This window comes from Labrus bergylta, chromosome 6 (genome assembly GCF_963930695.1).
Source record: "Labrus bergylta chromosome 6, fLabBer1.1, whole genome shotgun sequence".
NCBI lineage: Eukaryota > Metazoa > Chordata > Actinopteri > Labriformes > Labridae > Labrus > Labrus bergylta.
This window is the reverse complement of record NC_089200.1, coordinates 5,672,419-5,816,208: the sequence shown is the minus strand read 5'-3', so window position 1 is coordinate 5,816,208 and position 143,790 is coordinate 5,672,419. Positions and strand designations below refer to the sequence as shown.

The 143,790-nt window shown below is 39.5% G+C and overlaps 8 protein-coding genes across 9 annotated transcripts; 3 read left to right on the top strand and 5 right to left on the bottom strand.

Moving 5' to 3' along the window:
- Positions 1 to 29,254: 29,254 nt before the first annotated feature.
- cp (ceruloplasmin) lies at positions 29,255 to 42,970 on the bottom strand. Its single transcript, XM_020651556.3, has 24 exons — positions 42,691 to 42,970; positions 41,380 to 41,624; positions 40,016 to 40,228; positions 39,126 to 39,299; positions 38,947 to 39,038; positions 37,566 to 37,728; positions 37,325 to 37,463; positions 37,076 to 37,215; positions 35,752 to 35,892; positions 35,604 to 35,648; positions 35,294 to 35,508; positions 34,413 to 34,563; positions 34,050 to 34,262; positions 33,244 to 33,448; positions 32,749 to 32,888; positions 32,510 to 32,638; positions 32,158 to 32,264; positions 31,305 to 31,360; positions 31,067 to 31,138; positions 30,682 to 30,773; positions 30,450 to 30,589; positions 30,303 to 30,359; positions 29,514 to 29,619; positions 29,255 to 29,407 (listed from the first exon to the last, which is right to left on the bottom strand). Exons 1-24 carry the CDS (start codon positions 42,849 to 42,851, stop codon positions 29,382 to 29,384), a joined length of 3,222 nt encoding a protein of 1,073 aa, XP_020507212.2. The 5' UTR covers positions 42,852 to 42,970; the 3' UTR covers positions 29,255 to 29,381.
- Positions 42,971 to 44,125: 1,155 nt separating this feature from the next.
- tm4sf18 (transmembrane 4 L six family member 18) lies at positions 44,126 to 51,854 on the bottom strand. Its single transcript, XM_020651545.3, has 4 exons — positions 51,555 to 51,854; positions 47,232 to 47,300; positions 46,563 to 46,705; positions 44,126 to 45,920 (listed from the first exon to the last, which is right to left on the bottom strand). The coding sequence occupies exons 1-4, from the start codon at positions 51,732 to 51,734 to the stop codon at positions 45,722 to 45,724; spliced, it is 591 nt and encodes a 196-aa protein (XP_020507201.1). The 5' UTR covers positions 51,735 to 51,854; the 3' UTR covers positions 44,126 to 45,721.
- A 2,662-nt stretch (positions 51,855 to 54,516) lies between these two features.
- LOC109997155 (glutathione hydrolase-like YwrD proenzyme) lies at positions 54,517 to 68,246 on the bottom strand. Its single transcript, XM_020651543.3, has 12 exons — positions 67,951 to 68,246; positions 65,687 to 65,840; positions 65,447 to 65,600; positions 64,248 to 64,454; positions 60,352 to 60,504; positions 60,188 to 60,275; positions 59,373 to 59,544; positions 57,633 to 57,789; positions 57,032 to 57,214; positions 56,830 to 56,914; positions 56,541 to 56,636; positions 54,517 to 55,421 (listed from the first exon to the last, which is right to left on the bottom strand). The coding sequence occupies exons 1-12, from the start codon at positions 68,048 to 68,050 to the stop codon at positions 55,276 to 55,278; spliced, it is 1,695 nt and encodes a 564-aa protein (XP_020507199.2). The 5' UTR covers positions 68,051 to 68,246; the 3' UTR covers positions 54,517 to 55,275.
- Positions 68,247 to 69,156: 910 nt separating this feature from the next.
- tm4sf4 (transmembrane 4 L six family member 4) lies at positions 69,157 to 75,850 on the top strand. The gene is made up of 5 exons (XM_020651542.3): positions 69,157 to 69,642; positions 70,520 to 70,609; positions 71,220 to 71,368; positions 73,973 to 74,159; positions 74,909 to 75,850. Exons 1-5 carry the CDS (start codon positions 69,472 to 69,474, stop codon positions 74,924 to 74,926), a joined length of 615 nt encoding a protein of 204 aa, XP_020507198.1. The 5' UTR covers positions 69,157 to 69,471; the 3' UTR covers positions 74,927 to 75,850.
- Positions 75,851 to 76,825: 975 nt separating this feature from the next.
- Positions 76,826 to 80,247, top strand: LOC109997163 (transmembrane protein 69). The gene is made up of 3 exons (XM_020651552.3): positions 76,826 to 76,925; positions 78,141 to 78,185; positions 78,282 to 80,247. Exons 1-3 carry the CDS (start codon positions 76,923 to 76,925, stop codon positions 79,053 to 79,055), a joined length of 822 nt encoding a protein of 273 aa, XP_020507208.2. The 5' UTR covers positions 76,826 to 76,922; the 3' UTR covers positions 79,056 to 80,247.
- A 1,647-nt stretch (positions 80,248 to 81,894) lies between these two features.
- Positions 81,895 to 96,155, bottom strand: LOC109997161 (mitochondrial adenyl nucleotide antiporter SLC25A24). Its single transcript, XM_020651551.3, has 10 exons — positions 95,632 to 96,155; positions 92,914 to 93,040; positions 92,691 to 92,778; positions 90,790 to 90,901; positions 86,637 to 86,795; positions 85,797 to 85,949; positions 85,505 to 85,612; positions 84,581 to 84,748; positions 84,299 to 84,449; positions 81,895 to 83,604 (listed from the first exon to the last, which is right to left on the bottom strand). The coding sequence occupies exons 1-10, from the start codon at positions 95,809 to 95,811 to the stop codon at positions 83,423 to 83,425; spliced, it is 1,428 nt and encodes a 475-aa protein (XP_020507207.2). The 5' UTR covers positions 95,812 to 96,155; the 3' UTR covers positions 81,895 to 83,422.
- Positions 96,156 to 98,456: 2,301 nt separating this feature from the next.
- Positions 98,457 to 116,657, top strand: fam102bb (family with sequence similarity 102 member Bb). Of its 2 annotated transcripts, none has more exons than XM_020651550.3 (11): positions 98,457 to 98,745; positions 103,178 to 103,298; positions 104,008 to 104,037; positions 104,375 to 104,491; positions 104,956 to 105,002; positions 105,837 to 105,931; positions 108,715 to 108,813; positions 110,447 to 110,681; positions 111,703 to 111,839; positions 112,523 to 112,592; positions 113,448 to 116,657. In XM_020651550.3, exons 1-11 carry the CDS (start codon positions 98,600 to 98,602, stop codon positions 113,488 to 113,490), a joined length of 1,140 nt encoding a protein of 379 aa, XP_020507206.1. In that variant the 5' UTR covers positions 98,457 to 98,599; the 3' UTR covers positions 113,491 to 116,657. The 2 variants fall into 2 exon arrangements, with proteins under 2 accessions (XP_020507206.1, XP_020507205.1); XM_020651549.3 differs by having other exon boundaries at positions 108,712 to 108,813.
- Positions 116,658 to 116,784: 127 nt separating this feature from the next.
- On the bottom strand, positions 116,785 to 121,880 carry henmt1 (HEN methyltransferase 1). The gene is made up of 9 exons (XM_020651540.3): positions 121,780 to 121,880; positions 121,409 to 121,521; positions 120,266 to 120,400; positions 120,003 to 120,185; positions 119,668 to 119,854; positions 118,484 to 118,700; positions 118,229 to 118,358; positions 117,552 to 117,709; positions 116,785 to 117,080 (listed from the first exon to the last, which is right to left on the bottom strand). The coding sequence occupies exons 1-9, from the start codon at positions 121,861 to 121,863 to the stop codon at positions 116,959 to 116,961; spliced, it is 1,329 nt and encodes a 442-aa protein (XP_020507196.3). The 5' UTR covers positions 121,864 to 121,880; the 3' UTR covers positions 116,785 to 116,958.
- Positions 121,881 to 143,790: the final 21,910 nt, after the last annotated feature.

The following is a 143,790-nucleotide window of genomic DNA, read 5'->3' as shown; positions in this document are numbered from 1 at the left end:
GTGGGGGGGAATGTGTCAAAATTCACACCAATGGATGTCTTAATGGTTTCCAGCTCTGTGAAGATATTGTCCAATAATTCATGCGAAGCTGTTCACAAGAGTGGTAATTAATTCTGACTGTAAGAAGGCTAACTGGCAGGCTTGTGTGGGCTCATACTGGGTGACTTCTTGAAGGACTGGGGTGGCAGTCAGGTGGCAGCTCTTGGCAGCAGACCTCTGACACAGCAGGTGGTCTCATTTTTCCGGACAGGTTCTCTGTGCCTGAGGGGAGTTTTTTTCTTGAACAGGTGGTTGCATGAGTGCAAAAGGTTTGTGACAGTCCTTTATGCCATGTTCCTTTTACTTGCTGGTGGCATTAGACTTGTCAGTGCTCGTCTGCTGACAGCTCCTGACCTGCTCAGCCGTGTAGACGTCTCTGTGCGGCTCGACGGCGGGGCCAGAGGTGGCCTTCTGATTGATAAGTCTGGAGGGCATCTTAGCGCTTCAACTAATTATGATTAATGCCTCGGCGTCTGCTTGATCACAAACTGCAGATGCGTGAAATTAACTTTAATTACTCAGTTTGTACAGTTCAGTTGTTTTTGTTTTGTTTGCCGCTGATAGGACGGAGTCTGAGCCTCTGTGAGGATGAGCCGAACACGTCAACCGTCTCGTGCATGTAGATGTGCTATGTAAATGATGCATATATCATGGTTTATTGAAATGATGCATATTTCAGATGTATATGGTGAATATTTCATCCACATCAAAGCCCCCTTTAATATAATTTCACTTCAATATTTAATCTTTTCTGTGCAGAATGACGGCAGACTTTTCACATTCTGCTCCTGAAGAGGAAAGTTTCCTTGCGCTCACCTTAAACATGACTTAAAGGTGTGTATTCACAAACAGAATTCTGTGACATCATTCTTGGGAGCCGTCATGGGAGGTCGCAGACAGCAAGATGAAATGTAGTTTTGGTTGGATTCACACAACATACAACAAGAGCAGGCGTGGAGGTCTGGGTTAGTTTTTAAATCATATGAAACATAAAAACTTTATTATTTTCAAAACATAGGTTTTATTTCCCTTTGCTCATGCTTTCTTCGGTCCTCTTATTTCACACTCATCTTTCTCTCAGCTGATCTTTTACAATCAGACTTTGAAAAGATTAAAATCTGAATCTTCCGGGCCTTAACATCTGCAGCATATCCTGCATTTAAATATTCAATGCAAGCTAGTCATTGCTTCTCGAAGTGCTTGGAAAACAGGAAACCACATTTAAATCTTTGTATTGGCTGCAGATGTTAAATGCAGGTTCACATCTACCCACCAGCTCTTACTCCAAAGATCAAATGTTTGTTGTGTTGTTAGAAACTGTGTGCTTTTAACCGGGTATGAAAAGCCTTTTCTTACGCTTGTCTTCCTACTAAACAGCCCTTGTCTTATAGATGGCCTCCCCGGTGTGAAAATGATAAATACTCCTTTAAAGCCACATTAAACCGCCTCATTTCATGCCGGCTTGCTTAAAGTTGCATAGATCACACTTAATGGAGTCATAAGATCCCATACAATATTCATGAGCTCCTCTCACATTCAGCCGGCTTTAAAAAAATATGCTGAGAAAGTTCTCAAATACCTTCCTCTTTACTCCATCTTTCTCTCTCCCTCTGCAGGTCCCTCTTTTTGGCTGATGAGCGTCTTGATTTTATGTGTTGATTTACACTGACTGATGATCGTTTTCTTGTGCTAGGAAATGTGTTTCAAGTGATATTTGAAATGAAGACAAAGACATTTTATAAATTGTTTAATATGGGTCTGAACTCTAAATTAAGGGGACAGGTTTTTGGCTGGATACAGATGTGACGAATTCCACTCAAAACATTCTGTATTTATGAACATTTTAAAGGGGTCATATTATGCTTTTTCTGGTTTTATATGCTCTTTAGTGTGTTTTCCATGTGTCTATTTGCAAATATTCAAAGTCCGCGGAAAAGCGGCTTCTCCTACGTCCTCCTGTTAGCTGATAAATAATCAGAAATCAGAAACAGAGACTGGTATTAATGTCGGTTTTGAAAAGATTATCAACCTTTTAAAAGGAAATCTAAACAAAGCACAGATTTAAAATACGAGAGCCACAAGTAAAAAAAAAACAAAAAAACAATATTTTATAACAACAAAAATGTCACTACTTTTACCTGCTGCTGCCTGTGGCCGGGGTGTTATTGAGGATGTGCTTCTTCTCTTGTATGTGTTGCACTTTTTGTGTCTTTTTGTTTTTAGTGTAGCGTAGCTAAACTTCCGATGGCTTGCTGAGGTCAGCCATGATATTTCCTAACACCTTTATTGACCAACCACGTCATAAGTTAAGGACCGTTGCGTCAACAGGTCCAGGCAGATAAGTACAACTTCAGTGGACGGTGAAATTCTCACTGAGGTTTAATTCTGAACAATTTATGTTGCTCTCAAAAAAATAAAGCAGAAGCAGTTCCAACTCTGAACCAGTTCTTGATTCCCAAGTCTAGACACAAGAATAGATGTCAGAATAGAATTAAGTAAATGCTAGCATATGAAAATAATAGTGATGTTCAGAAACAGAAAATTTGCACTTTTTTGTTTGTTTGTTTGGTTTGGGTCATTTCAGACAGCAGCTAAGCTTTTTTCTTTACTTTTAAATGTGTTTACCACAGAATTTATGTAATAGGAACACCGTCTTTATCTCCTTCTTTTACCTTTTAGGCTGTTTTGATGTGTCTGATATTAGTTTCTGTTATTTCCTCCCATTGGATGCTTAAAGTAGAAAATACTAAACATTAAAACAGCATCATGTTTGAACTTACATTTTGAGTGACAGGAACAGTAAACATTTTTTTATCATCACCACATTATCATTTCTGTGTGCTGCTTTTTGAGAGATCTCCACTCTCAGACGGCCTCTGGAGGTTCAGTTTCCAGGTGTAGTCAAGGAGCCGGCGGCGTAATGAGCGGCTGTCTTTGTGAATGAAGGCTGAACACTCACAGACTGCGCCAAGAAACTCCATGAAAGTTGTACATTTGCATGACACCCTTTTTTTTTTTTTTTTCAGCAAATATGGCCTCGGGAGTATTTGTCTTTAGTGGGGAATTCTTTGTTTTTCTTTTCTTTCTCCAGGCTGCAATGGAAATCATTAAAGAAAGCTTGGATTTGCATTTTGTGAGCAAATTGAAGAGGCTCAGTAGCTTCTCAGCATGGAAACCCATTACATTTCACTTACACCCAAAGATAATCCCTGAGGGGGGGTGGGGGGGTTGAATTCTCACGCCACATCAGGTCTGCAGGTAATTCCTGTCCATTGCAAATGGGACATTTTGCCAAATAGCCTGACAGAGTTTTCTCTATGTTAATGCTTGCAAAAAAAAGACCCACCAGGAGGCTGTTTGTGCTGCAAGAGGGGGATAACTAAAATAAGTAATGCAATGTAGATGAGTAGAAAACATGCTTTCTATATTTCTGCCTGTGCTTAAATGGTCCTGTTTTAAACCTTTATTTAAATGAAATGGCTAAATCGTAAAATAAAGCCATTACGAATTTCCAAGATGAATATCAATGTCAGAGATAAAATGCAGTTTGTGTTCCATCTTCACTATAAACTGCAGTATGGTCACTGTTTGTCATCATTATTCCCATGAAGGGTTTAGCAACCTTTGCATACTCTCCAGTTTTCACACCATGATACTCATTCTCCACAGCTTGGGTTCATAGAAACATATTTCAGGTGATGTGATGGTGCACTGCTTTATGAGAGAAGAGGTGCATTGTGGGTAGGTGTGAGCCTTGTTTACTGTCGTGCTTGATGTGCATGACGCAGAGTCCCGTGGTAAAGCGGCGGCAGTAACCAAAGTCATTTTCAGTGATGAACAACGCTCTCTCGGTTAATGTTTCGGAAATAAATGCTTCAAGGCGGCTGTGTGGAATTGTTTGTGGAGTTTATCTGTGGATTTATGGACGCTTAGTGAAGTCGACGGCCTTCCCTTAACGGGTTTTTGTTGTGCTACATAAGCTAAAGTTAGTGTCAACCATCTGGGCTCTGGAGCTTATACAAATGGACTCCTGGGTTTCTATGAACTATACCTTGGAGGAATTGCTTTCCATGCTTTGCTGTGCATATTAAGCCGTTTTCACACAAGCACTCCTGAAAAATACCCTAGAATCTGACGCCACAATGACAGTTTTTGTGTAAAAGAACTTACACCGCTGGCATTGTGGCGCAGCAGAAAACACAAAGAAGAAGTTTCATTATGTGCAAGAAGATCGCAGTGCGGTCCTCATCCCCTGCCCGCTCGATCGTGGTGAATCCTGATGTTTACCTGCTGCAGTTCTACACCAGCTTACCCAACTTCTGGACTCAATTTTACTAGGGGCTAGGCTGGAAAAGCACTAATAATATAATAATAACTTTTCTTGATGCTCTGACTCCCCCTCATACACTGATACTTTCAGCATTTTACCCCCTGTCCATTCGTCTTTGTTTCACTCAAGTGTATAATCTCTCAGCAGATTCTTCCTGTACGTACTTACAGCTATAATAATAATAATATAACCATCTGGCTTTGAATCTCAGGACTGATAGATTATCGGTTGGCAGTTATGTATTCTTAATCTGTAATAGAAATATAACTTCTTTTTTTTTTGCTTCCAGCTCGAACAAAACATGATTAAATGTTAGAATCTGTTCGTAGATCTCTAAGTATTTGTACACACATGCAGTTCTTAGAATTACACAGATCATCCACCACAATATATATTGGGTTGACTTGACCAAGTGTTCAAGAACAGGAGGATTTATAGAAGAACAATAAAATATTTCAAGTTGAAAAATATATAGTTGTTGGGTTTTTAGTCAGTGGTAAAGAGATAAACAAAACATTTATGAATGTGGTGTTTGTGTTTGGACATGACTTATTGTACCGTCCTCTTCTCCTCAGTGTGCCCTTGTGATTCAGAGAGCCACCATACAAGATAAGAAATGACCCCCAAATAAAACCGATAAACCCTCACTGTGGGCGGACAGATAAATCACTGCGCTCCCACAGGAGGCGTTGATAAACATGAAAACAGTACAACACTGTCGTCTGACACTGAACAATTAAAAGCTCACATATTATTATCATAATGGGACAACAAATCCTCTGAACAAATCCCCTCTCAGGTCACGTTTTGTCTGACTTATTAGGTGTTTTACGAGATTTATTTTTAAGTTGATTTAATTTAACTGAGTCCCAATGAGATTTTTTTTTAAAAGAACAAAAGACCTGGCAGGATTAAGTGCTCTTAAGTGTGATTACGATCTTGATCTTTTGAGCTCATCCATCCTTATATTTTTCGTCACATCCTTAGTAGTGCACTATTTAACATTATCTTTCACAGCTGCTTATTCGTACTTTGAGCTACCAATGGATAAAAGATTTGTACGTTTTAAAGCCCAAGTCAGGGTAAGATACAAACCAGCAGCTGGACTGAAAGGGTTTTGGTTTAGCTGAAGGACACATTTGGTAAAGGCTTGTCAAAATAAACGACTGTACTGCCAAAAAATACAGACTAAATTCTGGCAGCTGAAAACAAAACTGGAACCACAAATAAGAACACAGTCGTTTGAAAACACTTTCTCCTCTTCTAACAAAGTCAGTTCAAAGGTTATTTTGAAGAAAGAAAGTAAGTAAAACCATCCCATGTGTAACTAAGCAACTGATATGATATAATATACCCTCGAATAACTTTGTAAGTGTTTGTTTTGTTTGTTTTGAAGATTTGTTTTGAAGGCCTTTTAGGTCTTTTTTTGTACATAGAACAGTGGATGGTCAGAAATCAGGGGGAGAGAGATAGAGGGGAGCCACAGGTTGGATTCAAACATGGCACCCCAAAGTTAGTTTTTTGAGATGCCACAACCCTGTTTGGGAGTTCCAGGTCAACTCTAGAAAGCTTCCAGTTTACTACTTGGACTTTTAGACCAGAGAGCAAAGCCCACACATGCTTTTATGAAAATTTCACAAAATGTTTGGGGTGACCTGCATGTGTAAATGTACAACAATTAATGTTTCCCTGTCCAGACGTTTCTTGCCAGCTCCTTATAGTAAAATTTCCACAAGAAGTCAGGCTGAGCTGACGTGTGAATGCAGCAGTGAGAAGGAAGGATTGGTGACTTTTATATCCAGCATCCAGAGAGAAACCACCGGTTGTCAGTTTTCTTTTTTCACTCTTGAGTTAATATTGTGAATACCTGCATTTACACGTAACATTGACATAAAGGCAACAACTGTCATATGTTTGACTCTCTTGCTACTTCTGCCATCTTGGATATGATGTAAACATTGTACTGTGACATCTGCAGTGCACTTTTTATGTCAGACCCCCCCACTGTGAGGGACATGTGTGAAAGAGCCCCTCAGGATGATGTCAGCGCAGGCTAAACATTTTCAAGAGTGCATGTGTAAAAGGGGTTCATGATACATTTCTGAGTTCATTTATTTTAGGCTGTCTAAGCATTCGTTATATACGTTTTTATGAACATTCATATGGTCTGGTTCTATGAACATATCCGCAGTTATTCGATTGGTCCTTGTCCTGTTTTCTTCTGCCTCTTTCAATGTTACAGCCCTTCATGTTTGGATGCAAAATATCTTGATTTTTTGGCACTAATACCAGCTGTGTGGTAAATTATTTTTTTTAGCTTCATCTTGGCTTGCCATCCAATTATCCAAAATAAGACAGTATACCGTCTTTTTCTCAAAAAGTCAGAAAACTAAAGTGCTCAGGGAGAAAGAGAACATCGGATTCCTACTCCCTAGATTCTCTTTTAATCTATAATATACACACACACACACACACACACACACACACACACACACACACACACACACACACACAGTGTTGTTTGATTCCTCCTTGGGAGTAATTAGAAGTTGGTCTGGTCCATCTGGGAGTCGCTCAGCACTCTCCATTACACACACCCACTCAGCACCCGACAGACAGCACAGGACTCGATTGCTGCTGAATGAGTCACCGAAACTTCTTTAAGAGGAACTCAGCAGCATCCAATTCAAAGAGGAGATCTCAAAAAATAAAGGTCAGCTCATACTCTAAGACAGCTCCATTTTTTACAAACCCTCGAAAAAGGTCAAGTTCTCTCCAAATTTACAACACAGAGCTTGAAAATCAAAACAAGCAATCGTTGGCTTGGTTTTTCTAAAAATGACAAAAAAGGTTTGGTCAGGGTGAGTTCTGATACACATAATTGTGCTGTACATGAGGAGGTCCAAAGATGTGATTAAAAAAATGGTGCCCTGGAGAAACCAGAAGCCATTAAAGCTCCTCTACAGACACATCCGTCTTCATTCTCCTGCTCCTGATGATGATGAAAAATACCTTTTTTTTTTGTCCCATGGGAGATAAAGTGGACGTAACCTTGTTAGCCAATTGCAGTCTCATGACCCACCTTATCTGTCAATGACATCCTGAGCGTGAAGCAGTGACCAAACTACAGTACCTAAATGTGGCTATAGGCTGCTAAACAAACAATACAGATATGAATCACACTCTTTATTATCTACAGGCAATAGAGGGCAGGTTTCACTTTCACATCTACTAATTTGCCTAATATCTAAATCAGAATTGTTCTGCAGTTACTTTGTCTTGTATAATAACTAATATGAGCTTTATTATCCAAACAGATTTCTCTTTTAAGACATTACAAAGTTGGGATAAGAAACAAAAACTGCTCTTTAGAGACAGTCAATGGATGCTTTGCTCACAGAAGAATTCCCATGAATACCCCAAGTGAAACTTTCCTTTAGTCTGCCAGCACACACAAACTGTTTCTGCTGTTTTAATTGTGTGTAAATATGTTAGTCAGAAATATATCAGAATCTATTTTTGTATGATATCTGCAAAATTCAGTTTTCTCTCCATCAATGTTAAAGGAAAACTTGTTTCTGCTCAACCAATTAATTCCAAAAAGACTTCATCATAGTGATGTAAAGACCAGACTAACTGAGACCAAGACACTTAGGGATTGAGACCGAGTCCAGGCAAGACCGAGACAAGAACAAGAACATAAGTATCAATGACAAATCATCATCTTGTGTGTCACTAACTTAGACCGGAACACCGTAACAGGTTGCAGCCGTAGCTCGAGGATGTTATTGATGAAAGAATTCTGAATTGATTGAAGTTATTTGTTCTTTTGAAAAGAGACGTTTTCCTTCTAATCACAGTAATTAAGTGTTAAAATATCCTATCAGAGGTGGTCTTCACCGGTCTTCATTTAAATCCCGAGATCATCCAGTCCAAGACCGACACAAGACTGAGGAAAATGCTTTCAATTCCAAGACGAGGCCGAGACCTCCAAAAAGTGGTCTTGGGACAGGTCTTGGTCTCAAGTATTCTCTGCCAATGAAAGGTGTCTGATCCAACCTTCACAACAGGGTCCTAAGTCTCTGACTAGACTCTTCTCCTCTGTCGCCCCCCCGGTGGTGGAATGAACTTCCAAACTCCATTCGATCTGCAGAGTCCCTCTGCACCTTTAAGAAAAAGCTAAAGACCCAGCTCTTTATGAATACCTACTAACTTAATGATGATGGTCTCCATATTATTGATGATGATGATGGTAATGACGATGGTTTTTGTTTGATAACGACGACTTATAAGATGGTTTCTATACTGATTAGAGCTCTCAAGAACTGCCCTCAATGTTGTGCTTTGCCTCTGGTCACTTCCTGTCAGCACCTGTGTGTCCAATCAGACTCAAAGCTGATCGTTTGCTCTTACTGACATTGTTCCCTTTTTTTCTAGATCCTTGCTTGTGTTGTACTTACTCTCTGATGTACGTCGCTTTAGATAAAAGCGTCTGATAAGTGAATTGTAGAATTGTCGAGTACTGCAACACCATTTAATCATAATCTGGGTGGTCGTCTGATTCATTGTTGTTTTTGTCTAACTCATTGTTGTCGTCTACTGCTGTTCTGCTAACACCGTTTTTAGGGAAATGCTGAGAAAACCTCTGTGTTACATACAAACTTTGAGGTCTTATCATCCACTCTCTGTGTCCACTGTGACTTTAAATCTTTTTGTGTTTGCAGAAAATAAACTCAACAGGCTGCGGGCCATACATCCTCCCTATCACCCCGTAATTACTTCCCATCCTTCAGATAACTTCTCGACCCACGCTTAACTACTGTGGAAGAGGTAGAAATTAAATGTCCGCTCCTCATTGACCTTCTCCTGTAGGGCCTTGTGTTTTCTTTATCCTTATGAAGCAGCCTGCAGCGAGGAGGGAGGAAAAACAAGCTCATCATGTTCCTCTCTGCCAGCTTCTGCTCACTGCTCCAGTCAGAGTGCACACATCTCGCCTGCAGCTGCTGCTTTTGAACACAATGCCAGTTTCTCTCCACCAGACCAGAGCCTTTCTTTACCAAGTTATGTGGGAACTGGATTCAGTGTGTGAGAGCCTTGAAACTGGGTTTGTAAGAAGAACTTAGAGATATTAAGCCCAGTTAAAAGCAGAGAAACTTTCCTCTAACAATAACACTAACAGGCCCAACAGCTGAAGACGAGACTTTAGGGTAAATCTGATTCACTGACTTGACAATGTATTCTTATACAATCCTTCAAAAAACTCGGAGATAAGAGAACTTGGTGTTTCTGCATCTCAAATCTCTCTTTGGGTCTTTATTAAACCTAGACCTTATTCTTTGCCTGTGCCTTCCATGCAAATTTTGAATTAAAAAAATTAAACTTTTTCCATCTAACATCATTCTTAGTATAAATAACAGTTCCCATCAGCAGCTACTGATTTCCAAAGGTACATTAACTATAAACAGTGTAAATAATTTAATCCCTTCATCAAACATTGATACAGTTCATATAAAATTCAAAAGAAGGGCCAGTGTATCACATAAAGTATGGAAAATACAGGTTTTTTTGTCCATTTTGGCAATGGCATCATAGGAATGGCACACTGAGTTACAGAAAGTCCACCGAATAAACTCAAAATATTTTAGACGATGTTAAAACAGAAGCATGTAAAGTATTTGCAGTGGTTGTAACACAAAAGGGTACGAGCCAACTGTTAATCCTTTCCGAGGTGTCGTGGGCCTAACTTGACTAAACCCCGGTGGAGAAAGATGCCCACTTGATAACCCCGGTTATGTGTTGGCCATTGCTGCCCATCTCATTTCACGGCTGAGTTGTGGGGGCCATTAGAGGCCATGTGGTAGAATAGATAATCACATATACGAGGCTGTTGAAGTTGGCTGTTTGGTTTGTGATAGCCACTGATAGGTTAGGTATGATTAGGAAAAGCACTGGGATGAGGTCACAATGTGTGTGTGTGTGTGTGTGTGTGTGTGTGTGTGTGTGTGTGTGTGTGTGTGTGTGTGTGTGTGTGTGTGTGTGTGTGTGTGTGTGTGTGTGTGTGTGTGTGTGTGTGTGTTGAAGGAGGTTCCTCAGTGAGCACTCATCCTTCTTCTCAGGGCACAAGTTTCTTTTTTCAAATCATAATTAAAACATATTCACTGATTTATTTTTTTATATGCTAAACACTGCTAAAAGTCTTATTTTGAAAGGGCTAGTAAGGCAGCACAATATTGGGGGGAAAACGACATTGCAGTGTCTTTCTTTGTTCAATATATTGTGTGATATAAAGAAATACAGAAAATGAAAACATAAATTCAAATGTTTTTTTTTACCTACATGTCTGATTAAAATTGAACAACCTTATTTTCATTATGTGGGACTTCAAGTGTGTTTTTCTTCTAGCAAATCAAAACCCCTTTTCTACGTTTGCATCACTGAGTTCAGCCCTCTGACTGTCATCCACATGAAAAAGTGTCGCTGCAGTGGTTCAATGACACATCCAGCTATTAGTTGTAAAAAAAACAAGTAACTCTAAAACTCTTAAAATACTCGGACAATGGGTTTAGTGGTAAACTTAAATTTAACAAGGGATTCTCAAGCAGCCTGGTGGAATGCACTTGACCTGCGTATATTGAGGGAGCATGACTCCCAACAGTAACCTCATGTAACAAGTGCAACCAATCCAGCGAGGAAAATGAAAAGTAAAATATTTTTCATTTGTGCTGAAGTTACCGGAGAATTCATCCTCGTAGAAAAAAATGCAAAACCTTGCCTGGCAGTTAAAACCTTCGGCCTCTCTCATCCTCTGCACCTTCTTCTGCTCCACATGATTCACGCTGCGTTTTTCAAGCAACCGGTCTTTTGACTCTCTTGTTAGGGCATGCAAGGTCTGTTTCATCATATTTTAGCCAAGAGCCTGAAAAAAAGCACGGAGATGAAGGAACGCTGAGCAATTAGAATGCCTTGGGGGCGTTTCACGGCATGGAAGTGTAATTTCTTGCCGAGGAAAGTTGGAGCAGGAGGTTTTTGCTGGCTGCACGGAGGGAGAAAGATCCCCAGTCGATACATGCACCAGAGTTTAGAATTAATGGAGATGTACCAGACACTGTTTTGAGACATCAATATTCCTGTTAATGTCTGGTTCTCTCGAAACAGCACAGCAAAGACTCTCCAGCACATCACAGAGAGGAAATAACAGTGTTTGGGTCCTTCTATAAAAACCCCATGTTTGAATTCATAAGTTGTTGCTGTGAAACCATCCAGCAAAAGTTTGCCACCTCGACCGTTTCCAATGAATGTCAATGAGAAAGTGTTATGAAGTGGGGACAAGTCCGCTCAAGGCTGCAGAGGACAGCGATGGGTGGGGGGGCGTGTCTGTTTTCTGGATGTACAGAATACCATTAACCACTACAGAAACATGGATACAGCATCATAATTTTGCTCTGGTTTCTCCCTTTAGCGCAATTACAGCAGCATTCATTCACATGGGGCTATAAGTCTAATGCATGTGAACAATATGGTATATGCCTTCCGGCATAAATATGTATGGATTTAGCATGACAGTCAGTTCTGCTCTTTCGTGATTTTCTTGTGTTGTTCTAACGAGGAGGAGAGAAGGGCAGCGAATCAGAAAGAGGAGCCGACAGATTGACGGCTTTGTTTGGTTATGGGGATTTATAATTAATCCTTCTGAGACCACCGCTGACTATCCTCTTGACCAAGTGGAGAAATAAATAAAGTATTCGGACTGAATGCAGATACGACATACATTATTCTGTTAGAGAGCAGGTCCTTCCGCAGAGAGTTGCTGTGCATATTCAGAGATGGAGGTTGCATCTGTGATTAAATATTTGCTGCTTTAAAAATTGATTTTCTTTTTTACTTCAAAGTTTCTCCAGCTTCAATTGCATGAGAAGGCATCACAAAAGCATGGCGATCGATTTTCAATGTGATTATTTTGAAGAAAGTCAGACACAGAAACAGGAAGAAGCTGTTTTCGGTAGCATGAGGAAACAATATTTTATCTACCCGTCCAAAAAAAATTTTCACTTCTTGAAGCACCTCAAACACCTGACAATATTTTGACATTTTCTTTTCTTTTTTTTTTGCCTTTATTTATAAGATAACGAGACAAACTAGTGATCTAGTCTGGAAACCAACAAAAGGGTTTGCAATACTTTGCACTGCAGAGTTAAGGTTAATTGGAGAGAGAAACACATGTCAAAAAATAACAATGATAGTTATGAAAAGAGAAGAAAGAGAAAAGGTAGAAAATCAATTAGAAAAAAACTGATGACAATGATTAATGTTGACATATTCTTGAGAGAGACCTCTGTGTGAATAATGACCATGCTGCAAAAAGCCATCCCACTTAATTCTGGAGTATTACTAATGCTTAGACACATCCATTGACATCTCATACAGATGCTGAACCCTTCAGGGTCTGGATGATACACAGGCGTTTAACTTATCTCTCATGTAAATCTGACAATGAACAATGACTCAGAGAAAATGTAGTCTATGATGTGAAGTTGACATTTGATGGTGGTCAGGCGTGATGGATGGGCTAAACAACTCAGTTTAACCCGCTAAAACTCCTAATGGGTTAACAGGTTCTCAATAAACAATCAATGTGCAACAGACTCAACCTTTGGTGTGAGCAGACGTTTAAAGAACTTGAAAAAGCATCTCGTTTTCTACAACATGGGTCGAGAACCAGAAAAGAGAGAGAGAACAGAGACCATCAGCATTAATTTGGTTTAAAGATACACACAATTACTCCTGAGCTGAGAAGTTATTGAACATTTTGTGCATTTTTATTTAAAGGCCGAATATGCGATTTTTTGATCCAGCAGATGTCGCCCTTGAGCACCAGCATGAAACCAAAACAACTCGCGCTGCATTGTTGTGTTAGCATGCTAATGCTAGCGATCTTTATTATGCTGGTATCTTCACACTGCATGTAAATTTACCTGAAATGAGCGTGATCTAGAAACACAGTTAAGCAGTGAGTACAGTATGTTAGTCTTCTTTTCTCTAGTCCCTCAATTAAACAACTTTTATACACGAGGGGAGGAGTCAGCCGCCGTCCTGGCGATGTAAACAAACTGAAGATAGGACTCTGAAAACTCTGAAAACATCACAGACAGTGGGACTCGGGTGTTACACCCATTGTAGACAGTCATGACTCATGCATATAAAGCCTTTAAATATAGGTTGGGAGGCAAACATGTGTATGCACATTTCAATTTTCTAATTCACACACATAAAGAAAAACCCAATTCTGTTTATCCCGTAAACAAACAGGTTGAAGAAGTGGATTCAAAATGACACACTCTTTTTTTTTCTCTATGTGTGCACTTATATCAACTTTTTAGAGGTTTATACTTTTGAGTTCTTGCTAGGTTTAATTGCAACTCTCAAAGAAATGAAGACAAAAAAAAACCCAAAGTGGCCACTAATGAGCACAGGCAGCTGACTGTAATGGATATGAGGTCATTAATTCCTGAAGCATCATTAACTGCCCTTCCTATTTCATTTAAAGTGAAAAGATTGTGGACACTGTATTATCTTAGATTTCTCTCACAAACTTATTTCACCTTCTGATAAATGATCTTCTTTGCCAGCCTGCTTGACTTCTCCTATGTGACATAATCACGGCACAAAAAAAAGTCCACTTTGTCAAAGTTTGCTGGAAAAATGAGAAACATCAAATAGATATTTCATGTTCATACTCGTGTCCCCGGCATGGAACTTGTCAGATTGTCTTCAGGAGATTTCAAACTGGAGATTAGTTTTTTGAAGTTGGAAACTGCTGAATGGCAGCAGATCTGAGGAAGTTATCTGCGGCAAGCCGAGATGATTTACCCACTGAGGTGTAGGACAGGTATGACATCTTCTATTAGAGCGCTCTGGGTGAGGGACAAGAATTAAATAAGACTCTCGGATCAAATGAAACCATGCAGAAAAGGAGTCGCTCAGCAGGAACATGCGATTTTAGTGATATGACGTCCCGCTGAGAATCTGCAGACATGCTGGTTAGTTTAGTTTGACATTCTGTGAGCAGTGTCTTGTCTCAGACACAGATTAGGAGGACTAAGCACATGCCTTTTTCTAACCCCCCCCCCACCCGCCCCAAAGGGCAACTTCATCTTTAGTCCTTGATTATGAGGCTCATCTCCTGCAGGTCTGCTACTTTCTAATCAAACAGCAGTTAGAGTATAGACCCTTTTTAAACACCTTTCTCTCCTGCGTCCGTGTATCCTTTGTCTCTTTCCGTCTCTGTCTCTTCTTCTTGACATCGGTCCAAGCAGGGTGCAGGACAACAAAAAATGCTGCTCGGACAGAATAAGTGCTGATACTGGAGATGTGAAAGGTCAGCAGTATCGAGGAATAGAGGACGGTCTTTAAAGGGATTTCAGAGTGTATGCCTGTCAGAGTGATTTCCTTTGACATGTGATCTTACTCTTTTGGGAAATCACTTCAGACACATGGGCAGACGTGAACGTGAGCGCATCAACAAGCAGAAAAGAAGACAGGCAGAGAAGCTTAAAGAAGACTGACGGAAAGAAGAGGTTTAAAAAAAACTGGCAGAGACATACATGTTAACACAGAGACAGACAGCCAGAGAGAAAGTGATATGCAAGCAGACCTTCCAATGGGCTCATTTATCAAAAAAGACAGAGAAACCCAAGACATTTTTTTTGATGATGTTGACAGTATTTCTCTGTGCCTTTGTGCAGAAAGTAACAGTTTGTGATGAATGGATCTTCAGTATGAGGAAAGACATGCCTCAGCTCATGTGTGCTGGGAAACAAAAACATACTGGAACTCTTTCCTGTTGGCTCAAAATGACACAGCCACACTTTTCTTGTTGGGCTGTTTAGATGCAGGACACAAAGGATTTAGTCATAGCTAAAGATCATCAAGGTCTGCCATGTCCTGCAGAGAAAATCCATCCTCACAGAACCCCACAACCACCAAGGGGTTTATCTACTAAACCCCACAGGCTGCACGTTAGAAAATAACGACCCTTATTCATACCTCTATATGCATTGGAAACTGGAATCTAGCCACAGGTCCATTGTTATTCTGAAATGAAAACCTACTGAAGGCAAGGCTCTGTAATAGTGGAGTCATACTGTAGCGTTGTGATCTATGAGCTACCTGGTACGGAGGGGTGGGGGGAGGGGGGGGGCGCTGGAAAATGGAAAATGAAAAAGCAAAATAATACACAGGACCTTGGGAGGAATTCACTTCCGTCTGATGCACGGCTCGGCCATTCCTCAAACTGTAATTACACCAATTTTTGGATTCCCGGCCTATCTGTAATCTGACCACAGAGCGCAGGAACATGAATAATGGAAGTCCTAAAGGAGTCTCAATTAGGTTTTTATATTGGTGGGAAATAAATGATTCACATCTTAATATCTTCAGCGCTAAAGAGGCTTTTGGAGATCTCTGACAGATATTGTTTTATATTAGTAATAAGTTATTACCGCCCCGGCAGCAGCGTGACCCTCAAACCATCAGGATTCACAGTCACAGACAGAGTCAGAGAGGCATGTTATTGTAATTCCCCCACATCCGTTTATGTTTCATTAAACAGATTTATAATATGTATCGCAGGCCGACAGCGGATGGATGGATATGAAGAGCATCAATAATAAAGGAGCAGACATATATAGTCAGACCAATGTGTGTGTGTGTGTGTGTGTGTGTGTGTGTGTGATATATGTGGCGTTCACAGACACACCTCGCTGCTCTTTAGCCGGTGGGAGTGCCAATAAACGGATGGGTTCAATGTGTTGACATGCACTTTGGTGTACCAGACGGGTCCATTACACTGAGGAGACACACACAGAACAGATGAGCGTTTAGATCACATCAGCTCTGGGTTACCTTCATTCATCACCTGGCCTCTGTCTGACGTGAACATGTAAGCTTGTTTTCAAAATGACTCCATAACTCCTCTATTAACATTATTGTGTTCACTTTTTTACTACAAAACATCAACTCCATACTAAAGTAAACAGGTCATGTCATGGTAATATTGACGAGGCTAAATCAAACTTTGTTTTAAAGGCTGAATATGTGATTTTTCACACTTGTTACACAATGTAATATAAATCAAGTATATCCTCTGAAAATAACTCTGTGAGTCATGACTGTCTACAATGGGTAGACATTGTAGACAATGATGCTTTCAGAGTCCTATCTTCAGTTTGTTTACATCGCCCGGACGGCCGGCTGACTCCTCCCCTCGTGTATAAAAGTTGTTTAATTGAGGGACTAGAGAAAAGAAGAATAACATACTGTACTCACTGCTTAACTGTGTTTCTAGATCACGCTCATTTCAGGTAAATTTACATGCAGTGTGAAGATACCAGCATAATAAAGATCGCTAGCATTAGCATGCTAACACAACAATGCAGCGCGAGTTGTTTTGGTTTCATGCTGGTGCTCAAGGGCGACATCTGCTGGATCAAAAAATCGCATATTCGGCCTTTAAGTCATCGTTTTCTTGTGCAGTAAATTGGGGCATTTTAATACAGGGTTAATTATGACTCACTTTTGGAGCCAGCCTCAAGTGGTCATTCAAGGAACTGTACATCTTTGACTTAAAAAACACATATTACGTATAGAAAACTTGTGCTTACAAGAGAGTGCAAAATGTTAGTGTTAGTCTTGAATTTTTCAAATATGCAAATTGTTTTATTATTCAGCTACATGAGAGGTTCCTTTGTGTCAGTAGGTTTCAGTCAGCTTTCCAAGGCTGCATATAAAATCTGTTACATCCGTTGGTCTGTTGTTTCCACCAGCAGCACCTGCTATGTCTGAGTCCTTTGTTGTGAATGTGCACACATGGAAAATGCTGATTAGAAAACATTGTTGTGCAAGCATTGCCAAGGAGGTGTTTTTTTTTGTCTCTGGGAAAACTGTAGCCAGGGAAACACGTTTGTTTAATCTCATACACAGATTATTGGAGCTGGGTTTCTTCTAGTGTTTTTCTTATGACGTGTGTGTACTAAGGAGCTTGACAGCAGCTCTGTTAGTGGATGTAAACACGGTGTTTGTTTAGAATTTACATGAATACTTACCTTAGAATAAATACTGTGAAGATACCAATGTAATATTATGAATACATGATACAAATAGAAATACTGCTTCAGGTTTAAAAATGTCTGAAAAAACAAATTTTGAGTTTGTGGATATTTTATTGAAATGAGTAGGCCCTCAGCATGTTGATATTTTCTTTGTATGAAAAACATCATTACATGAGGCAACCCTGACATGAGAACCAGTAATCTAATCAACCTCTATCAGCTATTCCTCATCAGACAATGCCATTGAGAGTGACAGGAGACTCAACTTACGAGCTTCTTTCCATTTTCTCCCAGATGAGAAGAGCGATTATTCAGTCTGAAACGATGTTTAGAAGTTTGACAAGTAGAGAAACCTGAAATTAGTTCAAATTGTTTTTAAGAGTGCTGTACTCTGACCTATAAAGGTTCATATATTGACTAAAATAAGACACATGTGAAGGAGATAGATGCTTCCAGCTGTAATCAGAGGAACCCAAATCTTATATCTGTCAATGAATCCTTCTTATTTCCTGAGACTTTGATTTTTTTTTCTCTAATTAAAGGTTTAATTTGAATCCAGTTTATGTTTGATGTGACACTTAACTGGTCAATAATATGTCCATTAATGCACTGTGCAATACTCTTGTAAAATCTCACTGTGCTTAAAGATTGCTTATTGTCTTTAACTTTATGTGCTTTTGAACAATACAAACTGTAGCTGCTATTAACTAACTATTTATTTTACTTGTTTCTTTATTGGATATTAAGATTTGTATATTACTATATTTCTGCTGCTATATTGTGTGTTAGAGCAAATGTAAAGACAGAATTTACCCCTGAGGATAATTAAAGTTTTTCTGATTCTAATTCTGATTTCTGAGGTGTGCAGTATAAATAATTTGCCCGTTTACTTTTTGCCCTGAGATCACTTTGGTCTTGACAATGTACACTATGTGCAGGGGATAATAAAATGAAAATTATGAACTTATTGGCAAAGAAGTATGATTAACCTTATAACAAAAACATGTTGTTAAGTCTGTGACTCAAAGCTACAAGGTCATTATGAAAAGTGTTTCTGTCTTATTTAGTTTTTGGATACACCAGCCCGTGCTCTTACTGGTGGTGTGAGACAGAGGCTACGATCATGAAAACAGTCTGTTTATGGTAATCACTCCCAGATATCACCATCATTTTGACAGGCATTTATTGATGCTTGAAATGCAGCTTCTAGTTCCTCTAACTAAGAAACGTGATTAGATTAAAACATTATCAGCTCTTCTCCTGTATTTTTATGTTTCTAAAGTGAGAGAGTAACTCACCGCTGTGGGAATGGAGCCAGGGTGAGGTGGACATCATGAAGTGAATAAGAAACTCCCGCTGCACATTTCAATGAACACAAAGTGTCTGGTTTTAAATGTTTGATCACCTCATTTTAATTCTCTGTGCATCGGGGGCAAAGGTGCCAATTTCCTGTGATATTCTGGCCCGCTAAGTGACAGCAGACGGGTGTGTGTCGCCCGAGTTAATGAGACCATTCTGTTGATCGACAATGAAATCACTGACATTCTCCGCACTTAGCTGAATCAATACAGCGCTGAAAACAGAGACACACAGGCTAAACATTGAAACTAAGGAACACATGTTTAACCAACATTTCTCACATCAGGTTTGGCTTTTGTTTGTTACGGTTCTTGTTGATTTTTTGGATTAATTTATACACTAGGGGATAGCTAACCCCTAACCCCTTACCTTATAAAACCGAGAAGGATAGCACACAGTTGCCTATTACCTGCTAAGACTATATATTAGGGCGACAGAGCAACAGCTGCCTTGGTATGAAGCAAAGAGATTTAGAGCGCCCCCTGCTGACTGGCTGTGGTATTGGTCATTGCGGCAGAGTTGGCAGTAGAAATGTTCAACCGGCCACAGACACATTTTACGGGTTGAAAAAACTGCAAGTGGTCTCTACTGATTAGAAGAACTGCATTATTGTAAAAGAGGAACCATAGGAACCCCTGACATTTGTTAAAACATCATCCCCTTTACAAAGAATTCAACAAAGCCATAAAAAATAAGAAAAACTCCCATCTGGAGCCATATTAAGTGTTCTCATGTGAATAATGTAATGTGGGTCTGCTCTGAAATAATTCAGCTTACACGTTAGGGAGTAATTATATAAAGAAAAGGGATTTAAAGTGAGTTCATATTCTGTTTCTCTGCTTACATTGAAACTGAAAAGGGATCAATTAAAGCTCTCTGTTATTCTCTACAATCCGCAGGTATGGATTTCTCTTGATTCAAGGACAGCTTTGGTAAAAAGGAAGAGAGCCTGCTAATGAAAAAAAAAGAGCCTTGAGGGATGAACCAAGGACAGCAGGAGAGGACTGTTATTTCCTAAGTAGGAGAGTTTTCTATCAGAGTAATTCTTAACCGGCGATTGACAGAGGAGCAGTTTGAGGAAAACACTCCATGTCTACTTTTAAAACATGGTTAAAGTTTTATTGTTAACTTTTAAATCAATGTTTCAATCTGAATGAATGTAGGCCCAGAAATTTCATTCGTACATTTTCATACTAATCAGGCAATGTATTGACAGCAACCTCATCTTCATCATCTTGATTAGAAATGAATCAGCCCATTGTACGTCAACAAGGAGTGATTCATTTGAAATGCTGAGGTTTAACTGTTATAATTAGTCTTAATCAATTTAACTTTCTTTTTTTTAAATTCCTCCAAAAGGAAATTAAGAAAATGACCAGATCTCCTGATCTCCTCAAGACTGTAAAATATCAATCAGTAGTATCAAAAGTAGGGAATATGTCACCCTTGCTACTTGGTGCAGCTAATTATTCATTTTTTGTATTTATGCAGGCCCACACAGGTTGTTGTAACCCACTGCCGACCTCACTGTGCTTAACCTGCTCTACTGCACTGATGTAAACCAGCACAGCAGACGGGTGACATCTTGTAAGTGCAGTTAGTAATACTACAGCAATGTGTAACTGTATTCACCATAGGCATGTGGTTGTCAACCTTCAAGGAGGACTAAAGGCTTGACGTGCTAGCACTGTTAACATTAGCCACACTGTAAATGACTTTGACAAACCCTGTGATCCCAATCTGTCTGAAAAGATAACACAGCCTCAGCCACACCAGTGACTGCACAAGATGGAAAGTGTTTTCTAACTTTTTAGACGAGTCAAATGGTCTGAAATAAGTGACTATAGGAACATCCCCAATAAAAAAAAGTTCATAATTAATGGACCAAGTGGATTGAAACTCAGCCATATGAATGGTTGTATGAATGTAAAATAGTGAATTAAAGCTGTAGGAAGCATTAATGACCGAGGGGTAAAAGAGAAGATTAGATACTGTAAATTTGACCAAGGTTGCTGTGGGAGATTTGAATTAGTAAAAACACGTAGAAATAGTTTGAGGAGTAATGCAGAAGAGACTTTCTGCCTAAAGATGAGGCTAATAAAAAGTCAGAAACTACTTAAAAAGAGGTGTTGAAGGGTCAGTGTGTTTCTCAGACACACACAGGTGTTATGCTGACCTCACCTCTGACATCATCAGTATCGCCTTTCATTTCTCTCGTTCTTCATTCATTCTTTTTTTTCTTACAGCGGGCGTTAATCACTGGATTTGAAGAGGGAATTTAAATCCTCTGCATTTAATAGTTTCTATTTAGTTTGATCAGGCTTACAGCAGAGGAAACAAATGATTTATGTCTTTGGGGCTTTGAGGCTGCTCACAACAATGAGGTAATAATTAGTACAGAAGTAGGATCAGTGACCTGAAAGAGAGTGACAAAACTGATGTGGAGTCAAGTGGATGTTAGGTACAACTAATGCCAAGAAAAGAGGGTAAAACAAACATGTAGTTATTGAGACTTGAAAGCTGCTAAAGTGCATGTTCCTGATTGGCTAAACAACATCATGTAGATCCTTTTAAAGAAACGCTAAAGACAAAACAGGAAATCTGAAAGCAGTGGAGTCTCAGCGGCGTCCTAATCTTCTGTTGTCACTGAAAAACTTCAGTCTTTAGAATCAAAGTCCCCAGATTCAACAGCACATTGTCTGAGAGTGTGACAGCAACAAACAAACCCAAGGTCACTCAATCACGACAACACACAAGAGGTGTTTTTCTCTCTCTTTTTTTTCTCCCTTTTGTCACTTTTGAGAGACAACTTCAGAGAAAAGAAGTGTCAAAGAATGTAGATGTCCTTGGCTAAACTCAATTTCAACCGTTTTATTTTGGACAACAGGACCAGCTGGCATTCAAAGCGAAAGTTTCAAAATGCCAGATGGACTTCTTCATATTCTCGCTTTTTTCGTCCCTTTTATTGTTCTGCGTTACTTTAACTCTGCATAACAAGAAATAAATCCGAACATGAAGGCGGCTTTAATCAATATTTGTTCACATTTAAGGAGCAGCCCCATGGTAATGATCTGGCGCCAACCACTGTGAAATATTAAAAAACCCTTCATCTCTCCTCTGTATGTGTAAATGTTTGTCACTACAAGTGCCGCTCTTGTCTTTATCTAAAATGAAATCTTTTAATTACACTGGTTTGAGTACGTCTGCGCCAATCTGCTCACCAGCCACCGTGTCAGGCTAACATTTCTCCTGAAGAGAGACAGTGGGAAATTAACAGTCAACTCTCATATGAACTGTAATCATCTTCCAGCTATCTGAGCACGCTGTGTGAGCAAGGTGACACACCGCAGGCGTCACACTTACAGTCTCACCACATGGCAAAAAGGATGTGGACGAGTAGATATTACAATGACAAAGAGTCACACTACTCGTGAATTAAGAAATAAAAAAACTCCAATATTTAACTCCAAAATGTGATGATGTGAATTGGAACTAACATGGATAAACAAAAAAAATGGACATAGGTTCTGGGTTTTTAAATGTAAAACTAATGTCAGTGCCTTAAACCTGTGTTCTGTTTTATTACCAGCAGGGGGCGACTGTTAATTTAAAAAATGAGCTCATTGTAAACTATGAGAAATACACTGTAATTCTCACGTGGATGGTGTGCACGATGGCCTCGGGTTTATGCTGCGCGCCCCATGTACAGAGGCTTTTGTCCACGCTGCAGCTGCCGTGGGTTCGAATCCGGCTTTGGCCCTTTGCTGCATGTCATCCCCTCCCACTCTCTCCTCCCAGTATCCTTCACCTGTCCTATATCCAATGAAGGCAAAAAGGCCCCAAAAAATAACTTATAATAAAACATTTCTGAGATGTTTTTTTTTTTTTTTTTTTGTCAACATTTCCATGAGTATTCAATAAGGACGCCTAAATGGTGTCAAGTCCTAGTTTTAAGTCTTTTTCTGTGCAGCATTATTTTGATTTTGTAAATTATCATCCAATTGTAAGTAGAGTTGATGATAAAGCACGGCAGCCTTTAAGGTGTGGCTACTTTGCAATTAACAGGTTGCTATACCATGGCAACCTGGAAATGTCTTTTCAGCAATCTGTTGGACTTCGGTTGGCCAGTTTGTTTTTTTTTGCAAGCTTAAATAAGCATCCGAATAAATGTCACAGATACCCAGAATAGTTGATGCATCTTATTAAAAAAGTTGCATTATGTTAGTTATTCTACAATTCTACAATTCACTTAGCAGACGCTTTTATCCAAAGCGACGTACATCAGAGAGTGAGACCAACACAAGCAAGGATCTAGAAAAGAGAACAATGTCAGTAAGAGCAAACGATCAGCTTTGAGTCTGATTGGACACACAGGTGCTGACAGGAAGTGACCAGAGGCAAAGCACAACATTGAGGGCAGTTCTTGAGAGCTCTAATCAGTATAGAAACCATCTTATAAGTCGTCGTTATCAAACAGAAACCATCGTCATTACCATCATCATCATCAATAATATGGAGACCATCATCATTAAGTTAGTAGGTATTCATGAAAGAGCTGGGTCTTTAGCTTTTTCTTAAAGGTGCAGAGGGACTCTGCAGATCACATGGAGTTTGGAAGTTCATTCCACCACCGGGGGGCGACAGAGGAGGAGTTATTATAATAATATTATAATACTTTTAATTTTGCTAACTAAGAGCTCCTTCAGCTCTTCCTTTTGCCCAAATACAGTTCAGTATGGTCACTTCTGGTTTCAATAAACCAAGATAGCAACTTCCAAGAAGCAAAACTCAGGGCAAGAGTGTTAACAAATGCTATATCCATCTCTCTTATAAAGTATTTGGAGGGGGGGGGGGGGGTGAAATCATGTACATGAACCCTAAATTCACCTTATAGAACAGTTTTTTAGTAAATAAATAAACTGCAAAAATATGTGTCTGCATACTTTTGGCCAAATAGTGTTAACATGCATTCAAACAAACAGACAGAGTACCATCAAACATGAGGAGTAATGTAAACACAGGTAGATGTTCTATAAAGCCTGACTAAAGTTGCTTCTCACACAAAGTGCAGAGGAAGAGGCAGAGAGAGCTGAAGGACAGATTCAGGCCAAACTCTGGAGCTCTCAGACACATACATGTGGGAGAAGGATGATTATGCTTTTGAACGGTGAATGGATTTTAGTGCTGAGTGTTGGTGTGTGTGGTTCTGCACGAGGGATACCCAGACTCAAACCTGGCCTGAGGGGATTTTTTATTTTTCCTGACAGGTGCATGGTGTTTTTTTCTCACTCAAGGAATCAATGTGGTGTGTTTCATAGGGTTTATATATTCAGGGAGAGATCACACAAGCTGTCCCCTTGACTCGAGACCTGCTCTGTTTCCATAGAAACCGTACACAAGTGTTTCCTACAGCCTATGCCCATGGATATTAAAATTGGATTTCCTAATTTTTTAAAGCACATGTGGTATTAGAAACCCCTCAAATGTAAAGCCAAACTGCTCAAGATCTTTTTCATGATCTACTTGTGTTGTCTATGAGTATATTTTTTTGCTTTTATCTTTAGGGAACAAAAGAAAGTCCATCTCAGCCTTCAATACGTTATCTGCTCCAGTCCTACAACCCGCTCCTTAAAATCTTTATATGCGATTTTTCACACTTAGATGTAATGGAAATCAAGTATATCCTCTGAAAATAACTCTGTGAGTCATGACTGTCTACAATGGGTGTAACACCCGAGTCCCATTGTCTGTGATGTTTTCAGAGTTTTCAGAGTCCTATCTTCAGTTTGTTTACATCGCCCGGACGGCCGGCTGACTCCTCCCCTCGTGTATAAAAGTTGTTTAATTGAGGGACTAGAGAAAAGAAGAATAACATACTGTACTCACTGCTTAACTGTGTTTCTAGATCACGCTCATTTCAGGTAAATTTACATGCAGTGTGAAGATACGAGCATCATAAAGATCGCTAGCATTAGCATGCTAACACAACACACACACAAAATTGCCAATAAGTGAGACGGACTATTTCACCTGGCCAATGAGAGGGCAGGACATGAGATCTATAACACACTCACACTAATGCTGTCACTTCAGTGGTTACCTTTATTTTAGGCTGAGAATGACCTTTATAAACCTCCACATTCATTTTGTGGAGGTTTCTTTGTGGTTTATCATAGAGGAATGCTTTCTGATCAAGCCCAGTCAGTGTGCTGGTGAAACAAATGCTTCCTCTGGCTCTGTCTGCACTGAGGGCCCATCAGGACAGATTGTCTGCAACATCAGCATGTATGAAGCAGATGGTTGGTGCATGCCCGCAGTCGTATCTCTCTCCCACACCAGGCTCTCTGGGTAGAGTTGACAGAAGCTTAATTAATGATTTGTTAACTGTGGAGGCGTTAAAAGGAGTGCGGAGACAGACGGGAATTCCTAAAGCACAAGCTAAAGTGACCAGTAATACTATGAGAAGAGATTTCTTGACACATGCATCACCAAATTCTCTCTGTCTCTGTCTCTGTCTCTCTGTCTCTGTCTCTGTCTCTGTCTCTGTCTCTCTCTCTCAGCCGTACTTAGATCAACTCTGTGTGAGCTCTTAGCATGCTGAGAGAGAGAAATAAGTGTCATATCTTAGAACTGAACAAAGCAGATGTTTACTAAGTGCTGTGTTCCTGAGAGTCTTAACACAAGGGAGCAGCCGGATGCTCTTAAATTAAATCCAGCAGTAGGGTATGAATTCACTTGAAATAAATAAAGCAAGACTGACAGAACTTAAAAGTCGAGAGTTTGTTTTTTAAAACAAAGGCAAAGGGATAAGCCCCAGAATTAACCACAAACAGATGCAAAAAGGCCTCAAATAGACTCAAAAACCAACACAAAGAGAGAACTTGAGCACATGGATTCAAAAATAACTACAAATATGAAAAATGAAAGACAGAAAACAATCGTAAGAGATGGAGGCAAATTGAGCCAAAAAAAAAAAATCAAGACATCCTTAAAGAGAGCAATGCTGAAGACACAGTGGTGAAAAATTACCAAAAACGATGGAAACAAAATGATCAAAACAGTGTGTCAGTCAATTACAAAGACATGCTTAAACATCAACAAAGAGACACTGACAGACCAGAGAAGAGCCACAAAGCACAAAGAGATAGAAAACAACCAGAAATACACTCCTACATAGGAGGGTGGGGATCCTTTTATCTGTCTTGGCTCTGGGGCCCTTTTTGGTTATCCGATTAACACTTGAAAATGGCTTTCAATAAAACCTTTATTTTCAGCTTTAACCTATAGTGAGTGGATGGCATTACTGCTTACATGAAAACTTGGTATATGAGTAAAGTTAAAAAACGAACTTTTCTGATGGATAAATGGTCGTACCAAAATAGTCAGATAATTTGAAAAAAGAAAAAAAAAACAATGCAGAGATTTAATTATGTATTACTCTGTTTTCTGCATGTTTGAGCTTTGTGGGGTGGACTAACACAGACAGACATATACAAATGTAGTGTTGTTGTTCAGTCATCACACCTCGAGTCTGAGTCCTGAATCTTTAGTCTCGAGTCCTAAATTATCGATGCAGTTATAGCGCTGTGTGTAATGAACACCGCCCCTCTCATTGTGGGTCAACACACTTATTGTTTCCACTGCAGTGGGACCCCTGCAGGTGTCTAATAAACTCGAAAATACAAGCAACCTAACGGCATGTGACAGACTCCGCTCAGAGCTGAATAAACTAAAGACTTACAAAACAAGAACGCAGTCTGTATCGATAAACAGGCAGAGTCCTCCTCTACACCTTCTGTCCCGTCCCTCTGACTCCCAGACTCGAGTCCTACAACACTGAACTGATGGAACACACACACACACACACACACACACACACACACACACACGAATGTTATCCACCATAAAGATAAAGACAAAGACAAAGACAAAGACAAAGACAAAGACAAAGACAAAGATAAAGACAAAGGTAAAGATAAAGATAAAGATAAAGATAAAGATAAAGGTAAAGATAAAGATAAAGATAAACTTGATTGATCCCCATGGTTGAACATTTTTGTTGTTGTTGTTTACTATAGGCTACAGGACATCAGCTACCCTCCTACAACCAGTATGCTGCTCATTAATGTAGTATGTAGTATAAACTAGTACGCAGTAACTTTTACAGGAAGTCAGTCAACCTGCCAGGTAAGAAATATGCTTGACCGTTGAATGTTTTTCAACTACCCACCACCTCGACCAGTGAGTCAAAAAGTTAATTTCTGACTCTTCTAATGGGGCAGACGGACTGATAAAAGTGTTTCACCTTTCTAACATTCAACAAAAAAATAAACATGACACTGTTTGAAATCACTACTTAATTTAGAAGCAGGAGCCACACTGTGTCCCAGTGTCAAAAATAATGTGACTCAAGGTGACCATAGGATGATCAATATTAACAGAACAGGCTTAATCTGATGATTACACAAACAAAGACATATTCATTACGGCTGCCCGAAAGTGTGTCAGGCAAGTTTTTTTCTAGTTGAATTTGACAGATGCTTCAGCACGTCATTGAGATTCAGTACAGGTTGAGATCAGAGCTGCCATTATTGGCCACATTTCATGGTCTGGATCTTTTAAATTCCATTTCCCCACCAGTTAATGGAGGCCTGCAGGTGGCTGCTTAGACACTGATCTGCACTCAGTACTGTCTGTGTGTGTGTGTGTGTGTGTGTGTGTGTGTGTGTGTGTGTGTGTGTGTGTGTGTGTGTGTGTGTGTGTGTGTGTGTGTGTGTGTGTGTGCGTGTGCGCGCGTTTGAAAGGTAATTCTCACAATTTCAGATCCCTTTTGAACAATAAAAAAATTGAAAATCAGAATAAAGTACCTCAAAGTGCCCTGTCAAAGTCTATATTTATTTTAATAAGAGTATGTAAGACTTTGAGTCTCTCAAAAGTGAATCACAGCATCTTCTATTTATGGATTATATTTTGAATATCAAACTGAATCGTTGAAACACTTCTTTAAGACACTAGACTCCAGTCTGTCAGATAGATATTTATAAACCATCACACACCAGTAGTGGGAGTGATTTGAGCTGGTTAAATTTTGTATCAGTTCTTGCACTCTTCTGCCTGCACTCTTCTCACCTGCAAGCCCCCATAAGATGGTGTATCTGCGCTGATGGATCCTGACTGTCCTTGTTTGCGGTGACACCAGCTGGAAGAACAAAGGAAGAACTGTCTGCTCATTGACGGCAACTTTCAACACAAGCTGAGCTCTGCATCAAATTACACCCCAGATCCCCCCAAAAAACATGCTACTCAGCTCCACTGGACACAAAGAACTCCTGCATCCTTTTGTTGTGTACTGAATTCATCACAGCCGATAAAAAAAGTACAGTCCTGACACTGCAGAGGGACATGTGTCTGTCTGTAGTGATCAAACCAAATCAGTCCGAAACCAGACTGCTAAAGCTGAAACTCCTGACTCAGTTATGGTAACAACACTGCCACCTAGTGTTGGCAAAGACTCTTCCCATGTGTCAAAAAAAAGATCAGTTAAAATACCCAGAGACCCAGAAGGGGAGTCTACATGATCTCGATTTGCTAATCCAATGAAAGGCCAAAAGAAACTGAGAGAAGTGCCCTATTTTAGATATCTTGCTAATAGCTGTACTCGACCCCCTTCTCTACTTCCATGGTTTATCATACCTTTGGCATTACAGCCATGTGACATAACAGTCTTGAGCACAGATTTTGTCATGCCTTGCTGATATCTCTAAATGGATGAAAGAATGTCGCCCTCAGCTCTGCATACCTTTGGGCTCCTTTTCATCTCTGCCAGTCTCTCTATACAACCACAGATCAGCATCCAGCATAGACCAGCAGAATATACCAACAAAGTTTGCCTGGGAACCTGGGTGTCATGCCTGATGTCCAGCTAACATTTAAGTTTCACATGGCCTCAATAGCTCTGTCATATCAATATGCCCTTTAAAACATCAGGGAAATAAGATCTACCTGTCAGAGCATGCTTCACATCTCCAGGTGATGCCCACTCACATCAAATACAATAACATCGTGCTTGCAACAGAACAGCTCCTTCCTACCTAATCTCTCTCATCCAGATGTTCACTGGATAAGGGAGTATTGTATACTCTGTATTTAGAGAGATACTGTATATATTTAATTAGAATTCAAGGACTCAGATCAGATTTGAGGTTAAAAAAAAAACAACACATCTATCTCACATTTCTCAGGGCTCTTCTACCTTGATGCATCGTTGCAAAAAAACTAATCTTCACAAATTTGTTTTTGGTTCTTTAAAGCCTGGCAGCTGTACAATGACTGCTTATTCCCAGGCCTTAGTGCCCCCTGCTGCCTGACTGATGCTATTACACTCACACATAAAAAGTTACATGAAGCCTTAAAAGCAACCTTCAGTTTTCATGTTTCTTTCTTTATTTTGCCATCTTACAGTTTTTCCCCGTCATCAAAACATATCAAAGCGTTTATTTCAGGTGGACTCTCCTGTTGACTCTCCTGGATTGGTTTTCCTCTACGGTTCAGCCAATCAGCCTCGTCTTCTTTTCTGTTCAGAGGAAACAAACATATGATTTCATGCACAGCATCCTCAATAGCCTCGCTTGTTATTTCTCACAGTGTGTATTTTCTTATTCTCTATAGAGTTTTCTTACTTTTTAAATTGACGGTATACAACGCCTCCATGCCGCCTTTGAGGTGGTCAGTAACATGACAGTGCAGAAGCCAAGTACCAGGATACTGAGGACGCATCTTTACTGTCTGAGAGAAGAGAGAGAGAGAGAGTGGGGAATAATAGCTTTATTTATATAGCACCTTCAAAAACAAATGTTTACAAAGTGCTGTGACAGACAACTCAAATACAGCAACACGACAACAGAACAGAGATCAACAGAGAGGGCAAAATTATAAATGTAAATAACAGGAATAAGATTCAACAGGCAGGTATGAAGAGGCAGTTCAGTACAATGAAGGAAAACTAGTTTAAAATCAATCAGGAGACAACAAAATTAAAATTGATGGAGAGTGGGATGACATCACATCACAGGCTGTAAACACAGAATGAAGATAAAAAGAAGAGATAAACAGGACATTGGTTAAATGAATAAAGCAACAGAGAGCTGAAGAGTTAAACGATTAGGAGTTTAAAAAGACTAAGAGCAGTAAAATGAATTCAGGAAGGGAAACACTTAAAGGCTAAAACATTTAAAGAAGAGAAAGATAAAAAGGTTAAAAGCAATAAAATTAATAAAAGGAAGGGATAGATCTTTAAAGGAGAAATCACATAAAAGCAAGTCTATAAAAGTGAGTTTTAAGAAGTGATTTAAAAGATGCCACTGACTCTGCCCTGAAAACTCTTCTAGGATACCTAGATCTATGATTTAGCAAAAGACAGGTTAAAAAAAAAACATTCTGAATGAAGTCGGGATGATTTGAGGTTTTACCTGGAAGGTGGCTGGAAACAGTTCATACACATCAGTCTGATGGGGACCTCCACCCAGCTGGAGAGAGAGAAGAGTCGGTGTAGAACATGTTTGTAAAATGTGTGACTGTAAAGGTCAGCGTAGCATGTTTTGTTTTGTCTTATCTACCTTATATTCGACCATGTGTCCGTGCCAGTGTACACTGTGTATGTCCACGTCGCTGCCCATTCCCATCAGGTACCAGTACACCTTATCGCCCACCTCCATGTTCAGACCATTCACATTTGCATACATAAAACCATTGATGGCTGAGAAGCACAAACAAACACGAGGTGAGATGTCTTTAGATGAAGCAGCAGAATGTCAAAGTGATGCTCAGTTCATTTTGTGTTTATCTCACAGTGCATCTTGTTGCTCTCTATAAAGGTTTCATCATCCTTCAGGTTTGCTCGAGGGGTTCTGATGTTAGTCCTGATGTTTTCATCTAGATACCTGGAAGCACAAAAGTATTCATTTGCCAAATATTGTACGCTATAAATCCTTAAGTGAATTCTACTGACAGAGCCGCAAACAAAAACACGACACCATTTGAAGATTTAAGGAAGGTACGCTGGTTGTGATTTACACAGTCGGTTGTAAAATGAGCTGTTTCAAATTGAACCAGTTCCCCTATTGTAAAAGTGATCAATTCAAACCGTTGACTATTCAAATAACACTTAAATATATTAACAATTTAAAGGTCTTCAAATGTATGGTTTAAAGTAACACGTCTTGATTGTACTCACCAGCTTTCGTTCTCATCAAAAACCAGGAAGAGCAGAGCAAACTCTTCTGCTTCTTTCTTCATTCCTAAAGACCTGAAAGCAACACAGTTTTTAAAACTCCACCACAGCACGTTTAATGTACGGGTTGTGAAATGCAGAACAGCACATTTATAAAACACCCACCTGCCCTGTGAAGCCATGGAGATCACAGAAGTTAATAGTAAAGTGAATAAGGAGTGGTTTGGTGAGAAGCACTCACCTGGCCCAGCTCCGGCGGCAGATCACCAACGGACCAATCAGACCGCTGTAAAGGTCCTGGAAGGTAGAAGATTACATAAGTAGGTGTGTGTGTGTGTGTGCGTGTGTGTGTGTGTGTGTGTGTCTGCATGTGTTAGATCTTGTTCATCTCACATCATGGTGAGGGGGTGCCCTCCTTCATTCTAGGGGTTAACACCTAGTATCCCCATACCTTAAATACCGGTAAGTAGATTGTAAACAGAGGCTGGGCTCAAGGTTAGGATGAGTTAGGTTTAGTCAGGAAGCTTTAATACATGGGCACTTTTTCTACCAGTCAGTGTGCAATAAATAAGCATCAATTTTCTGACGCGTTGTCTTTTTCTTTGATAAATGAATCAAAATGAAAGCGTTATTTTGACTGCGATGATAAAAATCTAAAAACCAAAAGGAACTGTAAGTAGGAGGGACGTTAAAACAGATTCAAAAGTAAAAATCTAGGGGCTACATAGTCCATAAGGTAACAGAGTACAGGCGTCTTCCCCTGCGTCAAAAGTGCCACCTCCTCATTCATAAAGAATATATGTATTATACAACATCACAAAAAGCATTTGCATTGTTTCCTGACAGGATCACAAGTGCAGGATAGACACATAGACAGTCTTCAGTGTATCCCTCTCCACTGCACATATAAAATATTTATAATGTGATGTTTTGGGAAACATGAGAAAAGAGGCAACAAAGGTGTTTTTAAAAGCCTCGCGTGAATAGAGAATAAATCAGCAGAGGTTGAAGCATTTACACATCAAGTGAAATGCTGTTATAACAACAACACTTTTCCCCGTCCTCTGTGTGTGTGCTTATGATTCAAAGCATACCTTGGCAACATCAGTTGTTGAGTAGTATGCTGACACAGAGCACTCCTCCTGCTCTGTGGTCGGTCCTGTTTTCTTTGTGACGTACCAGTAGTATGTGTGAGTCTCACCTGGGAAAAAACATTTTATATTATACGTGGTTTGTGAGGAAAACTGAAGTTAGACACAGTCTGGTGCAGCGGCGATGAAGGACAGATTCTACTGACACAGACTAATACACAGGCATTTGGTTATCAGGGTGGAGTCCTTTGACACTCTCAGATAAGTATTGCACTTAATAATGTTGTAAAACATGAATTAACAAAGCATTGTTGTGGAGTTTTCTGTGCTCATTGATTTCCCTGCTTCTCTGTACCTGCTGGTGTGTTGTAAACATCAGGAGTGTCTGTCTTCACTCCATGAGCGTGGATGGAATAAGGCCTGGTCGCCATGTTTTTAAAAACCACCGTCACCTTGTCTCCCACGTCGGCATTAATCATCGGACCTGAGAGAGGGGAAAGAGTTGTTAGAACAGGACTAATCACAAACTAGCTTAACAACAGCTTCTACAATATAGTCACACTTTTATACATTTCTGCAGCCTGACAGCCTTACCCAGAATGCCCAGGTGTTCCATATCAGCTGTTCTTTCCACCTGTTTGGTGAACTTGTCATTGGTGAACTGGCGGTAGACCACCTTCTTGTACCGGGAGCCTATAAAGCCGCCCTGCTGGTCCAGGAAGACGGTAGCAGGACTGCAGACGAGAAGGGAGACGTGCTTATTTAGCATATGGTTTTGTATGTGTGCTTGTGTTCAACCTGCAACAACGACATCATGTGTATGTGTGTTTGAGCATGCACAACCATTTCCATTATTTTGTTGCATTCATCTTTTTTCATCTGTTTGATAACATTAAAATGTCAATATGGTAGAGATGATACAAAAAATGAGAGCAAGACATAAATTGTGAATATTTTTACATCTCAACATTACTGTGTGTATCGTGTGTGCTGATAGTTAGGAGATAAGAGGTATTTCACATCAACCCTTTGAACCAGCTGTTTGTCATTTCAAACTTAGCCGCAGCACCTGTGCAGGTCGTGCCGTACCTTTCCTGGCCGCGGAACATCTCAGTCTCCCAGGTGCGGTTTGGAGAGTAGTCCCAGGTGGTTTCCATGGCAGCGATGTAGAACTTCTTTGAATGCAACATCGTCTCACCCTGCCGCTGAAAAATGCTGCACTTCTGCACTGTGTAGTTGGCTCTCATCCCAGCATGGTAGTGACTTAAAGTCGCTGAAACCACCTCAAACTGACCTGAAACACACAGAGGCTGTGACAATAACCGAACTGAAAACAAATTTGGATTTCAACCTTTAATCATCTGAGATTTAGAAGCACATACTGTTAATTTTACCTGCAAATGCCTAACAATTAACTTCAGTAACCAGACAGTTTTCATTGAGCGTGGATGTTCTTAAAGCTGTATTTTCCATTTTAACCTTTTTTTAATAAATGTTTGTTGAGACGTTAACTACGGTGGCCGACAAGGAGCAACCCGACCTGCAGTGGCCAAAATGATGTGCAGCAAATACAGGGACGATGTAAATTCAAAAGCAGAGGCAACAGTCCAAAACAAATGTAACAGCTGAAAGGTGCTGCAAAGGAAAGGAATGTGCTGCAAAACGCCGAAACAACTGTATTCAAATGCAAATACATAAATGACACATGATCAAAAATAAATGTATTAAGAAAACATCTGCATTAAGAAAAACGCTGATCTGTCAGGAGGTCGTGTCCCCCCAGGACAACAAACACAATTTCTCAAAGCTGTGTGGGTTTTTGAGAGAAATTGAAGAAATTGGAAGATCTAAAATGTGTAACTGAGGGTTTTGTATACGTGCAGAGAGGTGCATACCCATGCTGTCTGGCTCCATGGTGACAGTGCGTGAGATGTGAGGGAAGACGCTGATGGTGTCTCGTCTGTTTTGGCGATAGATGAAGCGGTTCCCCTCAAAGTAGAGGCTGATGATGTCCTGCTCTGAACCCAGTCCTGAGAGGTGCCACGTTACTTTATCTGCCTTGCACATGGTCAGGCCTGGGAGGTTCCTGTACACAAACCCATTGATGGCTAAAAGAGCAAAAAAAAACATCAAGTTATTAACTCGGAAAACTATTCAGGGGGGAAAAAAAAGCCTTTTCTTTCCTGGAGATGAAGAGTTCACGTCGATTGATATGAGCCTCCTTATGATCTGTGTTTGGATATTTGCCTCCTACACACCGTGCATCTTGTTGCTTTCTACAAAGCCCTCTTCCTCCTTGTTAACAGTGGTTGGAGCAGTGGCGAAGGTCCTAATGTTATCGTCCAGATACCAGCTGAGGTTCTCATCAAACACTGTAGCCATCAGATGGAACTCTTTCTCATAGTTTTTCTACAAGAATGGAAAGACAAAATAAAGAGGAAATTATCTGTATTGTGGTTTCTTTTTTACCTCTTGGCTTTAAAAACTAGCTGTCGTTCTTTTTCTGTGATTTCCAAACAGTCTTTATTTTCTTGATGGTCACACAGTCACATTTATACTTCTGGTTTTTAAACCTGCAGTTATTATTCAAATACTGCGACACTGACAAAGAGTACTGTCGCCCTTCAAACTCCTTTATACATGTAACATTTATAGAGCAACATTATCATGTATTTGCAGTCGAGTTTGTGTCCAGATGTTGAATCAAAAAAATATTATTACTTCTCCTTTACAGCCTCAATGTAGATGTAAACAAGAGTGTGAAGATTTGCTGGACCTGCAGGTCAAGCACAGTTCTGGATCTGATTTATATTCGGTTCTACTCTCTGCATGGTAGAGTTTCAGATCACATTTGTGAATGCATCTATGACCTTTATTCACACACAACAGTTTTCTGAAAGTCTTCCTCAGCTCATGCAGCGATGTCCACTACAGAATCCTGTCTGTTTTTAATCCAGTGCTGTCTGAAGGTCAGAACATCACCGCCACCCAAATCTCATTTTCTGGCCTTGTCCCCTGCACACGGAGATGTCTCCCAACGCTGTGATTATTTTAATGATGTTCTGTTCTTTAGATCAGCATCATGTTGACACTTATTTATCTTCCTTCATGAATTCAGTGTCTGACGCTCTCTTCTCACCTGTACTTGACGCTTGAGTGATCCGGGCCGACAGACGAGGAGCGGCCCAACCAGTCCAGAGCTGGTGTCTTTAACAGGATCCACTCCAGAGTAGTACATATATGTCAGACAGTCAGCCTCACCCTGTGTCGGACCAGCACCCACGGGCACCGTCCACTCATAGGTGTGCACCGTCCCGGGTCTGACCAGAGCAGCTGGGGGAGGGGTCACCACTCCTGAATACAAACATATGAATAAAAGAGAGATTGTTATTATATGTTGTTGTATATGCTTACTTAGAATAGAACATGTCACTGAGGCTTTAACGCACTTGGTCGTCTATTTAGCTCTCGTAGTTTTTTGTCTGTGTAGGACTCTGAGGAGAGAAAAGAGAAAAGATGGAGGGATTTCCAAAGTTGAGGACTCTTTCCATGTGTATAAAAATAATAGTTTGGTGTACAGTATGTGCATGTATTAACCTTCCAGTTCGTTGTAATAGAGCGTCCCATCCTGCTCGATGTTGTACTGGACACCATGTGGCTGCATGGTGTAAGGCCGGCTGGCTTTGTTCTTGAACACTACCCTGATCGTGTCCTTTTCTTCCGCTCGCAGCACCGGGCCTGCAGACATGGAAGAGAGACGTTAATTTACTGAACACTTTCAACAAAAACCAGTTGATGGTACATACTGTAGATGAGATCCTGCTGAAATACTTCAAACATGTGTGGTGTATGAAATGTTCAGTCTGAAATATTTCTGAAACTTCTGAAACATATATTGGTCCTTTATCATTAGCTTGCCACTTAGCTAAGGGGAAGTGGAAGTAAAATCAATCCTTCATCAATGATGATGCCAGAGGCTCAGAAAGTAAAGCAGCTTGTTTAGCTTCAGGACTTTGTCATTGAACAGGTTGATATTTTATTATTTGCTGTTTTTCTGTTTTAATAAACTTTGAAGACATGTAGCAGCTTTTGCAGCACTCAGGTTAAAGCATTTCCAAAAGTTAAATGTCATCTATTTAAGCCCATAAAATGTATTTGTTTTTCTCCCCGTCAAAGTAAAACCAAGCCACACAACTCTTTTACACCCTGAAAACATTTTTTTAGAACCTGAGTGCTGCAAGTAAGTACAAATGTATTTAAGTTTTTTGTTATGTCCTCACACTTCTCTTCATTTTAGAGAGAAATATTGTGCTTTTTACTCCTCTAAAATTATTTGACAGCATTATTAGGTCTATATATGTTTAAGGAAAAAAATGAAGAGTGTATAAAACACGATGCTTCTTGTATATTCAAGTACAGCTGAAATACTTCACTGACCAGATGGTGAAAATGAATGTGAAGATATTTTGTTTTTAAAGTAATTTCATGCAAAAACATTTCCTGCTCAAAGTGTCACACATGTGAGACTTTTCTAACTTCAGATTCAGTCATTGAATCTTTAGGGTTAGTACACTTGTGATGATGATTAAGAAACCAAACAATCCATCTTCAATCATCAAAATAATCTGCAGAGAGACCCCAATCAGGAACATCAACCCTGACCTTTCAAAATAAAGGCTTACAATGAGCTCCAGCTCAACGAAAGTGAATCAGTATTATCCTGATTTTATTACATGATAGTATTTTTAATACATTGTATACCTTTAGTTTGGATGTTTCCTTATGTTGTGCTTACATACTTTACTTTAATTTGTAACAGATTTAAGAGTGTGCTATGGTAGTTTAACTTGATTAAAGGATCAGAACATTTCTCCCACCCATTTTTCTGAAATTTGACCATCTCCACCCCAGCCTGGATTACCCAGAATTCCAAGGTGTAGCTCCTCTGGACTGCGTAGCATCTTGGTGTTAAAGGTGTTGTCAGTGTATTCCACGTAGCGTGCCTTCTTATAGCGGCTTCCGATTCGATTTCGTCCTCTGGTCACGAACATGTCAGCTTCTCTACATGCACACAAGAATAAACAGAAATATTTATGTTACTGAAATGTGTTTCAGCAACGTTACAGCGACTGTTCTGTGGAAATGTGTGTGCGTGCATTGAATAACAGACCCCTCAGTGGGTATCGTAGGAGCGTAGTCCCACACTTCTTCTTCAGCAGCAATGAAATACTGTCTGAGCTCGCCGTGTGGGCGGGGCTTATGGACGTTAGGGAAGCACTTCTTGATCTCAAATATAGCCTGCATTCCAGCTGAACAAAAACAGGAAATGAAACTCACACCATAACATGCAGTTGAAATGTTTATCCAGTACAGTGACAGTGTGAAATAAGAGTGGAGGCTGTAGAGCTCACCCATCAGATGGTCATTGACTGTACACGTCAGCAGCCAGTGTCCGATGTTGTCAGCGACCATTTCAGCTGTAGAGCTGGAGCCGGGGAAGAGGCTGATGGTGTCTGTGTGGTGATTCTGAGTGGTCAGGATCTGGCCATGGAAATGGACTGAATGCATGTCCACCTGTTGTCGACGTTTAGATTGAAATCATCAAATATCGATTCAGCTGGTGGTTCACATGCTTCACATATTAGCTTTAAAAAAAAAACCTAATAACAAAAGGGGTTCATTTAGAGGAAAGACTTTTTCTTTTTAAGTTCTGAAGTGAAATCATGTATTTTTTTAATCTACTAAATGAGGGTTAACTTTGGAAATTCAACGTTTTCTGCAAAGACCCTCAGTTTGAGCCCCAGTAACTGGGAGGACTATACACACAGAAACAGTGGTTCTCAACTGGTCGAACCTCAGGACCCACCAACTACTCCATGAAAAATCACGACCCGAATTTCTTATATTTTTCAATCAATCTGTTTTAATTTAACAAAAAAGTGTGCCGTTTGGACTTCAGACGGTACAAAGCGTGATAGAACAAAGAAACTGAATGAAACAAACCTGTTTCTAAAAAAGGTCTTCATTTACTTTTTGACAGCATTTTTTCTTTTTTTCTTCCAGGCACACATTCGTGACCCACTGAAAACAGCTCTGCGACCCACTTTTGGGTCCCAACCCGCCAGTTGAGAACCACTGGTCTAAAGAGCATACTTTACCATGATGTCAGTATTCAGGCCCACTCAGGAAAACAAAGTGACCCTCCGTCCTGACGCTAAGTTATTTTTGTTTGGTCATGTTATTTTTGTATTTTTTTTCATTTCCTGTTTTATTTTGTCGCTCACCTTTGTCTCCTTGTGTTTCCCGCCTTGTGTGTCAGCCCCGCCCTGATTGAACCCACCTGTGTCTCGTTATCCCCTGATTGTCTGTGTGTATATAATCCCTCACGTTGCCAGTTTGTTGTGTTATCCTTCGTGTTACCTCTTCCTATCAGTTTCCTTGAGAGTTTATGTATCACCTGCCTCTTCCTGCTCCTCTGGATTTGTTTGTCTGTGATTGGACTTCTTGTGTACAGAACCAGACTGAAAATAAATCTGTCTGATTTTACTCTGACCCTGTGGAGTCACACTTTTAAATCCATTGAATTTGTCAATCTATTGAATTAAGACCTAGTTGTTTCATTTATTTTTTGTCGTCTTAAAATAGATTGACGCCACAGGAAAACCCTGTTGCACTACGTAAAACCAGCGTTATTCTACAAAATAGGGAAAACTTTGGAAAAGACAAGATATTTGACTGTTAGTGTGATAAAATGTAAGTGTTCTGTGTCATAGTAAAAATCACAATATTTACCTCGTTGCCTAAGGCAAACATATGCCAGTAGATCTTGTTTCCTTGGCACATGCTGAGTCCCGGCAGGTTACCATAGAGATAACCGTTTATACCTGAAATACACACTCAGTTAAAGCTCTTGGTCTATGTATAGTATGTAGATGGGTATTTGCAGGTGGATGTGTTAACTCCCCGCTCACCGTGCATTTTGTTGCTCTCAATGAAATCCTCGTCTTCCTTCAGACCTCTGGCAGGATTCGTGATGTGCGTCCTGATGTTCTCATCCAGGTACCAGCTGAAGTTCTCATCTGACACCATGAACAGCAGAGCGTACAGATAGTCTCCTGAACTGTCTCCGTATAAGTCCAGAGTTCCTAAACAGGAAATGAGAGCAGCTTTAAGAAACATGTGCGTTAATGTTATGAGGGCAAAACACACTCGGGGCCTTCATTTGAATTTTCCTCGGGATCAATAAAGTATCTATCTATCTTTAATCCATTTTCTCAATACAACTCTTATTATTATTGACATGACTTTATCTGGAAACACATCTTCCAAACTTAGAGCCTTTTTCAGTTATTTTCCCCACAAAATGTTCATGTTCAGACAATAATGGCAGCTATTTGGTTTTGGTAAGTCTATGTTGAATATGAAACTATTTCAAACAGCTTTAAAGTTTGTCCCAAAAGTTCACTTTATGGCCTTTGAATTTACTAAATAAATATTGTGAAAATACATTCATTCAAAAATGTTTGGGTATGAACAAAAAAAGATATTTCCCAACCAAGTTGGGTCAACTTGACTCATCAGGTGACAGACAAAAATGTAGCTTAATTCAGATTAAATCTGAGACCATCTTTTGGTAACTTTGCAGATTGTCCCTTTCTTCATTTGTTAAAAATCCTGCACTCAGAGTGATGATAAGGTACTGGTACAGATTTTTTATCAGCAAAAAGAGTTAAGTGTAATTTATAATTATAATGATAGATATACATTTTTGTCTTGGATACAGAGCAGCAGAATAAATATAGTGACTAGCTCAAGTTTGAACAGACTTAATTCCATCTGTGTACACAAAAGGTTTAGGTACCTCTCTTACAAACAACGAGGGGTCCTATGAGTCCTGAGTTGATGTCTTTTGGTGCACTGACATGGGAGTGGTAGAATCTGGTCATGCAGTTGCCATCGTCTGATGTCGGGCTGTGTGTCTCTGGGAGGGTCCACTGATACATTTTTGTTGCACCAGGAGCAATCGAGTCGTCAGTCTTCAGTTCAGGACCGGTCCCGTCAGGGTAAAGTGCCCCTAGAGGGAAAGATACAAGCGTTAAAAACAAACCGAAATCAAACATCTATCACAATGAAAAAGTGAAGCGCTTTTCCATTTTTTCAAATGGAAAATGTTTCAATTTTCAAAAAAAAGAGTTTCAGTGGCCGGTCTTCTGCACTGCTCTCAAATTGCCACAATTTCTGTATTAAAGGCTTTATAAGTGATTTTTTTGATCCAGCAGATGTCGCCCTTGAGCACCAGCATGAAACCAAAACAACTTGCGGTGCATTGTTGTGTTAGCATGCTAATGCTAGCGATCTTTATTATGCTGGTATCTTCACACTGCATGTAAATTTACCTGAAATGAGCGTGATCTAGAAACACAGTTAAGCAGTGAGTACAGTATGTTATTCTTCTTTTCTCTAGTCCCTCAATTAAACAACTTTTATACACGAGGGGAGGAGTCAGCCGCCGTCCTGGCGATGTAAACAAACAGAAGATAGGACTCTGAAAACTCTGAAAACATCACAGACAGTGGGACTCGGGTGTTACACCCATTGTAGACAGTCATGACTCACAGAGTTATTTTCAGAGGATATACTTGATTTATACATTTAAGTGTGAAAAATCACACTTAAATCTTTCATGTGACATCACATACTAAAGGAACTGCCCACCTGGCAAGCAAGAAAAGCTTCATACAACCGCACGCTACAGAGAAGTAACCAATCCCTGCTGCCTCCTGTGATTTAGCCAGTTTTTTGTTTTGTATTTAAACAAAAGACAGTGGTTGTTCAATTGGATGGACGTTCAATATCTGCCCTGGAGTCGTACTGGAGCTGCTTGTTTTTGCCATTTAACTTCATTAAGGACAACCTGGGTGTGCACTAACAACTAAGCCTGTTTCATCTGTTAAAATTGTCGGAGCTGCTATCAGTAAGTAATGTAGCCTTTCTCTGAAATGTTTCATCTTATACTAATAATTGGACCAAACAGAATGTGAATACAGTTTCAGTGCAGCCATTGTTACGTTAGCAGTAGCGTGCTAGGGAGATAACTTGATTTGTGCAGAGGCCTGAAAGTTCAGTAGTGGACGTTATTTTTTTCATATTCATAAACCATTACTTTGTTCTCTGGGTATCATCTTTCCATGCACAGATGTCTGTATTATTTGAATAATTCCTCACCCTCATTGCCTTTGCTGTAGTTGAGTCCATGTGGGTGAATACTGTAGTGTCGAGATGCTGAGTTCCTCAGGTGGACGATCACTATGTCTCCCTCTTCGGCCATTATGAGAGGTCCCAGGTAGCCCAGCCAGTCCGGCTTGGTGATCTCTGTCCTGTAGGTGCTGTCAGTGTACTGCTTATACACAGCCTTCTTGTAGATGGGGCCGATCCGATTGGGGCCTCGCTTTAAAAAAACAGAGGCTTCTCTACAGAGAGAGAGAATTAGCTATGTGAGTTTGTGTCTATTAATCTTTCATGAAGTACAGTTTAAATATTTTCAAAAACCTGTTACTGGCTGTAGTTGGTGAACACGCACGGTGGAGCAAGTCAATTCATATTGTGAAGTACTGAAGAAACATTACTACGTATACATGTGCCAAACATCAGAACCAAAGAAGGGGCTATGACTTAATACTGATACTAGTCTTAATCATGTCTCAGGAAATACAGTATATATATAACCAGGTTTCTCTGTGTGCATGTTACCACCAAAATCCCAAATAATCAAAACCAGGATAACGCACTCAAAGTAATCATATTTTGGATACATTTAGTTGTTGGCCTCTATTGCCAGACATTACGGCAAGTAGCTGTAGGGCCTCCATAATCCTACTTAATTAAACATGCTGTGCTCTTAATGTGAAAATACAGTCAGTTTGTTTAAGGGTGATTCCTATTTTAAAGACATGCTCACCAAATAGCAAAATAAAGGTTCAATAAATATTAAAAAGTTGACTTAACAGGTCAGAGTAAAGACGTAGAGGGCTTTTTGTTGTACAGAGCACAAGCGATAGAATAAACAGAACCGTACCTCACTGTCCATAGAAAGGTCGGTTTTTAAATACATACTTTGATTTTTCTTCAGTGGACTTAAAAAAAAATGAAGGACTTTTTTATAGAATATATGTTGAAAAACTTCCAGTAGGTTTTGATACATTTAAGATAAGGACAGTTTAAGATGCTAAAAACACATCCATGCTTTTTAATTGCAAACATGTGCAAACATTCAATAATGAATGGGAGTAATTGGTTAGTTAACCTGAGGATGGAGTAGAGGTAGGAGAGGAAATTGTAGATTGTAATGTGTTACCAAACCATACAGTGATTTAAAACATTCAAATAATCACATTGAAATGGAGGCAAATAAAGGAGGTATTTTGTCTCCTTTCTTGGCGCCAAAGAGGAGTCTTGTTCCTGCGTTTTGGATCAGCTCCAAGGGTCTCAACGACCGACTCCAACACAATCAAGACATCACACTGTGCTCCTACTCACTCGTCCTCCAGCAGGGTACAGTTTTGGATGACGTTCATTCCAGTCGGGGCGTAGTTCCAAGGTATTTCCTCTATCCGAAAGAAATACCCTCTCAACTCCCCGGACACACATGCTGCGACACAACACAGCAGCAACACCCTGCCTAACCCTAAAGGAAGCATTTTGGGTAGAGAGACCAACAGAGGAAAATGAGCCTGTATGTAATCCAGCAGATGATAATGAAGAAGACAAGCTGTGCAGAGAACAAACAGATCTATCAGTCAGTCCGTCTGAGAGACTTTAGACCCTGGTGGAGTCTTTATACTCCCTCAGCTTACCGACTGTTGGGAATACCCGAGTAGGGCACAGGGGTTGATGACCAACAGAGGAGATTTGAGCCAACCTATCAGGGCTCCACGACACCCTGCTTAATCAAACAGAATTTCACAAGAACAATCTTATTGATTGAACCCTCTTTGACAATGAAATGTGTATGTCAAAGAGTTGACATACACATTTCATTGTCAAAGTATAAAAAGACTTGAGTCTGAGGACAATTTATATCCAACTTTATCTCCTTTCAGAAGGAATAAACAGACTTGTACCTCACTATTGTTTACCTGTGCTGTGATGAAATCACTGACTTTTGGTCAAGTCAATACTGCTGTTTGATTTGAACTACAAACGAGTGAAAAGGCCCTCAGAAAAAAAAAAACATTTCAGCGTTCAGATCTAGTTTGTGTATTTTGCTTCTCGGTTCAATTATTAAATAATTGGTTTCATCTAAAGTCAATGAGGGTCAAATACCCTTACACTTGAAGACAGTTTGGTAGATTTATTTTATCCAGTCAATAGTTTCATATGTTTGATGGAGGAAGCGTTTTTGTAACAACATGCTGACGTGAAGGTCTTTCTGACATAAGGGTCAATAGCCACCTTTCTGTACTCTGCTTTCAGAGAACAGAAAGGTGGATAATAAAAATTAAAAAAATGTAATAATGTAATGTGTCTCTAAAAATACATTTCAGGACATTATTGTGACATTAAAGGTACAGTGCCATAGGCTTAAAAATGACTTTAAATGGGCTCAGCTCCAAGGGTTGAAGAGCACATTTGCTCAGTTTGGGTCGTGATGCAAAGATAAATAAAAGACAACTCTGGAAACTCCAGGACAAACACTTGAGTCCAGGACTTGATTACAACACAGAAAGCAGGCTACATTCAGACATGCACATAGGGGAAAACATGGTTGAAATAAAAACAAAGTATGATGGAAAACCTTGGGGAGGGGAGCATGCATGAATCTCCTTCATCTGTGCTGTACTGGACCCTTTTTGTTATCTTACTAATTACGTATTTTTGGATTTAAGGGTTAAGTCCACTGTACTGAGAATATCCTTCCTGTAAGTCTACACCTGCTATTTGAGGTTAAAAAAAAAGATCATCTGCACAATCATAAAATGGAAATAGTTGGGTTTTTTTATTCAAGGCAGCACACACAAACAAACAAACAAACATTATAAAAATATGTCACTAAAATATATATAAAATGTCTGTTTACACTGACCTAGCATTGGAAAGACGCAGAGAAAAACAATTTATAACAAAAGTTGTCCTTGAAAACAAAAGTATAAACACACAAAAACACACACATCTGCTGATGCTCCTCAGTCGGTCCAGTGTTTAAATATTCGAGCCAACAGAATGAAACCATCCCTAATGGATCGAATGATCACTAAAATAATGGAGTAGTGTCCCACTTGTAGTGACACCATAAATACTGATGGTAAAAATATGTGGCTTGTTTACTGACACTAGTTTAAATCATGCATTTAACAATCGGGTAATTGTTGGTTTTATGAAGTCAACGAGGTATACTGGAAATAATGATAATAAAGAAAGTGAGCAACCTTGACATTAAGAACTCAGACTGTTTAGGTAAGTCATCAATGGTACAAAAAGTTATTTGTGTTCTTTAAAGGGGACATATTATGAAAAATCCACTTTTACAGTATTTCAAAAACATGTGAAAAAAAAATGTGAAATAAACCCATCCAGTTCTTTGTTTGTGGTCTGCGTAAGTCTTACAACACAGAGTAAAATGCTCCGTTTCAAATTTGCTCTCCTTGTGATGTCACAGTGGGATTCTGGTAAAAAAAAATAAAAAATAAAAACTCCCCTCCTGTGTTGTCTCCGGCAGCCATGTTTGTCCCAGGGGGAACGCTGAGGAGTTGCCATGGAAATTCAAAGCTGAACTTGTGTCGGCACCGGTCGGCACACCCCATGGAAGAGAGGGGCGGGGCGGGGGGGGGGGGGGGGGGGGGGGGGGGTTCATTGCATTTAAAGGGACAGACACACCAAAACGGAGCGTTCTGAGAGAGCTGGTTTATACAGGGTCACAAACCTCCTCTGGTGCTTGAGTCATGTTATATTCTGACCAAAGCACAGCACAGATGTTTCATTTAGACCACAGGGGGACTGTTTGAAAAGGTGGAGAAGGGGGGATAACATGTCCTCTTCAAAAAAGTCAACACAAAAGTGTCACACAACTGATTAAACCTAACATCCTATATACCTAATATTATTATTGGATGCTCTTCTTTGTCTTATTATCTACATTACTATGTACATAATGGTCTGTTTAGCGTCTTTTTACCAGTTGCAAGTTAATATAGCATCATTAATCTGTTCTTATTCACTATTCAAGACACACACACAAAACACACAAAAACACAATTTCATTATGGACTGATGACCCGTTGCCCTTGAAATTTAATCAATCCTCATCAATGGCTGAAGAGTGATTTCTCCCACTTGAAAAGGAAAACTGAAAGCATGAAAATATCGTGGTTGCACTTTGTGTCGTTGTAATACTGTGTTGTACTCACACACATATACACACACACTCACACACAAGGCAAAAAGGCTGTGCGTACACATGTGCCCATAAATGTCCCATAGGTGCATGTACAGGTGGATTGAGTGACTGCCTATGTGTGCACACGCTCTTGTGTCTCTGCAGGTATACATACAAATGTGTGTGTGTGTCTAACTAAGCATTAAGACTGTACTCCTGCTTATAGCAAAAGGGCCGACAGACAGCGTTGACTAAACCGCTTCCGAGCTGCATGAGACAGATGATGAACTCCAGCACAGCCAGGCCTATCAACACACACAGCAGAGTCACGTTCCACTCCACGATGTTGACCGGCTGAAGACATCGGGACCAGGTCTCTGGTTGTAAGAGATACCTGTAAGATGGAGAGCGAGAGAGAGAGAGAGAGTTCAGAAACAGCAAGGTATTTATTTTGTAAATTATGGTACAATAGAAAGCTATTGGATTGGAATGGATTGACCATGTGCTACCATAGTGACACGTAAACCAATAGTGGTAGAAATGAGTAACCATGATGCCAAATATGGTCACTTCTGACTCCAGAAAAAACAAGACTAAACGACTAAAATGCCAAATTTGAGTCACCCATTAGGTGACTTTGTGTTTGTTCTCTTTTGTTATAAAGTCTATGGATCAGACCAAAGGCAAAGATATGTTTTGTATAGTAAGATTATAAACTCAATACAAAGATGTGAATAAACATGCAAATTTGTAGACCTTACTTTTAATGTTGCACCTGTTTCGGCCATTTTTATGAACTATTAGGTTCAGTATAACGAAAGAAAGGGTTCACAGAAACAGCCAATGCTGCACTACAACACTTGTCACATTAGTGTAGTGAATTCTAGTGTGCATAAACTGCCCTCTAATTTTTGGAAAATGAAAGAAATGATCAGTTTCAACCTACAAGATGATGCATCTGTATGCCATCTTCCTTATTGGTTATACTTCCCATAACAGCCACATACACACACATTAGGAAAGAGTGTCTCCATACCTGCCCCCCTGGTCTAAAAAGGGGTAAGACCATCCAAAAGAGGTGAAGCACTGGGGACCCTGCACCAAGGTGAACCCAGATATGACCAAACAGTAACAGGACCCCACCAGTCCGATCACAGCTGCCAGCACTGACCCGCACATCTGGAGACCAACACAGGCACACAACACAGTATTAAAGAGGATATGCAGGAGTGTGTCTGTCTGTATGAAATGTGGGTTGGTTCATAGTTTAGATACAGAGGCAGCTGCTTCACATACACATTCAGAAATCCACACTTGCAGCTGTGCATGTGGCTCAAGTTGTGTGAGCCAAGCTTACTTAGTGGAGGGTTAACTAACAATGGGACCTTTGTCGAATTATCAACACTGGATTAGCATTAGCATTCCACCTCATAAGGACATAGTGTTAGCTGGCTTAATGACTACTGTAGAATATTATTCTCCGAGTGTTGACAAAGGAGAAGGAAAAAATGAACTCTATGAAGAGCAACAAGGGGATAAAGACCGTTTGTTGCCATAAAGCCTTATTTTTAAAATCAAGAATAGTAGAGCTCTGAATGAATTTCATCCATCCTGAATCGAGACTGTGAAATCAGTGTTTGGTGATCACTAGATATTGCAGGTTTGAAAATGTGCAGTGTTACTGAAAGTTTGTAACGCCCCTTACCATTAAGCTCTCGTTCCAGCAGAAGCTACATTTCCCCAGAGAGATAAACACAACAGCTGGAACCAGCATCTGGAAGAATAGAACAAAAGGTTAGTTATTTTACTGCATTTTAATCCGTTATTTATTCTTTCATTTTTTTTTTTTTTATCAACAAACATATAGATCCATTTATCTGAATATTCATGAATACTCCCCATCACATCAGCGACCATTTGTATTCTACTTTGCACTCAAATGTATTCATACATATTTACTGCCCTAATCTTGTTATTGAGAAGCATTATTGATCATACTGATTTAAATAAAAAACATTATCTAAGAAGTACAAAAAAAACCACAAAAAGTATTGTGATCAACTTAAAGATTTGTGTGACCTTTGAGAAATCTAAGAAGTACTTTGTCAGAGTCAAATGTACTCAGGCACATTCGAACATATTATGCTGCTTGTCGATTAATATGGCAGAGAGTAAATATTCTAAATTATACCGTCGAAAACAACAATCATTTTGATCACTATCGTTGACTGTCAGCATGTTACGTTCACATTTTAAGTAAGATTTAAAGTCATCTACAACATAAAGATACTGACCACTCGTAAAAAGTCTGGTGACATGAAGACATCCTCATGGGAACATTTTATTTATTGCCTTTCAAATTGTATTTTCCATGTTTCCAAAAACTGTCTTTAGCCACACCGCTAGCTTGGCTAAAAAAACACCCAGGGAAAAGAGTTCAACTTTACCTGCATATGGCTAAAATAAAATTAGGACATGTACTTATGTTATATCTCTAATCTTTATATTTTTGCGTATTGATTGATGATTGATTTTGATTAATGGAGGACATTTCTAACAATTAATACAGATTATATAATAAAAAAATGTGCAGTCCGTCGAGAGCCTTAATGAAATGGAACAGCAGGAAAACAGAGACTCCTTCATGTGTTTGTTTAAAGGATCTACTCTTCTACTATCCCTCCTCTCTTTCCTCTTCGCTTCCTTTTTCCTGTCCCGCTGACTCTCTCACAGCGGTTGATCACCTTAAGTCACATCCTAACAGAGGGGTTGGGGAGGGGGAGTTCCCAAGGTTTTACACATCAACACACATACAGAAAGCTATAGGCATGGTAAAAAAAAAAAAAAAAACACATCCTGGATGTCACCCTGAATCACTCTCCTTTAGATGAGGCAGAGAGAGAGAGAGAGAGAATAAAGAGGGAAGCACATTGAGAAAGGAAGCAGGAGCGCAGAGGGAGGGCAGGAGGAAGGGTGGGAGGGGGCTATAGTTAGATTTCTCTCATGAGGGGTCCAGTTTGCTCTTTGACTTTTTAGTGTTTTGTTATTTCCACGAGAAAAGGAAAAAGCACACAGGGGAAAAAATAAGATTATCATGAACCGTGTAATCACAGAAAATAGGAGCTTCATAATCCCCAGGATAAAGTCTCTTCCTCCTCCTTTTATATCAAATACAACATGTACCAACCAACCTAAATACAGATTGTTTATTCCATTAAACGTGGGAAAGACCTTTATTCACCTGAACTGAATCAAGGGACAGTCTCTCACATGAGACCTTTTATCTTTTTTCACCTGATTTAAATTAGGGATGGGCATTTCAAGCCAAAATACTGTTCACAAGTCACTGGAAACTATTTAAAGAATATTCAAAGATTATTTTTAGTTAATGTGTTTGGCTTTGAGATGTGCTTCAGCCACCATCTGATGATCCAAGGCCATTAAAAACCCCAGCAGTAAAGACATTCAGACAAAAAATGTTTTATAGATGAGATGAAAGTTGCCTGAAAATAAATGAATGACTATTCAAATATTCAAGAATAATGACCCATCTCCAATTTAAAAGAGAAATATCAAACTCTGACACCTAGCATTTCAAATTGGTACTGCACTCAAAATTCAAACATTGGAGAGAGCTGTCTCCCTCCGCCCCCTTCTCCATATAGACAATGTGGACGCAGGTTGCCATGTCGCGGACACAGAAGTGTTTAGTCAGCTCTGCATCGGTCTTGAAGCCTTTCTTTGCCCTAGCCTCTCTCCATTTTGTCAAATATTTATCCTAGTTTTACCACGTTTGTTGTTGTGGAGCTTTTTAGTTCAGGTAGAATCAGTTCTATCTGCTCGCTTCTTTCACTGCAACACCTGTTGGTTTCCTGTTAGTCTGGCAAACCGAGGGGTGTCCAAAACGGTCATGTGGCGGTGCCTTAAAACCACCACCCACCTTCTCTGGTCAATACAAACACAGACCGTTCAGGACTGGAATCAAAACTTAGATGTTGAACAACATAGTTGAAGAGTTGGCTACTTAGCTAATTCATTTCCTATGATAACGTTTTATGATTAAATTTATTAGATATCGTACATTTTGGTCCTTTAAATGTATCATAACAGATAAGAAGAATTATCCCTGTGGTGTTAGCATCAGTAGTCTCTGTTCAATGGTAAAGCTGTTCTGAGCGCCCCCTACAGGCCTGGAGCGTTCTGGATTTGCTGCAGTTTTTCTCCTGCAGTTGTTGATTTGCATCGTTTCTTGACTTTGCAGCGTGTTTGCTTTTAAATGCAGTTGTTCTGTCTTGGTGCAACCTGTTCTTTCATTCACAGTCTGTCTCCATCGTTGTGCTCTTGTTTTGGACTTTTGCAGGTATGTTTGAATTTGTGTTGTTCCTGAATTTGGAGCCTGTTTCTCCTTATAGAAATTCTTTGTGCCAGTGCAGGGCAACTTCCCTTGTCGGCCACTGTAAGATGGACACAGTTAGTGCCAACATCTACTGCACGCTCAGGCAGTGCACGTGTATTCATGGAGTCTTTTGGGTTTTTTCAAAATCTGGCTTATTCTCGCTCGGTTCTCAGAAGTTGCCTATCTCGGCCCTAAGAGCCTTTCAGCAATTTAAGGGGGCGTAATCCTCAAAACTTTTATTGTGAAAGATTTGCAGGAGAGGAATTTCAGGCGTACAAAAGGATCATTTTAAGGCTCAGACATTTCTCTTTCATAACTCAACTGGACCTCGTAACCCCTCCAAACATTGTTTCATGAAAAATATATTAAAAGTTAAAATCCCACAGTTCCACCGGCTGTTTTCGTTATGTGATGAGATATTCCTGAATCATGATTCACTCTTTCTTCAGGGACCAAAGGAGAAGCAAACTATGAGAAAGTGTGTAAATATTTTAAGGGAGTAAATCGTTGTGTATCCAGCACAAGTGCTCTGCTGGTCAACAGGGCTAATCTTGTCTGGAGAAAAACACAATCTCTCCTCTGTTTCTCCTCAAAACCAAACTGAAAGAATAACTCCCTTCTGCTTGGTCCGAGCATAAACCCATCAGATCAGCAGCATGTAGAGCAGACGGATTAACTGTGAATTTACACAACCCTCCATTGTTCTGGAAGAACATCTGCAAACACACACACAGACTGAACAACTATGAAAGGGGAACAAGTCATCACTTGCTTTATCGTCGTGTTTTTAGGTTTTAAATGTTAAAAATAGGTGCAGAGTACCACAGATAAATCAATTCAAAGGACGTGAAAACGGAGGAGATGATTCACAGTGACTGTGGTTTGTTATTTATCCATTTTAAAGTTCTCTCAGTGGTGAGTTTTACTGTCACATGGCTCAAATGCTTTGAAAGCATCTCATTCATTTTGGTTTACGTGAGAAGAAATTTCCTTCAGTTATAAAAAGAATCACTTGCTGTGACGCCAGCTGACGAGTGAATCGGAGTACTTTTAGCGTCTAATGAGTGTCTTCACTGTTACTCATGGTCATAAGTTCCACAACACGGGACTAGTGACATCAGGGGAAATATACATGCACAATATTTGTGCCTGACAAAATGATTATATTATCTATTTGAAAAGATGCTGAAAAATATAGAATCACAGAGAAAAACATTATTATGAGATTTTTTCTACATCACTAGTTGCCATGAAAAAAAGTTTCAAGTACAATGTAAGATTTGATAAACACATGTTTAACTTGTGACCATGACTGTGAAACCAACTTAAGACCACATAAACTCAAAGAAAAGAAGATCTTGTGATACTAAGGTTGACAATTTGAAGAGAGAAGGTACACTACAGTGTGTTTGTTCCAAGTCTGGTCAAAACACTGATGATAAATACTCAAATAAAGGGATCTGTTTGTGTGATTGGTGTTGCTTCAAAAGCCATGACCAGCGCCTAAAGTTTTTTTTTTTTTTACTTCAGACAACAAATGTTGAGATGTTCCCAACTCTACAGAGTGTAATGATCCCACTAAAGTTTCAAAAACTGCTATTTTGATCTACAGTTTTAGTATGTTTTACTCACCACTAGTCCCCCTCCTCCTAGTCCTCCAAAGTACCAGGTGTAGCTTGCCAGACGGTCCTGCTTGATGTAGGTGGTTTCTCCCATAGGAAACAGCAGCAGCAGGTTTGCTACAATACAGCAGAGGGCTAGAGGCAGCAGGGCCAGGCCCAGAGAGCGGGCGAAACCCACCGAACAACACATCCCGCACTCCAAAAACACACAATCACAACTGCAGGGAGGAGAGGAGAGAGCTGGAATGGTCTGAGGAGAGCCGAGAAAAAGAGAAAGAGGGGAGGGAAGGGAAGGGAAGGGTCGGAGCAGCTGGGGAGACCGGAAACAAAAACAAGTGACGAGAGGTCACTGTGTGTTTGTGTGTTTGTGTGTGTGTGTATGTGTGTGTGTGTGTGTGTGTGTGTGTGTGTGTGTGTGTGTGTGTGTGTGTGTGTGTGTGTGTGCACAACGTGCGCCAGGAAACACACACACAGGAAGCTGACCAATGCCGGCAGGGAATTCGAACAGAATTATGACAAATCCCACAAGTGTGTGTGTGTGTGTGTGTGTGTGTGTGTGTGTGTGTGTGTGTGTGTGTGTGTGTGTGTGTGTGTGTGTGTGTGTGTGTAGTTTCCCACAGCCTCTTTGCTGCACTTAGCACTCTGAATAATTCTCAAGAAATCAACATGTTTAAATACATAATTAATGTGTTTATCTTTTATACTTTTTGCACTCTACTATAGTCACTGTCTCTGCACTGTAAGACCAATTACTGACTTTATCCATAATTAATCGTTCTGTGTGAAAGGTAACAGAAAATATTAATTTCCTGAAGCAGAAAACAACTTCTATACACAAGATTTTTTCAATTTCGAACAATACAAAAAGAAAAAGTGCTCCATGACTCTGTGATCTAAGCATGTATCCAGTGATGCATTTTCTGTTGTTTTGTTAATAATTTGACTGTTTTGATTCTAATGTTGACAGTTCGGTACACTTACAGGGATCCATTTTCATTAATAAGAACATAAAGTTACAGGAAGTGACATTTCAATTCACAATTTTTGGTCCTAATGAATGATCAAGATCTCATAGTGTGTCATTTTCATCACACACTATTTAAAGTAAAAAATTATCTTAAATTTTCTTTTGCAAGTAAAGAAATAATAAAATAAGTATTACCAAGACAACTGAAATTTAAAGTGAATCAGTAAAAAGTTGACATCAATGGATGCTTATAAGCTTTTTTAGTTATTAACAAAGTAAAAATGCATCAAATTATAAGTTGATCAGAGAGTCAAAGAACTGCAGCGCTGCAGATTTTGTAATTGGTTACTTTCCAACATCTGCAAAAGGTCCTCTGACACCTTATTGTGTTGTGAATTTAAACTAGCTTAGCTTTAGGGACAAATGCATAAAGAAATTGATCATTTTGCATTGAAGATCTAACTGTGGATGAGTTTTACAAGATCCAAGATGCTCATCTTTACATTAAAGCGTCCATAGGCAAGGCCCTTTCTATCCAGGCCAGAACAAGCTCAGCAGGTTTATAGGCCAATAGGGCATTACATGATTCTTAATTGCACTGTGTCAGAAGGCCACAAAGACCATGCATGTATACATACGTGTGTTTGTCGGGGGCCAGAATGTGTTGAGCTTCTTTATAATCCTGCTGGAATTCAGATAAACTGTGCTGTAAAGCTGTAACCGACCACGGATGACCCGCTCTAACGAGCTGTTTGAACCCGTGTTGATTAAGGCAGATTGTGTAAAACTGAACGTGTTTGGGTGGCCAAACACGTGGCTCTTTATAGGAGTAAATGGTTGGTACCAGGGGCTTTGGAGCATTAAGGGGATAAATAGTCAAACAAAGTCCAACATGTTTCTACATCTAGAGATTTGAGTTTGAGCTTCCTGCTTCTCGGTGCAAGTAGTTCACAGGCTGTTTATCAAGTTGCTCATATTCTCAGCGTCCTCTCTCACCCAGCCGAAGTCACTGCTTAAAGGGGGATATCATTTATCCTGTTTGTGAGGTATGAGGGCAAAGAGGGCGTCTACAAACAGCTAACAGGGCACTTAAGATAGACATCATATAAGCACGAGGGCTAAAGGTTAAGTACCAACTTTAGCCAGCCGGCTTGAAAACATCAAATGAAATGGATGTATTGTATGACTCGTACAAGACTAAATACATCAAGAGTTGTGCCAATGGAAAAACCATGAAGCACCCTAAAGTGGGAGATGTTCTTTACCCACAGCAGTTTGTTTTTTGTTTGTTTGTTTAAAGGTGCCAGACAAGAGACTGTGAGTGTCCTCTGGGCTAAAAAGAGGCTAAATGTAATGGCATTGTGCCCATAAAGTGATGCAAGAAAGAGGTCAGAGATTGAGCAAATAACATCAGTATCCACCCGTCTAGGAGCTGAGGACATACAAGGCAAATTGTGATCAAATAAAACAAAAGTTTTTAGGAGTATAGCAAGAGAAGTTATTGTTTGGGGGAGCTTGAGTATTCACACATACAAGTCGTTTTTGGAGACATCTTGCTCTTGACCCCATCGTGGAACAGACCAGCTGATCGGACATTAACATCTCCATCAGGCCCGGCTGTTAAAGCACAAGTCATACAAAAAGACCCATGTTTTCTGGAACTGATTTGGTACACTCACACCAATGATTTCTGTAATACTACAAATAAAAAAAGAACTGATTAAGCTTTACACGTCGAGGACTCTCAACAGTTTGAACTTCTCCCGATAAAACGTTGCACTTCACGATATCTGGAGCCTAAACCAGCTCTTTATCATGTCTGTAGAGAGAGATCCATTGAGAATGATCACAACATGACCAGAGAACATTTCCATAATGTGACAATAAATTACATTTCATTTGTCATTTTTTAAGAAAACTTACAAAATCATGAATAGATCCTGCACATTCTATAAATCACTTATAATACAGAGGGACAAGAAAAAATACATACTTCAATTTAAAATGTGGGTAAGCAACATTTTTATGGAGTTATAACACTGATTGACATTGAGTGATTCACATCACTTTGAAACATGATTTAAATTCTTACATAAAATGTTGGCCAGAGAGGGAGAAGGATCACACTCGTAAAGATACTGTCAGCAACAACTCATGTAAGACTAACAGATAATAAGCTCAACCAAAACACAGAGTTCAAGGAGGGTACCATTTGTTTGTAATGAAATGTTGCACAGAAATGGTATTTCCTGTTTGTTGTTTCACTTTTCAGAGTTTATAAAATCATGACCCTGGCTTATACAAAGCTTGTAGTCAAAGGTATGTCATCCCAAACTATAGCTATGATCAGACTGCTTGTTCAAGGCCATTAATTAGTCCCCTTTCATGTCTCCCTCCCTATGGATGTCACAGAGGAGGAACCCCGCCTCTGTGCCGTCATCAGAGGTAGTATCACAGGCGTTAGGAGCGAGATGGGTTTTGTGGAGTCAGCTGAGGAGAACAGCTCCATATGTTTCTCTTCACGTTGCGCAATGTGAAGTCCCAGACAGGGACACCAATATTACGACCCTGAAGAATCATTATGAATGTACAAATATGTAATAAAAGCGGAGATTTGTTACAAGTTAAAAGTCTGATAACAGTAAATGTGTTTAAACAACATACAACACTTGAAGTTCTTATTTTTCATACACAGAGATTTACTTTCTGAAAGCTTTGGGAGAAATCTGTCTAATGTGAAAAGTAGATGAAGCCATGTGTGTGTCTAGTATCCCTGAGCACATCCATCCCCGCGTGGATCTGATCCCGCCCACAGAACCCTGGACTGGGTATCAGTTTGACTGACAGATGGGTTCCACCAGTCACCGACTGTGATGATTTGTCCACGCCCAAACTGAGACCTTTTGTGGCCTGTGTGTTCAAACAGACAAATATCAATAAATATACACTGAGTCCATTTAATTATCTTCTCTTTTGTTCCTATTTTGCTGGATAAACCAAATTATGCCACATCTCATTAGCATGCCAAATTCCCAATATATATTTAAATAAAATACATGTAAAATTTGAACGGGGTTTCCCTTTTTAAGTCAAGCTGTAACCTGTTGTGTAGGTATAGACTGCTGTCTGTAAGACATGTGTTGTATACTCATCTCTCATGCTACACACAGTGTGCACGTCCACACCGCTGACATGTTAACTTGTGTTTGTGGCTGTCGCAAAAGCGTTCGCAAAACTTTCACCCTGTTCATTTTAATCCGAGAACGACAGGCGACTGGCTGGTCACGGTTTGGCCATGATCCGATTCCAATCACCAGCCGGTCCATCGGTTCACTTCTAGTTTTTTTAAGTCTCTTGTTTGGCATTTTGTTGTTTTGTTTTTGGAGCCCAATATGAAAGAGGGTGGACAGCCAAGAGTTCAGCAACTTGAGTAAGCCCATTGCAAAACAAAGCAGCCTAATATAATTCAGTGTAATTAAGTGGTGAGTCACGTGAACCCTCATATAAAAGTTAAAAATAAGATATTTTACCATGGGGCTTAATGGGGATATACAGTATACTCTCAAAGTTAGCCAGCCTCAAGTGGCTCAGGAGCTGCAGTTATTGTTGCCATAATCAAACCAAAGATGCTGCTTGGTTCAAAACTCCTAAGAAAAAATCAGAGACCCTGTCAGCTTACCCAGAATGATGCATGACAAGGAGGAGGAACAAAATAAACACAACTGAAACAACTGGCTACATGGAAACTGCATGCCGTTTAATTCTAATTCAAATTAATCATCAAAATTAAACCTCAAGAGTTTAGGTGATGCTATTAAAACTCATCATCATCAACAATAACTGGCAGCTTGTACCACTGCTTGTAAACCATGTTCTTTCCTTCTTGTGTTAGACTTCCATTTTATTCTATTCGTAAACAAATGAATGGGAGAATGATCTTCTTTTAAGACATACTTAACATGTAAAGATATCCATACAGCTTCTTTAAACGGCAGCTGTGTAAATTAAGAAAAAAAAAAAAGAAGGTACCTGTGATTGGCCAGTTGACTCTGTGGCCCCGTCTTCTCAGCTCCTCGGCGACCTCCTGATCGACCCCCTCCTCCAGATTGACCAACCATTCTTTAGCTGGACACACAGAATGTATCATCAGTGGAAGTCACATAAGTGTCTTTAGATCACAGTCATTCTGTGTTTAATGCTGGTGCTTAAGGGCGACATCTACTGGATCAAAAAGTTGCACATTCTTCCTTTAAACACAATTTCAGTTACACTTGTGTGTGTGTGTGTGTGTGTGTGTGTTTAGTTTGGGGGAGCATACTTTTGTGTTCGTACTGTACAAAGACTCTTGGTGCATCCAGAGCTTGTTGAGGATTCATCCCAAACTCCAACATGTTTAACAAAACCTAAAAAAAGAACAAGAAATATTTCAGTTGAACTCCTGACCTCAAATTAAATTAAGGTTACGTTCAAGTCATTTTGAGTTCCTTCTTATGACTAGAAACATATACTGTCCATTTTACCTGCGCGTGTCCTTGCGGTTGCATAAAACCCCCCATCACCCCCAGTGCAGCGAGCAGTCGGGGTTTCTGTGATGTGGTCGCAGGGTCAGTGAGAAGTGCGGGTGTTATAGTGTGATACGGCCGCTTTCCACCAGCTACACAGTTGACGTGGTTACGATGCAGAGAAAAGCAGGCGCCTCGGTTCTTAGAGGAAAAAGATGTCACATAAACAGTCACACTATTAACTATTATTTTCAACCTGACATTTCGTTTTGTGCTGTTGTTTTATTTGTGAATATCACAGGCAGGTGAACAAAGTCTGTGGAAATGCATGCTGCCTTAATACTGCAACATGTCTCTCTCCACGTTTGGTCCATAATTGATTTTTCAGAAAGTTTCCATGTTGGCACAACACACATTTACATTTACATAGACACACACAAAGCACAAGCACACCATATATTCCTGCTCTCGACAGATAATGTTACCATGCAAAACCCCCTTCATAAAATCTGGTGTTTTACATTTACCATTCTGGTCTTGGCTCAATTATTTATCAGATGTTTTTCAGCTTAATGCACACACTGCTACCTCACAGGCAAACAAAAAACCACCCTCAGACCTGTAGTGAGAATCCACAGTCCTTAGGGACCAGCCCGCTTCCAAAGCCCATGTAGTTGCTGTTGACAAATGAACAGGCGTTGCCGTCGCTGTCAATCACACAGAAATAGACCGTGTCACTTCCTGTTGTCAGGCCAGGCTCTACCTCTTTCATGGCCCTGAAAGAACACACACAAAATAAAAACATACACGAAGCCCTGATGTTCTTTGCTGTTTTACCTTCTGATTATTACAAAAAGTTAGAGAATCAGAGCAAAGTGACACCCAGAGAGAAAAAGGAAAGAAAACTGTTATTACGACATGAATCTCTGAAGCCTTTATATGACACAACTTGATTCTACTACGTATTTATTGGGTTCTTTAAGAAACATATTTTGGGAAAGACACTTGTGTCCTTCTTTTTTTTGCTTCTGACTTTGATAACAAAAACCAGTATGATAATGCCATTAAATACCATTATAAATACCATTATGATCATGTTTGTACAGTAAATGTAAAGTTTCAGAGCAGTAAACTGAACATGGGAAACCTGTGTTTTTGTTTTGTTTGTTTTGGAAAGGATTAGAAACTCACTTCCTGATATCACCAGATCTTCCTCCACTACTTGATATGTTTATTATATGTAAGGAAACAGAGTGAACGTGTTCTTTTTATTGATGAGAGACATGAGACTCTGATTCACATTAAATGTAGAGCGGGTTGAATCACAAAGGTCGAGTCTGAGAATGTTATTAAGGTTGTTTTGGTGATTATTATTAAATTATTATTATTATATATTATTATTATTATTATTATATTATATATTATTATTATTATTATTATATTATATATTATTATTATTATTATGTTATATATTATTATTATTATTATTATATTATATATTATTATTATTATCATTATTATTATTATTATTATTATATTATATATTATTATTATTATTATTATTATTATTATTATTATTATATATTATTATTATTATGTTATATATTATTATTATTATTATTATTATATGTTTGTATAACTTTCGATGTGTCTTGTTGGTGAGCTTTTCATTTATTTATTTACAGCAGGGGTCATCAACTGCTTTTTTCTTGACATTCACTGTGGGGTGCGGACTTTAAAATACAAGCACCTTTTAAATACATAAGCCTAATGAGTATTTCAGCCTTGTGATTTTATTTTTATGTTTATTGTTTAATCACCAGAGATTATTTATATTCTGGGGCACGGATGGTAAGCTTTGGGGAGCCAGGTGTGGGCCGCGGGCCGCCAGTTGATGACCACTGATTTACAGGTTTCTACAAACATGTGCTTAATGTTATAAATTATCTTTATGTGCTTTGTCATTTAGTTTGCTTGTGTGAAAAAAGAAACTGGGAAGTGTGGGATTGGTTTATGTATTTGTGTCTGTGTTATATGATGCAGTAACACCTCAGTAATTAAAGGTACTTTGTTTGTTATTTAATCATTATGTTGTATTATATTTTATAGTCAGTCCGTCTGTTTGTCTTAAAGCTCATAAAGTTCAAAGTCCACAGAACTGACCAGTAAATACTTGTTAATGACAAAATACAGACAGCCACACGGCGTGGCATGAAGGGAGGGACATAAAGGTTACAGGGAAGTAAAAGTCCACAATCCTATCTAAAGTCAACAGAGCACGACTGGTACACACTGGTACTAATAGACACACACAGACACACAGACACACAGAAACACACACACACACACACACACCCACCTGTCCATGCTGATGTGCTGCGCTCGCTGATGGCTGTAGCTTTTGTCCAGTAAGGTTTCTAAGGGGATGGTAGCATGGTCTGGGTCGCCCAGGTGACTCATAGCATCACTGGACGCCAAGCGTACAGCCTCCACAAGTACATGGATGTAGTCAGAGCTGTTATGGACTGCAGCTACACACAAAAAGACACAAACAATACAACCCAGGTGAATGATCCTTTGACCGGTCAGAGCTGCAAATGATGATCAAAAATAAACTCTATGACCAAAAAGAATATTCTCTATTGTGACTTTGTTTTTGAAGAAATTATTACAGGAGTTTTTAAAGGACAGAAGATAAATAAATCTCTATATAAATAAATGGAAACCATGAATATGTAATTACATACATTATATTTATGTAAAAGAAATGTGTAATTTATCATTTTTAAAGTCAATAATTTGTACTTGTTTTTACTAAAAACAAGGAGTTTTTCCTGTAACGGCTCAAGTACCTGCTTTACTGTGCAGGGTCAGGGTTAAAGGAATTATGCATAAGGTGCTCAGACACTGTATTATAACATTTGAAAATCACAGCATTAAGAGTAATCCATAGATTGTGAGTAGTTTTCATGGAAAAAAAACTTCATTTACAGTATTTCAAATAAAATGTTTCAGTGGTTTGAGCAGAACAAAAATAGCAATCCACCTCAATGCCAGCAGAGATGTAGAGAGAGAATATGACTGGGTTTTTATTTATTCTTTTTGTTTATTTAAATCACCAAACTAGTGTTAATGAGTGAGATTCTCTAGTGGCATGCATCGCTGTGCCAGTACCTTTGAGAGGGAAGTTCTCCAGGATGTTGAGCAGCAGCAGGGCAGCCAATCCCTGACTGTTAGGAGGAGGCTCCCACAGACGCACACCCTGCACACACAAAGGAGTCATTCCCTCTGTCATCGACTGAAAAAGAAGTCTGAGCGTCTACGGTTGCTGACCTCACCTTGTATTCAGCGCTTATGGGGGTGATGACCTCACTGTCGTGGCTGCCGAGGTCATCCAGGGTCATGACTCCTCCGTTTTGGTCGACAATATCGACGATGGCTTGTGCGATTCTGCCCTGGTAGAAAGCGGGTTTGCCGTGCTTGCCGAGCTCCTGTTGAAACATCGGCCAATCAATCAATCAATCAATCAATCAATCAATCAATCAATCAATCAATCAATCAATCAATCAATCAATCAGTAGAAATCAAATAACACTAAAGTAGAGAAAACAAAAATGTAAAAACAATTGTTTTTCCTTTTTGTAAAGCCACAGGAGTTTGAAAGAAGTGTCTGTGATATGTCCACCTTTATGTACATATCACAGACATTATGTGTGTTTGTGTGTGTGTGTGTGTGTGTGTGTGTGTGTGTGTGTGTGTGTGTGTGTGTGTGTGTGTGTGTATGTGTGACCTTTCAACACCAGGAAGTAACACACCGTCATCCCTGAGGAATGACCATTATGATGCCATGGAAAACATCCATCACTGAGGCTGAAGTCACTGCTATTGTTTCTACTGTGTCAGAAATCTGATTGTGTGTGGGTGTGTCTGTCTGTGTGTGTGTGTGTGTGTGTGTGTGTGTGTGTGTGGGTGTGTGTGTGTGCGTTTGTGCCTGTCTATATGGGCGTACTTGGAAGTGCTCCTGCATTTGAACGTGACTAAAGAATGAGTGTTTGGTGTAATAATTGAGAAGAGCATCGACCACTGCATGCTTAAACAGTGAAACACACACAGACGGACAGATAGGCACACAATGGGGTCAGCCGTGATAGAAGTGAAGTCTCAAAGCCAGGAAATTACAGAATGAGTGTGGCTTTATTGTCTCTATGGTCTACACCAGTGGTTCTCAAACTATGGTACGCGTACCACCGGTGGTACGTGGGCTCCCTGTGGTGGTACGCAAAGAAATCTCCACAATATAAAAAACAAACCTAAAGCATAAAACAACATTTGTTTTTGTCGTACTCTTATCTAGCTTGTATCTATTGGGTTGTATTCATATCAAATGTGTTTTCCCCTCTAAATTAATCTAGTTTTTGCAACAAACAACTTCAATCTGCTCAATTTATGCTCACAGACATAAACAACAACAGGAGTACACCTCGCGTTTTGAAAAGTTCCACTCAATATTCCGTTATAGTTCAGTCCTGAAACAACAGCAAGCAGCTGTAAGCCTACATTTACATAATATTCTGTTAATGTAGGTCTACATTAACAGATATTCTGTTATTTATTGGACTTCAGCACAATCGGCAGCGAGCAGCTGTACATTTACATTTTAAAAACGGTGCCAGGAGAAGCTTCAGTTTTGATGCATGTACGGACAGCGGACCTCATCGCTCCCCCTCCCTCTCTCTCTCTGGAGCTCTGAAGCTGATGTGATTCTGCTCTCTTTTGCTGTCTTAAAAGGGATTTTTGAACACAGAGACTTATAATAAAGAGGCTCTGGTTGCACGGAGCCTGCGGAGCGCACTCCTGCACTCTCACGCGCTCTCTCTCTCTCTCTCTGTCGCTCTCTCTCTCTCTCTCTCTCGCTCTCTCTCTCTCTCTCTCTCTCTCTCTCTCTCTCTCGCTCTCTCAGGCACGCAGCAATTTTATGAATAAATGAAAAATTTAATGAGAACAGCTTGGAAATATACTTGGGCCCAGGTATCGTGTTTGTGTGGGAAACCCTGGAGATTAAATATTTCCAAACAGGTTGTTGGTATAAAGTTGTCATTTTTATTGTTCTGCACTTTTTGTGTGTAAGTTCTAGCACTAGCCCTTAGTAGGCCTACAGTGTGGCTGCCAGCAGTCAATAATACATAATATTAATTTACCTCTTGCATGAAATGTGTGTAGAAATAGGCCTACAGTGTATTTTAACGTCTACCATCATGGTGGTACTTGGAGAGCCAAATATTTTCGGAGGTGGTACGCAGTCTAAAAAGTTTGAGAACCACTGGTCTACACAACAAAAGTCAGGATCTCACATACACATGACAGACAAGAAAAGGAAATGTTAAAGGGAGAAAAAGAACTCGCAGAAAAAGTGCTACCTCACTAAAGTAAGGCTAAATGGAGAGTCTTAACACACACAAAAAAACACCAGTTCAGTTCAGTTTCATAGGAAACTTGTGATTTAAAGCTCTAAGATATGCTGCTTTCAATGTGTAAACATTTATATTTTGCCTAAAAATGTCACAATTATTATGTTAATTTGTCAAATTACCTACATACCATCATCAAGGTAACAGCTCTGAGCCTTTGAGATGAACTAAATGTTATAAATCAGTAAATCAGTCATACTGTTTATATAGATACAGTCGGCATCAAGGGGCTCGCCCAGGAAACATCACCTCTGTTTGGCACTGAGGGGAGAAAACAAACCACTAGCCACAACGCTGAAGCGCTGCTGCACCACAAATAAACAAAAAAATCGAAAAACTGGAGTTTTATTTTTTACCAAAACGAAGAACAGGCAGCAAGCCATCCGGCGGGCGGCCGTGAGATCCAAAATATAAACATGTTTATGTCTGGAGTCAGCACTTCAGTACAGTTTACTTTAACGTTTCCTTATCAAAGCAGTTTAAGATTCTTTCTATCAATGTTGGATTATTTGGTTAAAAGGCAAATGAACTGCATACGTTTTGCAAACTGCGTCGCATCTGTTGAACTCTAATACTGGAATAATATTACAGAAAGAAGTTCAGAAGTTCATCTGTTCTGCAAGTGTGGCAAGTTATTTGTGGGTGTGTTTTTTGTCTTTATTGGATTAGACAGCTATAGAGAGAAAGGAAATGTTGGGAGGTGAAGGCAGGGTGCAGGTGCAGCAAATGGCCGACGACGGATTTGAACCAACGGCTGCTGCAACAAGGACTATAGCCTCTGTACACTGGGCGCACGCTCTAACCACTGAGGTAAACCTGCCTCCCAGTCTGGATGTTTTAAATGTAACCAACATTTTCAAGCATGAACAAAATGTTTTATTAACTTAGATTTTGTCTTAAGGGGGCATTAAATAGTGGATCCATATTTTTATTGAAGAACAACAAAAGAATTCCTTTGATGGCCCTTTTTTGTAAAGATTTTTGGGCTTATTGATTGACAGGACAGCTGAAGATAATGTGGGGAGAGAGAGTGAAGGATGACATGCACCAGGACCAGGATCAATCCTGCGACCGGTGCATTAGGGACTGTAGCCTCTGTTCAAGGGACACCAGCTCCACCAACTAGACCAGCACCCCTTAAAGTCAGATTTATGATGCACACAATGAAAAGAAAAACAGAGATTCCATTTTTTCTTAAAATCTTTTTTTGTTTCTGGTCTTCTTTATTTTTTTCTCTACTCCAATCCTTACATCTTTATTTTTTTTTATTTGAACCATTCTTGACTTTTTCTTCTGCCTTCCATCAAGTCCTTCACATCTCTCTCTGTCCTCTCCTCCTCTCTCTTTTAATCTCCTCACTCTTCCATGTATTTCATCTCTCAGACTGCCTCCTTTTCCCCCTTTGTCCTGTTTCACTCCCTCCTCTTCATTTGCTTTTTTGCCTGTTAAATGCCTTTAGTATTTTCCCCATCCCCGCTCAGTGTACACCCCTCCCTCTCTTGTTTTTCTTGCACATTAATTCTAATGCATTAATGGGTTCAGGGTTAATAACTTATAATTCCTCCAGGTTTATTCGAGGTCTTCTCATGTAGAGGGCTAAATTGAGTTCAGAGAAAGCAAACAACCTCTGGGAGGAGGTGAAACGTGTTTATTTGTTTCTCTGATGTTGGACATTGTTGTGTTTCCTTTGTTCAGGGAAACCTGACCAAGAGCTCCTCACATAACCTATTAATATGTGTTTTTCTTTTTACGTTTCATGGACTTACCCTCAGGGTCTGGGCAAGCGAAGGATTTCTGAATACTTGTCCACATTTAGGTGCTTGACCATCGATGAGCAGGTCTCCACCCAGTTCCTTCCCATCACTTCTCAGAGCAGCAACCCAGTTCGCCCAGTGGTGAGCTGCAACCTCTGCGACAGGAAACCCCACCTCTGCTAGCTCCACCGCCCCGCTCAGCACCTCCTGCAAGGACAGCTGAGGAAACAAGCGAGGGGAAACACGCGAGTAGTAACTCACAGGAAATCTCTCCGAGCAGGAAGTGTGAGTCATTGTTTTGAGGAAAAAAAGAAGTTGAGATGATGGTCATTTTCTTTGAGGGTTTTCCAGACAGAAAAAAAAAATCGGATAAATGTCATGAATCTGTGTGAGTCAGAGGGAACTCTGTACGATGTGGTGTGTAGGAAATCCCTTTAATATGTACTACTCACTTCTATTTTAGTTGATGACCAAATAAAACAAAGAGTTGTGAACTAGATTTGATCTTGTTCCTTTGGCAGTGAGTAGGAACAGCTGTTATAGTAATGTAGTGCGTATCTTAACAATTAGAAGGTAAAGGGTCAGATTCCAGTATTAAGAAGTAAAAACATCACTGCATCTCTTTTTTTTAAATATGGCGGTCTAAAAATGACATAATCATACCAGCTGACTCGCTGCATCACTACTCCGGGAATCCTTGTGGTTGCGTCATTCATGGAATAAAGTGGGATGACCAAAGACGCTTTTTACAGAGCAGCTGTGGCTCGGAGGTAAAGTCTGCCGTATCTCAACCGGAAGTTGCTACTACTGCTGCTTCGACAGCTGCGTGTGAATGTGTTTGAAAGGATTGGTTAACACTGATGGACACTTTACATAGCAGCCTCTTCAATGGGTCGGTGTGACCTTCTGTGTAAAAGCGCTTTGAGTATTCTACAGTCTAGAGAAATCGCTATACAAGCTAAATCTCATTTAACATTTTATCTTTAAAGTGAACGCTTTCATCCTCAAGGATCACAATCACAGTCACACAGGCTGTTCATCCTTAAGAGTACAGTGCAAGTGCTTCACAGTTTTTACATTTTCAGTCACATATTTTTGGACCCTGTTGAAACCCCTTCCAGATGGTTAAGTTTGGAAGCTCCTCTAACACTGTGTTTTCATTTGATCTTATTCATACCCATGATTCTACACACACAGAAACACAAACACACCTTGTGACTACCAAACAGCTGCACCGTATCACACCAGCATGCAGGGGCCCCTGGTACGGTGACATTCAGGGCATCAAAAGGTGGAGGAGGGGTCTCTGCAGTGTAGCCACGCCCTTCCAGGTAGTCCAGAGTCTGAGCTACGGGTGAACGACCACTGAGGATACAGAAAAAAGCTCAGCAAAACATTCTGTGTTATCAAGGCACAAAAAAAAAAAAAGGCAGAGAGAGAAGAGTGACCACCTGCCGTTGATGCCTCTGATCTCTCCCGTGTCTCTGTTGAAGAACAAGCAGAAGGCGTCTCCACCTGGACCCGTGCTGCACGGTTCGGTTACTGCCAGTGCTGCTGCTATGGCAACCGCAGCATCTGCAGCATTACCACCACGCTTCAGGATGTCTGGACAACAGAAAAAAACACAGTAATGTATCATTAATGTTGATGATTCGTAGGGGCTTTACTGATGTTAAGGAACGTCATCAGTGTACGCTTTAACTGAATTTAGTTTGGATGGAAATATCTGGATTTTTAGAAGTCCAGTCAAACGAAAAAAGCTGAAGCTCAGGTACATTGTTTTCAGTTAAAGTGAATGTGTCGATAACATACATTTAGAGGTCTGACAGCACTAAGCTGAAGAATTACTTGTCGACTACGTAGTTATCATGTTCCCCTCGAGTGAACTGTTCCCCTCTTTATTTTCTATCTTAATGTTTCCTTTTCCCTTTCTCACAATAGAATAGAATAGAATGTCTTTATTGTCATTATACAATTGTACAACGAAATTATTTGGCTTCACCTTAAAGTGCACACACATACAAGCATCCACAGCTAAAAACAACAAAAGAAGAATTATTAGAGTTATTTACAGGTAGTAGCATAACAGAATATAAATAGATATTGCAGAAATACAAAATAAATATTGCACAGTATGAAATGTAAAATATTGCAGAAATATAAAATAAATATTGCACAGTATGAAATGGAAAATATTGCAGAAATATAAAATAAATATTGCACAGTATGAAATGTAAAATATTGCAGAAATATAAAATAAATATTGCACAGTATGAAATGGAAAATATTGCAGAAATATAAAATAAATATTGCACAGTATGAAATGTAAAATATTGCAGAAATATAAAATAAATATTGCACAGTATGAAATGTAAAATATTGCAGAAATGATGTCGATGTCTTGTGTAAAGATCTTTGAATTGCCTTGATGCTGAAATGTATTATATAAATAAACTTGCCTCGCCTTCCCTTGAATTTTTCAGGCTAATTCATATTTTTCCAGATTAAATTTAGTCTACTTCAAACATCTCTCCTAATAATGTTATGTGTTTCTGGTATTTAGTGGTGTGATATATTGAAGAGAATGCATTAGTTGAAGTGAAACACAATTATTTCATGAATCCCAATAACAACTTAAGGACATGTATGCCTAACATAGAAACTCATTTTTCTACTGTGTATGGTTTTAATGTGTAAATCTACATTAGTAAATGTATAACATTGTGTATGGAGGGAGCCTGGAGTATAATGTATAGTCATATGGTAATATTGTTGCTCTATGAAATATGGAATATAAACGTATAGAAAGCATATAATAGTTTATAACTATAGTCTGGGGTATAGTCAGGCTGTAGTCCTCCAAGCGGGCGGCCCGGGTTCGAATCCAGCCTGTGGCTCCCTTCCTGCATGTCATTCCTCTCTCTCTCTCTCTCCCTGATTTCTGACTCTATCCACCGTCCTATCTCTCCATTAAAGGCACAAAAAGCCCCAAAATAAATCTAATAACTATAGTCTGACTATAATTAATCATTTATGGAAGCTTTTCATTTATTTTGATTTTTTTCCCTTTTATTGTTTTGATTTGGTTAACTGACAACTGCTTTCTGTTTTGTGAAATCAGGTTACTTTGTTTATTTGTTGTTTTTTTTTTGCAGCTATTCTTGTTTTGATATACTGTAGAAATGAAATGTTCAAAGGGTTCATCCTACACCTTTTCGGCCATTTTTTTTTTATTATTATCATTATTATTCGTGTATGTTTAATGCTTTGTGGTCATGGACCGAAATAAATATTTACTACTAAATACAATTTTAAAATGTTCCTAAAGTAGGGCCAACACCAGAACTAATCAAAATGCAAAATGACTACTGTTCAGTTGAAATATTTTAGTCTTTGTCAGATTAGTATTGTTTTAGCCTACTCACTGGTATTATTGGTCATTTTAAGAACTTTATTAGCCTATTTTGCATTATAACTCAGATTTTAAAACTCATCATGTGTTTTATATGTTAAACTTTCCTTTTAAAAGTGTAAAAACTACAGGCTAGCATTCTGTCAAATAACTTCTTTATGACTTTAAAATACATTTATTTTTATGTGAGATACCACAGTCTGAACACATCACCGAGAAATGTGAACCTTTAGATGACTGATGATGATTTATCTCCATGGCAACAGATGATCTTTATCTCCACGGCAACACTGTTTCACTCACCCAGCCCAATACTTGAAGCCAGCGGCTGATTGGACGCCACACAGCCGTGTAAACACACCACAGGTGAACGACGAGAGGCGAAAGTCAAGTCGATGTCCATTCTGCTTCAACTTCCGACGAGTGAGCAAAACAAAAGTGCAAAAAGAACCACACGAAATCAAACGGTGATGGACTTTTCAACTTCCGATCTGTTGTTGGAGCATCGATTAAGACTGGCTTAACCAGGACGGCAGTGTAAAGAAGTAGATCACCGAGAGCATCGATGGTCTGACTTCAACAGGAGGAAGTGATGTCTAAAAAAGTAAAGCAATGTTGGCTAGTTTCCCTTCCCTTTGTTAAACTCTTGGCTCTAAACTGAGATGATTAGTGTTTATTTGATGACATGAAACACTGTCAGAGGAAAGTAAGATGGCAGATAACAGTGACTGATGTTGACCTGTTGATGAAATGCTCATCTCTCCTTGAAACCAAATTATTGTAAGAAATCAACCGACTAAGTATGGATGGTTAAATAAGTTATTTGGGGAAACTAACCTCAACTCACACATTTTTCCATTCAAAAATATTTATATTCTTATGAGTAAAAAAAAAATTCAAGGGAAATTAAATAATAAGATTGCATTTCTTCTGAAGGGCAAAAACTAAACAAAGTCATACAGAAGTATTTTTTGTTTGTTTGTTTTATGGTGGTAAAATATGATGATAATTTTATCATGGAGATATATTTGTGTGAACCTAGATCAAATATGTTTCACCGTTTACTTTACTAAGCCGGTTGATTACAAACATCATTAGATCACCAGGTTTGAAATTAATTGATCTTCCATTTGTCCCACTTCTGATCGCTGTTGGAATGTGATGAAACACTATTTATCTTTGATCATTATTTATTTCCTCATTATTAACTAAACCAGTGGGTGCAGACCGGCCCAGAGGCCTCTGCTGTATTGATCGACTGTCACTTCCTCTTCTGTCTCCATGTACACAAAACACATGGTGAAACATTAACCACTGTTTTCTGTGTGCACAAACGGGTGTGTGATCTTATATTAAGTGTGTGTGTTTGCATGCGTGCAGTCACAAGCTTGTTAATACATGTGTGTGTGTGTGTGTGTGTGTGTGATACTAAGATATAACAGCTGGCTGCCAATAAAGTGAAGCGGTGACATCAGTGAGAGGGACAGGTGGAGAGGGGTATAAACGCTCTTTCTAAGCCATCGGCAATCATAAGTAACAGGACAGGTGAGGCGCAAAGTGGATAGAGCTTTTTGGGATTACAAGCAAACCTAAGATTTTTTTAGTTTATGTTGGAAAGCTGCAATATAAATAAATCTAAAGCAAACAGGCGGACAAAGACTGGAGTCAAAACTTTAATTTCAAAAGAAAGACATCCTTACTTAGTTTTTTTTTTTAGCTATTTTTGGCAAAAGAGCAACATAAGAGTTCTGAAACTCCCCCCCAAAAACTTTGTAAGACAAGGAAGTTGTTATTAGTAAAGGAGCTCGAAGCATCAGTGTCAAGATGTGCTCAGGTGGCTTTGCCAAGTGTCTGGGGATCACTCTGATGCCTCTGGCGATCGTGTGCGTGCTGTGTAACATCCTGCTCTTCTTCCCCAGCGGACAGCCTGTGGAGCAAGACCACATCACAAAACAGGTCTGGTACTTTGGAGGCATTCTGGGATCTGGAGTTCTGGTGAGTCTGTTAAAAATATCAACACTATCAGAAGTCAGTAAAATAAAACTAAGGGACACATTTAAGTGGCACACTGAAGGAAATCTGCTGCGTTCATTTGAAGACAACTTTCATGGATTATTATGGTGATTTTTATCATTTTCTCAAGTTTTATTTGTTGCCTTATGTGATATTATGATAGAAGCTTTGGGCCGGTGATTATTAATTATGACACCTTTAAAATTCTATTTCTATTTTATACCACATGCATTTTTCCTCAATTAATGAAGTAATTATTTTAAATGTTAAAGAAAAAACATTACAATTAAAATCTGTATCCAAAAGGTGATGTCTTCAGATTGCTTGCTCAACAATTCAGAACCCATAGTGTACGCAATTCAGTGTCACATATGCCAAAGCAAATCGTCACATTTAAGAAGCTGGGATTTTATAAACCAAAGATGAATTTATAAACTGATAAGTGAGGTCTAACATTTAAACAGCTAGAGATATAATCGTGTCACAGAGCATGCACCTGCTGCTTAGAAATATTGGAAAACAACATGCTTTAATATTGATGAACTTAAAAGAATCTGTGAAGCTCTTTGAAGAAGTTTTGATATCTTCATGTAATTTGAAAAAAAATGAGTAAATTGGCGGAAATGGTAAATTCAAGAAGGAGTATAATAATGTGATACGCACTTTTATTCACGCCTACAGTAGTGGAACCAAACAATTCATCATCTGCTCAACTTTTTATTACACTTTCTGTGTGTGTGTGTGTGTGTGTGTGTGTGTGTGTGTGTGTGTGTGTGTGTGTGTGTGTGTGTGTGTGTGTGTGTGTGTGTGTGTGTGTGTGTGTGTGTGTGTGTGTGTGTGTGTCTTGTTTGGCTGACAGATGATCTTCCCAGCTCTGGTCTTCCTGGGTCTGAAGAACAACGACTGCTGCGGTTGCTGTGGCAACGAAAGCTGTGGGCGGAGATTTGCGGTGAGGAGATTGTTTTGCTGTTGTAAAATGATGGTGCTAATAATGATTCACGTTTATGGCGATGAAGAGTCACATGACTGTTCGCATTTGAACGTTGCAGAAGCGGATGTTTTCTTTTGGGATAGAGGGACGACACATCTGTGTTTTTATTCTGACCACCCCTACCAGTCAACACACTGCTGTTTACCATCTGTAACCTGTAGAGTCGAAACACAGAGTTTGTAAAAGAAAGACAAAGGAAGTGTTAACACAACCAGACACACACACAAATTCATGCGGTTTTGATCCGAGACGTTTACGGGACGGGAGTTTCACCCGACTTTATCACACAGAGCTGGTATTGTTCTGGTACATACTGATCAATATTTCAGGAATGTGTAAGGTTTTGGGTGTGTGTGTGTTGGAGGGTACAGGAAAGTTTCAGAGAAGAATACACACACGCACACGCACATGCACGCTCACCATCCCATCATCCTTGTTAGCTCTGTTCCTGACCTTCACCCTGTTCTCTACACACACACTGAATAACTTTATTGTCATCACAGTCGTTAAAAGTGAGGTGTTATTGATTCCCAATATGAGTGGCTCCTCTTTCTCTCTGTGTCTGTAGATGCTGAGCTCCATCCTGTTTGCAGCTGTGGGTGTTGCGGGGGCCGGTTACTCAGTCGTAGTTTCGTCTGTGGCCATAAACCAAGGACCCAAGTGTGTAGTTTCAAAAAACGGAACGAATGACGTGTGGGGCACTCCTTTTGGAAATGGGTGAGCCACACAGATCAGTCGGGTGTTCATAGATTTACCTAGAATCCAAAATGATGCATTGACTTTGTTTCAAGTAACAACCACATTCAGCAGCTTTCAAATGTTGTATTCAAGTTTGCATTTTACTTTTAAAAACTTTAGGGGGAGTTTCTGTAAAGGGAATAGTTCAGGATATTCTCTTAGATCTGTTACTCGTAGTAAGATGACGAGACTAATACAACAAACTATCCAGCACATCCATGTGTAACCTAACTTATTATTTTTTGCATTTTTATTTTTGTATGAATTCAACAGAAAATGTACATAAAATATGAATTTAAGAACCTTTTAGGTCATTAGAACAGAGTGACTTTTTCTCCTACTTTCAGTAGTTATGTTGTGCTAAGCTAATTGATTCACATCTCTAGCTCTGAACTTAATGCATGGAATACTAAATGAATCCCTTTTATTCCGTCCCATTAAAAAATGGGGAAGCAAAATTTCCACAAAGGTAAAACATAAATGTTTATACATGAAACACTGTCTGTCATGTGCTCAGCTAATCAATTCCCAACTAAAGCTCCGTTTTCAATGGCTTACTTCATTTCAAGTTTATTTGAACTACTTTCTACAAAGAACAGTAGTGGAGAAAAAGAGGATTTTCTGGCACAAACTTCACCAACTGACAAGGTGCATGAAGAGTGAAAGGCTTAGAAGAGGTCAGAATGCTCCAGCAACACTTGTAGTAAGAAGATCAACTTCATTAACAATTTAGACCGACGCGTTTCGGCTCGTGGCGTTCATCAGGGTCATCAAGAAACAGATTTATAAACATAATTTAAATAGGGTGGGTACACAATTGAAGGAAAGGTTAAAAACATTTCAAAAAGGTAGGGACAACCAATCAGATGCCTCCACATATGTGTTTATCAGCCAATAGGGCACATGCAAGGTGGGCTGGTTTGTTGGCCAGGTAACATGAAGGTGAAGGGCGTGTCTAACAAGGCTGACATCACAACTGGTGAACAGGTAGGGATCAAGGGGATGGTTAAGGGGGGTGGTTAAAAGCCTGCACAGGTGAGAAAAGGCTTTTGACACAAAACAAATACAACAAGGGATTTGAAAATAAATTAAAAGAATCTTACAATATGTTTAAAAATGTATATACGAAACAATGTAAAATATTAGAAGAGCATAAAACCATAAAAACATTCTAAGAACTCATTGATTGAAAACTCCTCATTCATCCCACCTGGAAATAAACTTTCAATATCAAAAATCCAAAATGCTTCTCTTTTTTTCCTGATAAAATGAATGTTACCACCTCTTGGGTTAAGTTTGATGGCTTCTATGCCGAGGGAAAAAAGAGAGGAGATGGGGTGTTTTGCTTCATTAAAATGTCTTGCAACAGGGCTGTTGATGTCGGTCCTTTTGATAGCACTCCTGTGTTCAGTGATCCATTCTTTTAGACAGCGGGAAGTCTCACCTACATATATCTTATTACAAGGACATTGAATCATATACACCACATTTTTTGATTTGCATGTAATAAAATCCTTAATATTAATAGTTTTTCCATTGGTACGGTGATTAAAATATTTGAGGTTTTTGGTATATTGGTACCTGCATTAACTGCCAAGTAGCCATCAAACTTAACCCAAGAGGTGGTAACATTTATTTTATCAGGAAAAAAAGAGAAGCATTTTGGATTTTTGATATTGAAAGTTTATTTCCAGGTGGGATGAATGAGGAGTTTTCAATCAATGAGTTCTTATAATGTTTTTATGGTTTTATGCTCTTCTAATATTTTACATTGTTTAGTCTATACATTTTTAAACATATTGTAAGATTCTTTTAATTTATTTTCAAATCCCTTGTTGTATTTGTTTTGTGTCAAAAGCCTTTTCTCACCTGTGCAGGCTTTTAACCACCCCCCTTAACCATCCCCTTGATCCCTACCTGTTCACCAGTTGTGATGTCAGCCTTGTTAGACACGCCCTTCACCTTCATGTTACCTGGCCAACAAACCAGCCCACTTTGCATGTGCCCTATTGGCTGATAAGCACATATTGGAGGCATCTGATTGGTTGTCCCTACCTTTTTGAAATGTTTTTAACCTTTCCTTCAATTGTGTACCCACCCTATTTAAATTATGTTTATAAATCTGTTTCTTGATGACCCTGATGAACGCCACGAGCCGAAACGCGTCGGTCTAAATTGTTAATGAAGTTGATCTTCTTACTACAAGTGTTGCTGGAGCATTCTGACCTCTACAAAGAAAAGCAGAAAAACTATTCTTCATCACAACATGTGTAGTAAGTAGGCTATAAGATTCCATGCAAAGAAAAAAGGTTTTAACCAACCAACCAATTCATTTCTCTTTCCGTTTGAATATTTACCTGAACCTTTGAAACTTGAACTTTTAATTAAAGATGTCAGTAAGAATTAGTTGGTAACAATGTTGCTGCAGTTTGATCATTTCATTTAGGATAAAACAATATCTCTTGTACGCTACTTCAATCTTTCTAAGCATCCATAAACCTCTCGATTATTAACACACTCTGCACCTTTCCAAAGTATCTAAAGATCAGAACTTGTTGTCTCTTTGTTACTTTCCTTTTCCAGTGACTATCTGAGCAACACAACTCTGTGGAAACTTTGTATAGAGCCGTCCGGCGTGGTGTCCTGGCATCTCTCCCTGTTCTCTGTACTGCTGGTCATGGGTTTGATCCAGGTGGCGCTGTGTGCTGTGCAGGTGGTGAACGGCCTGCTGGGAGCTATTTGTGGGGACTGCTGTGGCTGCTGTGGAGGGGTCAGTATCTCAGTGGAGACTATCAATTAGAAGAATCAATTTGACAGCTGTGATATGATATTACTTTAATAACAAAAAAAGCTTTTTCAGGAATATTTCATGAAACAAAATAAAAAAAGATTAGGATGTGCTGATGTGTGAAGATCTGAGGATCAAAAGCATAACCAGACACTTTCTAAGAGTTTCAATTTCATTAATTTAATGTGAATATTATTTATTTTATTTCCGGAAATTATACTTGCCAGGCAAATTGCCTGCACTTGAACATAGCTTATTATTATTATTATTATTATTATTATTATTATTAAGGTTCAAGGTTGTCTTTATTATCCCTGCTAGAGGGCAATTTGTTTTGCAGTCAGCAGTAAAACACACACAGCCCGAAATGAGCAAACAACATAGAAAGGACAGTAAATAAATACAATAGATAAGAAACAGAGGCAACACAGTTAGTGTTTATTATTTCACTTGGTACTTATTGTTTATTATATTGGTATTTCTATTTTTATTGTATTTTATATTGTACTTATCTGTACTTCCTACTGATTTTTAGTGTTATGAGCAACTGTAGCAAACAAATTTCCCCCTGGGATTAATAAAGTATTTGATTCTGATTCTGAAATCAGAGATGTGCCAACAGTAACTCAGTGTGTGGACAAAAGTGAAATAAGTAACAGCATATAGTTGAACGGTTTACAATGTTAATATCACATCACACATCTTTTCTCTCTGTTTGTTTTGTCTTTCAGAGTGATGGAGCCGTCTAAAAACGTCCTGCAGCCGGGAAAGCTTGATGGCAACTGCGTCCTCTGTCTGTTTCATTCTGACAGGATAAGCGTTTGTCTGCTTTATTCCAAAAGTTATAAACCAAAAGAGCTCATTGATTACATCGTGCGTGCCCTTCAGTAACACCTGTGAAATGACAGAGCTCTTATTTAAAGATTTTCTCGTTTAGAATTCCATAGCAATCATTTATGTTAAAGTGCCTCTGCTGCCAGGTCTGGCTCTATTTCACTTCAAACACTCACTGTGTCTTTTAAAGTTTTTTTTCTTGCTGTATATTGAATCTGTTTTTGTTTTTTCTTATTAAGCCAAATCAAAATTAACAATTTTTATTAAAACAATTAAAATAACAACATGATAGAAGTGAGCATGGCACGTGATTGAAGCTTGCTATTGGAGTTTTATTTTGATGCAGCAAAAGTTTAACAGCTTGCAACAAGTAGGAAACCAGTTTAAGATTTAGTCAGTTTCTCTCCTCATAGAAGAGATTTATTTGGAATGACTGCCCCCTGCTGGACATTGTGGTGATGCACCGATGAGTCTGTGGTTAAAAGATCATACCTGTAGCTGCACTTATTTAAACAACTGACATCATATTCTTTTTAGCATCAAAGGTTCTAGAGCTGCAGGCTTAGTTAAAAAGAAAAGCACAGTATAGTTGTATTAATCATCACAACAAGTGTGATTACTTTCTACAACAAAGCATTTGTCTCCTCAGTCAGCAGTGATATTTAAAGACTGGAGCTGTGTTTTGAGATGTGTCACAGAGAATATATCATGCATGTTTCACTTTTTTCAAAACAGATGTTTCAGTCTTATTTTCACTTGTCTTTACTCCACAGTGATGTCTGGCTCTTATGGGCTCTAACTTGTCTGCTGCGTTTCATTAAAGTGTGTCTTTCTCTAAATCTGTGAACGACTGATCTTATTTCCATCCTGATTAAAGGGCTTGATAAAGAATCAGTTATTTTAGCTTCTTGGTTCAGCAGCATTATGACTGTTTAGTGACAGGCTAATTCCCTTTGGATCGCGGTTATATATATTGTTAAGAAAAAAAAACAAGGATAGGGTACGCACAGAGGAAGAACTTTCACAGGTGTGGATCTTATATTGAACTGAAGAAAAATAAAAAAGGTTCTACACACTGGAGAGCAACTTTAATTTCAAAGGCCTGAAGAAGATCTGTAAAATTGAAAAGTTGCTTTTGCAATTGAAGTAGCTGGGAGCTTTTAGTGTTTGGGTCCTTGTTTATATCTTATTAACATCCTTCCATTGTTTTTTTAATAAGAGCAGAAGGAGGTCAGGATTACTGAACTGGTGTTTGAGGAGCAGCAGAATAATCTTAAATAAATATAATTTTCTGAGATAAGGGAAAGAGACCTGTGCTGATGTCTCAGACCTGCAACGCACTATTATCACGTTTAAAGCACTATGTTGTTCCTGCTCTGGCTCATTTTTACTTCATAAAATATAGGCTGATGTACTTGTATTACTTCACCTGAATGAATAAATAGACCTTTTAGATGCAGTGTGTCTCTCTACCATCGATTTATGTTGGGAAGTGAAACACCTTTCATTAGTGATTACATATTTGGACTATATATTGGATTATATATTTTTTAAATAACAAAAATAATTGTTAATATTAATTTGATCAGCTTAGACATCATTTCTATTCAACTGAACTGTGCTCTCAGTTTTAATCAGGTAATCAGAATCAACCATTAATCAGACATTTTGGTGTTTGTTTGTTTGTTTTAAAAAAAAAAATCAAATCAGTTTAGTCTTATTTAATATGCTTTTACGATTTAAGACTATTTCTGCGTAGTGTAAGATTATAGTTATACGAGCGGAACTAAAGTTGAATGAAGCCTCTTGTCGAACACGGAAGGAATAAACCGCGGACCAACGTGTTTCCCGTGTTGGGTGACCCCCAGGATAAATAACATTTTAAAGTATGAGGGATTAAGCTTTGACACAATGGTAACTAAGCTGCTTTTATTTAATAAGTGTAGTTTCATATTTTGTATTTTTAGATCTAAAACGCTGAGACTGTTTCCGGTTTCTTAACATGAGCTTTAAGATAAAAACAGTAAAGAGTCTGAGTGAGCTCTAAAAATCATCTGGACTCAAACAAGCAGTCATGTTGTTCCACTTTGATTTTTACACATTAATATTTACCTGTACCTGTGTGATCCACACAGGTGTGCTCGTTTGTTTCTGAGGTGTTTTGATGATAAATAACTATTTAATCTTTTTTATTCTCTCTTCTGTCAGTCTGTGCTTTTTGAAACAGTGGGGCTTTTATAACTTCATGTTTTCACTGTCACTATGTGATGTGATTGATCTTTTATTTCATTATAAAATTATCAGATCATTTGTTTAAAAAAAATCAAATCATTTATTGCATTTGAATTGTTTGGTCAGCTTCTACAAAAAAGTTAAAATTATATATAAAATAGAATAATATTACAAGAAAAAGAATAGAAAAGTACAAATAAAAATAAATAATAATAAGTTGTCATAACAGAAGTTATACACTGAATTAAAGCAAAGATAAAATAAAAAAGATATAATAATAATATATTATAATAATAATAACTTAATAATAATTATTATTATAATAATAATATATAATAATAATAATAATAATAACAAAGGGGAACACTACAATGAAAGGAAAATATATAGAATAGAATAGAATTACTTTATTGATCCCACACTGGGAAATTGTGGCGTTACAGCAGCAGGTTGTCCAAACACACAATATGAGCAAAAAACACAATATAATATTAAATACAAAGTAAATAAGTACTAAACGATATCAAAAATAAGAATGGGGATATATACAACCAGGATTTAATTTAGCATTACTAATCTTAAATATGAAAGATTAAATTTAAATGTGCAAAAACAGAGTTGTAAATGGACAGTATTGACATAAGTTAAAGTCCATGAGTGTAGACATATTTTAAGCAGAAACTATTCAATCTAACGGCGAGTAGACGGACAAATGAAGTGAACAAAATATAAATATGTGTTCTTGTCTCTACTTTCTTCATCTCTTATTGCACACACGATGTTACATTAGTAGAGTTTGATTCACATCTCTTTTCTTTTCTTTGTGTTTTTAAGACGAGGTCAGTAAGTCTTTATTGTAAGTTTTGAATCTTATCTCTGTTTCCTTTCTTTCATCAGATGCTCTCTGCTGTTCTCAGAAGAAGCGCTCTTGCAGCCCAGAAGGTATCAATCAACCCTGTGAGATTTTCATTTTTAAAGAGCTCAGTTACTCACCACTTGTTTCGTTTCTTACTTAAATGTGATGATTTTGTGTTTTAGGTAAGGCTCTGTGCAGGGCCTCCACAGAGATGCTGGTCGTCAGCTTCTGATGGCGGCTCACGCTCCCTGCAGACCTGCTGGGCCTCACCGGCAAGGCTGCCGTTTTTAGACGGGGGTGATGGAGGAGTGAAATGTCCTGCTGTCCTCAGCTTCAGGAGGACTGGGCTCCTCCAGAGGATCCAGAATGATGCTGGGTCACATCTCGTATGGAATCGACATCTTCACTCTTCTGCTGTGAGGCTAAAGAAACGACAGCTGCCTGAACCTCCGCCCAGGGAGCTGGACTTGTTGCGCTATGACATGAAGGACTTGTGGAAGAGTCCCAAACCTGCCCTGTACCTGGGCTTTGCAGGGCTGATCCCCTTTGTCACGCCCACTCTGTTCATGGCTGTGACTGAGAGCTACTCTCCAGAGTTGGCCTACGCTCAGTTAGCTTACGCTGCCTCCATTGTTTCCTTCCTGGGTGGAGCACGCTGGGGATTCGCTCTCCCTGAGAGCAGTCCAGCGAAACCTGACTGGATAAATCTGGCTAACAGTGTGGTTCCCCCCCTGCTGGCGTGGGTGACCATGTTAATGAGCGACAACATCATTTCTGCAGGAACCATGGTCATCATGGCACTTGGAGTGTCCCTGCACTATGATCTGTCCCTGCTGCCCACCTACCCCAGCTGGTTCAAAGCCATGCGGGCCGTCCTGACCACCGTGGCATTTTTTTCTCTTCTTGGCACTCTCCTCATAAGTGGAGCATACCCGGAAAAAAAAGATGTTCTCTGATTAAATTTAAAAATGGCATATAAAAACTAGAAAGTCACCATGTTCTCGTTTCTTCTTGATGTTGAAGTTTTCTGTCCGGTTATGTTTGAGAATTTAAAGCTCATGCCAGAAACTGTCCTCTGTAAAAACAAAAAATATATATAACAATCATTATCCTCTTAATGTGCACTTCGTTTTCATACGCCAAATTAACCAAACTTCTAATTGTCTTTCCACCAAAGGACAATTCCTCTTCTGAAAGTCTTTTGTGGAAATGTTCTTTTCAAGTTTACAATCTTAAATCACACTGACTTAAAATTCCGTCTGCTCTTTTTGATTCTATCACTAAGACGTTCTACATTTGGTATCAACATGTGGGTTTTAGTGGTCAGATCACAAGTGGACAACATTATAACTACAGGTGTGAACTCTGGTGTCATTGTTTTCACCTGGTGGGAGGCAGAATTGTTTCTCATCAGTGCTACTGCAGGTCACATCCCTGGAGGGGGAAGACCTCAATGTGGTCCATCTGTCCTGTTTATTCTTTGCATTAACATCTGTCCTGTTTATTCTTTGCATTAACATCTGTCCTGTTTATTCTTTGCATTAACATCTGTCCTGTTTATTCTTTGCATTAACATCCGTCCTGTTTATTCTTTGCATTAACAGCCGTCCTTGGTAATCAGATAGCACTCAGGTGCGGGCGTTTACATTTTGCATTAACAATGCATCCCTTTTGAGCGCTTTGAATTTGGATGTCACTTGCCCGTCTCACATGCAAATAAGTGCATGTCCGTTTGAAAAGACTGAATGTGTCATCCTTCACATTAAGCGAAGAGCCAGCATTGTTCCACCAGTTCAAAGGTTAGTCTTTAATGCTGCCCAGGATGCATGGCGTCTCCACTACCAAACCAGTCTGCATAAACGCATGCCAGACCACCTCTTCATGTGGCTGAACTGTCGGATCCTAGACGCTCCTCTGGATGCATTGAGACCTGCGTTCCCACCTTGCATTAACGCCATCCCCCTTGTTATCAGATCACCCAGGATGGATTTTAATGAAAGGTATAAACGGCCTGTTGAGCATCAGGGCAGACTAGGTGTTGGAGAGTTTCACATCAACTCAAGATTGTCCTGACTCTGTGAAATGTGCTGTGCTGGTCATGAAGGACAATTTGTACAAGTTCTGTGTTAATAAAAGATTAAAATATTAGTATCACAAAGATATATATATATAAGTTTATAATGCTGGATCTAATGAAAGGTGTTCTTTGATTGTGACGTGTTTCATATTTACAGCGACTTTGAAAAAACACTAAGCTGATGACATCATAAGATCAACACACCTGTGCAGATCTTTTTTTTTTTCATACTAAGGAATAACATCTTCCCTAAATACTGTTGGTTCTACATAGTATAATAAATACACATTCAAAACAGTTCAGTTGGGTGAACAATAGACCCTGGGTAAGATCATATTAATAAGTACATTTTAAAATAACAGAGCACACGGGATTCAGAAATATAATTTTCTGTATGTTTTCAGAAAACTGAATTGTTGAATAGATGAAATTAATGATTTAAAACTATTCGCCTAGATTCAGCTCACTCTAAATTTGGAGAAGTTAGCGGAAGTACGTACTTATTTGTGCGCCAATGACTTCAAAGTAAAACTGAAGACTCTGTTATAGAGCCAGCTGTACCCACGGAGAGGGTCCAAATGCCTCCAGAGAGACAGGGCGACGACGGCGAGAGTGACGGTACGTGCCTTTAACCTCCGAGAAAAAGAACTGATTCATTTACAGTGTGCATTAAAAACACAGCTTTAGAAAAAACATTAATGCAATACTAATACTTTGCTAAATAGCTCGTGTCAGAACATCTGCATTCTAATTAAGTAGTTAAAGACACCTCTTAGTATAAATGTTCTCAGCAGGGAAGTTTTTTTGCATCTTCCAATACTGCTGCAAGACTTTTGACTAGATCCAGCAGGACAACTTACACCCACTTTTATTTTCCCTACATAGACGTCCAGACGAATAGTTCATTTTAACATCCTTGTTATTGTTTACAAATCCCTGCATTGGGCAGCCCCCCTGGATATACAGTATATCTGACCTGCTCCAACCCTACAACCTCAGCAGACCAGAGAGCATCTGCATGCTTTGCAGTTTCCTCTGATTCTTCAAACTTGGCTTTTCAACATCTGATGTAACTCTACATTGCAGCGATTTTAGTTTTGCTGTGTTTTGGTTCATTTTTAGATTTTGTCTTATTATAATTATCATTATTGTAACCTGTGAAGAATGATGAAAGTGTTATAACATGCATGTAATAATTGTGCTTCTGAGGAAAAGGTTCATTCCGCTTCCGCTTTGCATTTTAGACAAGCCTTGACATGGCTGTAATGTCCCATCTCCTCGCTTGTGCTTGCAGGTATCGCAGGTCCAGACAATCATTCAGCTTCGTCATCCCAAGCTTCTGCTTCTAAATTATCCTCAAAGAGACGGCTTCCCTTCTGCAGAAGCTCGCCCCGAAAGAAGTCCAAATTTGAGACTGCTCTGGAAGCCTTCACCGCCGCCTTGAGCAATAATAACGATGAGGAGTTATTTCTGAAGATGCAGCGGGCACAGCACGCCCATGAAGAGAAACTTTTTGGAATGACGATGATGCAATCCATCCTGCAGACATTGTTGCTCCGGCCACAAATCAGAGGATTCTAACAAAATAGACTGAAATATGGAACAAGAGCTTTCTCACATGAATGCCTTTTCTATCCCTCAAAATGTCTTGTCCTTTGGATAGAGTAAAAAATGAATGGGACATTTGGGCAACAAAAAATAAATAAGAGTAGCGTGCATGACTTTCCATTGTCTTGTCTTCAGACTCTTTAGTTTAGTTTGGACTGTTCAGCATATCTTTGCATTCTGCTGATAAACATATAAACAAGAACAGGATCCCTGAAATAATCAATTTTGTCTCATCAACAAAAACAAACCCAGAGCAGGATTATCATGTTACAGTCTTCAAACTAAAGTTTTGGATTCATGTCCTTTCAAATTTCTTTTATTCCCTTCTTCAAAGCAGCAGAGCCACGTCTGAGATCAGACAGTTAAAGACAGGAGGGTTATACATCACCGGGGGAAAGGGTGTTATGTAAGATCTAAACGGGAGTAATCTCTACTTAAAGCCTCGGGTCAAAACACAAGACTGGGGGGGAGATTTTTCCACATGGCTTGTGAAACATCAGAAGCTCTTCCAGAACTAGTTTTTGGATTTAATTTTGTTTACACGTTTTGAGAAACTTCAAAATAATCGCAATTTGATGAGTATACATTTTAATGATACTTAGTTGAAAATAAATGCACTCATTGTCTGTTTTGTATTCAAATGTTTAATAAACGGAAACACTAGCATTAACTAAAACAAATATTGGGGGAAAAAAGGCAAGAAAAAATGGGGATGGGAGAGAAACAAACATATAAGGCACATTACTCTCCTGTTCACCAAATTCACCCAAAAGGTGCAATAAAGATGGAATATATATATATTTTTAAAAAGAGACCTTTGTGGAGGCAACAACACCAGAGTGACATCCATTCCCAAACGCACCGAGCAGAATGTGTATGAGTGAAGAGTAAACACCGTACTGCACTTCAAAGGTTTCCTCAGATTTGGAGGTGAAACAACTTCCACTCGCACCTGAACGTAACTCGATGTGTTGAGATCAATGTGTGGTAATGTTCAGAAGATGTGAGTTAACTTTCTGTCTGCTTACTCCTGATGAAGCTAAAGATAAATAAAGTCTACTCCACCAAGGGTTCCGCTTTTTGAAGGAAGAAGGTGCTTTTAGGTCAAAGACTGAAGGAACCTGTGACATAATCCTGGTGCGGTGATGTAACGTGAGCAATTCTTAACATGACTGATAAAACATGATATCTCTGCCCAAATCAAAAAATATACAAAAGAAAAAATGCCTTTAAATCACAAATAACCTCTATCAGTGTTTTTGGTTTTCTTAATGTCCACCTCTTTGTTTGCAGAAAGTAAGAGTGAGTTGACCCGGACACTGACAGCTGACTTAAATCTTTACGTGTATTTTAAACGCACACAGTTGGAAACATTGTAGAAGTCTCATTAATCATAATAAGCCCTTTGTAAGTGCTGCAGGAGTTTGTAAACAATATCTTCTTCTTTTTTTTAAATGGCTCAAAAGTTTAGCCAAAGTCCTGCGATCACTTTTAAAAAAGCCTCTACAATGAATCCAACCTGCAGCACTTTGAGTCCAGACTTTGGAACAGATCTTTACATGACAGTCGGGTATAAAAAAAATAAATGCTGCATCTCCTTTTACACTCTCATGGACACAGACAAAGACACTGTACTGCCTACTTTGAAATGCCCAAGCCAGACCGCATGTTCTCATACACCACGTAGCTGATGCTGACAGCCGGTATGACCTTCATGAAATTGGGCAGGATGCCACGGTAAAGTCCAAAGAAGCCTTCCTTTTCTATGATCTTCTTCACCATGAGGTTCATCGGCAGCTGCTCTGCGCCCTCCAATGAAGCTGAAAGCACAAGAAGAAGTTGTTTTAATACAAGAGCACTTTGAGTGCTTTAAATTAAGTATTCAGTCCGCTTTGTGTGACAACAAAGACAATCTCAAAGGTTTCCCTGTATGTCTCTGTCCTCTTGTAGTACTCTCTATTCATCATTGCTTCAATTCAATTCAATTTATTTTGTATAGCATCAACTCATAACAAGTGTTATCTCAAGACACTTTACAAAAGAGCAGGTAAAAAGACCTTACTCATTGTTATGTTACAAAGGATTCAAACCTTTAAGAACTATCTTTGAACCCATCGTTTGTGTAATAAGAAAACCGGCCCAGATTAAATACATTCCTCAAAAAAAAAAAAAAGGAGGAACACAATCAATTGAGAGTTTAGGAATTAGTAAAATCTGAATTTCCCCCCTGGCATGAATAAAGTATTTCTGATTCTGTGGTCAAAATATCGTAGAAAATGCTCAGATATATTCCATGGAAGACACGAGACACTCTGCAATAACGATCTAAAATTCACAACAAAGAATTGCAGTTTATTCATTGGCCTTTGGACTATCCTGGTAATAACTCATATGGCCACTCGGAGGCCACAGAAATCAACTGCAAACAAGCGACTGACTTATTCCCATGAAGAAAATATGCAGAACTAGTTAGTCAGTTTTGACAGAATTTGAATGAGCTTTGGTTCTCTGTACCTTGTGCCTGCATCCTGGTGCGGATCAAAGCTAGGGGGTAGCTGGCCAGCTGACCACACGTGCTGGATATGGTTCCACAGCCGAGCAGCACCAGAATCCCGGGGTTAGCTGTTTCACTGGCGTAGCGAGACAACCAGAAGTTCTTCAAGCTCTGGAGAGGAAGGAGCAGTGTTCATGGGAGTCTTAAAGACTGTTGTTTTAGACCTTCACTGTTTTGATGACAAATAATGTCGCATATGGAAGTGGAGCTTTGTTGCTACATCTAAACAAATATAAACAAACCTCATAAACTGCCAGATCAATGCCAGCGTACGGGATGATGCCCAGAATGTTGGGAATGTAGCCTTTGTAAAACGCCTTCACTCCCTCCTTCTTCAGGATTTTCTTGGCACAATCAGCCATTCCCGTGTACTGTCCGGTCTTCCTCAGGGTCAGGCGGGTTTTCATCACCTGAAAGGTAATCAGTGAGGTTATTCATGAGCGGGCAGCACTCTTACTGACACGCTGCTGTAGCTAAGGACGTAGCCTTCAGTCTGATAAAAGCTGCTCACTTGGAGAGGGATTTTTGTCTTCACTTTGTCAGTCTCCATATTGAGCCTAACTGTCCACTTTAGGCCAATAATGTTTATAATAATTAGTGTTGAGCAGCATGACAAGTACAGGTACTATTTAGCAGCATAGTCCACATCCCATACAATCAGTAAAAGCACTGCGTTTAGGAATCCAGTATGTGGTGAAAATATCACCGTTCAGAACAAACTGAGCCTACAGATGTTGAACTGGCTGCAAGGGTATTTTGCTTCGGGGTTTTTTTATGTCTTAAAACTTTATAAAAATAATCTGAATTGTAATCCTTTATAACCACACTGACTTTAAACAAACTAAAGCCTTTGTTGACTGTGAGGAAACAAACTGTGAGGTGTTGTAAGTTACCTATCCAGTTAGTTTAATATTCAAAACATCCTCAGGTTCCCCTGTCATGTTGTTAATTAATACTAAGTCATGTTGTTTCTAATTAAAGAACTGAAGACACATTAAAATGTTAATGTTGATGTTGATTCACCTTAAAAATCCAAGTAAAGAAAGCTGCAGAGATAAATACCATCCTCACATGTTTATAGAAATGACATCACTAACTGTAACTTCATGGCTTTCTCATTAGTAAGACATCAAATCAACCATGAACATAAGGTAACCTCTGCTCACCTCCATGGGGTAGATGGCAGTTTGTGCTGTGGCTCCAGCCAGTGATCCAGCCATAAACCTCTCGTGGGTCTTCACCTTCCCCGGCTCACTGGACAGAAGCTTCTTATACTGAAGAAACACGGTGACACGGGAGCATAGCATGAAATAAACAGAGAATTGAGGGTCATCTAACGTGTTACTGGTCATTTCTATCAGCTGAATTGTGAGTTATTATAAATGTTACTATACATCAAAAGTGCCCGGCCTGAGTTATATTCTGCAACTCGTTTTAAAGGAAGTTAAATGGCGTTACCTGCTCATAGGCCATGAATTTAATGGCGGTCTCGGGGGCGATCTTCAGAACATTGATACCGTTTCCTCTCCACAGAGACGCCAGGCCTCCTTCTTTTAACATTTGCTGAAAACCACCAACCAGGCTGATCTTGTTGGTCTTAGAGGAGTGCACCTGTAAAATTAAAAAAAAAAGGGATTTATCATCACATTTTCCACAAAATCAATGGAAACAGCTTCTTCACAATAAAATGTAGTCCTGAGCTGATTCAGCTAACGACACAAGTGTGCTTTAAAAGTGTGATGTTACTATTCCAAATAATCTGCACCATGATTTCATTAAACCACTTATTCTGTTTGGTCTGAAGTGAGGTCTACCTTTTAAAAGCAAGTTTCATGACACCTGTAACCAAAAACTAATTCTAAATGTTATTATCTCCCCTCGTGGTTGTGTTGTATTTTACTGGCTGATTCCTCCTGTGTGTGGTCACCTGAGACGTTCATCCTGCCTGAGCTGTGCACATACTGTATGTGCAGTGGAAGGGAGCCTAGATGGCTGATTTGTTAGCTACTTCCAATATTATGTGTGGAAAAAATCTGTTGTAATCTCGCCAGATGTTTTATTTTGTGCATATTAACACCTGTACACTTTACAACCTATCCTGGTTGGAGTGATTCTTCAATTAAAGTCAATGGTTGTGATCCAAGTAATTCAGTTAATATATGAGTGAGGCAATATGTGAATAACATTTTTGATTTTGTTATGTTTGCCGCCATCTTGACTGTGAGGGAACAAGGAGGGACGTGCCATTCAACGTCTCTTAAAGCTGTTAAAGAAGAACATCAGACAGAGGGAACTCACCTGCATGAACACCTTCATCCTGTCCAGCGGGGCGGTTCCTGTACGGGACACGGCGCCAGCCATCGCTCCCGCTGACAGCTGCCTCCACCATAGACCGGTCGTCTTCTCTTCCTCTGTGAACTCATCTGGGATGGCGAGGCTGTCACCAATGTCCAGCACCTTCACACACACACACACACACACACACACACACACACACACAACACAGTGTTATTTCATGAAAGGCAAAGAGACATTTTAAACAGTTAGCATAGAGCTAAAAACGAAGTTACATAGGTGCAAAATGTGCTTTGATTTGTGAGGGTCACATGCACTAAAGTAATTATTCAATGTTCAAAAGGAATTGAAAACCACTGGAAGCCTTTTTTTTGGATTCATTAGCCTGGCAGGACAGGACCAACGTCACCAAACGTCACGTCCTAATTCAAAATCTTACATAACCACTGCTCCATGCTGTGAGATCAACGTCTCCATTACATAGAGGTGTTTCAGTGACATAACTTTAGCAACACTCTGCTACTGCGGCACCATCATTTACAAGATTTTAATTCAGTTAAAAAAAAAAAAATCATTAAATGAAATGAAGGCTTGCATTGTTATTAATGATTTATGGTAACATCGACGCCTGCACAAACTAGTCCAGACTACTGAAGTCTTTCTTCAACAATGAAACTGCAGAAAAATGAAAAACACTTTGAAGCAACATTAGACACTTTAGCTGAAACTGTTAAAGCCAGTGAAATCTGTCGTTGTTAAGTTTGAGTGACCAGTGAGGAAAAAGATTTTCACAATTTAGAGTTGTTAAAAACATTAAGTTACCGTGAAACCAAATATAAAGGGTTATTTGAGGTCAAAGTTCGTTTCAACATTTTGGGATTTAACAAAATTCTTTAATAAATGAGACATTTTTTTAGACAAAACTTCAGCATTTTTAGAGGAAGTCTTCTAAAAATTGGTGGAGGTAAAGTTAAAATAACAAATATATGACTGAGCTGGACAATAAGAGCCACAGCGCACTGTATCCATGGCAGTTCTGTACTGCTATGACTGTTACGTATCTGCAGACGGGCTGCTTTGGCCGATATCAACATCTAGAATCTGTCATACTGTATTGATTGAGTTCCACTAAAAAAAGCAGATCTCTCATCCATAGTAAGTTGTAAGACTGAACTGAGAAGCTAAACACACAAGCCTACCATGTCCACCTCCACCTCATAGATCGCCCCATCATCTTCAAAGTCGATGAAAAACCAGCTTTTCTGTTGTTGCTGCTGCAGCAGAGCCATGGCCGACTCAAGACTTTCAAAAAAAGAATCCCAGATCAGGTACAATAACGTCCCACTAACTCCTTCCTAAACGCTGATTCTCAGACGGATCGATTCTTTACATGATTCTAATGAAGAGCCCGGTCAGATGGCGAGGGCCTGAGGGGAGAAACGTTGAATCCCAAGTTGCCAGTAACCATCGGCGTAAATACTGGTGGGAACTTCTCACTGCCATAGATGGTACCACTGATGCCTGGTGTCCCGTCGTGTTCTGTTCTGGACTCACTTTCTCTCCCCGCTGAACAGTCCCAATCCCACTGATGAGTTAATCCTACGTTAGGTCAGACTGAAATTAGCTTATCTCGGCCTCAGATTAGCAGCCACAGGTTTATTTGTGGGTAGCGCCAGTGAACAAAGGCAGCAAACGTCAGAGATTAGCCATTGACTGGGACTGGGCCGTGTCTCAAACATGCAACCATAATCAAATTTTTTTAAAAAGTCACAGAATATTTAAACACAGACATATGAATCTAATCATGACCTATGAGTGGAAAAATGAGGATTCAAAAATGATTTCCTAGACTAACTGGCTGCTAAAGGTTAAGGAGTGAAATACTGTGTTTGAGATTGACCTTCAAAAACAAGGAAGGCGTCACTTCAAAAAGTGGATCTCAAGGATTTAAACTTTATTGTGGTATATAGATTTATGAAATAATTTATTCTCTTCTAATTTAAACTTAAAATCAACCTCCGTTCCCAAGAAAGGTAATCATGAAAACAATGAAAGTCAAGCTTCTTAATCAACACAAATCAAAGATCAGAAGAAAACTTCAGGTTTCTCTTTTTTGAATACTTAAAGAGTTCCTTTATTGTCTTGGCATCGACATCGAGGCCCTTTAAAATATTTCTTGATGTGTTGAGCATCTTCAAACAACTCCAGGAAGAGTTCCTTTCTAATCACTATTTTGATAACTTTGATTCTTTTTTACAGACTCGATTTAAATCAGTATTTCCAAACTCCTCCATGTGTCCTCTCCACGCCTGACTATTTCCTCCCCTTGTCTCTTAAAATGAATGAATGAGTCTAATCTGTTGACGTAGACGTACTGAGCCGCTGCCAAACTCTTCGTCCAAATCCAATACCAGCTAACAGCTCCCTTTCACAACCTTCCCCTTTGGCTGGGACATTTAAAGGACGCTGAAAGCAACAAATAGAAAGTTAACTGTTTAGCCTCCGTGTTTCTTTTGTTCAAGGTCAAAGAAATCTTCTAACTTCTCATTCCCCCCCCCCCCTCTATGTTACAGCGTGCAGGACCAGCTGAGACCGACCTCTGCACCAGAATAGGCTTTTGATTTTATTAGCAGTGTAATGGCAATTTTCCATTTTTTTCCTTTGCTCCAATTATTGCCATTACCACACAGGTAGGGGTGAAGTCTTACGCAGATGCAAACAATGATTTTCCAGCCGTTATTTAAGTTGGTTTATTTTATAAGGTTTACTGAAGTGACTTGATGGAGATATGAGAACAAAAAACATACTATTTCCAGTGTAGCCAGTAGAATGAATGAACTGTAGTTTGTCTGAGTGCTGGTCTGAAACATGAATGCTGGTCTGGTGAGAACTGTCTGTGCTCCCCCTACCTGTGCCCTCCCTTTCCTGTCACCTGTGCCACTATATGTACACGCCCCTGTGCATTCAGTGTCCCTAGTGGAAAATAATATATTCAGATAAATCTAATCTAATCTATACAACATGCCAACCATAAACACAAAATGGCTCCTACAATAGGCTTTTTTTGTTATATTAGCAGCTTTGTAGACATTTCTGTGTGCTTAATAGCGGAAGAGGAAGTGAGGACACTGGGACAACAGAGGAAGTGAGGACACTGGGACAACATGCAAATAAAGTCCATTTATAGTAACCTCATGGAACCCTTCAAATTATATAAACAATAAGGGTGACATTTTCTAGCTTTAAAATGTAGTCAAACCCAAATGGACTGAACATGTCAAACCTATAAGACCTGATTTTATTTGACTTATTGGAGTACATGGGTGTTATTTCTTTCATCCGTTAACCTGCTCTGTATTTTTAATTTTCTTATTTTCTTTCTCTATCCCTCCAAGGTGAAAGCTTCCTGTGTTCTTTTGTAAATAATTTCAATTTAATTAATGTCATGTTGCTGGAATATGAAAAAAATCTTTTACCCCCCTCTTTCTGCAAAGAAAGTGCTCCAATGTTTGAAAGCTTGAGGGAGGAGTCTTGCAATTATTTTGCTATTATGTGTGAAGAATGCTAAATAAAAAAATAAAATAAAATATGTGAACAAGGTGAAAGGGGTCAAAAAATAAATGAAATTGAGTTAAAAAATAAAATAAAATAAGACATGAAAAAAGATATTTGCTCTGTTGTCTCTTATTCGTTCTCCACGTGTCATTGATTGAATCTTATTTTGCAATACAGCCGATCAGACCTTTATATAAGGACTTCATCTTCCATTAGAAACGCACTGAAACCATGTATAATACCATACGCCATGATGCGTTATGATACACTTTTAGTGTCCCCTTGGGGCTTTGTCTTGGACTCATGTGCTGCTCACACTGATCCGCCTCCACAGTAGCATCGAAAAGACAAAGAAGAAATCCACAGAGAAGAGAAACAGAGAAGCACATTCCAATGAAAGCCACAAACAAAATCTGCATGTTGTTCATGCTGGTGTACTTCTGCATGAACAACAAGAATAAGAGAAGAAGAAAAGACCACCACACTATGTGAATCTTTTCATTTAACAGATCCACTATTACGCCCCCCCCCCCCCCCCCCACACACAGTCTCATGAAAAGAACACAGACAGTCCAGGTGCTGAGTCATGGCCTGTCCTTACCGTGGAGTGCTTCCAGTAGCGGATGATCTCCTGCAGGTCGGTGGCCGGGTTAAATAGAAAGTGCTCCCTCCATTCATTCCAGTCCACAGTCATGGTGCCGTCCACATCGATACTGTGCAGCAAGACAGCACAGACAGAAAAGTGTTCAAATGTTTGCGTTATTTCAAGAGGACATTGAAGCAAACATCACCAACTAGAGCTGTACGGTTAGGCCGATCAAATCCAATCTACTCATTTTGTCTTGCTCATTGGATAAAGTGTCGAAGAGTTCTCATTGAGAAAAAAAGATGCATTCAAACGTGACATGAGATGATTACATGGTTACTAACTAAACGTCTTATAAAGCGGGGAAAGTTCTCAAACTGTTTTTCAATTGTTAGAATCCTGAAACAAAATTAGGATAGCCTGCAGTGATGACTCCACCCAGCCAAGAATCTTTAGCTGCCCGTGAAATCACAGAGCGCAGTAAAAAGCGCAAAGTAAAAAGGTACTAATTATTTAACTCCCTCTGTTACACACAAACCATTTATCAGGTTAAAGGTCATTATTTACACGTCAAGTCAAACATCCAGGAGTCCACTTTACTAATTGATGGATTACCAACAATGCCTATACTCAAAATCCCATTCCCTTCCCAGAACAACTATGTGTCCATCCTTACGTGTGCTCATTTAATGAGAGACAGAGAGAAAGAGAGAGAGAGAGAGAGAGAGAGAGAGACAGAAAGAGAGACTGTACAATGAAATGACAAAGATTGTAATCATTTGTTGATCATAATTTTTCTGTACTGCTTTGGCAACATGGATTGCTGATCAGTCATGCCAATAAAGCTCATTTGAATTGAATCGAATTGAGAGAGAGAGAGAGAGAGAGAGAGAGAGAGAGAGAGAGAGAGAGAGAGAGAGAGAGAGAAAGGGAGGGAGAAAGAGAGAGAAATATTTGCCTAATAGCACCAGATAGTGTTGAGGCAGAATGCAAATTAGTTCGGTGACAAGTGCTGAAGACGGCCTTCATGCAAAGCAACACAAATTTTAGCAGAAAAAATGGTTTAAATAAAGTCCAATCTAAGAACAAATAAGAATTAAAAATCCAATAAATATATAGATATATTGATGGTTTCATATACATTTTCACTTCCTTCCTCCATGTCCTCTCTATGACTCATCGTCCCTCAACGTTCGCCTTTCCTTCATTTCCTTCCTCAGAATGACTTTGTCTGTTATTCATCATCAATCGCTCTCTGTGGTTTTCAAATAAGAAATCTTAGTCTCTGATTCACCGTGTTGTGCACATCCTGCTTCACTTCTCTTTCTACAGAGAAACGTCCAGTGTGTGCTCCTGATCATCTGCAGCTTTGCACTTTGTTTAAACAAATGTAGGGCACTGTGTAAACAACACAGTGCAGCAAACCTGTTGTATCTGTTTTAATGAGCTTGTCCTGAATGACTGGAAAGGCTGATGACAACTCATTAAAAAAGTCCTTCAAACATTTTTAGTAACACCGCCTGTGTGTGGGACAAAAATACATGACTGATACATCCATGAAGAAAGGGACCATTGTCTTTTAGGACAAAAATAAATATGACTGAATGAATACATGTAGAATCATGCTAACTTCAGTGACCATGTGAGAAGATGCTGATTCACAGCAATCTGCAGAACCACAGTGAATATTAGCTGACGATAAAATGTCTTCTGGTGAAATATGTTATACCTCAGTCCCTCACACTGACTCACACCATCAACATCTCTCGACGTAAAAAAAAAAAAAAAAGAAATAAGAAGAGGAAATTTTAATTCCTAGGTCCCAGGATTGAACTCTTAACCATACAGCATGCCTGCTACTGCAGAGGGACCTTTTAAAAAAAAAAAAAAAACAGGAACAGAAAACGCAGAATCACCTTTGAAGGATCTTGCTCGCCCCCTCTTTGCTGATTTCCAGTCCAAGATCTTCAAGTGCCTGCTTAATCTCCACAGGGTCCACCCTACCTGTTGGAAATAAAGCAAATCATCCTCACATTTTGTCACAAGCTGAGGGAGAAAAAATACAGAGTGAATGTTCTAAAATGTCACTAAATGTTTGTTGAATCCACGAAGCTGAATGATGAAAGATTTGCCGCTCACCATCGTTGTTTTTGTCCAGGCTCTTGAAGGTGAGCTGTAACTTCTTCTCATGGTCCTTCAGATACTTGGAGAACTCGTTGAAGTCGAGCCGGGCGTCCTTGTCTTGGTCTCCGGCAGATACGATTTTCTACAGACACACACAGAACACGATCCATGCGGTCAAACAAGAGGGTCTTAATAGTGCCAGTTGGTGACAAAATAACAGAGAAATGTGTCTTCACATTAATTGATCCTATTTGTTTTTATTGTATGCTTTCATGATCTATTCTTTAAGTCATTTTGGTGAATGTACATCTTAATTTAAAAACGTTATATGGGTTCTAAAGCTGTGTACATAAAGACTATCTTTGTTTGTTTTAGGGATCGTCCTAGATTAAGAGAATCTATTCAGTTTTCTTCATACGCTGTGCGGCAGGTGCTCAAAGATAAATAGAAGCTGACCCACTGAACAGTGTCAGAAGGTTTGATGGGAATCTAAAGCACAGGAAAATGTATCAGTGAAATACTTTTACAGCAATCCATTTTAATAAATGAGTCATCGCAAATTGACCTAATCGTATTTGAAGATATGAATTATTCCTCTGAATAAAAACCCTGCTGACCATTAGAGGATGTCGGGAAAGCAGCCAGTGTGCATGACATGTTACTACCTCTTTATGAGGTGTGGGAATCACCAGAGGCGCCACGATACAATATTATCGCCATACTTGAGTCGCGATACGATATTACTGCGATTTTAAACATTTTGCGATATGCTGAGAATCACGATACAATATATTACGATTTAACTGCATATTATGTCCACTACACTAAACTACATCAAGAACTGTTTTGTCAGATAAGAAAACATTCTCAGTCTGTTCATCTCACTTCAGTTTTTTTTATTTCTACAGAGTGAGAGTCGAGCCCACAGACTGACCAACACTGTGATCAAAGTGAATCCTTTTAAAGGCTGCATGCACCTCACAATCTGAACTGTTGGTGTTTTACTTTAATCCAACTTAAACATGATTTTATTTTTCTCTAAAATATCGATTATTGGCTTCTATGAGACGATATAATAACGCAACACAAAATATTGCGATACTATGCTGTATCGATTTCACCTCTACTCTATATCATATCACTGTTGCATAATAAAACAGGTAGAGATACACCCTTGATATGACACCTTTTTACACACAGCAGCGACCTCTCCTAACCTTTTTTTTTCCCTGACTCATACTTTTAAAGTTATCAGTCTCACAGATCAGGGCGAGGAATGTGAGATTTATTTGATTAGCAAAGGTGGGACTGTCCTGGGGCTCGCCTGCGCCGACTGTTTGAACTTTGAGACAGTGTCAGATACCCTTTGGCACATTTTCTCTATGCACTCCTCTCTTTTGGTGAGGACGCTGTTATGCAGAGAAACCAGATTTCCAGAGAAGACTCCTTGTTAAAAATTGGCTCCGGGTGACTCGGTCCTATTAGGGAAACATGTTAAAAACTATCGAGACAAGAAAGTGGAAGTCATGAGCTTCTTCCACTTCAGTCTCTTTGTAATGGGCCTCTCAGGGACCTTTTGAGGACCACAATCTATTTCACATTGAGGACTAGATTTTGGTGTCTTAAAAACTTCCAACCTGTGCCGTGAGCAGACATATTGAAGCATTTAGGGGATCTGTGCCTTGCTGAAAGGCAACTCAATTGTAGCATTTAGAGAGAGCAGACAACCCTCTTGTTTATCTTTCTGCTGAGTATGAGTCATGCATTACTAATAATAATAATAATAATCTATCAGTGAGAGCCATCAGACAGAGACAAAGTCAATCTGGAGATATAATGAGGATCCTGACAAGCTAGAACTCGCTACTTAGATTGTGTGATCGAGTCAGAAGCTCAGAACAGCTTCAGAATAAACCGTGTGATGACTTTGTTTTACAAACTTCAACAAAGTCTTTAAAGGGCTTGAAAAAAAAAAAAGGTTAAATTTAAACATCTACCATGACATGATATCTCCTTCTGTATGAAGATCATGTGACAAGATGGATGCTCCAGAAGATAAATTGACCTTTTGGTAATACTACTTTCTCATGTCTTTGTTTTTTATTTTTTTTAAATGCATTTTGTCATTCACAGTAGCACAGATTAGATTAATAACATGAATCTGTAGTTTGTAACTATTGCCATTAAATACATGCTGCTTCAAAGTACAAAGCACAGTTCTGAATCTGTTCACTTTTCTATTTATATATACTGTATATTTATTTCATCAAACTAATCTATCAAGCACAAATGGCACATTTAAGTGGTTCTGACTCTATTTCAGGGTTCTTCTGTTTGTTTTTAATCCATATAACCTTATTATCCAAAGACATTGACTGTGTGTATTTAACAAAACAAAACATGCAACTGCAACATCTTTGTTGATTTAACATTTTCCTGAAATTTTAAAGAATAATCTTCAAGACATGAACTGATAATTAAAGTACTTATTGCTGCATTCCTGTAGAAACCAAAGGGTAATATTAATTTAAAAACATCATAGTTATTAAAGTAGTGTTTATTGAGTAGCCTACATGTACTCTATTCCTTATAAGACCAGTAAATAGTGTTAGCATTAAGGGTTAACTGCATTATCTCTGGATTGCAGCCTGTTTCGTTTCCTCAGTATTCGGGACAACTTTCTTTCTCTTTAAATGTTTGTGTAAAGTTTATTGTATCCAAAGTTGTCGCTACCTCTGCTGCTCCTTCCCCAGCTTTGATACCCATGGCAGCCAGGCCCGCCTTCAGCTCGGACACATCCACTTTCCCATCCTTGTTGGTGTCCAGTCTGGCGAACAGCTCCTCGTACACTTTCGACGCATCGTCAGCACACTGGCAGTCCGTCAAAAACAGCTTCCTCACGGCTTGGTACATGGTTGAACTTCAAATGAAAAAGTCTTGGGCCTGTAGCTCCAGACAGACAGCAGACTGTGCAGTGAGGCTGCAGTGGAAACACGCTCACACTCTCACACACACACACACACAAATTGAGTCCTGCGGCTGGCACTTCTGGTCTGAAGCAAGGCGCAGGGAAGCCCCGTGTAACTTCAAAGAGATTTTCCGAAGATAATGAGTCGCGGAAAAGTCCTCCTAAGTCGGTGCAGAGTCCGATAGGCCTCTATAAGAGCTCTAATGCTGAATTACAGAAGTATGTGTGTGCGGATGAGGTAGGTTGGCAGCGGCGGGCAGAAGGGTGGGGAGAGTCGGTTTTCCTCAGAAGACCTCCTCTTTCACTGCGCACACAAACATTACAGAGACACACCCTTCAGCAGGAACTACACTCTAAGTATGTTATTTCACCGCGTGTCTCACATGAGATACATGACATTTTCATTTGCTGCTGGTTTATATTCTTATGCATCCCCAAAAACATCTTACTTCCTGCTTTTGAAGTTATTTCATGTTGTGGTTTTGTTGGATAACGCCACGCACTCACACGCGTAAAAATACGCATATACAGTGAAGGCCTGTGGTCCTTGCCCCCATAGCAGGCTACACAGTATTAAGTCCATGTAGGCAATCTGATTCAGTTCAATGACTCATATCCTCAGGAATCTGACAGCTGCTCCAGGCAAAAAAAAAAAAAATCCCTCAATTTTTTTTAAATGATTCTTTGATGTGGGAAGAGGCAGAGAAAGTGATGACAGAGGGAGGGGGGGGGTCGCTGCATGTGAAACAGACAGTTTACAGTGACACAGACTTTGCAGTTCAATTAAATAGCAAACCTGCTTTGCATTTCTGAACACCTTAAGTATTGCTCCATCTTTAAACTTTTCCCAAACTAAAGTCGTGCACCAAAAGCTCCCAAAGAGACTCGAAATTACCCTTTTTAGGGTCCATGTGAGGTTTTTAAAAACCTATTGCTATTTATGTCATATGGGGTTGTGCAGGTCTATTCGCATTATGAATACTTTACTTAGTCTGAGAATAATGTGGGTAAAATGTTTTCTAAAGTTGTAACCAACAGAATAAAAAAAAGGGTGATTTGCAAGTTTTTTTTTTTTTACGTCTTGAAAAAGTGCAAGTCAACTGGAGCTTCGCGGCAGTGTCAAGTTTGTACCACGAGGGGGCGATACATGCTACATAACAGCAGCTGGTTTCACTTCGTTATTGTAATCTGTCAAATCAGTGATGCTGTTGTTCTGCCTGACCGCCAGGAGGCGACAGAGAGGGGAGGCGGGCTTTCTTGGACTCACGTGAAGCTGATAGTTGCCATCAATGTACATCCGTTCAATATATATATACATATATATAAATATATAAAGTACTTCAAAATAAAAGCAGAGCCATAAATACGTTTTAGTAGAAATGTAGCTGAAAATAATTATATCTCAGCACGGATGGTGTCTGATTGGTAGGAAAACTCAACATTTACTTAAATACAAATGGCAGTACCACAGTGGGAATAGACTGTGTTATAAGTAAAAGTTGTGCTTTCCAAATGGTACCGAAGTGTGCGACAGTAGAAGCATCACAATATTAAATCCATACCGAAATTAACAAGACTTAATATGCATGCCGGACCATTTCAGTGTCATAGAAAACATTGTGCATTATTATATGTACCGATTTTATTCAGTTGTTGCTTAACTTGTAATACATAATGTCATAATGTATTAGTCCTATGAAACTTTTATAAATATTTACAATCATACATTCACCAACTATTATATTTCAAATACATTTTCTATTTAGAAGTCTTGATGAAGAAAAGCTACACTGTCACAATGCCATAAATGTAAATCATTATAAATCAAAAAAGTAAAATAAGAGCAGATGTTTATTTTCCAGCCTTGTGCAGCTATCAACATTTATATTTATTTTGATCCATGAGCAACTATCACATTTTACTCAAGCACATTAAAATGCAATTTAGTAGTCCTTAAATGGTGAAAAATGTTAAACTGGAAATTCCCTCTCTAATTTTCTAATTAATCCCTTCCAACCATTGACCGTAAATATTATCTTCCAACACGCAGCCATGGCCTATTAATGGCTTTTAAATTGCCATGCACCTTAACTGCCTCTGCTTTATTCTATCCATTTTATATCAGTATTCACACAGTTCTGGTTACTTTATTCCTGTTGTTTCTTATCCATCATTGCACTACGGTCACTTTATTTATCTCATTTTAACCTTTACAGTTATATTGTATATATTAGTTCTGTTGTTCCATTATTCACCATGCACCTTATAACTTATCATTTAGCCTACTTGCACATAGCTCTGTATATATATATTTATGTCTCGTTTACTGCACATAGTTCTGTTTACATCCGTTTACATCTGTCAGTCCGATCACTGTCCACTTATATCTACTCTTTTATATTTTGTATTTCTAAGTTAAGTTTAAGCTTTAAGTTGTATTTAAATTGACACTTGCACTGTTGTTAAAGTACAGCTCTGTGTGCCTTTGAATTGCCTCCCCGGGGACGAACAAAGTTTTTTTTTTTAATTTGAATTTGAACGTGGTGATTTTATTGTGAAAGTCAACAACCGGAAGTGTCCGTGCAGCTGCATGTCTTGACCGTTGTCAGCAGCAGCAGCAGCTTCACGATCCTCCCTCAACACAACACTGTGTCAATACTACATCACAATGAGGCCGTAATGTCCGACGCAGGCGAGATCGGAGCATCTTGTCCAGGTTACTGATTCCTGTGTATGGATTTAATGATGATGAAGAAGAAGAAGTTCAAGTTTAAGGTGGACTTTGAGCTGGACGAGCTCTCGTCGGTCCCCTTTGTGAACGGTGTCCTCTTCTGTAAAGTCAGACTACTCGACGGCGGCTTCTCCGAGGAGTCCTCTCGGTGAGGATTTTAATAAACTAACGCTTAAACTTGCTTTTATTATCGTGCTCGCAGGTTAAATTAGTGATGTCACGAAGCTAACTAACAAGATACACGACCAAAAAAACAGTCATTTCTCCTGCTGTCATGGTGTTCTGTTGTTATCATGTTTCATGTTACCCTCCAGTTTAAGCTTTTCCTTCACCTGGTCGTGTTTGCAGGATTGCACACTGCACGCCATCGGCACTAACTTTTAGCATTTGTGACAATATGTGCCCAAAAATGTCTCACAATCTTCATTTCGTCGTGTTCAGGACGACGTATGGTTTACATTTCAAAGGCCAACTTCCTTAAAGGTTGTTGGATCGATAAGTCGATCAGCCAGCTGACTTGTCTCACAGCTGATACAGAGCTAAGGAGGAGTCCTGCTTAATCAATACTGTAACTTCTGTCCTGTGTGTGTGTGTGTGTGTGTGTGTGTGTGTGTGTGTGTGTGTGTGTGTGTGTGTGTGTGTGTGTGTGTGTGGCTCTCCTTTAATCATTGGGTTGAATCTTTGCAGGGTTGAAGGTGCCTGATGCTCTTGCTCTTAATTAAACTGATATGGATTACCAATAATCAGGAAAATACAAGAAAGAGCTCAGCTGATTTAAATACTAGTTCTTAAAGTGGTGTGCAGTAGAGCTGTGTTATTGTGAGTATTTCCTGTCTCATAGCTCAACATATTTTCTCATGTAAATAAATGTAAATACATTTTGTTTTGTTTGGACTACAATGTTTTTCTACGTTTTAACTTAAAAGGACTCATTTGAAATCCCAATGCTTTTCTCTTTAGCAGATTAGTTGTGCACAAACTCCACTGTTTGTGCGCACTGTCTGCAGCACATCTAGCAGATCACCGTGACGGACAGAGGTCTGTGCTAGGATATGTTGGGAAAAGTATTACATGAATATCTGAAAAAGTAATTCATGAGTCACTTGTTTTAAGAAAGCAACCATTTGGGTAGCTTTGCAAAGTCATATTGGTGCAAAGTCAGTGTAAAGTGTACATACATGCCAGTACAAAAGGTCACATTTCACCCCAGTTTAAAAACAAGTCGACATAGCGAAGGCCATATTGGTAATTAGTGAATTTACAGTTGAAAAAAAACTCTGTCCCCATAAAAGCAAAATCTGCAAAGCTGCAATACAGTGTCTTAAATCCTGAGATGATGTCTGCACATTGCTTTCTTTTCATTTTGGTCAAAGCAACAGTCGATAATCACAAGACATTTCACTCTTTGCAGGCAGACAGATAACACCTTAGCTGCCATTTCCCTCCACAGGTTTCACTGTCCAGTCAGAGACAATAGCAGTGAAACTCTGACACTGACTTATGGTACGGATAGATTGATGTTAAAAGGAACCACATGATGGGGACGCCTAATAATTGTTCATAGAAGGAAATGAGTGTACCGTTTGTCACGTCCCTGAGATCTAAGCAGTAGTGATATTAAGAAATGCATGATGACGTTATTACTGCTATCAAGTTGAGACAGGCACAGGCGGTCCCCTCCTCTGTAATCCCATTTGGGTATTCTCTCATAAATTAAGCATTCGACGAAGGGGAAAAGCATTTGTTTTGGATCCCCGGCTCAAAGGATCAGATGGCTTCACCATGATTATATAACAAGCCCCCCTGTTTCCCTGCAGTAAGTAGCTCTTATAAAATAGCCAAATAGAAAGGCCTAGTGTGTTGTTATGTGTGATTCAGAATGCCTCAAAGGTCTTGGCATTACGGTCATTTTAAAATGGCTAAATGAAATAGAAGAAATACTGTTAGAGTTCTTCATGCCTGATAATGAAGATTAAATCCTCCAGATTTCCAGAGGATTTATTGATTTTCTGTGTCGTTAAAATACTTTATTTGCAGCAGTCAGATTTATCAAAGCCCTAAAGTAGACTAGCGCTCGTTTAAATCATCCAAACTGTGAGTGTAAGAGAAACAAGGGTTGTTGTTTTATGAGCCGTTCTTTTCCTTTGGTGTGGCTTGTCATCTTTGGCACCATTGTTTCTGCCTAAAGCAAGTTTCCATTGTTATATAAGCTTACTTTTTTTTTTTATGGACAAATGACTTTATATTTTCATAGCTGTTCGACGTGGGAAAACCTCGTATTCTATGTAACAATGTGTTTGTGAGAGAGAGAGAGAGAGTTGATTTTACCCCTTCCTGTGACCGCAACTGTGCTTCATACAAGGATATCTATTATCTGACTCATGTATCGAGATGAGAGCACACTAGTGCCTAAAGCAGACTTACTATCACTCACTATAGGAGTGTTTAGTAGTGTTTTTGCGCTGTGAGTTACACTACATGCAATCAAGCCCAAACTCTCGAAGCACAGAGCGTCCAGCTGGCTGGGAGTTTCCTCTCTCCGTCTCGGGGAGCCGGTGAAGTCAGCGTTTGTACAACATTGGTCACGCATCTGCTGCTTTTTTTTTTAATGTGTAGTGAGTCAGGGAGGCAGTGCACAGCATGGGCCTGTTATTCATTCAGTCGTAACCATCTTAAGAGGGATCTGCACACCCCGTTAATCATCAAGGTGTTATGTCTCTAACACTCTTTGCACTTCACCTTCTGTCAGGATCCCTTCAGTCTTGAGCTCTTTTTTCACTATTTGAGATGCAAACTATTGTGTTAGAGAGGATTAAAAAAACCCGTTCTGCGTGTATTTAAATCCAGCAAAGTGGATATTTCTGAATGGCATGCGAGCTTTCTCAACAGAAGGGAATTGGTTTGGTGAGTGGGAGAGGAGAGGATGGCTGTGAGTGAGTGAGTGAGAGAGAGAGAGAGAGAGAGAGAGAAGCCATCTGGGATATCGTAATGCTGCCCACACACACACACACACACACACACATACACACACACACTCTCTCCTCTAACGTTTCATCTCATCCTTTCACTGAATGTGGACTACACCTCACCCTCATTTTAACCTCGAGTATGAGCCCAGGCGGTGGACTAAATGATTTTGTGTGCACTAAATCAATAGGTGGAAGAAAAGGACTGTGATTAACCAGCGTGTTAAGTGGCCAGAGAAATCAGAGGCTAAGCCCATAAGCTGGTGTTGGCAGCTTGAACCAGCAGCTTCAAGCAGGAAGAGATGAGTTCATTGTTGGATTGGGAATTAGCACCAGTTAACGGCCAAATGCAGGAGAAATGTGAAAATTGGGGCAGACGTCAGATGCACGTGATGCAACAGTCATTGTGATATAGAAATATACAAAATGAAGTTTGATTCAATCATTTATGGACGTGACTGCACAACAGCAAAAAATAAAAACGGATGGCTAGGCAGAAAATCAATAGAACTTATCCATAAAATAATTGTTTTGGATTGTTAGGATTTGATATCTGAAACTATTCCATCAAAGAATAAAAAAAGTACCGGTACCCTAAAGACGATGTTGAAAACATTCAGACATTCCTCTAATGATAAGTAGAGATGCACCCGATCCACTTATTTACATTTCTGATCCAATTCCAATACACTGATTCCAATATTTTGTTTAAATCATAATTAATATTGTCATTGTTGGTATTAATATGTCAATACTGTTCATTTACAACTCCTGTTTTTGCACATTTACATTTAATCTTTCATATTTAATACTAGTAATGCTAAATTAAATCCTGGTTGTATATATTCACATTCTTAGTTTTGATTTTTTAGTGCTTATTTACTTTGTATTTAATATTATATTGTGTTTAAATTTACTCATATTGTGTGTTTGGACAACCTGCTGCTGTAACGCTATTGTATTCTATATTATGTGTAAGGCTTCACAAAGCTTCAGTTAACCAAACAAACAGGAAGCAGCAACAACTGTAAGGTTTTACAAATTAAAACTTTTCAACTGGAGAGTAAGAATTGTACTTTGTATCAAATAGAAAAAGCTGTTCCATCTAATCTTAACGTTGTCATGTCAACGATTTTAGTCCAATATCCGATTTGTAAATTACGTCAATATCGGACCCGATACCGTTATTAGATAAGGTCGGTCCCATCACTGTTAATAAGTTGAATGTCGCCCAATGGAGAACTTTAGAGGTTTTTAATCAAAGTTTGTGTTGTTGCTTTTGTATTTTATTGATAAGAATAATAAATGATAACTATTCTGTCCCTGGGCTTTACATCAATCAAGACTTGTAATGTAGTTCTCAAGTTGAAGAAAAGGAAATGAACTTTTCCGTTGTTTTTGTACACATTATAATGTTACTGCCTGGCTGGATTTGGGATTTCATTTCTTCTTTTTTGTAGCAATCTTTACTCATCTTAATCTGTAATCATGACCCTAAGCTTTCTAACATCTGGCTGTAAATTACCCTTTAAGAGCGCACTCAAAAATGCATCTTTTTCTGACCTTTCCAGAGGGCTCAACACTGATCTATGTCTTTGTGATTTCCCCTGACAGGGAGCCAGTGCAGGCCAACTGTGTCCGATGGAGGAAACGGTTCTCGTTCCCCTGCAAGATGAGCGCCAACGCCGGGACAGGTGTACTGGACCCTTGTGTGTGTCGTGTGTCTGTCAGAAAGGTACAGTGTAAGACTGCTGAGTCTCAGACTTCAGATTTAGATACATCTACAAAATCAGATGAGCCATAAACGTAGGCTTCACATTGTGAACATTTAAGGTTCAAGTTAAAGATGCTTCAAGCGCAGGCTTCAAAAGGCGACATTTTATTTCAAAATAAGGTGACAGAAAAGGGCTGTGTATGTCAATAAAATATATAAACTCATCCCTGTGAAGAATGTGACTCTCATTTGATTGCTACCATAACATCTTAAACCTTAAATGTGAGTGTGCTGTGGTTGTTTAATCATGCTTTGTTTAATCATTTCACAGTATTTCAGAATATTAGAGGGGGAAGGAGAAAATGAACAAGCTTGATTAAGCCTTCCAGATAAAATACAGGTTGTCATTATCAGTGGTTCTCAACTGGTGGGTCGTGACCCAAAAGTGGGTCGTGGAGTTGTTTTAGGTGGGCTTTGAAAAAAAAAAAGTCTGAAAATCACTTTTGTTTTGTTTTGTTTCATCTTCTTGTTCTGTCATTTCTTTGGACAGTCTGAGGTATCAAACAAATCTCATTGGTTGAAAAATATCTGAATTTTGGGTCCAGTTGAGAACCACTGGTCTATATACATGTCTATTTCTAGTGTACTCAGAAAACACCTTTAATATTATGCTCCCACTGGGTGACGCTCCAGTGTTTGGCTATAAAATATGTATACATCTCTCTTTCAGGAGCTGAAAGGTGGGAAGGCATATGCAAAGGTAAGCCCTCATATATTTATGTTATCCAACAGCCTCCCCTGACCCACCCTACAGGTCACCTAGATTTACAGTAATCAGCCACCGCCAAGAGAGCCCGCAGCTAACAGATGGTCAACAATGCCTGCAGGTTGTCTCATTATGTGCTGTGTTCTTGTTTCAGTCTTTGTAAGAAACTATTAACCGAGCATGCTGACACTAAAGCTTCAAGATTTCCCTCTAGTTTCTTTCCTGTCCTGACCTCTTGTCATATTACATCCACATATTGCTGCTGAGCAGGCAGAACACAAATCTCCTGAGAGAAAACAAAGTTCACCCGTTGTCATTCTTTCTCCTTCAGCTCGGTTTTGCAGATCTGAATTTAGCAGAGTTTGCCGGCTCAGGGAATACAACCCGCAGATGTCTGCTGGAAGGCTACGATACCAAAAATACCCGCCAGGATAACTCCATTCTCAAGGTAACACTGAAGCCCCAGTGAAGCAGCCACACCAGTCTGACTTGACTGCGTTAGGAAGGTACCCTGGTGTTTTGAATACAAGCATGGTATGTCCCGCAACTAAGACCCAAAGACCTGCATGGAAAAGGGTTTCGCATAAAGGGTTAGGATGGAGTACAACAACAATGGCTGTGTCCCCCAGTCGTGTGTTAGATTGTAGCCAGAAACAAACCACTGAAGAAGAAGAGCTGTTATAAACACAGAGATTCACAGACATTATCTGAGTAAATAAGAAAGTTATAAGTCCCAAAAAGGATTTGAATGAGAAGTTGGTTCACGTACAGATCTGCCTTGAGCTTTTGATTTGGTTTTTTTTGCCATTTTGGATGAAGTATGCTTGGACCTATTTGCAGAGTTATAAGTTTAAAGAAAGAAAACAATGCAAGTCAAACCTTAACCGTTAACATGTCTCTCTCTTTTCTTAGGTTATCATCAGTACGCAGCTTATGTCAGGGGATCCCTGTTTTAAAACGTAAGTGAACTATTCTCAACTTTATTGCACTGCTGCAGCTGCTTTGGTCTTCAGGTCGTCATCAGTCGGTTAACTTGGAGTTGGGCATTCGAGTTTTAACATTTTTACCAATACAATTTGAGTTGCATGGACCTTTTGGAATAAGAGAGCTTGTGGGGTTAAACAGTTCCTATCAGTTTCAGACTTTAAAATGATATGCTCTATCTTCTATCAGTACAGCTGCACTAAAAGCACCACTATCTATTACAGGATAAAAATGCTAAAAATGCACAAAAAACAAAACAAACAAACTGCTGTATGTGCAAAAGTAACGACATGCCGTCTGCTGCGGACTCATTTTGATTTGGAGCTGTTACATGAATTCCGTTGTAGGTGTGGTGCTGACATCTGTTATGGTTTTTCACGTGTTTGTACACACTTGATTAATCAAGCAAGGAACATGTTTTAGGCTCTCATACTTCTTTTAGTAGAAACTTGCTGTGCAGTGAAAACGTTTGTCACATACGTACAGAGAGAGAACGATATGCTGCCTTACCCGAGGGCGGAATTTGACCTAAAAATTATTCAGTAGCCTTTATGTAAATACCAATGGCTTCTTTTATTTCAGCTTGAATTCAAATCCCTGAGTTTATTCTACAGTACTTCTAGACAACCGGAATTTAAATACTTAATGTCCTGACTCAATGTTGTTTCGTTTTGCTGTTTTAGTTCCATCTCCCTCGATGATGTTGTTTTCTTACCTTGCTTTGTGTTTTGTTTGAACGATTCAAATAACGGACACACTGAAATACTAGAGAGGAGAAAAAGGAACTATTGTCTTTCCTCTGTCATCAGGCCGCCCTCCACAGCCACAGTCATCGGGATCCAGGGGGATGTAGAGAGTGTGCTGGAGGAGAGGAGGAGAGGGGACTCGCAGAAAGGCTGTTCTGGTGAGACCAATCACGCCACATTACACTCCCCTGCTCTGCCTCATCATCCCAATGGCTTTTTTTTCCTTTCTTTTTTTTAAACATCTGATGCGCTCTCTCTTTTGCTGTGCTAAACCCCAGCTTATAATTAGTGCAGTTTATCACATGATACAGACATATCCCTCAAATTGTTCAGCAAAGCAGAAAGATTCCACCATTTTAACTGTATGATGTATCTTCTGTATTCTCTAAATCACTGCTATATAACACCGATAGCAGTTTACATTACACAACGTCTGACCTGCTTTCTTGCCATATAACACTTCACTCCGGCTCCTTGCTTGCTGCACCAACTTTGGAACGAGGGCTGTGTTTTTCCCACAACCCCATGACTCGACACGTATCACGATGCAATACATATCGTGATATACACTGGTTTTGGATAATGGACCATGTCCTACACAGAATTCACTACAACAGCTGTATTGTTGAGAATAACAGCAGAGGCCTTAGGATCCTACAACCTAAAACGCTCCAATTCATTTCATCAGAGATCCATCAGAGAAAAAAATGTAATCCCAGAGCTATGGCTACGGTGTTATTGTGAGCTGCACCAAAGGTCAATTGTCTTTCAAAACTGTCCTCACAGCTTTGCAGCCATATCGATTCTGTAACATCTGCCTCCATACATGTATTTGCAAGGAGCACATGACAATACAGTTAAGTTAAATACAAGGTGTGGTGTTGGTAGATAAAGGAGTTTTGTTTTTAGAATTGGTATTGGGGAGGAAAACGTTGCAGTGCAGTTGTTCCTTCTTCACTGATAAAGCTCATCTTTGAAGCTGCAGACATTGTTCTGATAAATACTGTGATTCTTCCTGTATGTCACGTGCACTTGTCTCTGGAGACGAGTACTTTTTTATCACTGCTATTCATTTACCATCCAGCTGCACTGTACACATGTTTCTTTTCCAGCTGTGCCTTTCTGCTACATTTCACTCTCCTGTGTCCCTCTCGTCTCTACCTGTGTGTGTGTGTGTGTGTGTGTGTGTGTGTGTGTGTGTGTGTGTGTGTGTGTGTGTGTGTGTGTGTGTGTGTGTGTGTGTGTGTGTGTGTGTGTGTGTGTGTGTGTGTGTGTGTGTGTGTGTGTGTGTGTGTGTGTGTGTGTGTGTGTGTGTGTGTGTGTGTGTGTGTGTGTGTGTGTGTGTGTTCATGGACGAACACGTTGCTGTAGTGAATGCTTGTGCATGCTGGAAGCTTCAGAGTGTAGTGCAGCTCTTTCATGTATAATTTAAACTAGTTCTCTTTTAGATAAGCTACAATCTGCTCTGACCCTGTAGGCTCTGTCATGGTTAAAAATAGGACGTGTGTGTGTGTGCGTGTGTGTGAGTCTGTGTGTGTGAGGGGGGATTGTTGGTTAGCATGTATTCACAACACGTGTATTTGTCTGCTGAAGACAATTGTCTTTCCCACCAGCAGCATTGTGTCTTGGTTGTGCATGTTTGCGGATTATGTGCATTAGTTTTTCACATGTTGGTGCAGCATCAATTGAAAAAGGATGTTGTTTTAGTATTTAGCAATTATGATTTATTATTTCTTTGTAGATGGGTTTATAAATGTATTTATGCATGCTGGTCCTCCAAGACAAGTCTAGATATTGTGTGAACCCGTGGATGCAAAGGTCACTGTAACCGACAAGTGTGTATCAGTGAGTCAAAATAGACTTTTCATTTAACACAAAATTATAAAGATTTATTAGGTGTCCTAATTAGCTATTTGTATAGAAAGGAGTAAGAATATATCATTTCAGAATTAAACACTTCTGTGCCTGCCTGGCTGTGATCATTGCATCATACGCGTTAAGCACATTTGAAAACGGGGCAGATGTGACATTGTTTCATTTTTATTCTGGGATTAAAACAAAGGGGTTTTTCAGGGAATGCTGGATATTACATGCTTAAATATTCACTTCACTAAGACCTTAGGGGGAAGCTAGTTCACATTTAATCCACATTTACATCCTGAGGTTCAAAACAACTGGAATGGTTTGTATCTTCTGCTTTGTTGCTGAGGCAGAGGACTTTCTTTTTTCTTTTTTCTTACCCAAAGCTTTTTGAACTCTGAACTGTTCAGCCTGCGGGCAGCTCAGCCTTTTTTGCCCATGTGCCTGCTTGACATTAAAAGTGGTACACGGGTTTGTTTTTTTTACTGCACGTGTTTTAAAAAGGCTGACATTTCAGAAACTGGGGTACACACTCTCCAACATTGGTTGTCAAAACAGTCATGTAGCCTTTTGGATTTTTAAGTCACATATTTTCTTTTTATGGCAGACGCACCTGAGCTTTGAAAATGTTGTGTATGTGGGTAAATGTTGTGATAGTATTGGGGAAAAAAAGGGGTTCTCCTGTCATTCTAAAACATTCTCAGAAGTGCTTTTATTTTGGTAGCCACCATAGCTAATTTTTCCAACAATGGTCACTTTCTCATTTTCAAAGGGACGGTGAACTAAAGGACAATGTGAGAAGATGTAAGGAGTTTAAACCGCTTTCTGTCAGCAGAAATAAAATGCTTTCATTCACTGCAGCATGTTCTACACCACACTAGCAAGCTGGAGATCAGACATGGAGAGTACACAGCATGGTTCTTGACAGGTTTACTGCAGTTCCTCCCTCTGATTTGGCTTCAGTAAGGCCGTAAACCAAGGATTTCTGTCTTTATACGTACATGTCAGTTTTTTAGCAATACAATCTTTCGGGCCTTCACAAATACTCTGTCTATCTTTTCTGTTCTGTCTAATCCAGCAGAGAGTCGAGAAGGGAAGTGTCCTGTTGTTTCTGAGGATCTTGGCGGCTGCGGCCATTCCCGAACATCCAGCTATGCCAGCCAACAGTCCAAACTTTCAGGTAGAGGCCCCCAATAATATTCAATATTTTGAATTTTATTTCTTAATTTTAACCAGATATGGATCGTACACACAATCTCTGCAGATAAAGTCTAATTCATAAGTAGCTTTTTAATACGGTTGTTTTATACCAACCACATCAAATACAAAACACCAATCTTTTGCTCTTCTGAAATCATCAAGAGCAGCAGAGTTTTGCAGGACATGTCTGTCACCACAGCCTCATGGACAGCTCTCACCACAGAGACAAACGTTACCATCACTTGTCATTTCATTCACAACGGGGAATTGGGAAAACCGCTGTACTATATACAAACAGATGAGCAACACAGTGCAAAAAACATAGCGGACCACCAGAAGGTCTTTGTTCAACTTCTTTCTTTTTTTATTGTAAAAAATATTTAATAAGTGAGTACTCATTCATAAGGAAACGAGAGTATTTAGATGACTGTAAATGTCCATCCCTGGTGAGGACAAGCTGAGAAACCCTTTGAGAAAGTAGTAGAGAAGTAATGAAATTATTCTTCAGTGACACTCCACCAGAGCGGTTCGAACTTGAGGCTCCAGTTTCCATTAGAGGCAGATCAGATGTCTGTAATAAAAAAAAATCAGAGGAAATAGAGAGATGCACTGAGCACAGCTTTAATGGCCCTGAAAAAAGCGTATTAGAAAAAGTATTTCCTGCCACATTTAACTGTTGATAGATTTATTTGAATGAGGAATTAGTGTGCAGGAAGTTTCCACGACTGTTGTGATCTGATGCCCTGAGATCTCTCATGCTTGAAATGGCTTCCTGTAGACACAGACAGCATGTGAGTCACACTGCACTGCAAAAAGATTTAACACACCGCATGTCACAAATCTACTCAACAGCACGGCAAAAACTAATCCTGAATAACGCCTCGTTTGAAAGCGGTTCATGTTTATGAACTAATGTTTGAATCCTGATATTAGGTAGTTCTTGTACCTTTTCACTCCTCCACTTGTATCTATGTCATTAATGTTTAAAGGTAGACTTTGCTGTTATTAGATAAATGTGTAATGACATGAATGTGTCTCAGCAGCGATGAGGCTTTCATTTCTTTAATGCAACGACAGACCTTCTAAGGAGTTCCAGAGATGTATAATTACTCAACATGAATAAAAAATCGGATGCATTGACCTAGTAGAATGATAAATGTTGAACGTTTTTACAGTACAAAGCACTTTTAACAAATTATTTTACATTTTAAACACTGAAGGCAAAAAAACAACAACCCCAAAGGGGCAATGCAGCAGAGATGTCTAAATATGCAGGACACATTCCTCCTGACTCTTTAAACCAACTAAATTGTTTTTTCTATAATATTGTATCCAATGACAAAGTCAAAACAGGCAAAATAATGTCAGTTTTGGTGATAAGCTTTATCCAGATAAGATAAAAACCAAAATGGTGACTGGAAAAAAGCTCCCATTAAGTGGTGTGGAAGGAGAATGCTTGAGTATTTAGATAACGGTACATGTCCATCCCTACTATCAGCATGAAGTGATGCATCAATGAAAACAAGTTTCCACTGTTCTAAAATGGACAACAAAGATATTATTGTTCTTTGAAGAACTGTACTGTACTGACAATCTGTTGTCATCTCTCTCAGGATACAGCACAGGTCACTCCCGCTCCTCCAGCATGTCAGAGTTCAGCCATCGGAGAAACCACTCAGTAGGGAGCGCCTCAACAGGCATTGGTAGCATCCCAGAGCCCAGTGAAGACCGGGACAGAGAGTCAAGACCCTGCCCTGCTCTACCGGAACACCCAGTCCCTACAGCCACTACTAGCAACCCAGTGGGTACACCAGTACAGAGTGCCTCATCCTGTGAACGACTCAACAGGTGAGTTGTTGTGTCATTTAGAAAGTGTATGAAAAATGCATACGGATGTCATTGCTGTCAAAGTCCCAATGCACAAAGAAAATGCACTCATCCAGTCAAAATGGTAACCCCATGTTTTGTAACAATAAAGGAGAAAGTTATTTAATAGACGTTAAACTTTAATCACATCTGAGGCTTGTGGCACATTACAGGAAGCATCTGCTCTGAGGCAGAAGAGCGGAAAACTAACTGTGGGTTCTTTATGTGGTGTCCTGCAGGGGCTCTTGTTGTTTTTAAAGAGTTTGTTTGTTTGTGGGATCTAAAAATGTCCTAGCATGAGTCAAGCAGAGAAGCTTGTTTAGCCCATGTAGAGTTTTAAAGTACCTTTGTTGAGCGCTAAGGGTGACTTAGAGACGGGCCTTACAGAGTGGAGAGTGTATGGCTCTGGGGGAAGCCCATACCAAGTCCTACATAATGCTACTTTAGGTGTACTGTACATTTAGCCAACCGCCTAAGGCCTGCATTTTTACCATTTAATTCTCACAAACATGTTAGAACTACACAGTAAAGCTATGCTATATCTTCATATTTACCAACCTAAATGACAGAGGGGTCAGTCGCAAGAAAGCGAAGAGGCATGTTGTAAAATGTTTAACGATTCATTGAAACTTCCCGGGTTTTGTCAGAAAACTGTTCAAATAAAGTGCACAATATGTGTATGAAATTTTCAAGCTGGCTTCAATTATTGATTTAAAAAAAAAACAAGTACCTAATTGATTGCTCTATTCATGTGCTACTGAATACAAAGCAGCAAATAGAACTGGTGTGGCTGCTAGAGCTGCAAAACAAATGTGTTAATGGACAACAAGTGGACTCTGATAGGCATCATTTTCAGCTGCTCACATGGACTCCCATGTTACACTGGTGGTTGACCGCAACCTTGTTCAGCACCAAATGAAAAATAAAGTCAGTGAGACAAACAAAACAGGTTTTTGAGTTGGCCTTAAAGTATTTGTTTTCGCTTCTATATCTGTCTCCTCAGATACCCAGTGAAGCAGGACTCCATGGAGTCACAGATGAAGAGAATGGACGACACGCGAGTGGATGCAGACGATGTTGTGGAAAAAATTCTTCAGAGTCAAGACTTTACACCAAGCCTACTGGACTCCAGTGCTGAAGGTAAGGCCAGAAAAACAGAGTGAGGTCGATAGAGGATAGAAGTCCTACAAACACAATATTTTGGTTTTAATAAACCAACATGTACATTTTAAATACTGTTAAAAGTAACAAAAGGCATAATAAGCTGAATTTCCCACCTAAAACTGGAAGACCCATTCAAAAAATATTCCATTTGAATAAATCTAGTCAGAAAGTGTGTGTGGTGATGTCTGTATCTGCTCAGGCCCCACCCCCTGTCTGTGCTGTTTGTTATGTTGCTGTGCAGATGTGCCTATAGGTTCTCTAGAGTGTATGCACTAAGAAACAATCCGAAAATATCAATGTGTCAATTATCCATATTTCATTTCCAAATAAAAATATTCAATTAAGGATCAATCCTTCATTAGTTGCAGCCCTACTCTGGAGCCCTTCTGCTTTTTTTAATGAAACAGTTTATTTGCATTAGAAAATGATTCACAGTACTTTAGCCCTCCATGCACAAAGTCTGTGCACTTTGGGGAGAAGGACAATGTTTTTTCTTTCCAAGGTCTCATGCAGCTCAAAGCTGTGAAACATAAGATGTTGTCAATATATGATTATTTTTAGATTGCCTAGCAACTGGCTGCTCCTCACGACCAGAATTATACAAGGGGATGTGTGTGCTCTGCACTGACTGAATGTTACTACAACTGTGTCTGTTTCAGAGGAGGGCCTGCGTCTGTTTGTTGGCCCTGGTGGAAGCACAGCCCTAGGAAGCCATCACCTTCATTCCAGGTGAGCATGGCTAAGATCTGTCTGAAACTATCTAATGGATCGCCATTAAATTCAACAGCAACCAGGGGCTGCCTGTTGTGCAACTATGGCCAGTAAATAATAACTGAATGTGGAAAAGACAATGTGCAGCTTGACATTACGGTCAATAAAAAGTGAATTGAACATTAGCGTTCGCATTAGTATTCACATCCTGTTCAATTCTTGGCGACCCAAGAGGGGAATACATTATCTGTTTGTGGTTAACCCCTCCATGCTTTTGATGGACCCACAACCTCCTCATGCCTGTCTCCTTATCTTCCTTCTTAATAACAACCCATCACTCCTGCTCTTCAGTGTACATTTCCCTGTAACAATACAATCAAACAGACAGACAGTTAACTGACTTCCTCTGCACCACATTTTGTCTTCCCCACATCCATTAAAAAACAGGAATTTCGCCTAAATGTCCCAAATCTTCAAGTATAGCTTTAAAGGACACTATGTAGCCTGTTTGTCATGCTTAACATGCTTTTAGTTTATCTTAGTTGGTTAGCGCGCTCTTAGCTAGTGACGAAAAGACAATAGCTTACTGTGTTGTGTTGACTGTGAGAATAATGTGAAAAAGGTTCTGTAAATAATTTTAGATAAGAAATAAAGACTGCTAGATTGCTTTAAAAGGCATTGGTGTTAGTACATTACATTGGTGTAAGTTAAAAAACCTACCAGCTTTACATTTAACTCGTACTGATGTCTGTACTGTCTTTGAAAAGTGACCTGCAAAAACATATGAACACAAACAAAGCTAGAAGTATATGACTATGATGACAGCTCTACTCTATGATGCTGATTTCATTTGGTGTTTTCTTTTCATCCCAGGGTTGGAGCTGGAGCATACGAGCAGGTGGTGATAAAGCGTTAGACATGCAGGCTCTAAGAGGAGGGCTCACACTGCTTTGAGAAAAAACAAACCTTGATGTTAGGCTGTGTCAGCTTCAATCTGCACTCCTACAGCACACACAAGTTACCTGATCAGCACTGTGTCCTCCCTGATCGCTCTTTGAATGGTTGACATTTTAACAGTGCCCTCCTGTGTTCATGTTTGAAACTGTACTGTAGCTCTCTGATGGGTTCTTTTTTTTTTTTTTGTTAAGATCGGGAGGTCATCTCAGTGCAAACATACAGATGTGTGTTAGGAAAAAAAAACCGAGCAATGACCAGATCCTTCAGAAAACATTAACATAAAACGCCGACAGTCTGTTTCACATTTTCTGGGATTAGATTAACCGCATTAGTTGAAGTCCAACGTTCCCACGCAGCAGCCAAAACTGTACCGAATAAATTGTAGAGGAACTGGGAGAAATCGATACTGAGGACACAGGACATGCTGTGTGTGTGTGTGCACCATCAGAACAAACTGATATCAACACTGAAGAGGAGTACGTGCTTTCAAAACATTCCTTTTGACTCTTTTGTGTGTTCGGAGATCTCAAATAGGATTTTATAATTATGAATAGCCTATAAGCTGCTAAAAAGCCGCAGTTGTTGGCACTCTGACAACTGTTATTGTTTTGATTGTGAGAATGTTTTACTACAAAAAGGAGGCATCAGAGTCGAGCTATTTGAGGATGCAGACTGTGTGTGAGTGTAGGTAAGTGTCTTTTATGTGTTGACCACTGTTAGCAGTTATCCTGTTGTCGTGGATGAGCGGGAGGATGTGACACAATGTCTTTCGTAGCGGATGTTATATTGGTACTTGCAAAAAAAAAAGAAAATGTGATAACAGACGTTCTTGTTTGCATCTGAATGGCACACTGCTAAGTGTTGTTTAGGAGAATCCTCCACAGAGAGGGGGATTAACACCACAATTGTTGAAGACCAAGTGAAGACATTTTTTGATACTTTCCTCACCATATTATCACCAAAACTGTAGAAAAGTGTAAAGCAGTTAAAACTGGCTTTGAAAATGTCACTTTCTACAAATAGGGAGCGTAATGAATCTAAATCCCAGTGACTAGGTTTTGGTTTTGTAGTGCTCACCATGTTGCTGTAACAACACATCAGTTCAGGTTGCGTTTACTGCACTCTGTCACGGAGAGACAGCCAACGAGACAGCTCAAATAAATGTAATGCCTTGTAAATTATCAGATTGATTTCAGTATTTTAATAAGAGATGTACAGACTAATGCCCAGCTCAACAGATCCATTCTATACCTGTAATCGAAAGCTTACTAAATAAATGTTATTTTCTTAAACAGATTTAAAAGGACAAGAAAACTGAAATATAGGTAAATACTGTGACTTCCCCCCCAATATTCCACAAATATTATCCAAACACACAGGCAGTCTAGTTTTTTTTAGGTGATGTTTCCTTCTTTTTTTAAAAAAGAAAATGTAAATCCTACGTCAACGATGTTATGTGTTTAATATTCAGCCGAAATTTTAAAATATGAAGGTTTTACGTGTCTGTTACGCAGTCTGCCTTTTTTCTGGAATTTACTGCTCTTGTAAGTGAATGCTCTCTGGCTTTGTAGGTCAGTAAAAACCAAATGTAAAGGGGCTTCTGTGATTAATATCAAGGTAGAAGGGCATATATCCAATGCCTGGCATTTAAGCTATGTATCTATTGTATACCTATGCTTTGCAACTCAACTACATCATTGGAAGAAGGCCTGTTGATCAGGAAGCTTAAATCAGCAAACAAATGGAAGATGCTGTGATATATCAACAATTTCATAAACGTGCAACTGATACATACTGTAGTTTGTATCGCTCTAGGATTGTTAAATGAAGGACTTAATAGGTGATTCACTGCCATGTAGAAAATGCTCAACAGCACCTGTCTTAAAAAGCTGCAGAGTATTAGATTTCTTTGTGTATGTATATCTCCCTCCAGCTTATAAACTGCTAGACTAAACAACAGTCTAATAACAAATCTATTATCCAACGCAATCAGTATCGAATCAATTAGAGCTGCAGATAGAAGTCCGACTTCCTAATATACATCTGAAATCCTGATAGTGTCATGCATGTTGAGGATTTGAATTTGTAGCCTCAGAAGATTAACTGCACAATAAACTCATTAAATATCAAACTAGCCAAAGTACACAACAAACGATTCACCAGGGACCCTGTCAGGCCTATGCATAGGGAGTAAATACACATTATAACTAGTGAAAACAGACCGTATAGTATCTATAATCTTCTGTCTCCTGTCATAAGCCATAGTCGAAGTATGATACTTCCTTCCTTAGATTATATACATGTGGAATCAATATCTGCACAAATGTCATTGTATGGTATTGAACTATGTCAGTGTTCTCTGTTTCTGTGTCCCTCTGTTCTGCATGATGAAGATGTCCTTTTGTTAGCTTGCAGAACTTGACACATCTTCATGTTTTACCTAATTTAATATTGTGCCATCTTTTAATCTGAATATTTCCACACTGAAGGAAGATTTTCACTTGCCTAATTAGCAGGTATAACATCTGTTTTGTTATTGATACGTCCTGTTAAAGCAGAAATCTGCAAAGTATTTGCTGTGACTGTAAGTCAGTGTTCTCATTTGATTATTTTGTATTTCCGGCATGGTTTGAATTTTCAAATGATGAAAGTAACATCTGAAGGATATCATCGTCTGTGTTTTGGAATCTTTCATTGCTGATATTGTGCCATATGTTTTCTAAATAATTCATTCTTTAAGGGAGAGAAAAAAAGTCTTCTCCCTGCATAGTAAAAAAGTGTTTAGTGTATGATTTATGGCTATCCAATAACAACTATTGTCTGTTTTTCTTGTGTGTGTTTTTGGATCAAAATCACTTGTTTCACCTGTGGGGAACAGGTGTGTTCATCTTGGTACCTAACATGTTGTTACAAACATGGTTTCTTCTTCTCTTCTGTGAAGCTGTTGTCTATATAAAACTGTCAAACGTATTCTCCGGTGAAGTGATGTTCTGCGCTGTTCTGACACCGTTCAGTGTTTCCTGTTAAAGGCTTGTTTTTTGACCAACATCTGCTTCCTTAACAAGAGTACTGGATGCTTCAAATGTGTACCTTGCACTGTTGAATTAAACGGTTAAAAAATCTGGAGCAGGTGTGATTTCATTTCATCTTGTTAAAATATACAACATCCAGCAGGAAATGTTTCCTTTTCAGACTTTTATTTTACACATCTGGACTGTCAATATACTCGTGTTGTAGAGGCCAGAGGTAACTCTTACAGAAAAACAAAGTTGCAGTAAAAAAAAAAGCCACTTAACAAATCCAAGAGCCAGCTCTTCAGAGATTTGTTAGAACATTTTGTGATGTCCAGTAGCATCCAAGTGAAGTTCACTCATGAGTTCGCTTGGTAAATTTGAAGATGTCACCTACTTGTCCTGTATCCTCCAGATCAAACATTTGTCTCCCAGTCTTCCTCTTGCTCAGCACTGTGGAAACACTGGCTGACCCCAGCATATCCGCTGTCCTCCAGATCATTCTGATCCTCTTCTTCTTCTTCTTCTTCTTCAAGGTCTTAAACAACAGATGAAAGATCAACCACAGAAACTGATTATTAGATTTATTGGAAAAGAGTCATTCCAAAGTCAGCTGAGGATGCATTGTGGTCGTAATTCACCATTAATGATTAATTGTTCACAAACCATGATGAAGCGCTGGAAATGTTCATTGTTATTAACTGCTACAGTTAAATGGTGACACCTGCTGGGCAACCTTTGGTGTTGCATTAGTAATGGAGGTGTTCACTCTAAGACAACAATTAAACTTTTCAGTCAGAATACAAACCCGAGTCATGTCGTCATCAGTATGTCTTTTTGGTCTGTAGGTACTCTATGTTATTGTGTTGTTGAAGCAAGGTGAGGAAAAGATATCAAACAGTGACAGAGTATCAGCTGTAATTAATTAGAGTAATATTTATTAATTGAGTGACAGCACTAGTTTAAAGATCAAATGTAACACACTTGAAAGAGACTGAACTGTAAGTACCCTGTTCTTGAAGATTTACAAGCAGAGCAGAGCCATCCTGGCTCAGTTTCACTTCGGGACCATCCATCAACAGGCGTCTGAGGTTACTGAGACTTCCACTCAGGGCACCGACTTTGGGACAGGATGTCCACAGCACAGCCAGAGGGACAGACACACTCCTGTCAGCACAGACAACAGGTCACATTATAATACGAAAATGCTGACAGAAGCTTTGATGTCGTCTGAACAGTCATGGAAGAGGAATTCAGACCTTTACTTAAGTTAAATTAGCAGTACTTAAAAGCGTGAGTTAAAAGCTTAGGGTGGCCAAATTAGTTGATATTTACATTCATCTAAACTCTTTTATATTGTCATAAGTCAAAAAGATCGGTTCATTCTGTAAAAACTAAAAATAAACAGCTTAACATCCTTACTACATTTCTACTTTCGTTATTGGTGCAATAATTGTGCATGCGCTGAGAGTTTTCTACCAGGTTAAACTAAACTAGGGCAAAAGGGAAACAAAAGGTGGTTGGACAAGTTGAGAACAACAACAACAACAAAAACAACAATGTGCTGCGCTCCTTTTCCTCTTACTTTTCATGATTATCCTCCAGGTCTCCCAATTTTGAGATCAGTTCACATTCCACTGCTTCTTCTTACTCAGAGTATACTTCATCTTCGTCAAGCAAACTCACCTTTGCAATGTGCTAGACTCCTGTTTTCCTTTGCCTTTTGTCCAAAACTCCTCGTCACCTTCTCCTGCCTGATATTCTAACAATGCTCTGCCACGGTGCTCCATCAGATGGTTCATCTCTGCTCCATGTGCTGTGGGATACAGAATCTTACTGTAAGCACTTCATTTGCTACAAAGGCAAAGATAACGTTACATTATCATGAGAATAATTCATTAGAAAGACAACCTAGAACACCCTAAAAAAAGTTGTGTTCACCCGTCTGCTTCTCCTGCATCTCCATGTCCTGCTCTGAAGATCCAGGACATTGGTCCCCTCCTTCAGCCTGGCACTGTGTATAACAATCATCCCTCTCCCCAGTCTTCTCCTCTATCCATCTTCTCCTCAGGTTCTCTGCCCAGTACAACACCTCAGTCACCAGGACCCTCCGCAAGATGTTGTTATCATGCAGGCTGGGGTAGTTTATACTGTAAAGCTTATAAAGAAACAAAATAGGTTACAAAATTAGATCATAAAAACATCTTTACTGATGTTTAGAGTCCTAAAAGAGCTTTTTGAGAACTATATGAATTCACCTAACAATAAGCCAGGTGTAGAAATGTCTGATAGAAACGTTCTTATCTTGCCTGCATTGTTTGTAAATCCTGTTGGATTGCTTCAGTCTCAACAAGCCTCAACATGAAGATGAAAAATAATGCTGATTGTAGTTGTAGTTGCTAAAGGTCACCAGCAGAGGCTGACAAACTGTGACTATTTCTATTTAAACCCCTGCCCTAGATAAGCTTTGCTTTTTTAAAATTCAAATTTAGCATTGCTTGTTATGAACACTGGATACATTAAAGCAAACATATGAATTATATCTAAAACACTGAAGAAATGTGTCTTCAGTGTTGATCTCCAGCCCTCCTTCAGGTTTACAGGTTTTGGATTGGGCATATTAATAACCCCATGATGGCTTTAAGTGTAGGAGGTTATATTTCCCAAAGAACAGGAAATGTTATTCAAACAAAAATGTTGTGAAGAAATGGAAATGTTACCGTCAACAGCATATTGATGTTGAAATGAGATCTAAGTAAGAGACATTTAATACATTTATTTTGAAAAAAAGTTTTACAGGGAACAGAACTTTGTGCTTTATATTAAAAATATTTTTTCTACAATTTCTTCACATTGATGAAAACATGTGTGAGTATTCATTAGTGATTTAAGACACATGACATGGGCTACAGATGTTTCTATGAAGATTGTTGTATTGATACATGTTCTATATTTTTCAATTTTGAAGGCTCTTATTGTTTTAAAACATTATTTCATGTTACATTTTCCCAAAACTTAAAGTAGCAAGAAATGTCACAGTTAATCAGTCCCACAGCAATAACAGGTTGAAGACTTAGGCCTGCAGCTAACTCAAAAACGAATCATCTGCAAAGAGGTGTACTCACCAGCGTGTATGAAAACACATCAATGGCATCACCAGCAAACAAAATGTTGCAGCCATCTCTCCCCATGAGCTGGTGAAACACACCAATCTGGGAGCAGAAGCCGACTCTCTCATCGTGACCTGTCGGTGCCTCTCCAACACCAGTGAACTCCACCTCATAGCCATACTTCAAAGACACCTTAAGAGCCCTGAGGAGGAAGGTCACGTTTAAATATTCAGTTCAAACGTTTATTGTACACATTAACATTCCCTGTTGTAAATATCTTTTTCAAAACTCAATTTTTGATTTCCACAAAACTCTAAAAATCCTGAAAATGAATCCTTAATCTAGCATACCAGGACTGGAACTCTGCTCTAGTCCACTCGAACTTGTGGTCAGTGTGCCTGAAACCTTTGAGTCCAGGGAGAAGGGGATTGAACTCAGAGTTTGGGGTGCTGACAATAACAGCAACCGGGGTCATGTAACCAAATACCACCTCAGAGAAGTACTCCACATCAGGAAGAGTGAGGTGCTCTATGCTGCAAAAAATAAATAAAATCACATTGTAGCCATTAAATAGAAAACAAAGACACTGAAACTCAAAAGACAAAAAGCTTACAGCTCTATACTGGTCACTAGATCAAATCCTCTGAGGCGGGAATCACTCTGCGTTACAGATCCCTGGTACAGCTCAATGCACAGCTGATCATAAGTCGGCTGCAGATAGTCAGTTGATATAGGAACTAAGTCATGCCTTTAAGAACATATAAGCAGAGCACAAAATCAGTGTCAGTCATCACAGTATTACACAAGTTTCACAGTTATCAACAACACACACTTGATCTTAGAAACTGTTTATCCATCAACCAAATGAAAGACAGGTCAGTGAAGCTTGTTAGCAGGTATACCTCACAAAAACACATGGAAACAATAGCAAATTTTTCACCATTGCAATTAATACCACCGGATTGTTGATGGACGGCCTGCCTCCCCCCACCCCCCTTGCTCCCTATCCCTCTTCCTGCATCTTATCCCATCTCTCCCCCTATCCCCTTTCCAAGCCCGGTGCAGTCTAGGCCTGTGAAGGCTGTTTCGTCATGAGCCGGGAATCCAGTCGAAGATCTCTGCCTTTTAATGAGGCAGTTTTTTCTTGCCACTGTAACTTTTGTTGCTTTGCTAAAAGTGCTCATGATGGATAGGCCGGGTCTTTGTAATATAACAATAAGTAAGGTCTTTTTACCTGCTTTTTGTAACATAACAATGAGTAAGGTCTTTTTACCTGCTTTTTGTAACATAACAATGAGTAAGGTCTTTTACCTGCTTTTTGTAACATAACAATGAGTAAGGTCTTTTACCTGCTTTTTGTAACATAACAATGAGTAAGGTCTTTTTACCTGCTTTTTGGAAAGTGTCTCGAGATAACACTTGTTATGAGTTGACACTATACAAATAAAAATTGATTGATTGACTGAATATAAATGGTATGCATCAAAAACACTAACAGAAAGAAACACTTTTTTTGCCATGTTGAAAAATTACTATTACTATTAAATACAAAGCATACATAAATTGCAAAAAATAAACAGAAAAAAATTGCATGCAATGAGTTATGAAAGAAGAAATCAGTGGTTATTAATACTGTATCCAGTCTAGTCTATAGAGTCCTGCAAGGATAAAATTGTGAGTCATTTCAGCCATGTGTAAAGAGACTAAAGGGGTTTTTTATTTCTTACTAACACCTCTCAGTCTTAGATATACATACATGCGTTTCTTTACTTTGGCACCGTCGATGTCCACTCCAACCAGCAGCTCAACTTCACGGTGAAACTTCAGTTTTCTGAGAAGGCTGCACTCACTGCAGCCGAGGTCCACCACCTACCACGAAGAGACGAGACCAATGAAGCCACAGTGTTGAGTACAAGAAGTAATTAAAGAGGGAAAAGTAGAAGAACCAAAACCTTGTTGAAGAATAATAAATATTGTTTAACAAGACCAGCGTGCAGACAGCTAGAATTAGCTCTATCAGTGTGTGGCTTACAGGAACAAGCTGGATAAACAGGAGTCATTTAGCGCGCTTTTTAAGTAGCTCAGATAAACGTCATACTCGTCTCCATTGACTTTTAGTTTACTTACCTTTTTGGATTTGTTTCTTTTCACAAAATCAATTACAAACTGGTGTCTTTGCCTGTGAAGCGGCGGACTGAACATCGGCTCCATCTCGACGTGTTTTTCCGGTTCTGCCCACTATAACTGCTCTGTGTTTGTCTTTGCCCCCCGGGGACAAATAAAGTTTTTTGAATTGAATCGATATTGTCTGTCTCGTTTTGACTGTCCAATCCAATAAAGCAGAAAAGGCACACAAAATATAACTTCAAAAAAAAAACACACATTTCACACAGGTGTATATATATTTTTTTTAATAGATTTTATTTCATTCTTTAAGTTTATTTTAAAGATCTGTCAGGTCTCACAAAATGAGAAGTCACATAGTACATAATAAAGAAAATATACTGCATGGTTTTAAAAACATTACGAGATAAATTATTTCTCTTCTCACTACTTTTTAGCTTAAAAATCATCCAGAGATTCTAATAACCTATCTCAAAAATAAAACCATTTGTTTGATAAATATAATTTTCGAAATACTTTTATAGACAGCTATAATGCCACAAGCTGCTAGAAAACCAGTCACAATAATTAAGATGTGTATGTACTATTGCTAATGAAGATCCATATGCATAAATATCTAAATGTTTTTTCTCAGTTTGATCATAATTTATTTCTGGCATGTACAATAAAACCCAAACAGAGTAATGTGTTCAGAATTCTTTGTTGTTATTACTTCCTTTTTACATTTTTACTTCTAAATATCTCAAAGATTGAACTGGTAACAACATTTTTATGGGGATAAAATGAAGAAGTGAAACAAAGAAACAGCTTGATGGGATTTCTATTGAGTCCAGTGTCCTGTCTTTAATTTGATCTGTGGTAATTGACTATAAGTAATTCATCAGGTGGAACCAGTTGTTATGCTCACTGGTCTGGTGTAGTTGCTTTGGCTGATGGTGTTTTTGGCACTAAGCCTGACATTATAGGTGGTCCAGGGCTTTAGGTCAGTCTCTGTGTAAAAATCCTCCTCCACGGATCTCACTCTCGGCGGCTGCTGCTCATTCTGTTCCTCCTCGATCACCAGTGTGTACTCTGTGGCATCCTTCACTGTGGACCACTTCACATGCACGGAAACTCCACTTACTGTTACGTTCGGTAATTCTGGGATTTCAAGACCTGAGTGACAGAAAGAGAGAGAGAAGATGGGCGAGAAGGTAACCGTGTTATAGAATAGGTCTATAGATCCACACTTAATCATTATCATTAATGCATTAATCGCAAATGGGATTGAAGTCCAAAATTAATGCATTCATTTCTTTAATACCATTGATCACGTGGTATTTTGTCTCTTTAAGTGCCCCGTAGCTAAACAACCACAGAGACAGCAGCGTCCCCTTGTGGCGCACAGCGATGAAAAATAATGAAATCTCTGCTCTCTGAATAACTCATTTCACTTTTTAAAAAAAACTCCTAGATAGCTCAGTTGACAAGTCAAAAGCATTATCCACCGTGTGACATCCAACACTTCCATTTTTACTGTCCTTTTCAACTCTTTCATTTACTTTTTGATCCGTAACAAGATCCTTTTTTCTGTGGTTAAGTTAATGTCTTAACCTTCGGTCTACTTCAAGATGCGTCTTTTGTTTCAAAATAAAAGCAGCTAGCCTCTGCAGCTATATTTGGTATTACAGATAAAGACAACTGCACATTGAGGAGAAGACATAAAGATGTTATTGCTTTCACAACACTGCTTGCACACAGAAGAATACTACTGCATTGGAAGTCATCGAGCCCACTCAAGGCGTCCCTGTGCCTGAGTGACTTATTGCACTTCATACAACTGGAAAAGATTAAATATTCACTGAGAGGGTCTAGGAACAAATTTCACAGCATCTGGGATCCAGTATTATTGTATTTAGCTAAACTTCAAACTTTACTGGATACTACATAGAAGAGAAAATCAAAGAAGTTACTTTATTTTATTATTATTATTATTATTATTTTATTTTTTAACGTATTACAGAGGAGTGGTACCCTGTGTTCCAGGATGGGGTGGGGGGATTATAGTCTTGTTTTACTTTCAGTACTGTTTTATATTGTGTGTTTTTGTGTTTAAAAAAATAACTAATTGTATGCTTTGAGACCTGCTTGTCATTATCGGATGTGAATAGAAAAAAAAAAAAAAAGCAGCTAGCCTGAGCTTAAGACAGCAGAAAAACACTAATAAAAGCATAAAAAGACTTTAATGAAATGCTAAATAACGGAATTACAAACATGATATTAAAAATGCAATTAGTAGCTATGAGCTATTTAATTTCAGCTTTGATTTGTATTTTTTTTAAATGTCTTTTGACAGCCTTAATAATGAAACATAACACTATCTTGACGCCATGTTATAAAAAGTAAATGGAGTAGAACTTATGAAACACTTTCCTAGTTGTCTGACTACAAAGGTCATGTCACATTCACCCATTCACACCACAAACACATGCAGAGCGCCCAACTACCCTAATAGTACTATTCCATTCACAAGCAGGAGCAATCTGGGTGTCTTTTCTAGGACACTTCAACATGTGAGGGGTCAGGGATCTTTCCCCCCCGACCTTTCGGTTGATAGAAGGCCAGCTCTACCACTGAACCACAGCCCGCCCCCCCCCCTATTACACTTACCACTGTCTCGATGAGCATAGACTTTAGAAGCCCTCAAATCCCTTCTTCTCCGAAGGCCGCCTGGACCTGAGGAGGTAAACAAATATATGTTAAAAATGTCAGAAACTAGATTTCAGAAGAATAATGTAGACTGAAAATCAATGTTTTTGTATATTGGATACTTCAACAAAAAGGTCAAGACTTCATGAATAAAGTCATTGAAAGAGGAAAAACAAGCATTTTGTTCTCTGAAGCCGTTTTCAAATACGCACTCCTGAAAAAATATCTAGACAAATTCAGGAGGACTGCTCCGGATAGTCTCCTGACCTGGCTGTTCACACATGCACCTCACAGCGGGAGACTATCCCTGTCGGGGGGGGGGGGGGGGGGGGGGGGGGTCAACAGAGTCCACTATACGATGATATGATATAATGAGAATACTTGCCTTTTCACACTATCCATAAAAGAGCGGAGAACATACTTGAGTACAGAAAACATAATGTTGCTTATTAATAATGTGCACGGAGACCATAGCGGTCGCGTGTATACCATAGACTGTAAATATGAATGGATGAAGCCTGAGTGACGTCACCTATCTGTTCCTGCAGGGGGCTCTGGAGGCTCATCGGCAGCCGCCGCCATGAAGGAAATGCTGTCTCAGTTTAACTTCAAGTCAATCTAACGACAGGCTGAGAGCCGAAGCTGAGGCGGGTTTTTAGCCTCTTGACAAACCATTACACCGCGCCCACCTGTCAATCATGTCAGTAACGCGCCTAACTATGGATAACACGGAGATGTTTTTAAAAATCCCCCCCCCCCCCCCCCCCCCGTACAGTGTGTGCCAGTGATGACAATAACTAATCAGACCTATTTTGTTTTTTGTTCCAGGCTGTAAAACATATTTATTTATGCTTTAAAAACTGCTTTTTTGCCTGTTGTGTGTCTGTGACTTCCGGCGTTCCTGGAGCCTCAAGCGGACACTAAACGAACTGCAGGAATTTGCACTTCTGCATTGGCTTCAAGACCGGAGGTTGCCGCTTGGTGTGTACACTACATGCACCGTGCAGCAGTCACAGTATAAAAACCCAAACTCAAATCCCACAAAAAAAAAAAAAATTAGCAAAGAAAGAAAGGATATTCTTTGAGATTTCAAAGTCATACATTTGTGAGGAAAACAGTGGGTTTTTTTTTTCGTAATAGCGACATGATAAAAAGAGCAACATGAGGTTTTCGTATGAATCCTGTGCAGTGGTGACTGTGACTGACCTCTAATATCTGGGCTACCGATGCTCTCTCCTTCCTCATTGATGGCTTTCACTGTAGTGTTGGCCGGATCAAAGTTGGTGACCTGGCAAGAGAGATCAGTTGTGTTGCAGAGCTCAATACGGACGGCTCCTGACACATCGTAGACAGTGTAGCTTGTTGCAAACACTGATGAATCCCAGGAGAGCACAGCAGACTGTGTGCTACCAGTGTACATCGCATTCTGTGGAGCACAGGGGACTGCAAAAGAAAAGGAGGAAACGCTGTTAACAGAACAATGGAAGGATTTTTATCTGCGCTTTTTGAGTGAAAAACACACTGTAATGTATCTGTAAGCAGAATTTATTTTTTTTAATTCATGTAAAAGCACTTTTCCACATCTAAAACATTCTTTATTATAAATTCTGTGTTTTACAATATTGTCTTTCATTTTCAGCCTTCACGTAAGTACACCTGCCAGAGGAGTTATTCTTGTTGACACAGGAAAAAACAAACTGATATGGTGTGGTTTTAAATAATAAAACATTAATATAACATAACATTATTCTCTTATTGGGTTCAAATACACTTAAACCCAAAAAGAGTAAAGTAAGTAAAGAAGAAAAATATGAACTGGGGACTGAAAACACATAGTTTTCAGCAAAGTCAGGGATAAGTGCAGTTACCTGTGACTCCAGTAAAAGCATTGGACGGCTCGCTGACCCCGCCTGAGTTCCTGGAGCGTACTGTGAGGTTATACGCTGTGCTACAAGGCATCGGGAACTCAAAGTATGGCCGGGGCAGCCAGTAAGACGTCACATTCATCAAGGCCTGTGGGTCATCTTGGATTCGACCGATTATCTTCACAAGGTACTCAACATCTGGACAATCCACCTCCGCCCATGATGTCATGGCCCAGTGCATCTGACCGATCCTCTGCATTCTGACACTCAGAGCAGTTGGAGCGCATGGAGCTGAGGGGGAAGGACACTTAAGAGTCAGACGGCTGCAGCTAACTTCCCGTCCTTCTTGGTAGAACATTTTGGTTAAATAATATCTTTTATCTGTTCCCTTATATTCTTCTTATTTACGTTAATATTTGTCCGGGCTGAATTAACTCATCATTGTAAAATACGTAAACAAAGAGTTGAATATTTCAGCAGTGATGTTACTGTACCTGCTCCCTCCTGTAGCGGTGCACTAAACGAGCTGTTGCAGATGCCGTCAGAGGCTTCGACAGAGAAGTTGTAAACTTCTCCACACCGCAGGCCTTCGATGGTGCAGCGGGGAACGTCACTTTCACAGTAGAGCATGTCTCCGTCCGTAGTTTGGGCGCAGCCCAAATACTCCACGGCGCCCTCGCTGGCATTCCAAGACAGGATGGCCGAGTTTGTCTCACAATCCAGATCCACTGAAAGACCGGAGGGCTCACAGGGCACTGCAAGGAGAGAGGAGATTTTGTAAATCAGTGACTGAAGAATGAAGCTGGCCTGAGGTTTCAAAATGTTTTGTTATAATTCTAACAAATATTTTCTGTTACATTAAAAAAAAAAGAACACGGACTCAGGAAAGAGGCTGTACACATTAAAGAGGACATATTATCCCTCTTCTTCACCTTTTCAAACAGTCCCCTGTGGTCTAAATGAAACATCTGAGCTGTGCTTTGGTCAAAATATAACATGAATCAAGCACCAGAGGAGGTTTGTGACCCTGTATAAACCAGCTCTCTCAGAACGCTCCGTTTTGGTGTGTGTGTCTCTTTAAATGCAATTTTTTTTTAACCAGAATCCCACTGTGATGTCACAAGGAGAGCAAATTTGAAATGGAGCACTTTTGTCAGTGTTGTAAGACTTATGCAGACCACCCAAAAATATGTTCAAAAACACTATAAAAGTGGATTTTTCATAATATGTCCCCTTTAAAACAGTCTGTTCTGTTCCAGAAGGCTTTTTATAACATTATGTATTTGATTAAGTCAGTGTAAATGTAAAAATCAAACTGTAGAAAGAAGCATCTGATGTAGATAGTTCATGTTTAAATTATTAACACATGAAAATGTATTTCTAAAGAGAAATAACAAACTGATTTTTATTTCATTATAGAATCATTTTTGAAAAAGATTTGGCAGTATTTCGTATCATGATTGATGATGTCAGCATTATTATTATTATTATTATTATTATTATTAGGTTTACCGGTAAATGTTTTGTCAATTAATCAATTAACGGCATTGTCTATAAGACGTAAAGACAAAAAGCCTTCCTCTAGTGTTCGTTTGCACTTACTCACTTTGTTTCCTCCTCTTCTAGATCCCTGCTTGTGTTGTACTTACTCTCTTTGTCACAGAATTGTTGCCCATTTATTCCCATTCATTTAAAAACAACAGTGTGAAAGAGGATTCTCATGATCGAGATGCCCTTTATGTGTCTACCTGTATTGAAGGTTGAAGTGTGAGGGAGGCTGCTGCAGTTGTCTCCTTCGGCTGTGACATTTAATGTATACGCCTGTCCGCAGTGCAGATGAGTCAGTGTGCAGTTATTCACTAAGGTGATGCAGCTGGCAACATGTCCGTCGCTTCCTGTTGCCGACAGCATGTAGGATTTAGCCACAGGGGAGTGTCTCCAGGTCACCGTGGCGCCGTGCTCCTCACATGTTGGTACCACTGTCACATTGCTTGGGACACAGGGCGCTAAAGAGGACAGGAAAAGATTAAGTAGTTCTACAATTGTTCATTAAAAATGTCGATCATATCCCAAATCTGCATCGTTAGTTCTTCAAAAGTGACCAGACAGAGCGAGCTGAACGATACCTGTTTTAATCTTCTTCGTCGGGCTTCTGAGGCTGCTGCACTTATCAGAGGAAGTGGACACGATGACGCTGTACTGCATGCCACATTTTGCATCCTGGAGTTCACATGAATGAGAAGAGCTGTTGCAGGAGATGTAGGACTGGTCGTGGCCCTCAGCGGTCACCACAAAGACCGGCGTGTCCTCTGTCATGTCCCATTCAACCAGGATGGTGTCGCTGTTGCACTGTGTCACTGCGCTGATGGACGTGAGAGCACATGGACCTGCAGGACAAAACACACATGGCTGAACAAAGTTTCAAGTCCAGTACCTGAATCTTTCAGGAAGGCTGAAGCAATCACATCAGACACTTTCAGCCTTTCAATACCCATAATACGTCTCCCCTTTACAGTTTAGAAGTTTAGAAATGTCCTAAATCTCAGTCCGCTCTCAGATCTGTGTGGTTCTTATTATTGATCTGTAAAATATAGTTCAAAATGGAAGCACCAGAGGGCTTCAGTCGTTTGAAAATTCACACTAGGCTTACATTATACATTTGTCATTCATTTATATCAGTAACAATCACAGCACCAGTACTTTGATCGATACACTTTTATTTCATCATGTTACTTTTATAGTTGGATGTTAAAGGTACTTTTACTATCATGTTTCTATGTTGGGTTTTTAATTTGTCTGTCTTATCTGAGCTGCTTCTGCTAAACTGCCATGTTATTTTTACAGCAATGAAAAGTCTATTCCACGCTATTGCTAAAAGATTATTATCAGAGTATAATACCCTTATATTAAGATGAATCATAAAGGGTTATTAATATGACTACAGGGTGGGAAACTCAAACTCTTTAAGAACCTCCTAAGCGTCATCATATTATTATCCAATTGGACAAGAAGATAAAAACTTTCATTTGTTTTTGCAGGTTATTTTTCCGTTTTACTCAAATGTTTGCCTCGTTTATGAACTAGGTTAAACCTATGAGCTCTACTAATGTAACTCCAAGAGAAAGCCTACAATTCATTTTTTTAAAAAGCTCTCAGAAGAAATACTAAAAAAAGAGTTTCATCTGTCAGTCTGACGATGTCTCATCTTCTGTTTGGGTGATGGACTCCATTTTTTTGTAACCAATCACAAGACAGAAACAGCCATCATGCTTGACTTTAAAATCATTCTTAAGTTGAAGCTCATGCCTAACTTTGCCAACACTCTGGCTGGTGGTTTAAAATTGGAATGAAGCTAATTGAAAACAAACTACTAAATGAATAGGGCTCCTATTCTTATCTATAGGAGTTGCCATTGTTGTACCTAATCATTGTTGTCAGTCAGCTCGTTTGAGTGGACGGATTCCAAGGTTTGGACTTGGGTAAAAAAAAAAAAAAGAGAGACTAGAGACCCATTAATCAAGCCATAGATTAAAAGAGTAAAAGTTTTGAGCCAGAGAGGATTTAGAGTTGCATAAAAAGCTTAATACCTTTTAAATCTTGCTCTTTGTAACCTTGCAAAGACAACAAGTATTCATAACTGTTACATTGAGAGTACAGATTTCTGTTACCTGTCTGAAGCTCAAAGGTGGTGCTGTTACTACTGTTACAGTGTCTGTTGACAGCAGTGACGTAAAAGGTGTAAAGCGTCCCACAGTTCAGATCTGGCACCTCACAGGGAGAGGAGGCGGAGGTGCAGTTGGAGGTGTGACCTCCCACCCCGTTGGCCACAACGGAGTAGCTGTGGGCACCTTGTGAGGGGTCCCATGTGACCCAGGCAGAGTTTGACACGCAGTCCAGACTGCCCTTAACATTTGTGGGCATGCATGGAGCTGTGGAGGGGGAAATGGAAAAGATAAGCTTGTAGAATGAGTACTGTAGAAATCAATATGAGTCATGACATGTTTGAGATATTTTTACTAGACTAATTATTGTTTTTTTCAATTGTCATGTTTTGACTGCCTAAACAACATATCATTTAAGTTGTTTTCTGTATATGGAAGGCAGATAAATATCGGGATGGATTTCATCATCCTGCTTTAACAGCAGCAGCTCGCAGACTTTTTTAAATTACCGTATTTTCCGCACTATAAGGCGCACCTTCAATGAATGGCCTATTTTAGAACTGTTTTCATATATAGGGCGCACCGGATTATAAGGCGCATAGAATAGAACGTGTTTACAACTGAACAAGGCTGGGAGATATTGTGAATATATAAATATAAATACGTATAAAACGTAGTGCATTCACAATAACTCAGCGTTGTTCAAACGTTAATGTGCATATTCACAATATCTCCCAGCCTTGTTCAGTTGTAAACACGTAAAAGAAACACAGTCTGATACCGCTAATTCAAACGTTAGTGCATAACTCAACATTGTTCAGTTACATATAACACGTAAAGCTCACTTTTTCAATTCATTCCCCGTCCACGAATCCCTCGAATTCTTCTTCTTCAGTGTCCGAATTGAACAGTTGGGCGAGTACGGCATCCAACATGCCCGGCTCCCTCTCGTCATTATCCGAGTCAGTGTCGCTGAGCGCCGTGTACAACCAGTATGGATCAACCAATTAACCAATTGATCCATATATAAGGCGCTCCGGATTATAAGGCGCACTGTTGTTTTTTGAGAAAATTAAAGGCTTTTAAGTGCGCCTTATAGTGCGGAAAATACGGTATACTTAAAAATGTTCTTTTAAAGCCAAGAGTGTGTTAGTTTTGATTTTTCACCGTCCGAAAAAGATACAGTACATCTTCTGTGAGCGACAGCAATCTTTTCTCTGGCTTCCAATGCAGCCAGCAGTTAGCGATTAGAGACATTAGCCCAAGACTTTCCGTGCATTTCCTTCGTTTACAGTCTGACTAGATGCATGAAGAGGGGAAATGGAGTGGGAGTTGAAAACAAAGTCACAGATTGGATTGTTTTCTGAACTTGCACTGCATAATGATGTTTAAAGCAATATGCTGAATGCCAACGTTCTCTCCACGTGTATGATTTGTCTGTGTACAGCCAAAGCCTGTTGAAAACACCTCTGATACCAAAATGTGGTCTCTCATCTCCATCTGTTCAATAAAGATGATGCCCCTTTTTACTGATGTCATTTTGCACAATTATTCATTTTATATCCTATGACTTGCAAGATTTGCAGACACTGTAGTTCCTTAATCACACGTAGCCGGGGTTCTAAGGTTGTTGCACTCTAAAGTCTACGTTATACTGAATCCTACACACTGGTCCGTTAGGTTTTTTTTCAAACGGGTGATCATTTGTAAGTTACCTGAGGAGGTCTCCACCACAGCGCTCGTCTCACTCTCACAGTCGTCTCTCACAGACAGCACAGTGACGTTGTAAGTCCGTCCACATGGCAGGTTGTTTATACTGCAGGCAGTGCTGCTGGAGTTACAGTAGAGTCTTGCTCCTATGTTGCTCACTGCGGCTACATGAAAGTACTGAGCGTCGGGGTTGGGCATCCAGGACACAGATATGGCACCATCAGCACAGTTTGCATCTACAGCCACATCCTGTGGTGCACAAGGGGCTGCAGGGGAAGAGGCAGAGGGGAAAGGAAGAGGCTTGTTAATATCAATGTTATGAGTTTGATTCTAATGTGAACTTGAAAAAAACACTTTATGAAGCAGTAGCTTCAGCCATCATGATAACAAAGAATGAATTGACATTACTACTTAGGGTTCATATTTGACTGTGCATGTTTACAATACCTGTCTGCATGTAAGCCGTGTCACTCTCCACGCTGGAACAGTACTCGTCCTGGCCGTACACGCTCACATTGTAGGTCTGTCCACACTGCAGGCCGCTAAGATCGCAGAAGGTCATGGAGTTGTTACATTTGGTTTGGTGGCTTCCGTCAGCGGTGACGCCCACGACAAGATATGAGACGGCTCCGCTGGCTCGCTCCCATGTCACCGCAGCAGAGTTGGATTGGCAGAGTAGGGCAGCCTTCACATTGGTTGGCTTGCAAGGGACTGAGAGAGACAGAGGAAAAAAGAGGACAAAGAAAAATGTCACCGACTGACTCGCTGCAAGCAAAGAACAAGTTCTAGAGCCTAAAAAGAAAACTGCCAAGGTAAGACCATGAGGTAACTTTGTTTTAAATCAAAAATGTAAACGCTGCACCCCCACACAAGTGGGTTTGTAATTAAGTAAGAATATGGAAGTAAATGCAGTAATGAATAGTTGTTTAAAAAGAAAAAAATGCAGTAAAATTCCAACCCTAGAGGTCTGAAGTATTTAATTTCCATTTTTTCATTTCAATGGGCTGAAAGAAAAAACACAATTAGCAAGCAGAGAGGCAAAATAATGATAGGATACTCCTTTCATTATGATTTTCTGTAGAGAGAAATGAAAGAGTGGACCTTTCAGAGGTTTCACTTTTTAGTCAGACTACATTCATGATGCAAGGAAAACACGTTTAATCATTTTGTTTACATCATAGCTTTAAAAATAATAATTGTCGTCAACGTCAAACAAGTCTCAACTGATGAGTCAAAACTTTCAGAAACATTTGACTTATGATGTTGGGGGGGTTGTTCATATGGACTCTTCTTGTGAACACTGTCAACATGACCACCAACCTCCCTGTGAGCGTTCCGGCTATACCTCAGTGTAGAGGCCATTTTAAGCATGCTAACTTTAGTTTTAGAAGTATGGTTTAATTTTGTGTTAATAGAGTATATTTTTTGTGTTGTTAGAAATAAGTATTAATTTATGAGAAGTACTTGATTTGACATGGAAACTTTTATGGTGAATAATGGATTTATTTGGGCAGGTGTTTTGTGTTATGGGTGGAGCCGAGTTAATGAATTTGGGTGGCGAGAAAAAATGAGATCGTCTTTGTTTGTGGACTGTGGTGGAGGTACAGGAGCCACGCAGCAAATGTTTTTTGATCGTGACCTTTTGTTATGAGTTTTGACAAATTCAGTTTTGGATCTGTTCTGGAAACTGTTTACGAATAAAATAAGAAATCAAGCGAAACAACGGATCTGTGAGTATATTTAAGTGGACACGCATCAGGAACGAACAGGTTGGCTCCTATGACACAAGTGACAATTTTTATATGACACACAAGAAGAAATTGCCACTACACTTAGTGTTTTGTAAGCTTTTTATTCTGACTTCTTACATTGTATTTGACTAAGCCTTTCCTTTTTTCTTTTTTAACCTGACTTTGAATGTTTCTCCTGTCTTGCGTTTGGGTTCTGTTTTCATGGTTCAGTGGACAACAAAAAATAAATCAAATTTAGAACTGAATTGTTTTTTTTGTAACTAATTCCATAAAAGTGCCTTTAAGTTTATCCACCGTTAATGGATCCTAAAAATAAATGAAATACATCTGCTGCAGTATAACCACTTTGAAAACAAATTGCACTCACTTGTGAACTTTTCCCTTCACAGTAACCTGACTGCCCTTACCTGACTGCAGGTTGAGGTAAGCATTGCTGTTGTCACACTGTCCGTCCTCAGCTGTCACTGTCAGGTTGTAGAGCTGGCCACAGTGCATGTTGTGCAGCCGGCAGTGGGTGTGAGTGCTGTTACACTCGGCCTTGTGACCATCAGGACCATACGCCTGCACCCTGTAGGAGGACACGCCTTCCCCTTCTTCCCATGACACGACGCCTGCATCATCACTGCACACCATCTGTGCTGTCACGTTTTGTGGAACGCACGGCACTACACACAGATGGACAGTTAATAAATAACGTCAAGCATAAACAGTGCTTAAACGGTAGGTAAAGGTGCGCTTTATGTCGCTGCTCTACCTGTGTTGATCTCCACTGCGGAGCTCTCAACGCTGCTACACGTCTCATCCGAAGCCACGACAGTGATGGAGTAGTTGAGGCCGCACAGCAAGTCGCTGAAGACGCATGTTGTCTCGTTGCTAGTGCACGTTGACGCGTACCCACCGTTGCCTTGGGCGACCGTGGTGTAGGATCGTGCTCCTTTGCTGGGCTCCCAAGAAACCGCCACATCAGCAGACTCACAATTCACCCGGGCCTCCACCTGCTGCGGCACACAGGGAACTGCACACACACACACACACACACACACACACACACACACACACACACACACACACACACACACACACACACACACACACACACACACACACATACACACACACACACACACACACACACACACACACACACAGAGAGAGACATATTAAACTCCCAGATGAATCAGGATTGTTATAGTTTGTTTGTTTGTTTTGAATTTTTCCAATGATTACCAATCATAACACTGTCAATTACCATTGACAAAAAAAAGAATCCATTGTTGATTATTATCATACTTTTAGTTCTATTTGCTGCTTGTATAAAAGCAATATCACACATAGCTCATTCTGAGCTTGGAAGATCTGCTTTTGGCATCTTTGCACCATCAGCTTGGAATTTGCTAGAAGGCACTTTAAAAATCAAGGCACTGGTCTCTTTAATTATTAACTCCTTTACTTCTTTAGTTTTAATTGATTTTGTTTTTAATACTTTTTATTATCTGTTTGTTGGTTTTTAACTGATTTTGTTTATCTATGATGTGTATACATATATATATATATGTGTGTATGTATTCAGTATATGTATATGCTTATGTGTACATATATATGTATATGTATGTTTGTTATTTTTCATTGTTTATCCTGCTCGACGTCATTGTAAATGAGGGCTATGCTCTCAATGATTTTCGAGTGTAAATAAAGACAGAATAAGATTGTAATAATATTCTTATTATATCAGCACTGCTGTGACTACGTTATGCCAATGACTAAATCCTAACAGAGCTGATGTTTAGGAATCACTCTTGAATCATATTTATGTAGTATATTGTTGGAAAAACTGTAGGAATAAATCATGTTTCCTCTATTTTGTATATATCACACACCATCACAACACATAAAAAAACCTCCTCACTTATTGATTTATTTACTACCATTCTAATTTATCAATACTCAGGTTGTCTTTCGTCATTTAATTTTGTTTTTTCTCCTGTTTATGTCTTCTTGTTGCAGTTGTTGTTGTCGTGTCTGTGTTATCATCTTCTCCCTGCATGTGTCTCATAAATCTCTCGGATCATCCTTACCTGCGTGCAGCTGCGTGATGCTGCTCTGCGAGACATTGCACACGCTGTTCACAGCGATCACGCTGACGTTGTAGGTGTAGCCACACGAGAGGTCTGAGAGGATGCAGAAGTCTGAGTCCGCCTCGCAGAACGTTTCATGTTCTTCCACGCCGTAGGCCTGGACGACGTAGGAGTCGGCTCCTGGGCTGGCCAGCCACTCCACCCGGGCGGTGTTTGTAGAGCAGTTGAGCACCGTAGTGACATCCTTAGGGGGACAAGGCACTGGAGGAGGAAGAGTAAAATGATCAACTGGAAGGATTTGGGTCAGTGTTGATAGTTTTTGGGTTATTTCCCAGATATCATTTATAATGCATACTGCAGTATTTGAATTTCCCTCAAGATCAATAAAGCATCTATCTATGATTTTAGTTTGTTGGCTCAGGTACAGAGAAGATTACTTAAAAACCATTCATAAAATAAGGATGCTTATACTTCTCAAGGTTTTTTTTCCAAAAAATAAATAAATTTTTTCTCTGAAGAGTAAAACAACATTTTATATTTGATCTTATTGTTTGTGTTGTTGCAGAAATATGCTTTTTAACTGTATAAAAAAGTGAAAGTCCTAAAAGTAAAATGTCCTTTTTCTAACAAGGAAGTTACAGATTAATACAAAATAAGAAGGATTGCTTTCAAATAAGTCTTTACACAATCCAATTCTTAACCATTTTGTGTTATTACTATTACTTAGACAAATGTAAAGATCTCTATAGGGGATAATAAAATCAAATTGAACTAAATATCACATCCAGTACGTGCAGAAATGAGAGAATTGCAGCCTCTTTGCGTTCAGCGATATAAGATTTCCAGATTGTGGGAATGAGCCTTTTTTTAAATGAACCACTGAATGAGATTTTTTCAGGAGCTCACCTGACTCGACCTGCAAAGTGGAGCTTGGAGGGCTGCTGCACATCTCATTTGAGGCCACAACATTCACATCATACGTCCGGCCACACTGCAGGTCGTGTAGTTCACAGTTGGTATAGTTGGAGGAGCAGGTGGAAACATGGCCGCTAGAAGACATAGCTGTGGCAGTGTAGTTCAAGGCACCATCACTATAGGCCCAGTCCAAGAGGGCGGAGTTTGTGTAGCAGTCAAGAATAACTGAGCCAATTACAGGTGTGCAGGGAACTGAGAGGGGAAAATTAAAAAAAAGACAGGTTTAGAGCCACATATCATTGACAGATCATGACGACCGCAGGAAGTCTCTGTGCACGAGTTCTACCTGATTCCAGTTCGACAGCTTGGCTGGGTAGACTCGAGCAAATCTCGTCCTCTGCAACCACCTGGACCGAGTAGAGCTGGCCACAGGTCAGGTTGGTCAGAATACAACTGAGGTTTGTACTCTCACAAATGGACATGTCTCCCTGTCCGCTCTGAGCCGACGCTTTGTAGGACAGAGCGCCCTCGCTGGCACTCCAGGACACGACAGCCTGGTTTGTAGAGCAGTCCATCTCCACTTCCACATCAGTGGGAACACAAGGCACTGAGAAAAAGAGGTGGAGAGGATTGGTAAATAATTCCAATTATGGCAAGAATACATACAAATATTTTGTTTACCTTTTCAAAATAAATGTCTGGACAACAAATTTAGTCAGCACTTGTGTTTAAAATAAAGAAAATGATGAGAAAGACAAAAGGGAATCCTCGATGTGTCACCTGACTGCAGAGTGTCGGCCTCGGTCGGGTCGGAGTCACACATGTCGTGCGAAGCGACGACCGTCACCGTGTAGTTTTGTCCGCAGTTGAGGTTGGGCATGCCGCACTCCTCGCCGTCGGACGAGCAGCTCATGGTTTCCCCGTCTTCTCGTGAGACTGTGGCCATGTAGAAGTCCGCCCCAGCAGAGCCGGTCCACGACACCACAGCGATGTTAGAGACACAGTTCATGGAGCTGGAGACGCTGGTGGGGGGGCAGGGCACTGAGGAGAGGAAGGAAAATAATCTGGATTATTATTATTATTATTATTATTATTATTATTGTAGGGGGAATTACAGCAAGAAGCTCAGATCCAATGATAACAATCATAACAAATGAATATTATATTTATAGCTGTATCTTAAAGGCTTTATATGTGATTTTTTTGATCCAGCAGATGTCGCCCTTGAGCACCAGCATGAAACCAAAACAACTCGTGCTGCATTGTTGTGTTAGCATGCTAATGCTAGCGATCTTTATTATGCTGGTATCTTCACACTGCATGTAAATTTACCTGAAATGAGCGTGATCTAGAAACACAGTTAAGCAGTGAGTACAGTATGTTATTCTTCTTTTCTCTAGTCCCTCAATTAAACAACTTTTATACACGAGGGGAGGAGTCAGCCGGCCGTCCCGGCGATGTAAACAAAGTGAAGATAGGACTCTGAAAACTCTGAAAACATCACAGACAGTGGGACTCGGGTGTTACACCCATTGTAGACAGTCATGACTCACAGAGTTATTTTCAGAGGAGATACTTGATTTATATTATATTTAAGTGTGAAAAATCACATAGAAAGATTTTAAAGGGCTGAATTACAATGCAGAGAGATGTGTGTGAGTCTTTCTCACTAAAAACAATAACATTTCCTTCAAAGTAAACTGAACAAGAAGTCTAAAATAACATGATGGAACAATATGTAAATTCAATTCTGCATTCAATAAATAAGACGAATTAAGATATTAACATTTTTGCATGTAAAAAGTTAGTTTAAAATTCTCAGTGGTGTACCCTGTGTGTTCTCTTGTTTTGACAACAGAAGAACTTACAGTGTGAAACCTGTGTGCCTCTTGACTTTCACTACAGTCATCAGATTTGAGTTTTCACATGTGAAACAGTTTGTGAAGCTCTGACGTGGGGCCAACGGAGTAGCACTTTACCTGACTTAAGCGTTGAAGGCTGACTGGGGAGACTCGTGCACTCGGAGTCGGCCGCCTGAACGGACAGGAAGTACTCCTCCCCACACAAGAACTCAGAGATGAAGGTCCAGGTGTCGTTGGTGCTGACCTGCACTTTGTGGCCGCTGTTCGTCTCCGCCGTCACCGTGTAATACTCGGCAGTTTCACTGGGGTCCCAAGTCAGTGAACCGAACTGACAAACAGAAAACAAAAGTATTTAAACCTCAGTTTATATCATAACAAGTGCAAATTTAAATTACATACACTTTTTTCATAAAAGCCTAACATCAATTACTTTAATATTTTAAAAGGACGAACATCGACAGTTACTGAGTCAAAGGTTTTTTAAAAAGGGTCAAACATTCACCTTATGGGTACAATTCAAAGATGCTTCCATGTTCTGAGGGATACAGGGTGCTGGAAAAAGAAGAAAGACTTTAAGTTTCAAATACTGATAATTAACCTGCACATTATTTTATAGATTAATTCTTCGTTTATAATATGTCAGAAAACGTGATAAAGTCCTTATCACATTTCTCAGAGCCCAATTTGAAGTCATCATCTTTGGTTTACCATCAGATCAAATGCTTATAATTAATTCAATCATCATTAATTATGTTTTTCTTTACTATAATCATTACATTGGCGTTAAAATCATCAATCATCAAAATTGTTGGATCATTTTCTGCTTATTGATGAATTGCTGAATCAGGTATTTGTATTAGCTCTTTCTGTGATCACTGGTTGTTTTTTTGGGGTTTTTTTTACACTATATCATATCACAGATTTCAATACATTTCATGCACGATCTGCTAAAAGTCTTTCTCTAATCATCCCGACTTTAGCTCCATGTTGACATTGGCTTCATAGTCTCTGTGCTACAGAACATAAACGTGTTTACCCATTCGTATCGAGGTGCTGTTGCTCGGCATGCTGCTGCAGAGGTAGTCATTAGCGACGACGTGAACGGTGTACCGCTCGCCACAGTGCAGGTCGTCCCAGGTGCAGACGGTCGTGTTTGAGATGCACATGTGGGTGTGGCCGTCTTGTGCCACCGCGATGGCCATGTAGGACTCTGCCCCGTCGCTCTTGGCCCAGCTGACCGAGCCTGTGTTGTTCTCGCAGGGTGTGAAGCTCTCCACATGCCAAGGTACACACGGCCCTGAGAAAACAAAACAAACTAAGTACAAATGTTTACAAAGTTTGATCAAAAATTAAAACGACATGCATACCTGTCTTGTATTCTACCGGCATGCTCTTTTGGCTTTCACATCGATCATCCAGAGCTTTCACTGTGAAGGTGTATAACTGTCCGCAGGGCAGCTCAGCCTCTATTGTTGTCTCCTCTGTTTGGTAAGATGTGCCGTATCCAAGGTCTCCTGTGACCATCACGTTGTAGACTGATGCCCCATCAGCCGCAGACCAATCCAACACCGCTGTCTCATTATTACATGACCCGCTGACTGTCAGACCAACAGGCTGGCAGGGCTCTGGAGGAGGAGTGAGAGGCACATGACGCACAATATTCTCAACTAGATTTAGTTCAGGACCCGCTTACATGCTTGTTCTATTATCTCTGCAGTATAAGGGGACTAGAATCATATTTTTATCAATTAGTCTGATCCTAGATAAATAAATAATGCATCAAGATGGGAATGAGACAGCACCTGTTAGATATACAGATTGATTTAAAGGCTTAATATGCGATTTTTCACACTTAAATATAATAGAAATCAAGTATAGCCTCTGAAAATAAGCCTTTAAACTAATATATTACAGTCTCTAGTAAAAGCATTTTTGTTTATTTCACTGTGTTGATAATGAGCCCTACCTGTCTGAATCTCCACAGCGCTGCTGATCTCGCTGCAGCACATGTCCTTGTACGCGGCTACAGTAAATTCATAAGTTTCCCCGCAGCGCAGGTCGGAGAACTGGCAGGTGGAGTTGGTGGAGTTGCACTTCAGAGTCGTTCCCGTGCTGCTGGTGGCCGTCGCCATGTAGAGCTCTACTCCCTCGCTTTCCTCCCAGTGCATGTCGGCTGTACTGGTCCCACACTGAAGGTCCACGTCCACATGTAAAGGTTTACAGGGCCCTGCACGACGATGTAAAAGTGTTAAAAAAAAATGGCTTTAATAACAAGATTTAAAGAACAAAATGCTAACTTATATTCAGACGATGTATTCACTCTACTCCAGCTTTCTCTGGGATGACACGTCGCTCAACTCACGTGTACTGAAGGTGACGTTAGAGTACGTCTCAGTCTGGCAGCGGTCGCTGATGGATGTGAGGCTGACGTTGCATGTCTGACCGCATTGCAGGTCTGTTAAATTACACCGAAGCTCATCCGTCTCACACGAAGCCCAGTGGCCGTTTGCCCCCGCGGCCGTCACAGTGTAAGAGTCCGCTCCATCTGCGGCGCTCCATGAGACTTCAACTGTGTTGCTGTAGCAGTCCAAATCAGCTGCCAGATCTCCAGCTGCACAGGGAGCTGCAGACAGAGGGGAGGGAAAGACATACAAATAATGGATGCAAATTTTATGAATCAAACTTTAAAATATGCAATGAAACTTCTCACACAGACGGGCGCCTTTTTCCAACGAACGTAAGATGATCATTTTCAGTATTGCAATTGAAATAATTCACAATGCTGTCTCTCACAGCTCCTAAGAACTTCTATTGATCGTGCAAGTTTTTAGATATAAACGGTATAAAACATGGACGTAGTCTCAATGATATCAACCTTTAAATCCTGAGGAAGCGTAATGAAGCCAAACGATGGCAGTCACACTGTTGGAAATGCCATCTCCACCTAACTTTTGATCGATGTAATAATAGGCAAAAAGGTAGAGTAGAGGCGGGCCTTTAGCCTCCCAGCAAACAAAGCACCCACCTGTCAGTCAACTCAGCCCGCCCCTAATTTATGCATTTTATTTAAAACCCATAGCTTTAACATCATTAAAATGTTATACAAAAATCTCCTCATGTTCAGTTTTAACCAATTAAGAAATTAGCTATAAAGACCAAAACCATTCTTTGTAGCAGGATGTAAACATGTTTATTTCAGCGGTAAAAATGGGCATTTTCATCTGGGACTTAATCTTCCTGATTTAATATGCTTAATTAAGTTGCCATTAAAAATAATTAAAATAAAGGCAACAAGAAGATGCAAAGAAAAAATACGTACAAATATTTTATTTACCTATTTTAAATAACTGTCTGGACAATAAATGTAGTCAAATCCTGTAAGAGTTATATAAAAAATCTCCTCATGTTCAGTTTTAACCAATAAAGGAATTAGCTATAGAGACCAAAACCATTCTTTGTAGAGGCTGTAAACATGTTTATTTCTGTGGTAAAAATGGGCATTTTAATCTGGGACCTAATGGAGAAACTTTTTGTGTTTCCCCATTGTGAATTTCAGCACTTCAGGTCGCCCGTTGCTTTTAGACACTACCTGTGTTTGTAATCAATCGTCTTTTTTTTTTTTGTCACCACATGGTGTTTTTTCTTGTTCTTTGCCACTTTCTTAGCCATCGTGCTAGCTAATCTGTGTATCTAGTGTTTTTTTGTCGGCCAAGTGGGACTTCTTCTGATTGGCCAGATGGTGTGAATGCATGGCTAATGTATCGGGGCTCCATCTTTGAAATCAAAAGTTTGCCCTCTGTTTGTGAATGTATGGCATTCGTACATAGATTAAGTTTTCTCATTTGTTGTAGTTCATTGCAGGTTTCTTGAGAATTAATCATTGCAAATGTTAACATCGTAGTGACAATATGATTTATTGTGCAGCCCTAATTCCACAGTTTTTTGATTCAGGCGTGCAGATGTCTCGCTGAATTAACATTTTATGTATCTTGTAACTCTTCATACCTGCGACCATCAGAACAGTAGTGGAGGAGCTGCTGTTATGAGTCTCTCCGATGGCGAAGACGTTGGTGTAGTAGACGATTCCACAGTGGAGGTCGTCCACTACACAAAACGTTTCGTTGCTGGAGCAGGACAGGGAGTGGCCATCGCGCCCAGCAAGACGTACATAGTAACCAACAGCACCAACACTGGCCTCCCATGACACCGTCCCCATGTCGGTCTGACACTGCACATTGGTCTGCACATTTCTGGGCGGGCAAGGCTCTGAGGGCACAAAAAGAGGTACAACATATTGAAGAATGCAATATTACAGACAATTCATTTTCACTACCTAATGGAACCTCAACATCAATTATCAATACTTTCCTTTTTGGTTAATCTGTTAATTATTTCTTCTAAAATCTGACACTCATTCAAACTCAAAAATGTTTCCAAGTTCATAACGTACAATGTTTCATAAATTGAAGATGATACTTTTTGTTTTGTCTCATCTACACGCCTTTAATTAATCTATCGAAATAAGATCAACTACCAGACAGTACGGGGCAAAAAAGCAACAAATCCTCTCAACTGAGAACCTAGAAAAGTTTGGCAAAATTGCTTAAAATTGACTTCAACACCCATCAGTTTAGCTGCAGATGATTCAAACACAACCAAGAGAGGATAAAGACTGTTAAGAACAAAGCAAGTACGAGGGTATATCTTTCTCTACAGTGGAACAAAAAAACAAAACATTTTCTCACCGCTTGTAATGATGACCGTTTCAGTCGAGGTGGAGACATCTTTGCACACGTGATTGTGCGCAGTGATGTCGATGTTGTACTCCTGACCACAGTCCATGTTGTAAAGGGCACAGTAGGTGTCGTTGGTGACGCAGGAGACCGTCAGGCCCTGCGCCGTCACACCTTCAACGGTGTAGTAATCAGCACCAGCAGTCAAGTCCCACAGCACCTGTCCGATCGTCAGGCTGTAGTGAGTGCTGATGCGCTCAGGGATGCACGGCTCTGAGGGACAGAACAAATGCAACATGAAGTTTACACTCAATGAATAGTTTGAATACTTAAAAGTTTGTGTTATGCTGTCAGAAAAAGGAACATATAAGTGCTGCTTTTTATCTGAAATATTGGAGAGAAGGGATGCCAAACAAATCATCATAACATATTTGTTAAGAATCAAAATTCAGGGTCATTCACTTTTTAAACAATTTGCTTCACTAAAATCTCATAATTTTTGGGGGCAAAATAAAGTTTTATTGCTAGATTTTTCTACTTTTTTTCTGCAAAGTGAAGTTTAAACATCCAATGCAGGGATAGTAAACGAAACATATCACAGACAACATGTACATCTAGCGTGTGTAGCCCTGCGTCGCCTCACCAGTGACCAGCTCTCCCGTCATGTGGGCGATGCTGCTGCAGCTCTCCCCCACAGCGGTGACACTCACAGAGTAGCTCTGACCACAAAGCAGCCCCTCCAGATCACAGTGG

Bases quoted from the DNA above. Each gene is read 5' to 3' on its own strand.
- cp (XM_020651556.3), bottom strand. From the start codon at position 42,851: ATGCTTCCTTTAGGGTTAGGCAGGGTGTTGCTGCTGTGTTGTGTCGCA. The intron at 35,509-35,603 runs GTGCGTTAAAGC...GTTTGTATTCAG, and splicing joins AGAGCTAAATAGACGACCAA to GAGTGGTGACCCCTCCCCCA. The intron at 34,564-35,293 runs GTGAGAAGAGAG...CCATTCTTGTAG, and splicing joins CACTCAAGCGTCAAGTACAG to AAAAACTATGAGAAAGAGTT.
- tm4sf18 (XM_020651545.3), bottom strand. From the start codon at position 51,734: ATGTGTTGTTCGGTGGGTTTCGCCCGCTCTCTGGGCCTGGCCCTGCTG. The intron at 47,301-51,554 runs GTGAGTAAAACA...CTATTCTTCCAG, and splicing joins TAGGAGGAGGGGGACTAGTG to ATGCTGGTTCCAGCTGTTGT. The intron at 45,921-46,562 runs GTATGGAGACAC...TCCATCTTACAG, and splicing joins TTTTTAGACCAGGGGGGCAG to GTATCTCTTACAACCAGAGA.
- LOC109997155 (XM_020651543.3), bottom strand. From the start codon at position 68,050: ATGGACATCGACTTGACTTTCGCCTCTCGTCGTTCACCTGTGGTGTGT. The intron at 59,545-60,187 runs GTACTGGCACAG...TTTTGTGTGTAG, and splicing joins GGAGAACTTCCCTCTCAAAG to CTGCAGTCCATAACAGCTCT. The intron at 57,790-59,372 runs GTGGGTGTGTGT...GTGTTCTTTCAG, and splicing joins CAGCACATCAGCATGGACAG to GGCCATGAAAGAGGTAGAGC.
- tm4sf4 (XM_020651542.3), top strand. From the start codon at position 69,472: ATGTGCTCAGGTGGCTTTGCCAAGTGTCTGGGGATCACTCTGATGCCT. The intron at 70,610-71,219 runs GTGAGGAGATTG...CTGTGTCTGTAG, and splicing joins GCTGTGGGCGGAGATTTGCG to ATGCTGAGCTCCATCCTGTT. The intron at 71,369-73,972 runs GTGAGCCACACA...TTCCTTTTCCAG, and splicing joins GGCACTCCTTTTGGAAATGG to TGACTATCTGAGCAACACAA.
- LOC109997163 (XM_020651552.3), top strand. The intron at 78,186-78,281 runs GTATCAATCAAC...TTTGTGTTTTAG, and splicing joins GCGCTCTTGCAGCCCAGAAG to GTAAGGCTCTGTGCAGGGCC.
- LOC109997161 (XM_020651551.3), bottom strand. From the start codon at position 95,811: ATGTACCAAGCCGTGAGGAAGCTGTTTTTGACGGACTGCCAGTGTGCT. The intron at 93,041-95,631 runs GTAGCGACAACT...GTGTGTCTGTAG, and splicing joins CTGGGGAAGGAGCAGCAGAG to AAAATCGTATCTGCCGGAGA. The intron at 92,779-92,913 runs GTGAGCGGCAAA...TATTTCCAACAG, and splicing joins CCTGGACAAAAACAACGATG to GTAGGGTGGACCCTGTGGAG.
- fam102bb (XM_020651549.3), top strand. From the start codon at position 98,600: ATGGATTTAATGATGATGAAGAAGAAGAAGTTCAAGTTTAAGGTGGAC. The intron at 104,038-104,374 runs GTAAGCCCTCAT...TTTCTCCTTCAG, and splicing joins GTGGGAAGGCATATGCAAAG to CTCGGTTTTGCAGATCTGAA. The intron at 104,492-104,955 runs GTAACACTGAAG...CTCTTTTCTTAG, and splicing joins AGGATAACTCCATTCTCAAG to GTTATCATCAGTACGCAGCT.
- henmt1 (XM_020651540.3), bottom strand. From the start codon at position 121,863: ATGGAGCCGATGTTCAGTCCGCCGCTTCACAGGCAAAGACACCAGTTT. The intron at 118,701-119,667 runs GTGAGTACACCT...TTTCTTTATAAG, and splicing joins ATGTGTTTTCATACACGCTG to CTTTACAGTATAAACTACCC. The intron at 117,081-117,551 runs GTACTTACAGTT...CTGTTGTTTAAG, and splicing joins TGTAAATCTTCAAGAACAGG to ACCTTGAAGAAGAAGAAGAA.